We start from the raw sequence: 134,522 nt of genomic DNA, 5'->3' as shown, positions 1-134,522 counted from the left end.
AATACCTGGGGTTGTATCTACCTTATCTGTCTCTTAGACTCTGTTCAGTTGTACATAGGGGTATTCCTTCTGACAACCTCCAGACTCTTTTTTAGAGACTCACAGCCTTATAATCTCATTTCTCCTTTCCATTTCCCCCTTACATTAGGTCAAACCGCTTCCCGAAGTCATGTTATTATATGTAGACAGGTATATTCTGCTGTTCCGCATTGAATCTTTAATTCAAGGTCATTTTCTAGTTGCTTCTTCAGCTGGTATGTGGTAGTGATCCCTCGGTGCCAGGGAGGCTCATCCCCGGGTGTCATGTCCCACGCTGGGGGGAATGCATCACATCTACACGCTGAGTTTGGCTGTGAGAGTGGCCACATTTGAGTAACATGAAGGCTGTCAGGAGGAAACCCCCAGGCACAATGCTACTCTAGGCCTTGTTCTTATTGCAGGTGCATAGGCTCAAAAGTGTAGCCATTAGTATCAAGAGCCCACTGTTGGGCCCTCCTTCCTTCCTGGTTCTTGCCGTTGCACCTGGAGGATTGCCGCTGCTCTCCCAGGGCCCACAACAGTGACCCCCCGGCCAGGAGCCCAGTACCCCCCCAGCTGTTGTTTTTAATTGTTTCCACTATGAGTATATATAGACATTACCATATACCCTGGGCATATGCCCTGTATAACTCCCTGTCAACCATATATATCCTGTCAATAACATCCCATATCAGTATTCCTCCGCTGCCATTGTTGAACCACTCTGTGATCCAAAACTTCCCGTAAAGTGAATCCCAACATAATGTCAGCTTCAGAAGAGTCTTAGATCACCAAAATTCATATATACAATATACAGTATTTCCCCAGATCCACCATAAAACCTTTTCCCTTCCACAGCAATAATCTTTTAACTTATTCATATCATATTTCCTGAAACTGATGTACAGATTCCGAAACTATAGTTTTCAAACAAGGTAACATTTGTGCTTACTATGTGGTCCATACTTTAGGTTGTACAGTTTTCTAAATTTTTTAGTTATTCTATGTTTTGTCTTATGGTTTTCATTATTAGTCTGTCGTCCCCTATATGTTTTTGGTGTAATATTAGCTGTTTTATATTCATCCTCGTGTACTCTCACATAACTCCTCTTTTGCCCCCTTATTTACCTTTGTTCTATCCATTGCACTTCCATTTTCCCCTCCCCTTAGGGCCCACAACGCCTGCCAATCTAATGCCCTGGGAGCCGTCCTTTCTCACGAGAGATACAGTTCTCTCTATTCGACGGCATTAGTCTTCCCCAGGATATGGGTCCACCCCACCCAATGGCAGAACCCACCTTGGCAAAATGAGCCTTCAGCTATTCCCTCCGGAGTCCGTCCCGCATCAGACCATACCCCCTGAGCGTCCTAACCAGGTGACCCTCCTATTTATACTTTGATACGTTTTACTCAACATTTAGTTCTCAACGAACTTCTGGCACTCTCCCATATTTGTATGTTGCCCCTCCCTCCCACCTATTTCTTGGACCATATTACCCCTCTTCCCATCCCCAGCCCCCCTCAAACCCAGAAAACCCCACCCGAAGGTAACCCCTTGCCCCCATTTTGTCCCTTCTTTGTGCTCATACTTACCCCCAGCTCATCACAGATTCCACCCCTACAGACATTAACTCACATCCTTCCTCCACCCCCCGATTTCTAGTAAGCCACTTTTCCAGACTCTAGCTCTCTGAGGCAGTTAACTTATTTCATATCATTGAGGTCATATAGTATTTGTCCTTCAATGCCTGGGTTGCTTCACTTAACATAAGATTCTCAAGGTTCATCCATGTTATCACGTGCGATTGTAGTGTATTGGTTCTTACAGCTGAGTAGTATTCCATTGTGTGTATATACCACATTTTATTGATCCACTCATCTGCTGATGGACTTTTGGATTGATTCCAACTTTTGGCGATGGTGAACAATGCTGCTATGAACATTGGTGTACATATATCGGTTTGTGTCCTTGTTTTCAGATCTGATGGGTATATACCCAGCAGTGGTATTGCTGGGTCATATGGCAAATCTATGGATAATTTTTTGAGAAACTGCCAAACTGTCCTCCAGAATGGTTGGATCCTTCTGCATTCCCACCAGCAATGGATGAGTGTTCCCCTTTCTTCACATCCTCTCCAGCATTTGTATTCTACTGTTTTTTTCATGGCTGCCAATCTTATGGGAGTAAGATGGTATCTCATTGTAGTTTTGATTTGCATTTCCCTGATAGCTAGGGATTTGGAGCATTTTTTCATGTGCTTTTTAGCCATTTGTATTTCTTCTTTGGAGAAGTGTCTGTTTAAATCTTTTTCCCATTTTTTAAATGGGTTGTTTATCTTTTTGTTTTCGAGATATATGAGTTCTTTATATATGCAAGTTATAAGTCTCTTATCAGATATATGGTTGCCAAATATTTTCTCCCATTGTGTGGGTTCCCTTTTTACTTTCTTGACAAACTCCTTTGAGGTGCAGAAGGCTTTAAGTTTGAGGTAGTCCCATTTATCTATTTGTTCTTTTGCTGCTCGTGCTTTTGGTGTGATATTCATGAAGCCATTTCCTATTACAAGGTCCTGTAGATGTTTCCCTACACTGCTTTCTAAGGTCTTTATGGTCTTGGCTCTTATATTTAGGTCTTTGATCCATCTAGAGTTGATCTTTGTATAAGGTGTGAGATGGTAATCCTCTTTCATTCTTCTACATATGGCTATCCAGTTCTCCAGGCACCATTTGTTGAATAGGCCATTCTCTCCCAGTTGAGAGGGTTTGGTATAATATTTATCGAATATTATATGGCTATATACATGAGGTTCTATATCTGAACTTTCAATTCGATTCCATTGGTCTGTGTGTCTCTCCTTATGCCAGTACCATGCTGTTTTCACTACTGTAGCTTTGTAGTATGTTTTGAAGTCAGGAAGTGTGATTCCTCCTATTTCGTTTTTCTTTTTCAATATGTCTTTGGCTATTCGGGGCCTCTTTTTATTCCAAATAAATTTCATAGTTAGTTTTTCTAGTTCCTTAAAGAAGGCTGTGTTGATTTTTACTGGGATTGCATTGAATGTGTAGATCAGTTTTGGTAGGATAGACATCTTAATAATATTCAGTCTTCCTATCCATGAACAGGGAATATTCTTCCATTTATTTAGGTCTTCTTTGATTTCCTTGAACAATCTTGTATAGTTCTCGATGTATAAGTTTTTTACCTCTTTAGTTAAATTTATTCCTAAGTATTTGATTTTTTTATTTACTATTGTGAATGGTATTTGTTTCTTGATTTCCTCCTGATCTTGCTCATTATTGGTGTATAGAAATGCTACTGATTTTTGCGCATTGATCTTATAACCTGCGACTTTGCTAAACTCATTTATGAGTTCTAGGAGCTTTGTTGAAGATCTCTCAGGGTTTTCTATATATAGGATCATGTCATCTGCAAATAATGAAATTTTGACTTCTTCCCTTCCAATTTGAATGCCTTTTATATCTGGTTCTTGTCTCAGTGCTCGAGCCAGTACTTCCAAGACAATGTTAAATAGGAGCGGAGACAATGGGCATCCTTGTCTTGTTCCTGATTTTAGAGGGAAGGATTTCAGGATTTCGCCATTGTAAACAATGTTGGCTTTAGGTTTTTCATATATACTCTTTATCATGTTCAAAAAGTTTCCTTGTATTCCGATCTTTTGGAGTGTTTTTATCAGGAAGGGGTGCTGTATTTTGTCAAATGCCTTTTCTGCATCTATAGATATAATCATGTGGTTTTTTTCTCTCAATCTGTTTATATGGTGTATTACATTGATTGATTTTCTTATGTTGAACCATCCTTGCATACCTGGGATAAATCCCACTTGGTCATGGTGTATAATTCGTTTAATGTGTTGTTGAATACGATTAGCAAGTATTTTGTTAAGTATTTTTGCGTCTAGGTTCATTAGAGAAATTGGTCTGTAATTTTCCTTTCTTGTGGTGTCTTTGTTTGGCTTTGGTACTAGGGTAATGTTGGCATCATAGAAGGAATTAGGCAGTGTTCCTTCTGTTTCGATTTTTTGGAATAGTTTCAACAGGATTGGTGTTAGTTCTTTCCGGAATGTTTTGTAGAATTCACCTGTGAAGCCGTCTGGCCCTGGGCTCTTCTTAGTTGGGAGATTTTTAATGACTGATTCTATCTCTTTGCTTGTGATTGGTTTGTTAAGATCATCAATTTCTTCTTTCGTCAGTATGGGCTGCTTATGTATTTCTAGGAATTTGTCCATTTCCTCTAAATTGTCATTTTTGTTGGAATATAGTTTTTCAAAGTATCCTCTTATGATAGTCTTTATTTCTGTGGGGTCAGTGGTGATATCACCTTTCTCATTTCTTATTTTGTGTATTTGCATCTTTTCTCTTTTTTTCTTTGTTAGTCTCGCTAAAGGTTTGTCAATTTTGTTGATCTTCTCAAAAAACCAGCTCTTGGTCTTGTTTATTTTTTCAAGTGCTTTCTTATTTTCTATTTCATTTAGTTCTGCTCTTATCTTTGTTATTTCCTTCCTTCTTCTTCCTGTTGGGTTACTTTGTTGTTGTTTTTCTAATTCCTTCAAATGTGCAGTTAATTCTTCAATTTCTGCTCTTTCTTCTTTTTTGATATATGAATTTATGGCTATAAATTTCCCTCTCAGTACCGCTTTTGCTGCATCCCATAAATTTTGGTATGTTGTGTTATCATTATCATTTGTTTCAAGGTAGTCATTGATTTCTTTTGAGATTTCCTCTTTGACCCACTGTTTTTCTAAGAGTGTGCTGTTTAATTTCCAAATTGTCGTGTGAAGTCTGGGTCTCTGTCCCTTGCAAATTTCCAGCTTGACTCCACTGTGGTCAGAGATATTGTTTTGTATGATTTCGATCTTTCTGAATTCATTAAGCCTTTCTTTGTGGCCTAGCATATGGTCAATCTTGGAGAATGTTCCATGTGCGCTTGAGAAAAATGTATATCCTGCTGTGTTTGGGTGTAATGATCTATATATGTCTATTAGATCCAGCTCTTCTAATATACTGTTCAAATGTTTTGTTTCTTTAGTGATTCTCTTTTGAGATGTTCTGTCCAGAGTTGATAGTGGTGTATTAAAATCCCCCACTATAATTGTAGATGCATCTATTCTTTCACTTAGTTTTTCCAGCGTTTGCCTCACATATTTAGAGGCGCCTTTGTTAGGAGCATAAATATTTATGATTGTTCGATCTTCTTGACAAATTGTCCCTTTCACTAAAATATAGTATCCTTCTTTGTCTCTCACAATTGTTTCGCATTTAAAGTCTATTTTGTCTGATATTAATATAGCTACTCCTGCCTTTTTTTGGTTGTTGTTTGCTTGTATGATTGTTTTCCAGCCATTCACTTTCAACCTCCATGAGTCTCTGGGTCTAAGATGTGTCTCTTGTAGGCAGCATATAGATGGGTCATATTTCCTTATCCAGTGTCCCAGTCTGAATCTTTTGATAGGTGAGTTTAATCCGTTGACATTCAGTGTTATTACGTTTAGAGAGTTATTTATGGTAGCCATATTTTGGTTGGATTTGTGTTTGTTATATTTTGTTTGTATTATTTTATTTTCCCTTCTATTTTTGTCTTTCTTGTTGCTTTTACACTCTCCTCCATCTCTGACTGTCCTGTTTTTTCCTTTCTTCCTGCAGAATTCCCTTAAGAATTTCTTGAAGGGGAGGTTTCTTGTTGATATACTCTTTCAGTTTCTGTTTATCTGTGAATATTTTGAACTCTCCATCATTTTTGAATGCTAGTTTAGCTGGATAGAGTATTCTTGGTTGGAGATTTTTTTCCTTTAGTACCTTGACTATATCATACCACTGCCTTCTTGCCTCCATCGTTTCAGATGAGAAATCAGCACTTAATCTTATGGAGTTTCCCTTGTATGTGATGGTTTTCTTTTCTCTTGCTGCTTTTAGAATTTTTTCTTTGTCTTGAGCATTGGATAATTTGACAAGTATATGTCTTGGGGTGGGCTGTTGGGGTTTATGACCAGTGGAGTGCGCTGTGCTTCTTGGATATGTACATCTGTCTCTTTCAGTAGATTTGGGAAGTTTTCATTCATTATTTCCTGCAACAATCCTTCTGACCCCTTTCCCTTCTCTTCTCCTTCTGGAATGCGTATAATATGTATGTTTGAGCGTTTTGCGTTATCATTCAGGTCCCTAAGTCCTATCTGGATTTTTTCTACCTTTTTATTGACCACTTCTACTATCTGTTTGATTTCCAATGCACTGTCTTCCACATCACTAATTCTCTGCTCTGCCTCTTCTAGTCTGCTGATATTTGCTGCAAATGTATTTTTGATTTCTTGAATTGTGGTGTTCATTTCCATCATATCTGTTATTTTTTTACGCATGTCTGCAATTTCCCCTCCAAGTGTTGTCTTCACGCTGTTAACCTCTTTCATTACTTCATCAAATTTGTCGGTGATAAATGTTCTGAGATCTTTCATTGCTTGTGCGAAGTCCTGCTCCCCTTCCTGATTTTCAGTTTGTTGATTGGATTCAGCCATGTTTTCCTGATTACTGGTTTGGTTTGTAGATTTTTGTTGCTGTCTTGTCAACATTTTTTCTTGATGGGTTTAATCAGTTCCTTAGCTTCTTTGTCTAGTCTTGGAGATTAATTAGCTGTTGTTTTTGCGTAAGTGTTATATCTTCTCTTTGTCACTTTGTTCTTCTTATTCCAATTTCTTATTGCTAGTTAAGCTCACTTTAAAGGAAAGTATTAGTGCTGGGGAAAGTCAATTGTGTAAGGAAGGAAAAAGTGTGAAGTAGTATTGGTGATATATGTTTACAAAGCAACAATATGAGTTCTGGGAGGATGGAGGTTAGATCATGTAAATTGTGTAGAGTTATAGTAGTAGGAAAGTACCTATAATGAGGTAGACGACTGAATATGGGAGGAATGTGGTACGTACTAAGAGGCTATTGTTTTCGTGAGAGAGGGAAAGAGAAAAGAAAGGTAATAGTTTCAGGGACGAATACCAAATGGAAAACTAAACAAAGGTATTAGAAATTAAGAGTTAGACACTTTGTGGATCAAAGAAAGGGAGATGGAATATAGGAGAGATAGCAGATGGTGGAGGACATCAAGTTGTAGGGGAAAGGGGATAGTGTAGATAGGCTAAATCTATTCACAGAGAAATGAGGCAGTGGAGGGTGAGGAAACCCAGCAAATGTGAGGTATTTCCTGTAGGACCTATTGTATTGTTAAGGTAAAATAGTATAAGAAGAATATTGGGGACAAGAAAGAGAGGATTGAAAAAAAAAAAAAAAAGAACAACAAGAACAACAACAACAAAAAATAAAAATTAAAAAAAAAATAAAAAAAATTAAAAAAAAAGAACAGAAACCCCGCCGCCAGGCTCGGCTGGGCTCAGCTGGGCTCCGGTCCCCCGCCCGCCGCCCGCCGCGGTTCGGCTGGGCTCAGCTGAGCTCGGCTTTCCCGCCCGCCGCCCGGCGCGGCATGGCTGGGCTCGGCCCCCCCGCCCGCTGCTGCTCAGCCGGGCTCGGCCGGACTCGGCTCTCCCGCCCGCCGCCCGCCGCGGCACGGCTAGGCTCGGCTGGGCTTGTCTCCTTCGCCCGCCGCCCGCTGCGGCACAGCACGGCTCGGCTCTCCCGGCCGCCTCCCGCCGCGGTGCTAGCTGCCTCGGCTCCGCCTACCCAAGGAGGGAGTCCTCCACACGTAGCTGGGATCTCCGTGTATATTTCACAGATGGATCCTCTCTGTTACCTTCCCTCCAAATCGATGTCCAGACACCTCCGGACCAGGAAAAATCCCGAAACAGCCGGTCCCAAAGAGTCTCCGACGCCTCCCAGCCGATTCCCCCCAGGAGCTAGTAACCGGGAAGTTCACTCAGCCGCCATCTTGAAATCATCCCCCTCCTGAAAAGTCCCAAATTATATCTTATAGACCAGTCCTTTCCGTTACCTTCCCACCAAATCGATGTCCAGACACTTCCTGCCCTGAAAAAATCCTGAAAAAGCCTGGTCCCGGAGAACCTCCAGCGGTGCCCAGCTGCCTCTTCCCAGGAGCGACGGCAAGGCAAGCTCACTCAGCCACCATCTTGCCGGAAGTCTTCTTTATAATATTATGAGATACTCTAGTCATCTTAAGTGTGTACCAATAGGGAAATGAGGAAGTAGATTGTGTTAAATCTACTTTATAAAATGTTCATATACTTTAAAACAATGCTTGAAAATTTTTAATAGGAGAAAATGTATATCAGAATTTAAAAATTAAGATATGAAACAAACCATAAAAACACTAAAAATGCATTAAAAGAATAAAATTCAAAATTACTACATATAATTAGATGGTGAAAGTGCTTATGATAAACTGTGTGTATAAATTATATGGATGTGTATAATGCTATATGCCATATGATCATATCTGTGTTTAAAAATGCTAAATTATAATTGAAGTGGGCAGGAGTTAAATAAAATAAAAATTCAACTATTGGTGGTGGAGGTGTAAATGGGTACAAACTTTAAGAGTAATTAGCAATAATTATACATGATACAGAGCATGTTTTTTGATCTAGCAACTTCATTCTGAAAAATTATGCTTGGGGCAAAAAAAAACATGGTTGTATGCAGTGATTTAGTAAATGAAAGTTCATTACTACATAATAATAGTATAAAATTGGAATTAATTTATGGAGCATCAATATAATGAAATACTAGGTAGCCATTAAGAATGATATTGTAAAAAAATATTTAATGACATGGAAAATGTTCAATATTTTATTCTGTGAATGAACAGATTTGCAATTCCATGTGTAAGGAATGATCCCACTTTATAAATACATAAAATATTGCATCACTACATACCCAAATGTTGAAAATGGTTCTCTGTGGATTGTGGGATACAAGGGAATTTTTATCTTCTCTCTTTCGTTTACATTTTTTGAGTTTCTACCATGGTTATATTTACAATGCTTTATAATAAGAAGAAATGTTTTTAAAACTATCATACTGAAAGTTATACCATTAGAAAGTAGTTCCATAAGAGATTTATTCTTACTTTTCCATTTACCAATATTTATAGAGCATATATTGCCTTTAAAATTGGAAAAATTAAACTTTGTTTTTTTAAAAAAGTCAAACAAGAGAGAAGTTTCTGATATCTCAAATCCACTGTGGGGAAAAGGACTTGGCCCAGTGGTTAGGGCATCTGTCTACCACATGGGAGGTCCGCGGTTTAAACCCCGGGCCTCCTTGACCCATGTGGAGCTGGCCCATGCGCAGTGCTGATGCGTGCAAGGAGTGCCATGCCACGCAGGGGTGTCCCCCGCGCAGGGGAGCCCCACGCGCAAGGAGTGCACCCCGTAAGGAGAGCCGCCCAGCGTGAAAGAAAGTGCAGCCTGCCCAGGAATAGTGCTGCACACATGGAGAGCTGACACAACAAGATGACGGAACAAAAAGAAAGATCTCTGTGCCGCTGACAACAACAGAAGCGGACAAAACACGCAGCAAATGGACACAGAGAATAGACAACTGTGTGTGTGTGTGTGTGTGGGGAGATAAAAAAAAATCCACTATGACTCAAGTGGACCTACTGAGCTGAGTGGGTGTGTGACTGATTATCCTTTGAGAGCAGGAGCCCTTGTAGTGACCCCATGCTCACCAGCCAATTGAAGACAAAGAAGCTTTTTAGCTATGTGACAAGAATGATGGTGGAACCACCACATAAAGAAATTAGGAATTGTAATGAAGTCTCTTGGGTGGGGTCCCATGGAGACTGATGGCAATAGCAAAAGGTGACTTCCCAGAATATCTGACAATGAAGGCAAGAAAAATGAAAGACTTGGTGGCGGACTTGGCCCAGTGGTTAGGGCGCCCGTCTACCACATGGGAGGTCCGCGGTTCAAACCCCGGGCCTCCTTGACCCATGTGGAGCTGGCCCATGCACAGTGCTGATGTGCTCAAGGAGTGCCCTGCCACGCAGGGGTGTCCCCCATGTAGGGAAGCCCCACGCATAAGGAGTGTGCCCCGTAAGGGGAGCTGCCCAGCGCAAAAGAAAGTACAACCCGCCCAGGAATGGCGCCACACACACGGAGAGCTGACACAGCAAGATGACGCAGCAAAAGGAAACAGATTCCCAGTGCCTCTGACAACAACAGAAGCGGACAAAGAAGATGCAGCAGATAGACACAGAGAAAAGACAACCAGGGTGGGGGAAAGGGGGAAAGAAATAAATACATGAATAAATCTAAAAAAAAAAAAAAAATGAAAGACTTAGACAGTGGAGAAGAAATTGGAGAAATATTTCCTGTGTTTGGTAAAGACAGAAATGCCTTTATTAGGGTATTGGAACCTCATGATGAGAAATCTTGGGAGAAAAGTTAACAGATGAAGAGATTGATGAATAATCAAGGAAGTAATAGTGATGGTGATGGTCAAGTAAATTATATAGAGTTTGTATAAATAGGACAGTCAAAAGATGAATGTACTTTTTTGTACAAAATTTTTTGTCAGTTGGTGTTATCTGTAAAAGGTTTCCCTTATTGCTGTGTTTTCCTTCATTTATTTTACTGTCTTTCCTGAAACCTTATTGAGAAAATTGATCAGTTACAGGCTGCATGTAGCTTACTCTGGTTACATCTAAGCTTAGATGGAGTTTGGTCAAATGGGGAAACTCTGGAGTTATGCCACTATTTATTAAGCTGTCAACCTGTTGTTGAAGTAATGAAGTATGGGGTTGTAACTTTGAATAAAATATGGACAGTTAATATTATGCATTTAATATTGTAGTATTTGCATAACGGTATATTATCCAGACATTCATGGATTTTTCTTACATTTGCCAGAAAACAAGTATATTTCCATAAGCATTCAGAAAACAAGGATAAAGAAATATTATTACTCAATATTACATGCCAAATAAATAGATGACTAAAATGAACAGTAAATTTTCAGGCTTTCTACCAAAGAAAGACAACTAGCTTTTTGGTATATTCACTCAATCAATGCATGCATTCTGATTCCAGTTAGAATGAGCTTTGTGTTTTTTTTTAACAAATCAATTTTATTGATTGTAGCAGTTTGATATTATTGATGAATTCCAAAAAGAAATATTGGATTGTGTTTGTAAACTGGTCTTTTCCTCTGGGCATATGAAATTATATTGGATTCAGAGGTTTACTTGATTACTTTACTTAATCACGTAAACCTCTTGTGTCAGTAGGGCATTGAGTACCCGCCCCTTGGTGGGAGGGGACTTGCAGATAAAGGACAGAGTTGAGGGTTTTTGCTGTTGGAGTTTTAATGTTGGAGTTTGATGCTAAAGCCTTAAGCTGGAGCCCAGGAAGTAAGCACACAAAGGAAAAAGAAGCAAGCTCCAGGAAGGGAGGAACCCAGAAAGCCTAAACCCTGGCAGACATCAGCAGCCATCTTGCTCCAACACATGAAAATAGACTTTGGTAAGGGAAGTAACTTATGCTTATGGCCTGGTATCTGTAAGCTCCTACCCCAAATAAATACCCTTTATAAAAACCAACCTATTTCTGGTATTTTCCATCAGCACCCCTTTGGCTGACTAATACATGGATGCATATTAATAAAGCAGGGAAATGGATGTGGCTCAAGCAATTTGGCTGCCATCTACCAAATAGGAGGTCCAGGGTTCGATGTCCATGGCCTCCTGGTGAAGGCAAAAAGGCCCGTGTGGTGAGCTGGCCCACGTGGAGTGCTGGCCTGCACAGAGTACTGCCCCATGCAGGAGTACTGCCCTGTGCAGGAGTGCTGGTACAGCAAGGATGATATAACAAAAAGACACAGAAGAGATAATAAGAGATGCAGATCAGGGAGCTGAGGTGGCACAAGAGAATGATCACCTCTCTTTCACTCTGGAAGTTCCCAGGATCAGTTCCTGGAGCCGCCTAATGAGAATATAAGCAGACACAGAAGAACACACAGCAAATGGACACAGAACAGACAGTGGAGGGAGGGGGGTAATAAATCAATAAATCTTTAAAAAAAATAATAAAGCATACGATTCATCCAAAGTGTACAATGGTATTTGATATAATCACACAGTTGTGCATTCATCACTTCAATCATTATTACACCATTTTCATTGCTTCAATAATAATAATAAAATAAACAAGAAAATTCCTCACCTCTCAATCTCTCTGTTTTCCTAATGTACATAGCTGCTATCTCTGGCTATTCTTGCACAATTATTTATTTATTAAGCAGTTTTATTGAGATACATTCATATAGAGATCTATCCAAAGTATATAATCAATGGCTTTCAGTATAATCAAAATGTTGTGCATTCATGATCACAAAAATTTTAGAATTATTCCAAAAAGAAAAACGTCATACCTACTTAGCATCCTTTCTCCAGCCCTACATATTCACTAATCAAAGTTCATCTTTATATATTGATTTATATTTACAGTTTTATATAAATGGAATCATACAACACATTACACAATATATTTAGTTCATAGTAGCACAATCACACGGTATTTGTCCTTTTGTGCCTGGCTTGTTCACTCAACATAATGTCCTCCAGGTTCATCCATGTTGTCATATGCTTTAAGACTTCATTTCTTATTACCGCTGCGTAATATTCCATTGTGTGACTACACCAGTTTGTTCATCCATTCATTGGTTGATGGATACCTGGTTTGTTTCCAACGTTTGACAATTGTGAATAATGCTGCTATGAATATTGGTGTGCAGATGTCTATTTGTGTCACTGCTCTCAGGTCTTCTGGGTATATAGCCAGAAGTGCTTTTGCCGGGTCATGTGGGTGGCAAATCTATATTCAGTTTCTTTAGGAACTGCCAAACAGTCCTCCACAGTGGCAGTACCATTGTACATTCCCAGCAACAGAGAATAACTGTTCCTCTCTCTCCATATCCTCTCCAACACTTGTAGTTCTCTGTGTTTTTAACAGTGGCCATTCTGGTCAGTGTAAAGTGATATCTCATTATAGTTTTGATTCATATTTCCCTAATCATAAGTGAGCCACATCAGGCCCCCTGAGTTGGTTTTTTCATTTGTTTGCTTTTTGTTTCCTTTTTTTTTTTTTTAGGTGGCACCAGGGACCGAACCTGGGAACTCCCATATGGGAAGCAGGTGCTCAACTGTGGTAGTCACGTCAATTCCCCTTGTGCGTTTTGCCATTTGTATTTCTTCTTTGGACAAATGACTATTCAAGTCTTTTGCCCCTTTTTTAATTGGATTGTTTTTTATTATTGAGTTGTAACATCTCTTTATATATCATGGATACTAAACCCTTATTGGAATATTAAAAAAAAATTTAAAAACCTTTATTGGACATATGATTTCCAAATATTTTCTCCCATTGAACTGTGTGACTTTTCAACATTTTGACATAGTCCTGTGATGTGCAAAAGTGTTTAATTTTGAGGAGGTTCCATTTATGTATTTTTTCTTTTGTTGCACATGCTTTTAGTGTAAGGTGCAAGAAACCATAGCTACCACAAGGTTTTTAAGATATTTCCCTACATTCTCTTCTAGTAGTTTTATGGTACTGGCTTTTATATTCACGTCTTTCACCCACTGTATGTCGATTCTTGTATAGGGAATGAGATAGGGGTCCTCTTTTATTCTTTTGATTACAGATATCCAGGTCTTCCTGCACCATTTGTTGAAGAGACTGTTTTGTCCCATCAACATGGAGTTGGTAGGTTTGTCAAAAACCAGTTGGCCACAGAGGTGATGATTTATTTCTGGACTTTCAATTCTATTTCACTGATCAGTGTGTCTATCTTTATGCCAATACCATGCTGTTTTGACCACTGTAGCTTTGTAATATGTTTCAAGGTCCTTCCACGTCATTTTACTTTTTTAGAATGTTTTTTTAATCCCCTCCCCCTTGTGGGTTTGCTTGCTGTATGCTCTCTGTATCCATTCACTGTGTGTTTTTCGTTTTTCTGTATTTATTTTTATCTTCTCCCTCCTTGCAGCTTGCTAGTTGTTGGCTCTTTGTGTCCATTCATTATGCAGTCATCTGTTTTTTACTTGTCTTCCCTTTTTTTTGTTGTTGCATCACCCCACTGAGTCAGCTTTCCACAGTGCTTGTGGGCGAGCCTGCCTTCACAAGGAGGCCCCGGGACATGAACCCAGGACCTCCCATATAGTAGAAGGGAGCCCAACTGATTGAGCCACAGCTGCTTCCCTAGAATGCTTTTATTAAAATGTACTTCAAAAAAATTTTTTAAAGATACTCATTACATGTTATATAAAGAATGCTTTGGTCTTTCAGGTGCATTTGCCCTTCCAAATGAATTTGGCAATTACCTTTTCTATTTCTGTAAAGTAGGCTGTTGGAGTTTTAATTGGCATTGCATTGAATCTGTCAATCCATTTGAATAGGACTGACATCTTCATGATATTTAGTCTTCCAGTCCGTGAACATGGAATGTCTTTCCATTTGTTTAGGTCTTCACTGATTTCTATTAGCATTGTTTTGTAGTTTTCTGCACATAGGTCCTATACTTCTTTGGTTAAATTGATTCCTAGGTATCTGAGTTGTTGTTGTTTTTTTTTTAAGATTTTATTTCTTTTCCCTACACCCCACCCTGTTTTCTGCTCTCTGTGTCCATTTGCTGTGTGTTCTTCTGTGTCCACTTGCATTCTTGTCAGGTGGCACCAGGAATCTGTGTCTCTTTTTGTTGTGTCATCTTGCTGCATCAGCTCTCCATGTGTGTGGCACCACTCCTGGGCAGGCTGCGTTTTTTGCACTGGGTGGTTGTCCTTGCAGGGTGCACTCCTTGCACGGGGGGCACCCCTGCATGGCACGGCACTCCTTGCACGTGGCAGCAGTACATGTGGGCCAGCTCATCACATGGGTCAAGAGGCCCTGGGTACCGAACCCTGGACCTCCTACATGGTGGGTGGATGCTCTATCAGTTGAACCACATCTGCTTCCCTATCTGAGTTTTTTGCTGCTATTGTAAATGGAAAAATTTCCCAGATTTCCTCAAGATTGTTCAACACTAGTGTAAAAAACATTACAAATTTTTGCATGTTGTATCCTGCCACTTTGCTGAACTCCTTAGCTCAACTAGCTTTGCTGTAGACATTTCATAATTTTTCTAAATATAGGATCATGTCAATCACAGAGTTGTACTTCCTCTTTTCCTATTTGGATGCCTTCAATTGTGTGTGTGTGTCTAATTGCTCTAGCTAGAACTTCTAGAACAGTGTTGAATTACAATGTAGTCAGTGGGCATCCTTGACTTGTTCCCAATTTTAGAGGGAAAGCTCTTTAAAGGTGATTGGTTTAAGTATTTCTTGTAGCATCAGTGTATGTTGTTTGTCCATTTCTAGGAATTTGTCCATTTCATCTAGGTTGTCTAGTTTTTTGGCATACAGTTTCTCATAATAACCTTTTTTTTTTTTTTTTTAAGATTTATTTATTTCTCTCCCCTTTCCCCCCACCCCGGTTGTCTGTTCTCTGTGTCTATTTGTTGCATCTTTTTTTGTCTGTTTCTGTTGTTGTTAGTGGCACAGTTTTGCTGCGTCATCTTGTGTCATTTCTCCATGTGGGTGATGCCATTCTTAGGCAGGGTGCACTTTCTTTCGTGCTGGGCGGCTCTCCTTATGGGGCGCACTCCTTGCGCGTGGGGCTCCCCTACGCGGGGGACACCCCTGCGTGGCAGGGCACTCCTTGCGCACATCAGCACTGCGCATGGGCCAGCTCCACATGGGTCAAGGAGGCCCGGGGTTTGAACCGCGGACCTCCCATGTGGTAGACGGACGCCCTAACCACTGGGCCAAGTCTGCTGCCTCATAATAACCTCTTATGATCCTTTATATTTCTGTGCAGTCAGTCATAACTTCCCCCCTTTCATTTCTGATTGTATTTATTTGCATTTTCTCTCCTTTTTTGTTAGTCTAGCTAGCGGTTTGTCAATTTTATTGATTTTCTCAAAGAACCAGCCTTTTGTTTTGTTGACTTTCTCTATTGCATTTTGTTGTTGTTGTTCTCAATTTATTTCTGCTCTAATCTTTATTCTTTCTTCCTTCTGCCTGTTTTTGGAGTGGTTTGCTGTTCTTTTTCTACTTTCTCCAGTTATTCACTTAGACCTTTAATTTTAGCTCCTTCCTTTTTAAAAATATGGGTGGTTAGGGCTATAAATTTCACTCTCAAGCCTGTATGCCATAAGTTTTGGTAATTTGTGTTCTTGTTTCATTTGTCTCAATATATTTACTGATTTCACTTGCAATTTCTTCTTTAACCTACTGATTATTTAGGAGTGTGTTGTTTAGCCTCCACACATTTGCAAATATACCTCTTCCCAGTCTATTATTGATTTCCAGTTTAATTTTAACCATGATTTGAGAAGGTGCTTTGTATAACTTCAGTATTAATATGTGGTCTATCCTGGAGAAATATCCATGACACTTGAGAAGAATGTATAACCCAAAGAGTTTGAGAGCACTGTTCTGTATATGTCTATTAGGGCTAACTTGTTTACCATATTGTTCAAGTTCTCTGTTTCCTTGTTGATATTCTGCTGTCCAGTTGTTCTAGCTAATGATGTGAGTGATGTGTTGAAGTCTCCAATTATTATTATTTTTTTAAACATTTTGGTTCTTATCTCTTCAAGCTATATATATATATAGCTTTTTATTTTTAAAGATTTATTTTATTTCTCTCCCCTTCCACCCCTGTTGTCTGCTGTGTCCATTCACTGAGTGTTCCTCTGTGTCCACATTCTTGTCATGTGGCACCAGGAAACTGTGTTGCTTTTTTTGTTGTTGTTGTTGCATCATCTTGCTGCATCAGCTCTCACATGTGCAGCACCACTCCTGGGCGGGGCTGTGCTTTTTTCACATGGGGCGGCTCTCCTTGCGGGGCACATTCCTTGCATGTGGGGCTCCCCTACACAGGGGATACCCTGCACAGCACGGTACTCCTTGCGCGTGGCAGCACTGTGCATGGGCCAGCTCACCACATGGGTCAGGAGGTCCTGGGTATCGAACCCTGGACCTTCCATATGGTAGGTGGATGCTCTATCAGTTGAGCCACAACAGCTTCCCTTCAATGATTATTGCAGAGATGTCTCCCTTCAGTTTTACCAGTGGGTTTTTTTTTTTTTTTCATATATTTTGGGACACCCTGGTTAGGTACACAGATATTTATGACTGTTATTTCTTCCTAGTGGATTGTTACTTTTATTAGTATATAATGGCCTTCTGTATCTCTTGCAACTTTTTTACATTTAAAGTATTTTGTCTGATATTAGTATAGCTAACCCTGCTCTTTTTGGTTATTTTTTTGCATGGAGTATGTTTTTCTAACTCTTCACTTTCAGCCATTTTGTATGCCTGGGTCTAAGGTGAGTCTCTTGTAGGCAGCATATGGGAGGCTCATGATTTTAATCCATTCATTCAGCCTATATATTTTGATTGGGGAGTCTATTCCATTCACATTCAATGACAATGTATTATTCGCTTCCACCATTCTTCCATTTTCATTTTTTTCTCTTTTGATTATCCTTTCTGCTATTCTTTCTTCTATACTCTCCTCCAAGCCTCACTCTCCTGTCTTTTCTTCAAGGTTTTTAGACTTCTTTTAATATTCCCTGCAAAGGTGGATTCTTTTTTATGAACTGTCTTTGTTTGTGAATATTTTTAACTCGCCTTCATATCTAAAGGACAATTTTGCTGGATTAAACATCCTCAGCTGGCAGTTTTTCTCTTTCAGTATCCTAACTGTATCATACCACTGTCTTCTTGCCTCCATAGTTTCTCATGAGAAATCTGCACAAAGTTTTACTGCGTGTCCCTTCTATGTGGCAATTTGCTTCTGCCTTGCTGCTCTCCAAATTTTCTCGTTATCTTTGAAGTTTGACATTCTGAGTAGTATGTATCTTGGAGTAGGTACATTTGGATTTATTCTGATTGGGGAAGCTGTGTTTCTTGGACATGTAAGTTCATTTCTTTCATGAAAACCAGGAAATTTTCAGTTATTATTTCTTCAAATACTCTTTTTGCTCCTTTTCCCATCTCTTCTCCTGGAACTTCCATGACACATTTGTTGTTGCATTTCATGTTATAATTTAACTCCCTGAACACCTCAATTTTTTCCATTCTTTTCTCTCTTCGATTTACGCTATTCCGTCTTCTGTATATCACTTACTTTTTCTTCTATCATTTTGAGTCTGCTGTTCTATGCTGTTGTGTCTGTTTCCTTGCCCCCCCCCCTTTTTTTTGAGGTACCAGGGCCAGAGATTGAAACTGAAACCTCTGTATGTGGGAAGCTGGTGCTCTACCACTGACCACATCAGCTTGGTTCCCCTCTACTGTGTTTCTTATCTCACCTATTGTGTCTTTCATTCCTTTGAGCTGTTACTTTTCTATTCAGGTTTTCAAATTCTTCTTTGTGCTCAGTCAATGACTTTTTGATGTTGTTTATTATCTCTTTAGCCATGTTGCCTTTCAACTCATTAATTTGATTTTGGAAATTTGTGTGCATCTTGTTAGTTGTCTCAAATCCTGTGTCTCTTTTGGGGCTTTGATAAATTCACTTTCTTGGGCCATGTCTTCCATTTTCTTAGTGTGGTTCATAATTTTTTGCTAATGTCCAGGTATCTGATTTTACTCAGATGTTGAGTTTACTCAGATGCTCAATTTCTTTTTCCCTAGGGCTTTAGTAGTGGGAGACTGTGTGTTACTGCTGTTCTTTTGATTCTTGATTCAACCTGGATCTTTAGGAGTGTTCCTGTTAGTTTCTCAAAACTGGGCTCTGGACCCAGTAATGGGCTGCAGACTCACTTCCTAGGGCCTTGGGGGGCTCTAAAGCCTGGAAAAAGCCTCTCATTTATTTTTATTTTCCTCACACGCAGTTCCTTAGTCTGCCAGAAGATGGCACTCTTGGGCAGCCCTCTCAGTTCAATGCCTGGTCGGAGTGTGTTGGCTGTGACATGGACTGGATCAATGTGATATAGGTTCCTTTGTGGAGCTTTGTAATTCAAACTTTCTCCAACCTTCACTGGCAGTCTTCTCCCTTTTGCTGGGTAGGAAATAATTCCACTCCCCTCTGAGTCCTCAACAATCAGTTCCAGTTAGTAGAGAGGGAGATTGAGAGGGTCAAATCTCTTTAGTCCCACTGAGCTGCTTCCCAAGGCAAACAATGGCATGGTCCCACCTAACCTGGATGGGCTTTTGGGACATAGCAGAATATTTGTGTCAAAAGCTCAGGCAGCCTTATGCTGTGTCCCTCTCTCCCCCCTTTCCTGGGGAGGCGGATACCTGGGGCTCTCTTTGTCTGTAGCCACCAGCCCCAAGGTCTGGTAATTCAAAAGTGCCTTTCTTGTGGAGGAGGGAGCCTGCAGTAGCAGCTGAGGCTTTTGACTCAGTTTAGCCATTGCAAATCTTTTCCTTTGCCCCTCTCTCTTCTGGGCAGATTCCAGTCTTCTCCTGGTGTTTTAAACCCTAGATTTTTATCCAGGATATTTCTGCCTGTCCTCTAGCTATTTTTCTGAGAGAGAAGAGTCCCATGTCTTTCTAGCCCACTATCTTCTAGTTATGTCTTTTTTTTTTTTTTTTTTTTTTTTTTTTACTGCTAGTACAAAAACATTTTTTTTCTATGGTTACATGCTTATTAAACTTTTCTTGGCCATTTATTTGCCTAAAATGCAGTCTTAGCTGTATATTTATTTTCAAATAAAAATTATAATTCACTCAACGACTCAGTAATTAGAGAAATATCCAGTAGTGTATGGATACCAATTTGTGGAATGAAGTATAATTATAAAGAAAACTCATATGTGAAGATTCTTGAAAATTGATTTAACCAGCTCTGTCCTACTTACCTGTGACTATCAGTTATTGCAAACCCTCCTTGCAAAAAGTTTGAGAGACAAATTCTCTTCAAATATTAGGAAAAAAAAAAAGAGATTGGTATTTAAAGACTTTGATCATAAAAGCACTTTCAGCCAAGGTGAGGAAGATAACATCGCCTAACAGTATCTAAGAGGTGAGGACCTCTACAAGGTGCTTTACACACTCAACTCACTGAAGAGTCACTGCATCACGCATGGTGAATGTAATGGTCCAGGAAATGGAGACACCAGGATCTGAAGAAGCTGCGCGAGGTCACACATCTAGTTTAAGGGCCTGAGACAAGATGAATTAGTAGTTTTATGCTTTTACCCACCACCTTATTTTCTATAAATTGAGCTTTGGATGACAGATTAAAGTTCATTGAAATCACTGGAAAAATGGCACACTGTGGTTTTCTAATCTTGATGAATTTTACTAATACTTCCTTGTTATGAAATTTTGAGAATTAAAAAGAATACTTTTTTATAAATAAAACTGAAAGTTCTTATTCCATAGAATAACTAAAAGTTTTACTGGTAGTTTTAGGTTAGGCACATCATAATTTTATTTGCAGTGACTGGTTATCATTAGGCCATAAAGAAAATGAAGAATCATGTGAAAACAATCTAAATATTCATGTGGTAGGCAGAATTCTAAAAGATGGCATCATTGTCAAAGACTATTCTAGAAACTCCTGTGAAGGGATTTTTTAGATGTAAAGTCCCAAATGAGTTGACCTTAATGTACAGATAAGTCAAATGGGCCCTTTTTTAAAAGCAGAATTTTCTGTTGGTAGCAGATGAAGAAATCAGACAAGTTCAAAGCACAAGGGAGAGCTGAAGCACTACTGTTAGTTGGAAGCTGGAGTGCCCTGTGAGAAAGCAAGTGGGATGCATCAAGAAGGTGAGCAAGGTCCCTGCGTGACAGCCAGTAAGGAAAGGAGGAACTCAGTCTTAAAACTCCTGGGAAGCGGACTTGGCCCAGTGGTTAGGGCATCCGTCTACCAAATGGGAGGTCCGCGGTTCAAATCCTGGGCCTCCTTGACCCATGCAGAGCTGGCCCACGTGCAGTGCTGATGCACACAAGGAGTGCCCTGCCACGCGGGGGTGCCCACGCAGGGGAGCCCCACACAAAAAGAGTGCGCCCCATAAGGAGAGCCGCCCAGTGCAAAAGAAGTACAGCCTGCCCAGGAATGGTGCCGCACACAGGGAGAGCTGACACAACAAGATGATGCAACAAAAAGAAACAGATTCCCATGCTGATGACAACAACAGAAATAGACAAAGAACACACAAGCAAATAGACACAGAGAACAGACAATGGGGGTGGGGGGAAGGGGAGAGAAATAAATATAAATCTTAAAAAAAAAACAAAAAAAAAAACAACTCCAGGAAATGAACAACATGGTATACATTCTTCTCAAGTGCTCATGGATCTTTCTCCAAGATAAACCATATGTTGGATCACAAAGCACATCTCAGTAAATTTAAAAATAGTACAAAAGATAGGAATTGAAAGAAAGCTCTCAACCTGATAAAGGGCATACATTAAAAACCCACAGCTAACATTGTACTCAATGGTGAAAGACTGAAAGCTTTTGTTAATAACAGGAAGATAAGGATGCTTACTGTCACCACTGTTTTTCAATATAGTGCTAGAAGTTCTAGCTAGAGCAATTAGGCAAGAAAAAGAAAAGGCATCTAAATTGGGAAGGAAGAAGTAAACTTTAGGCTATTCACAGTTGATACGATCCTATACCTAAAAATTTTCAAAAAACCTACAATAAAACAGAGCTAATAAGCTAATTGAGCAGAGTGGCAGGATACAAGATTAATATGCAAAAATCAGTAGTCTTCCTATATTAATACACATGACTTGTGTTATTAGCTAAATGAATGCCTGCTGATGCAAAGTACCAGAAATCTGTTAGTTTTTATAAAGGGTATTTATTTGGGGTAAAAGCTTACAGTTACAAGGTCCCTTAAAAGTCCAATTCAAGGTACCCTAAGAGGTACTTTTTCACCAAAGTCAGCTGCCACATTTTGAAGCAAGATGGTAGATGATCTCTGTCTGGTCTTTCCTTTCTTCTTCCTTTCAAGGCTCCGTGGTCCCAGCTTCTTCCATCTCAGCTGTCGGCTGCATAAGGCTTGGTTCCTCCTGGGCCTTCTCAGCTGCAAACAATCAGGCAAATGGCTCATCTCTCTTCCCAGGGCTTTAGCTGTTTGAGCCTCCTTTCTGTCACATGGCAGGACCAAAATGACCAAGTTCTCTTCTCTTCCATGTGTCTTCTTGAGTAAGTGTCCATTTATATCAGCCCACTAAGGAGTTGGGGACTTAACCCTGAGTCACACCCTACTAACATGGTTGATTCAAAGCCCTAATCTGAACAGGTAATTTAATCAAGACATGTCAGCTGAATCTAATGTAGTCAAGGGGTATCACACCCAGAGGAATTGATTAGTTTACAAAAATAATCTCTTTTTTGGGATACATAAATAATCTCAAACTGCCATGGCTAGTAACAACCAATCTGAGGAGGAAGACAGGGCAAAAATTCCATTTACAATAGCGATGAAAATAATCAAATATTTAGGAATATGCGGTCACCCCTCGGGCTGAAGAGTGGTTTGCTGGTCTGGTGGGGGAGCGGCCGGTAGACCAAGCCACTGCCCCCATAATAGGGTGGCTGGTCGAACTCACCGCCACCCCTGAAGGGAGCTCGGCATGGGCGCAGAGTGCCCTCGGGTCTCCCCTTCTCGGCAGCCATGCTTCCGCGGCCGCCCCTCCTCCCGGATAGCGCCACACAATGCCTTATGAGGCAACACCCTTCTTCTTCTTTCTCCCTGCGCAGGCGCAGGGCGGAAAATTCCAGTCTGCCTTTTTCTCCCCCCCCTCCCACAACAGCAACAGCCAGGCGTGGGCAGGAAACTCAAGTCTGCCCTCTACCCCAGCAACAGCAGCCACCAATCACTAAACCCTGCCACTTCCCCCAGCAATAGCAACAGCCAATCCCTAACCACCACCCCTCCCCCTTCCAGTACCTCCCACTGACCTTTCTCCGGCAACCAATCAGAACAGGGCGTGGCTTCGACCAATCAGCCTTCCCCAGCCCCTATAAAACTGTTGCCTCTCCCTCAATAAAGTTGGACTTGCGTGTTTACCTTGTCTCCGCGGTAGTTCTTCTGCCGTGCGCCCTCCAGTCCTGAGAGCCCCCGACAAGGGCCTGGCCTCCCTTGTCCCCATTTCGTCGCCTGCTTCTCCGGGCGACCCCCTCGTCGCCTGCTTCGCCGGGCGACCCCGTCAGCCGAACCGCGCAACCCCTGTGAGACCGACCCCTCGTCTGCTGCCGGACCGACCCCTCGTCCCAAGTGGGACCGACCCCTTGTCCCAAGCGGGACCGACCCCTCGTCCAAAGCTGGATCGACCCCTCGTCCGCAGCCAGACCCCACCTCTACCGACCGAGCAAGCCGCCGCAGGAATAAACTTAAGGACATATAGCACAAGTATTCAAAAAACTACAATGCACTGCTAAAAGAAATCAAAGACCTAAATAAATGGAAGAACATTCTGTGCTCATGGAAGGGAAGATAATGTTAAGATGTGAGTTCTACCCAAATTGATATACAGATTCAATAAAATCCTGATAAAAATTCCAACAGCCTTTTTTAATGAAATTGAAGACCAAATTATCAAATTTATTTAGAAAGGTAAGGACTCCTGAATAGCCAGAAACATCTTAAAAAGGAAGAACAAAGTTGGAAGTCTTACTTCTGGACTTTAAATCATATTTCCTAGCTACAGTGGTAAAAACAGCATAGTTCTGGCATAAAGATAGACATATAGACCAACGGAACTGAACTGATGGTTCAGAAACAGAGCCTCACATCTATGTTCAAGTAATTTTTTACAAGGCTGTGAAACCAACCCAGCTGGGGCAGAAGAGTCCATTCAACAAACAGTGCAGGGAGAATTGGATATCCATATCCCAAAAGAAAGAGAGAGGACCCCTACCTCACACTATATATAAAAATTCACCCAAAATGGATCAAAGAGATAAATATAAAAGAACTGCAAAACTCTCATAAGAAAATATAAGGAAACATCTTCAAGACCTGGTGGTATATAGGGGTTTCTTAAACCTTACAGAGAGAGCACAAGCAACAAAAGATAAAATGGATAAATGTGACCTCCTCAAACTTAAAACACTTTTGTGCTTCAAAGGACTTTAGAAAGGTGAAAAGGTAACCCACTCAATGGGAGAAAATATTTGGAAACCACGTATCTGATAAGGGTTGATTTCCATGCTACATAAAGAGATCATACAACCCAATAATTAAAGAGCAAGCACTCCAATTGAAAAATGGGCCAAAGACTTAAAAAGACATTTTTCCAAAGAAGAAATACAAATGGTAAGAAAAGACATGAAAAAATGTTCACTATCACTAGGTATTAGGGAAATGCAAATCATCTCACACCTCACTGAAAGGCCATTACAAAAAATAATAATAATAACAACAAGTGCTAGAGAGGATGTGGAAAAATAGGAACACTTCTTCACTGCTGGTGGGAAGGCAGAAAGGTTCAGCCTCTGTGGAAGACAGTTTGGCTCTTCCTCAGGAAGCTAAATATAGAACTGCTATATGATCTGGCAATCCCTCTACTAGGAATATATCTAGGAGAACTGAAAACAGGGATACTAACAGACATTTGCTTGCAGATGTTCACAGTGGCATTATTCGTAATTGCCAAAAGATGGAAACAACCCAAGAGTCCATCAACTGATGAAAGGATAAACAACATGCAGTATTAATATATACTTACATGGCATACTATGCTTCTGTAAGAAGAAATGAAATGGGACAAATATAACATGGATGAACCTTGAGGATGCTAAGTGAAATAAGCCAGAAACAAAAGGACATATTTGGTCTCATTAATATAAGCTAAATATGAAGAATAAAAACATGGAGTTAAACCTAGACTCTAGGTTTCTTAGGAGATGAGGACTGAGAAGGGGTACTGATACTTAATGTATGTAGAATTTTAAATTAGCTTGACTGTGAAAGTGTAGAAATAGAGTTGATGATAACACATTGTATTAAGTATAACCAACAAGGCTGGTTTATAAATGGGATTGTTGCTGAAAGGGGTAGTCTAGGGATGTAAATATCAATTGAAAGAAAGCTAGAATATAATCTAGTGACTAATATAGTGAACCCAGAAGTCAATGAGGATTGTGGTTAATAATACAAATACAAGAATGTTCATCTATGAAAAGAACAAATGTACAGCATTGTTACAATGTGGTAACAATATAGTGGAGAATGGGAAAAAGACAATTAACATTATGGCCTATAGTTAACAACAACATTGTAAGATTCTTGCATCAATGTCAAAGAAGTACTATATCAATGCTAAGAGTCAATAATAGGCAGGTATTGAAATTTTTCTTTTGGACTAAGGAAAATGTGTAAAGGTTTACTAGGGTGACGACTGCAGAACTCTGTGATGAAAGTGAGAAATACTGAGTGTACACCTTGGATAGAATGTACAAGGCATGGAATGTATAACACAGTGAACGATGTGGTGGAGATGGACTGTTGTTAACAATACAAATATGAGAGTGTTCTCTCATGAACTATAACAAATGTACATTACTAATACATAGTGTAAATAATAACAAGTATATGGAAAAAATATACCAAGTGTACACTATGGACCACAGTTACTGTTAATAGTTTGATCATATTCTTTAATAATCTGTAACAACTGTTCCACAGCAATGTAAGGTGAGGAGTGATGCATGGGAATTTTGCACATTATGTATGGTTGTTTTGTAAGCTCACAACTTCTCTGGAAAAACAACAACAACAACAACAGCAAAAAAACCCGCAGGAAATCAATGATCTTAGAAGCAGATTTTCCCTAGAGCTTACAGAAAAGAGCCCTGCTGGAATGATACCCTGATTTTGGCCTTGTGATACCCTAAGCTAAAAAACACAGTAGAATCAAGTTAGATATATCTGATCTATAATACTATGTGATAATACATTTGTGTTACTTTAAGCTGCTAAATTAATGGTAATTTGTTAAACAGCAAAAGAAAAAGTCCATGAGTAGTGCGTGGGTCGTGTTGTATGCAATAACAAAATGGAATGCTATTACATGACAATGGAAACAAATGAACACTGAATGGAGTTAAAAACAGTTTTGAGAAAAGCTACAGTATACCAATCATATACAATTTTGAGACACAAAACAATGCTGCACAATATTATGCATAATGAAGAATGACTCTCACGAAGCTATTGTGCATGCCTTCTTGAAGAACATGGAAGGATGCACAATAACTTCATGAGAGTCATTCTCCTTTGAGAATAGTGAAAAAGGAGAAATGGGAATTGAATGAAGTATGAAGGGGATCTCAACTGTATTTAGACTGTTTTCTTTCTTATATTTCTTTTTTACTATATTAACATTTGTTAGTCTGGGTAGTATACATGGTATATTACTACTATTTTTCTATACTTTTAAATACAATCTCTGCTACTACAAAATTGTGATGCTGTATGAGGCAGCTCTTCAAAATAACTGAAGATTTTTATTATGGCTTTCCTTCAAATCTTTATTTCACTTTTACACTCTAATCAGAAAAAAAGAACAAAATTAAAATTTTAAATTTTAAAATAAATTTAATAAAAATAACCCATAGTTTTACATATTTTACACATGTAGAATATTTACAAATTCAGTTCTATGGCATTTACTTAATGTTTACTTTTTTTCCATTATTTGCCTTTGGACATTTTCTTCAGCAGTAAAATACTGTCCCGTATTTCTCTGTAACTAAAAAATTAGTTTCTTGGGTAATACTCCTAGGAAGTAAAAAAAAAAAAAAGTCGTTCACATTTAAGTTTATAGCAATTTTTACCAATCATTGCACTCTAACTGCATTTAGTTTACTTATTAGTTATTTAGAATTCCTGATAGCATTTATTAAGCATGAAGTATACAGTGTACCAATAGGAAGTTATGATGGGAACAAGGTATACATTGATAGTTCCCATTACCTGAGGTATATTCAAAAGTGCCTGTGTACTTTTAAAGAGCATGATATAAGTGTTGTCAATGGAAGCAAAAAGTTAAAGCAGCATGTTCCACCTACTTTGTATAATTTACATTTACAAAAAGTGAACAGCTCACAATCAAATTTTCTTAGCTGCTCTTCAGTCATTAGCTATGTGGAGTTTTCTGAGCTCATTCCATTTCTTATGAACATGGGACTGTTACCTTGTTCCAAGGCCTCTGTTCTTTTCCGTTTTGTTGCCACAGCTTGGTTTGGCTGTTCCTTTAAAGTTTCCACTGGAAAGTTTGGTCTTGGCAGCTGACACCCAGGTGTTGGTCCTGGCCGATTACTAAAATACTTAGCTTTCAAGGCCTTTTGAAAGAAAAGATGCCAAAGATGGTAAGGTTTTGAATGAGAACCTCAACTGTGTGTAGGAAAATCTGACCTCCAATACTGTTAGTAAATTTAAAATACTATGTGAATACCCCAACCCCCAAAACAAAATTAATTTTAAGTACTGGGTATGCAGATTAAGCTATATAATTCAAAACCCAAAGAGAGAAACTTCCTTTAAAATACTTGCAATTTTGTCACAATATCCATATATATTCACATTCTGAATCATATAAACATGAATTCTTAAAAAGGCTATAAACTGGAAGGGGAGAGAAATAAATTTTTTTTTTTTTTTTTAAAAAAAAGGCTATAAACTCAATCAATGGAGTACAGTCCAACAAACTACTGCCAACTGATAGAAATTTTGATTGGAAGGGTTTGCCTGAAACTATTTCTATTAATTACCAGTCCAATATTCTATAATATTTATGTTATTTTCTTCACTTGGGTCCAAAATTCCAATAAAAATATGTTTAGGCTAAATGACAAGTTTATCAGGTTCAGGATACATAATAAGGTCCAACAGCCAGAATAATTTTGGAAAATCCATTTAGGGAAGAAAGAGAAGTCCATATAAACTTTTCAAGCACATTCTCCACCCCCCAGCTAAAACATTATATTCTTTGCAGTAATGAGATTGAGATTCCTTTCTTCAGAAGAGTTGCATTTCTAAAACCTTACTTCCAAATCACAGCAGTTTCATAGTTAAATTAATCTAGTTCTGGGCTACACAGATATCAAAGAATTCAAAAGTGTCATTCTAGTTCTAAGATAGATATCCATGAGATAAAACCCATTTTAAAAAAATTCAGTCTATCAAAATACAACTCTAATGAATTACTGTTATAAAACAACTAGTACATTTCTATGTTTTGAGTTACACTGTTAATGAGAACAACTTTCTGGATAATCTGACAGGGTCTTAAGTTTCTTATAATAAATATAGTATACAGATATGGGTAAAAAGGCAACAGTAAGTTACTTCTTTGAAATTAGAAGAGTATTTCTAATGGTAAAATATCAAGCATTCATGTACTTATGCAGCAAGTCCTGCTTTTTTAAAAAGAGAAGGCCTGTAGAAGTAAATGCATTAAACAGTGATCTGGTAGTTTTTAACAAACCTAAGGGGAAAAATGCACTTTGAATCCTTGATATTATGTACACTGACATGTTTTGTTAGAGATGAAGACTGAGAGCATTTCATTTTAACCAGTATCTTCCTTCAGGAGACCAAATCATTGTACTACTTTTGTATTGACCTGCCTCAATTCTATGGGTTTGCAACTCTACTCTTTCATTCGTGTTTGTTTTTAAGGCAAAGAAATGTTTTCTTCTCATCTATAGGTCATATATTTTTATGTTGGATAACATTTCTTTCTTCTTTTATAAGAGCAGATATTCCTGACCTTCCAAATTTTTCTTGAGTTTGAGTCCACTTCCCTTTAACAACTGCCACCTTCAGTATTTTTTCTATTTAGAATATCTTTCAATTTCTTGCAAGCATACAGTTCTATATGAATATATCAGTCCTTCATCATTACTACTTTCTGATCCTGACCAGTGTGCATATCTGCATTGCATTTTAAAGTAACAAAACACAAAACTCTATCGGCATTAGTCTGCCACAAGATTTAAAATTAATACATGGGAGTTCACCTGAAATATACCAGGTTCTTAAAGAACACAAAAATCTGGGATTTTCCTCCTACATAGACTATTTAAAAGCCAAAAGATATGTATTTATATGTCCCTAAGCAAGTGTAAACTCTCCTATAGTGTAATTTAATGCCAGTGTGAAGAGTGATTTGTAGCTTGAAAAAAACAAAATTTGTTATTCCTTAAAATAAGCCTAAACAAAAATTCATCTTTCCAGTTTTTAAAGAATGTTAGAAAATTTTATGAAATTCTGCTTTGATTTTTATCAATACTCTAGTTAAGATTATTCTCATAATTCCTAATATAAGCTAGATATGCAAAAATACCTGTGTGGCTGTAATTCGAGTGCACGGATTAAATAAGAATAAGCCTTGTATGAGATCTAGCAAGTCGTCTCCTGCTGCAATGAAGATGTGTTGTAACGGGATTCCAGGAAAACTCTTAAACGTCACATAATCTGGAAGACTATTCATATCCTATAAAAATATTTTTATAATTAAAATTTAATTAAATGATGGAAAATGCTGTATCTGTAATTCATTAGACAGTGATAAAAACAAGGAAAAAGCTATGCATAAAAAACTTTTAAAGAAGACACATTTTATAAAGTAATTCTTTATTGGAGGATGCAGGTATTTATGTTTTTAATTTTATTATAATTTATTATTCTGAGTAGGTACTTTGAGTAGGTACTACTAACATTACACTTTGTTGATACAAAATTCAAATGGCTCAAATGAGCATATAGTCAAACTTTCTCCTTCCTTCTGTCCCCCAGGTGCCCAGTTTCCTTCTCTAGAGGTATTATTTCCAGTTTTTAAACGCTTCTTTACATATACATTTAAAACATTTTTCAAAATTCAAGTATGCCTGCAGAATAATATTTTTTGTTTCTGAAATTGCCTGGAGGCAACAACAGTAATTATATCACATGATGTTTTTATCTAATATCCTATCACTTTCAAGGTCAATCTTTTTTCTTATTTTTAATTACTTTTTAGTCACTGAGAAATGGAAAATTAGAATCACAGATCTGGGAACTAAATGGGGAATGCAACTAATTTTGTTGTTCCCTGACAATTTTACCTATTTCAGAATTATCATTATTCAAATTCTATTCCTTCAAAAATTAATGAGTACCTCATAACACAGTAAAATTAACATTAAAATTCCATTTTGCTTGTACATGAAGAAACTGAACCTAATAAGGCTAAGTAACATTGGGAGCAGATGTGGCTCAAGTAGTTGAGCTCCTGCTTCCCACATGGAAGGTCCTGGGTTCGGTCCCTGGTGCCTCCTAAAAACAAAAAAACAAACAAGTAAATAAACAAAAAAAGTCAACTCTCGGGAGCTGATGAGGCTTAGTGGTTGAACACTGGCTTCACAGATACAAGGTCCGGGATTCAACCCCCAGCCCTGGTACCTCAAAAAAAAAAAAAGGTTAAGTAACACGCATGATCTTTTCACTTTCTACAATAGCATATTCTTAGGGTATTTTTCTACTTTATTTTCTTTTGTGGGCATATATAACTTCCTTGCCAATAGAGCTTTCTTTCTTTTTTATTTTCTATTACCCTTGTAAGGTATATGTAAAGTATCAATTTAAATGTTCTGGGAAGCAGATTTGGCTCAACTGATAGAGCATTTGCCTACCATATAGGAGATCCAGGGTTCAAACCCAAGGCCTCCTGGCCCGTGTGGTGAGCTGGTCCATGCGCAGTGCTGACGCATGCAAGGAGTACTATGCCATGCAGAGGTGTCCCCTGAATGTACAAGGAGTACAAGGAGTGCGCCCCGCAAAGAGAGCCACCTGGCACAAAAAAAGCGCAGCCTGCTCAGGAGTGGCACCGTATGCACAAAGAGGTGACGCAGCAAGATGACGCAACAGAAAGAGACACAGATTCCTGGTGTTGCCAATAAGAATGCAAGCAGACACAGAACACACAGCGAATGGACAGAGAGGAGACAATGGGGTGGGGGGAGAAGGAAAGGGAGAGAAATAAATAAAAAATAAAATCTTAAGAAAAATAAAAAATAGGGAAGCGGTTGTGGCTCAATCAGTTGGGCTCCTGTCTTACCACATGGGAGGCCCTGAGTTTGTATCCTGGGGCCTCCTTGTGAAGGCAGGCTCACCCGTAAGCGCCGTGGAGTGCCGCCTGGCCCACAAGTACCATGGAGAGCTGACTTAGCAAGGTGACACAACATAAAGGGAGACAAAGCAAAACACAGAAGAGCGCACAGTGAATGGATGCAGATGGCAAGCAAAAAGTCGCCGGGGGCGGGGGGGTAATAAAAAATAAAATGTTCTAATACTATTCTCATAAGGAAAGAGTGTTTTTACAAATACCATGGCCTAAAAAAATAATAACAGCAAGAGTATTACCCAACACCTTAATTACCAACAAATGTATATAAACCCATTTTGTTTTCACTAATTATTTTTTGTTTTTCTCTTCCCCGCTATTCATTTTTTATATCGTATACCAGACAATGTACTTCCTTTGTAAGAGATAATGGATTTCCTAGCAAAAATAATGGAATTCTATTATCAAATATATTTTCTTTAACTGATCACTAATTATTAAAATCTAACATAGATGACCAGTACTGTTATAGGAAAGCTGGAGTAGACATACTTTTACCTATTCCTCCTGCTAAATACAATCTGAAACTCTGGACATTATACATAAAGCAAACAAGGAGATTCTGAAAGACGGAGAAAAACAGCAGATTGTCTAGGGAACGCAGGACCCAATGAATAACGTGTTGGTGATTTTAGCCTCATACATCCTAGATTTGGAGCTGAAGAAGTCAGCAACCAGGAAATGCCAGCAAGCACAGGGAAAAAAAAGTCCCAACAATAGTCTGTGCTCTTTATCCAAATGACCATAAAAAGAAAAGGCTACCAAGAGAGAACACTTTTAGACAATAACTGCTCTACACTTGCCAGGGTAAAAAGTGTGGCCCCACTCTCACCCATGCCAGCAAAGGCTGTGTGGGGAGCTGAGGTTTCCACTCTCACCAGGCTATAAAAAGGCTCTTTCCAACTCTTCTGTCATGGTGGTATCAGGGAAGACTGACAGGGTAATCATAATTTTCCAGAATGTTATATAAACGGAATTATGCAATATATTTATGATTCACATGGCTTTTGGGAGTATCTTTTCACTCAACACAATTCTTGGAGATTTATCCAGACTGTTGTTTAGTTCAATAGTTTGTTCGTTTTTATTATTGAAAATGGCATGGATGTTCTACACTTTAACCATTCAACCTTTGAAGGATGCCTAGATTGTTTCCAGTTTGGGGTATTACAGATAAAGCTTTTAAAAATATTCTTTAAATGACAAAATTATAGGAGAGAAGAGATTAATGGTTACCAGACTGGCTATAAAAGGCAACGTGAAGGATCCTTGTGGTGAGTGATGGCAATGTTCTTGACTGTTTCAATATCAATACCCTGGTTGCGATACTAGCTTTGCAAGATGTTACCATTGGTGGAAGCTGAGTAAAAGGTACACAGGATATCTTTGTATTATTTCTTACAACTGCATGTGGATGTATAGTTATCTCAAAATAAAAAGTTTAACTAAAAATATATATAAGGGAAGTATCAGTAAGAAACTATTTAGAAAATCCTATTGAAGAGAGAGTACAGAACAAATATTATAAACATGGGTTCTAAAGTCAGACCCAGACTGTAGTCCTAGCTCTGACACTTAGTGGACTGTGTGGCCTTAGGTAAATTACTTAACCTTGGTAAGCATCAGTAGGCTCATCTGTAAAATAATAACAGTACTTACTTCATAGGGTTGTTGAGAGGATTAAATGTATAAAGGCATGGAAAGCCCACCATGACTGGCATATAGTAAGTGACCAATAAATAAGGGCATGTTTTACAATTAAAACCCATAGCAAACTTTTTCAATTAAGAGTTGAGGAAGTCAGGACATGAAGAAGTTGTCCTAAGTAGAGTAGGGTAAAATGTTGGCATCCATGGAAGCCATTATGGCCCTGGAGAAGAACATAAACAAGAGCCTTTTGGATCTACATGGCCTGGGTTCTGCCAACACAGACCCTCACCTCTGTGACTTCTTAGAGAGCCATTTCGTAGATAAGGAGGTAAAACTTATCAAGAAGATGGTGGCCACCTGACCAGCCTCTGCAGTGTGGCCATCCCACAGACCAGGCTGGTCAAGTATCTCTCAAAAGGCTCAGCCTCAAGCATGAATAGGAGCTTCTGGAGCCCAGAAGCCTTTGGGGGACCCTCTGCATTCCTCTTACATCCAGGCTTTTGCCTGAGACTCTCCCTAAACCAGGAGACATCTTTTCAACCAACCACCATGCAGCCCTCTCAAAAGCAGTAAACCAAATGTAAACAATAAAGCTTTTTGCAATGAACAAAGAGGAAGAAGAGCAGGAGGAGGAGAAGAAAGGTGCACGTACACTGGGGCTTATATTTTCTTGCTACTTTGAGATCTCTACGATGTGAAAAAGCTTGACCTAGCCTACTAGATGGTAAGAGATCCACAGTAACTCATCCCCTTACCCTGGCTGATGTTGAGTTTACCATCAGAGATATGTATGAGGCCCTCCTAGACCACCCAACACCAGATGAATGGCTAGATGACATTAAAATCAGCTGCCTGAGACCAGATCAGAACAGTTCAAATGATGCAATAAATATTCACCTGATGGCCCTACATAAAGCATATGACAAGTAATTTTACAAAATCCTAATTAAAGCTCAAAGAAAATACATAAAGGCTTACAGGCCACTGTTCCTCTGTTGGTGTGCCCAATGTTTCAAATATTCTTGTTAGTTGATCAAGGTCTGAATCTCCTGGCAAAAAAGGAACCTGAAAGAAAGCAAGAGGCAGATATTTCAAAACAGTCTGTGATACCTTTTTTTTTTTTTTTGAGGTACCAGGGCTAGGGATTGAACCTGGGACCTTGTTATGTGGAAAGCCAGTGCTCAACCACTGAGCCTCACCTGCTTCCTTGAGTTAGGTTTTTTTGTCTGTTTGTTGTTTGGTTTCAGCAGGCACTGGGAACTGAACCTAGGACCTCCCAGGTGGGAAGCAGGCACTCAACTACTTGAGCCACATCCACTTCTTGTGATAGCTTTTAAACAAATAGTGCCATAAATTTAGTAAGAAAAACTTAAAAACTCAAATATTAAAAATTTAGTCTGAAATATGATTGATGTCGTGTAAGATCCTCCCATCATTAACTATGTAAAAAGCACCTGCACTACACATTTTATCCACTCCACAAATATTTAATAAATTACCATATATCAGCACTGTGCTAAGTCCTAGAAAATAGATCAAGGTGAATAAGACAGTCTCTGCTCTCCCCTGGGATGGAGGTGGTAGACAATATTACTAAAAATAAACAGCTATTTTCAGTATAATGTACAGTACAGTGTGTTAATGAGAGTACATAACCCTAGACCACTCAGGAAGAGCACATTTACACACTCTTGATGGGAACAGGGAAGGTGTCCTAGAGGAATTAAATGGCACTGAAAATTGAAGAAGTAAACAGGAGTTAGCCAGAGAAAAAGTCAAAGATGGAAAAAGAAAACTATTCTAGCAAAAGGGCAGGCACAGATGCAGATACGCAAAAGAAAACATCGGTATTACAATCTTAGCAACTTATTTCTTTGAAGAGTTATACTGGTAAATTTTAAAAGAGGATAAATAATTACAAGTTAAAAATTAGCGAGTTGTGATATCAGAAGAGAATTGTGGGAAGATGGTGGAGTAGGAAGCACTAGAAATCAGTTCCTCTACAAAAACTACTACTGAACTGGCATGAACTGCCTGAATCAACTATTTTGGAACTTTGGAGTCAAGTGGAACACTCACAGCATCCAGGGAAGAGCTAGATGAAGAGGCTAGTTAGTGTGATAAATACCAGTGAATTTTACCTTCCCTGTGGTAACCTGGGAGTGGTAACTTTTCATCTCCCAACTGCATGGCAGGGAGATATAGGGACTGTGGGCCACATTCCTGGTGTGGTCTGCCAGTGTGGGCATAGGACTTTGTCCTCCAAAATTAGGAGCATTTGGCCTGACTACTTTTCATTGCTTCTGAAAACTGGGAGGCAGGCAAAGGGGGGTGACCACTGTTTTAACTCCACATACCAAACAGCAGAGGAGTCTTAAAAGAAATAGCACTTTAAGTTTTTTCTTTCCTTTCCCTCTTTGGACAAAAAAAAATAGTTCAGAAAAATTAAAAAATTGATGAATCCAGCCTTCAATGGTAAAAATCCAGGAGTCCCAGAAGAGGAGAATAAGATTTCGAGTTATAACAACTTAATAATTCAGAATGTCCAGTTTGCAACAAAAAATTAAAAACCACTCTAAGAAACAACAAAATATGGTTCATTTTCAGCCAAAAAAGAATGAGAAAATCATCCCTGAGGAAGCTCATTTATTAGAACTCTTAAATCAATTGTATTAAATATGTTCAGTGATCTAAAGGAAACCATGGACAAAGAACAAAATGAAATTAGAAAACAGCTGACAAAATAAAGAGAGAAACTATAAAAAGGAACCAAACAAGAAATTCTGGAGCTGAAAAGTACAACTGAAATTAAAAATTCATTGTAGAGTTTCAACAACAAACTTGAGCAGGTAGAAGAAAGGATCAGCAAACTTGAAGACAATACAAATAAAATTAGTGTATAAAGCAGAAAGAAAATAAGTGAAGAAAAATGAACACAGCCTGAGGGATCTACAGGACACCATTAAGCATAGCAACATATGTCTCATAGCAGTCCCAGAAGGGCAAGCAATCAATATAATACTCTGCTTAATTAAATGAAGGGAAAACAAATGTCTTGACGCAAAAAAAGATGTTTGACAAAATCCAACATCTTTTCATGATAAAAACACTCAGAAAACTACAAAAAGAAGGAAACTTTCTCAACATTACAAAGGCCATTTATGAAAAATCCACAACAAACACCATTCTCAATGGTGAAAGACTGAAAGTACCAACTACCCCCACCCGCCGCCCAGGGTCAGGAAGAAGACAAGGATGCCTGCTGTCATCACTGTAATTCAGCATTAAACTGAAAGTCTAGCCAGAGTGATTAAGCAAGAAAAAATAAATAAAAGACCTAAATTAGAAAGGAAGAATTAAAACTATCTCTATTTGCAGATGACATGATCTAATATATAGAAAAACCTAAAGAACCTACAAAAAAAGCTACTAGAACCAGCTGCAGGGTACAAGATCAAAACACAAAACTCACTTATAAGATAAACATAAGTCAGTTGGGTTCCCACATATCAGTAATGAACAGTCTGAAAAGGAAATTAAGAAAACAGTCTATTTACACTAGCATCTAAAAGAAAAAAATACCTAGGAATAAATTTGACCAAAGAGATGAAAGACTTATATATGGAAAACTACAAAACATTACTAAAAGAAATTAAAGACCTAAATAAATGGTAAGACATTCCATGTTCATGAATTGAACTGAATTAGTATTGTTAAGATGTCAATACTACTTAATGTGATATGTAAATTCCAGCCGACTTTTTTTTTTTCCATAAATGGAAAAACTAATCCTCAAATTCATATGAAATTGCAAGGCGCCTAAAATGACCAAAACAATCTTGAAAAAGAACAACGTTGGGGGGCTCACACTTCCTGATGTCAAAACTTAATATAACTGGAAGCGGACTTGGCCCAATGGATAGGGCATCCGTCTACCACATGGGAGGTCTGAGGTTCAAACCCCGGGCCTCCTTGACCCGTGTGGAGCTGGCCCATGTGCAGTGCTGATGTGTGCAAGGAGTGCCGTGCCACGCAGGGATGTCCCCGGCGCAGGAGTGCCCCACGCACAAGGAATGCGCCCCATAAGGAGAGCAGCCCAGCATGAAAGAAAGTGCAGCCTGCCTAAGAATGGCGCCGCCTACACGGAGAGCTGACACAACAAGATGACGCAACAAAAGGAGACACAGATTCCCGTGCCGCTGACAACAACAGAAGCGGACAAAGAAACCAGACACAGCAAATAGACACACAGAACAGACAACCAGGGTCGGGGAGGGGGGAGAGAAATCAATAAAATAAATTTTTAAAAAAACTTACTGTAACAAAGCTACAATAATTAAAACAGTGTGGTACTGGCATAAGGACAAACACACAGAGCAATGGAATAGAACTGAGAGTCCAGAGATATATTCACACATCTATAACCAGATGATTTTTGACAGATACCAAATCCAATCAATGGGGAAATAATGTCTTCAACAAGTGTTCTTGAGATAACTGGAAATCCACACGCAAAAGAATGAATTTGGACCCCTAGATTTCGTCATATACAAATATTAATTCAAAATGGGTCAATGATCTAAATATAACAGCTAAAATTATAAAACTCTTAGAAGAAACCATGGGGGAATATCTTTGGTATCTTGTACTAGGCAAAAGATTCTTAGATTTTTATACCAAAAGCACAAGCAACAAAAGAAAAAAGAGATAAATTGGACTCCATCAAAATTGAAATCTTGTGGCATCACTTAACAAGAAAGTAAAACCTCAACTTACAGAATGGGAGAAAATACTTTGAAATCTGATAAAGGTTTAATATCCAGAATTTATAAAGAATACCTACTACTTAGCAACATAAAGACAAGCAACCTAATTTAAAAATGAAAGATTTGAATAGGTATTCTTACAAAGCAGCTACACAAATGGTCAAGTCACATGAAAAAGATACTCAACATTACTAGCTATAAGCGACATGTAAATTAAAGTTACAATGAGATATCACTTCAAACCCACTAGGCTAGCTATTACTAAAAACAAACAAAAGTGTAAAATAACAAGAGTTGAAGATGCAGGGATAAAGAAACCCTCATACATTGCTGGTGGCAGTGTAAAATGGCACAGCTGCTATGTAAAAACAGTTTGGCAGTTCCTCAGAAAGTTAAACATAGAAGTACTACATGGAAAATAAAAACACCCTTTATAAAAACAACAAACAAACAAAAAATATCCTGTACAAAAACAAAAACAAAAACAAAACTACAATATGATCTGGCAATTCCACTTTTGGTTATATATTCAAAATAATTGAAAATATGGATTTGAATGCTTTTTGTACACCAATGTTAACAGCAGCATTATTCACAACAGCCAAAAGATGGAAGCAAGCCAAGTGTCAACAGATGAATGGATAAACAAAATGTGGCTTCTACATACAATGGAAAATTATTCAGCCATAAAAGAAACCAAGTGCTGATACATGCTACAACTTGAACTTTGAAAAATCATGTTTAGGGAAACGGACTTGGCCCAGTGGTTAGGGCGTCCATCTACCACATGGGAGGTCCGCGGTTCAAACCCGTGTGGAGCTGGCCCATGTGCAGTGCTGATGCGCGCAAGGAGTGCCCTGCCACGCAGGCGTGTCCCCTGCGTAGGGGAGCCCCACGCGCAAAGAGTGCGCCCCGTAAGGAGAGCCGCCCAGCGCGAAAGAAAGTGCAGCCTGCCCAGGAATGGCGCCGCCCACACTTCCCGTGCCGCTGACGACAACAGAAGCGGACAAAGAAACAAGACGCAGCAAATAGACACAGAGAACAGACAACTGAGGGAGGGAGGGGAATTAAATAAATAAATAAATCTTTAAAAAAAAAAAAGAAAAATCATGTTTAGTGAAATAAGTCAGATACATAAGAGTAAATATTGTATAACTTCTCTTATATGGAATACTTAAGAGAAAGAAAGCACAACAGCAATTACCAGGGGATAGGGGAATGAGGGAATGAGGTGTTACTGCTTAATGGGTATGAGTTTCTATTTGGATTGATGAAAATATTCTGGAAATAGTGGTGAAAGTCATACAATAATATCAGTTTACTTTTTATCACAGGATTGTTAACCTAAAAATGGTTAAAATGATTTTTATGTTATATATATTTTACCACAAAAAAAGAAAAGAAAAATTAGTGAGTTGAGAAAATGCCTAAAAGGATATTACTGGTACACGGGAAACAACTGGAATATGGTCTTAAACTTTGTATCAATGCTAAAATCCTTGAACTTGATAACTATACTTAAAGTAGTTACAAAGGGAGTAATATGCTTGTTCTTTGGAAATGTACATTTAAGTATGAAGTGTTGAAGGAGCATAACGTATACAACCTACTCTCAAATGTCAAATGTTTATAAAACAGGCAGACTGATGGATGAATGGATAGATAAAATGATATCGCAAATAGGCACAATGTTAAACTTTGGTGGATCTGGGTATCTGGGTATGTTGGAGTTCTCTGTATGGGTTTCATATTATTTTTGCAACTTTCTTGTAAGTTTGAAATTATTTCAAAGTATAAAGTTTTAAAAAAATTAGTGAGTTGATAAATGATCAAAATCCCTTCTACACAAAGACATTATTTTCCAATTAATTTTCAGGCATCTATGTAATTATATGAAAGAGAACAAAGGGATTTTCTCTACTCAGTGACTAACAAAGACCTACAACACTGTTATGGGTTTTGAAAGTTTATGGACTCATAGGGAATATATATTATGAAACTAAGTACCAGGATACATGGTCTCCAATATCTTTATTTTTGTGGACCTGTACCAGCCAAAAGAAAAACATCAAATCCTGTGCCAGTTACCAATTTATTGCATCTCAGTTACAAAATCACTGCCTTCTCCGTGAAAATAGATCTGGGTCCTTTAAATATTTTTCCTTGCCAACTGGCACTGAACCTTTGTTAGTAGAGAGTGCTTGAGAAGCATTATTATGGGAAGAAAAGGTTCCAGGTTTCAGTTTGCTTGCTTAGGCTCCTGCAGCACAGGTAGTTTTTCTCCAGTGCCCTCTCCAGCAGTGCATGAAGGTCAGTATCTCCCTCACAACCCTCACTCTCTGGCTTTCTTTCAAGTGAAAGATCTGCCATTTTTTTACCTAAGGGTTATTACACTGGTTGCCATGGTTCTGAGAGCTATGCAGGGAGAGAAGTCGGAGGTTTATTGTTCAGTGTGCAGATTTTCATGTAAAATATGTTTTGAGCCTTGTACCTCACCCCCATCCTCCATGATGTCTAAGGACACCCAAGTCTGGTGATTCCTGCTTCTTCTGAGAATAAAATTCTTTCTGGTGGAGGGATAAACAAGGTAAAGAATAGATAATTGGGGAGAAGGGAAGGGATCTGGCTGTGCTGGGGACATTGGTTTTAACTGCTCTGTATGTATTTTTCAACCATCCAAGCCTTCTATTTTTATTCCCACACCTCACTACTGCCATTAATGATCACAAGGTGCTTCTGACTATTGCACATCTTTAGAGATCTGTGTACCAAATCAAATTTGCCTCCAGTTGGCATCCTTTCCTGGAGACAATTAGGTTTCAGACCTCTATTTCTGGTTTCCTATCTTCTGGTATAATGGTATAGACACCTAGTTTTATAAAAGATGGCATTTGTGTTTCCTTTTCTCATTTAGAGATGATTTCTGGGTGGGTGTGGGGATGAAGTTTTGGCCTTATCATCTTACAAATCCTTAAGATGTAATTATCTGTGTTATATGCAAATATGGATTCACTGTATTAAGCATCAATGCAATATTGACTAAGGAACCCACTGTTACATCTGAGCATGAACTGGGTTCAGTGTAACACAAAATAGACAACTGCTTTGTTTTTATAGCGTGTTTTTCAGTTTTTTATACACCAATATCAGTAATTTGAATGGCTAAGTTAAGACTATGTATAGTAAGTTCAAATGGCAGCTCTGGTTCAAACCATTCTTAATCAGCTAATGTTCTTACTGATTTCCATTTCAGTAAAATATGGAATACGGACTAGTGGGTCATCTGAATTTAATTAGCACAAGTATACACTATTCAAGTAACATCTACAAAATACTAAAAACATAGACCTTATAAGAGGAATAGCCTGTGCTTCTTACCATTTTTTTTTTCCTGTTCTCTTAGAAGATTAGAAGATGTCAGAATTTTACCAGTACACAATTATGACTAAGCATATCATTGAAAACTTTATTTTGATTAGTGCTACTTAATGACATAGCATTGGACCTAAGAACTCTAATGGTAGAAGTATTTCTAGATTCTTTTTAATTTAAAATGTTTAAAAAAATTTTCGTTTTAATTTTCTTTTTCATTTTAATAACAGAATGTTCAGAATACAGACACAACTGCTTCTAAAAATGATTTAAGTTATAATGACTATTTTGATTGGGTATGTGTTTAGTTATTTTTATTGTTTTCTAGTTTTTTATGGTAGTTTTTTTAAACCTACTTTCATACATTTTTTTTTTTTAAGATTTTATTTATTTATTCTCCCCCCTTGCCACTTGTTTGCTGTCTGCTCTGTCCATCCACTGCATGCTCCTCTGCATCTGCTTGTCTCTCTGTTACATCATCTTGCTGCGTCGGCTCTCCACAGGCACAGGCTGTTAGCTCTCCATGGGCACGGCCCAGGTTGCCCTCACAAGGAGGCTCTGGGATGTGAACCCAGGGCCTCCCACATGGTAGATGGGAGCCCAATCGATTGAACCACATCTGCTTCCCTTTCATACATTTTTATAAAAGAAAAACAACACTTTCAACAGGCTGAATGCTTATGACAGCATGTCTTTTTAACTATCTTGCTTTCAATTATCATTTGGATTGCAGGATCTCCATGGATTTAGAATTTGTGGGCATCATTTCCGTGGATTATCTTTTCAAACGGCCAAAGGGACAGTTTAAAATAGGAAGTCTTTTCTTCAATTTGCCAGACAAAAAAATGTTAGAACGATACAATTCTTCAGCAACATAAGGCTGCCTGTTTCTGCACAGCATAATGATGATCCCAGCAACAATGTCAATGACTAATAAAGACTCTAACTATGATTCCAACCAGTTTACAATTCTATTCTTTTTTTTTAAAGATTTATTTTTTATTTATTTCTCTTCCCTTCCCCCACAACCCCCCCCGTTGTCTGCTCTCTGTGTCCATTTGCTGTGTGTTCTTCTTTGTCCACTTCTGTTGTTGTCAGTGGCACAAGAATCTGTATTTCTTTTTGTTGCATCATCTTGTGTGTCAGCTCTATGTGTGTGCGGTGCCACTCCTGGGCAGGCTGAACTTTCTTTCGCACTGGGCAGCTCTCCTTACAGGTCTCACTCCTTGCACGTGGGGCTCCCCTACATGGGGACACTCCTGCATGGCAGGGCACTCCTTGGGTGCATCAGCACTGCACATGGGCCAGCTCCACACGGGTCAAGAAGGCCCGGGGTTTCAACTGCGGACCTCCCATGTGGCAGATGGATGCCCTATCCACTGGGCCAAGTCCACTTCCTGAATTCTAACTATTCTTAACCGCTCTCTGTCCAGTTACTTTCTCACTAGAGTGACTAGTCATAACACTATGGACTATGGAGTTCTGTTTTTTCTTGCCATGAATGGACTGTGCTTTGGGGCTTGATGGATTCTCAATGCTAACTGCTGGTATACCTTTGTTCTTGGGGGCAGTAGCGTTGTCTTGGCAGCTTAATCAGAAGAACCATCACTAGCATCAAGATTACCATGTCAGGAAGCAGTTGTGGCTCAATTGACAGAGTGTCAACCTACCATATGGAGGTTCCAGGATTCTATACCCAGGGCCTCCTGACCTGTGTGGCAAGCTGGCCCATGTGCAGTGTTACCACACAAAAGGAGTGCCATGCCACACAAGGGTGTACCCCGTGTAGGGGTGCCCCACGCACAAGGAGCACGCCCTGCAAGGAGAGCTGCCCCGCACAAAAAAAGCACAGCCTGCCCAGGAATGGCACTGCACACAGAGAGCTGACCGAGCAAGATGATACAACAAAAAAAGTGACACAGTTTCCCAGTGCCACATGACAAGAATGCAAGTAGACACAGAAGAACACACAGTTAATGGACACAGAAGGCAGACAACAGGGCGGGGGGAGAGGGGGAAGGGGAGAGAAATAAATAAAATAAATCTTAAAAAAAAAAAAAGATTATCATGTCATCTTCAGGTCTGACTATGAGTTTCTTCTGCAAGTTCCCAGAGGGGTACACTTGCCAAAATGATGCATATAACTTACATTTTAAAATATCTTTTTAGTTTATTCTAATTTTTCTCTTTGCCAAACAGAAGTTAATTTTTTTATGTTCAGGGAAATAACACCTAAGGAAAGGGAAAGTAGGGGCTAGAATCTGGAAAGAGGGAAGAAAAACTCTTAGCTTCAGAGAATTCCCCAATATTCCTTTACCTTCATCATTCAGAAAAGCTAATCTTCTGGAGATCTAAATTTTATAGCTAATGAGAAGTTTCCAATGTCTGTCTTTTGAGTTGAGGGCAGGGAAAGGATGTTTCATTTTAAGGATGGTCTTAGTTAGAAAAGTGCTAAAAGACCACCATATCTGCTATTTGAACAGAACTAAAATGATGCCGCATACAAGGCTGAAAGTCATACAGAGTGGCAGCTGCAATGGTTGGTATTAAATATTTCTTAAGGTATACTTTTATTTAAGGAATATACATAAAATATGAATTTTGCCACTAACCATTTCTAAGTATACAATTCAGTGGTGTTCATCACATTTACAGCGTTGTGCTACCATCACTACTGTCCATTATCAAAACTTCTAATCACCCCATACAAAAAGTCTGTAACCATAAGAAGTAATTCCCCATTCTCATTCCCTTCCACCCCAGGTAATTGCTAAACTACTTTCTATCTCTATAAATTTGCTTGTTCTAGGTATTACAGTTAAGTGGAATTACACAATATGTTTCCTTTTGTGTCTGGCTTATTTAAAGTATAGTTTTAAACATCACGAAATGAAAAAAACTTCAGAAGTACAAAAGTTCATCCTAACACATTTAATTACTGTGAAAATATTGTCATATTACAAGTTAATGTCTACTTTCTGAAATATAATTATCTCTAAAAAAACCTTTATTGTCCTAAAAGGGAGCCCTTCTCACCTACAACAGCACTAATAAAAAGGTGGAACTTGGGGCAGAGTTTTATTTGTTTTGTTTTTTTAATTAGTCTGTTGCAAGGGTGGTGGTGGTAGAAAGAGAATTCTTATGCAAAGATACACACAGCTCAACAATACTGAAGTGTGTTCATGTTCTAGACTTACCCTTAGAAGCAACTCTGCTAGTATACAGCCAACAGCCCACATGTCTACACCCACACCATACATCCTGGCTCCAAACAGTAACTCAGGGGCCCGATACCACCTGAAGAACCAAAAGAAATTTTATTACATTAGAATGGAATTATTAGACAATTTCTTAAGAGAAAACTCAACGAAATATCATCCCACTGATGAAAACTCATGTTTATAGATATATTAACTCAAGAAAAATTGGCCATAAAACAAGGTAGCCCTTTACTGCTGCCAGAAAAGCATAAACATCCTTAATCCATTCAGTCTCCCACTCTCCCTAGATTATTTAACACTTTATCTCCTGTGAAATCCTTAACACCACTTCACCCATTCTTCTTCTCATTCTTCCTACCTCAATTAGAAAATCAAGTAATCACAAAAGAATTTCTATAGATTCCTACCATGACATGTACTCACCTACTGTAATTTGCATTCAAATATACCTTCTTAATCTGTAACTATAGATGAACTATCCATATTTCTATGTAAAGCCAAATTCTCAACTTGTCCACTAGATACTATGCCCTTCTGCCTATTTTCAGATACTGCTCCTATAATTCTTTTTCTCCCACATCATTTTTTGTTGTCCACTAGACTTTTCCCATTGACATATAAACATATCATGTAGTTCTTCAGCCTCAAAAAATAAATTAAAAAACATTTCTCTGGACCCTACTTCTCCTAATAGCTATCTCATTCTTTATCTGGTCCCTTGTGAATTAAATTCTTCTGAGTTATTGTCTGTTCTTACTGTCTCCAATTCCTCTTCTCCCATCTCCTCTTAAATCCTTTTCAATCAGGTTTTCATCTCCACCACTCTACCAAAACTGGCTCCTGTCAAAGTTAAATGATGTCCACAATCATTAATTCTCAGTCCTCATCTTAACTTGACCTACTAGCAGTATTTGCTTTGCAGTAAGAGAAATATGAGAAGTTGGTAGATGAGGAATACAATGCTCTTTACATGGGTCTCTGTTTCCAAGGTTGCAGGATTGATGGATGTAATCTTTCTAGCAATTACCCAAACTTCCTCACCACTCCTATTTCTTGCACAGGGTTAAAGGAATTGATAATCAGAAAATTCTATCTAAAAGAAGGTAAGACAGTAATTTAAAAGAATAGATAAAAAATCTGAAAAGTCTTGGAAATTTACAAATATCATCCTGACAAGACTTATAAAACCTATTTTCCCTATTTAGTGTGACTTTCAGTTTTTATACAGCAAACATAGAAACAAAAAACTTAATATAAACAAAATACTTGGGAAGCAGACTTGGCCCAGTGGTTAGGGCATCCGTCTACCACATGGGAGTCCGCGGTTCAAACCCCAGGCCTCCTTGCTCCGGGTGGAGCTGGCCCATGTGCAGTGCTGATGCGTGCAAGGAGTGCCCTGCCATGCAGGGCTGTCCCCGCATAGGGGAGCCCCACGCGCAAGGAGTGCGCCCGTAAGGAGAGCCACCCAGAGCCAAAGAAAGTGCAGCCTGCCCAGGAATGGCGCTGCCCACACTTCCCGGGCCGCTGACGACAACAGAAGCGGACAAAGAAACAAGACGCAGCAAATAGACACAGAGAACAGACAACCGGGGGAGGGGGAGGAATTAAATAAAAATAAATAAATCTTTAAAAAAAACAAAAAAACAAACAAAAAAAACCCTTAATTACTGACAATAGAAATTAATGGTGTTAAATGCACAGCTTTCTTGAACTTATTATCAGAATTTATAGTTATAAAAAGTGGCAGCAAAATAAAAATATACAATGAATCTGGAGAACAAACAAATTGCTGTGATATCAAATAACCTTACCATACCACATCTTATCATAGCAAAGTTTAGAGAGTTTTCATTTACTTTGAAGGACATAAAATGAACACTACAATAAACACAAGCCCAACAAATCATGTGGTTATATAGAAAAACAGTCACTGAAGTTCTAACCTACCTAGCTAAAACTTAAAGTATAAATTATTCTTAGAAGTTACTAGGTAATGTCTGAGGATTGAGTTAACTCCATTTGAAAGGACTGCTATTTTTTAAAAAAGATTTATTATTTATTTATTTCTCTCCCCTCCCCCTCCCCGAGCTGTCTGTTCTTCATGTCCATTCGCTGTGTTCTTCTGTGACTGCTTCTATCCTTATCAGCGGCACAGGGAATCTGTTTCTTTTTGTTGTGTTATCTTGTTGTGTCAGCTCTCTGTGTGTGTGGCGCCATTCTTGGGCAGGCTGCACTTACTTTTGCACTGGGTGGCTCACCTTACAGGGTGCACTCCTTGTGCATGGGGCTCCCCTATGGAGGGTACACCCCTGCGTGGCAAGGCACTCCTTGCGCGCATCAGCGCTGTGCATGGGCCATCTGCACATGGGTCAAGGAGGCCCAGGGTTTGAACCCCAGACCTCCCATGTGGTAGGCGGACGCCCTATCCATTGGGCCAAGTCCGCTTCCTGTGACTGCTATTTTTAACAAGACAATGAATGATTCCTGAACTCTGCCAACATATTTGAGAGAAGTCAAGTGATGCTTACTTCTTATTAAAATCATGTACAATATAAGATTTCAATTATTTAAGGGATTCTTACCTGGTTACAACCTGATGCGTATAAACTCTATTGGGGCTCCCAAATGATTTGGCCAGGCCAAAATCTGCCAGTTTTAGAACTCCATTTTCATCTAGCAACAAGTTGTTTGGTTTCAGATCCTATATAATGGAGATTTTAAACAAACAAATAAGCAAGCAGGATAGGAGAAAATTCCAGAGTGATACATTTACCTGGCTTAAATTTAAATTTAGCAAAAACAAGGATGCACCCAAAATTTAAACATCAATATTTTTTCCATTGATATAAAATCCTATCAAAGTAAAATAAGATTGGTCATATTACATGGTGAGACCATGGGTCAAAGTAAATAAATAATCTCACTGAGGCTCAGTTTACCTACCTCATTGGATTGTTGTGAGGATTAAATTTTGATATTTTCTATAAAAAGCCCAGTGTACTGACTGGCTGATAGTAAGGGCTCAATGAATTGTAGCTACTATTAATTTATTAACAATAATAAATATGAAGCAAATAAAAATGTTATACATGTAGAAAGGAGGAACACATTCTTCAAAATCTCTGCTAACAATATATTAGCAATTACCTAAAAGGGAGTCCATGTTTGAGGTATAAGAATTACTAACTATAAAATATTCTTAGCTATTTATCTAAATAGAGTCCTCAGGAATATCAAAAAAGCTAAGTTATCAGTCTTTTTCTACTAGCTGAATGTTCCCCAAAATTTCTTAACCATTTCATAAATTAAAAAAAAAATGTTTAAGGACCTAGTACATAGGAAGTGCATGCTCAACCACTGAGCTCCACCTACGTTACCCATTTCATAAATTTTACTGCATAATTTCATATAACTGTAAAGCTACTAGAAATATTATTTTTCTAAAGGTATTTTAGCACTGTATACCTTAATCCAGACTCTCACTGTACTTTTTTTTCCTACAACTATATAAGACAAAAAACAATGACAAAGCCAAAGGACCTACTTTCTAATACATATCAGTTATCAGCTATTTAATCTTGGAAAATATATAACCTTGGTCAGGTCACTTAGCAACTTAGCTCTTCACCTATGAAAAAAATAAGGGATTGGATCTCTCCCAGTTCTAAATTTTATAGGTAGTTTAGAGCCCTCACAGCACCACCTGGTAAAACTATTGAAGGGAAAACAGAAAGGAAAAACATGTGATAACATGAAATAACTAAATATTGACATACAAAGGTAATTTTGTCAGAAATCTTTTGGACCCCAGAGAGCTCTAACATAGTGGTTAAGAATGTGAGCCTGCATTTAAAACCCTTCTGCCATATGAGACCTTGAGCAAGTTCCCTCTTATAACTCTAGTTTGTCTAAGAATTTACTTATTCAGACCATTTATATATAAACTGGTCACATAAAAAATCTGACTATGAAATAAAGAAGCAATCATTCTTAGTATATTTCAAATCTTACCCTATGTAGAATCCAATGTTGATGTAAATATTCTAATCCTTGAAGAGTCATCAACATGTAGGCTTTGATGTGTGATGGTGTCAGCACAAGACTATTATCCTTTATTATAACCTATAAAGCAATTACATAATATATGGCTATACTTTTTTTTTTTTAACTTTATTTCAACTTCAAAAACTAACATAACAGACATAAAGCAGCTTATACAAATTATGAAAGCATGACTTCAGAAAATCCTGTCCAGGCACATTTATCTTTTTAATCTTAAAAAACAAACTCAATTACAGGTATGTTCAATAATTCCAAATAAACACTATCATTTAAGACAATTTAAAGATGCAAAGTGAGTGTACCCATCAAGAGAACCTCAAGAGAGGTTACCTAACTCTCCTTTAGAAGCAATGTCAGAATTTCCAGAGTTTTGTGATTAGGGAGAAAACCTCTGGTTTAGAAAGAAAGCAGTGCTTTGTCTCCTACTACTTTGTTTTTAGGATGAATGTGGTGAACATGAATTGTTTTTGTTTGCCCTGGGATATATAGTCCCTTCTTCTGAGAATAACACTTAGTAATACTTTGGAAAACCTCCTCTTCCCAGTTCAGTCTGTATGGTAAAGACAGACTTATCCCAACCTGTGGCCTCCTGAGGAAGGTACACACCCAGGTGTGACAATCATCACACTGCAGCCTCCTAGCCATGGACAGTGTTTCAGAGATAGACATGTGATCCAAACCAAGCCAGTCAATCAAAGCAAGTACCTGTGCTGAAATCAAAGGAAACAAAGAATTTCCTTTCCTCAGGGATTATTAAACTGTAGCAATATAAGCCTAGAAAGTACCTGGGCTACTATATTGAGAAATAGAGAAGAAAATAATAGAGCTGACTAGAACACAAAATTGAGTTCTGATGACATTTGTGAGCTGTGCCTAACGACAGTTTATTCCTAGACTTCTCAGCTACAGGAGTTAAAATTCTCCATTTCTTTAAAAAAAAGATTTAAAGTAAAATGTATCCTTTTATGTGGACAGTTCCATGAGTTTTGACAGATACATCCAGTCACTAACCACCATCATAGTAAGATATAATTCCATAACCTCTCCAAAATACCTGAAGCCTCTTTGTATGGGATTCTCTCTGCCAACAATGCTTGGCAATCAGTGATGTTATTTCTGTTCCTTCAGTTTTGACTTTCTCAGAATGTCACAGAAATGGATATACATATGTAGCTTTGAATGTGTTTTTTTTATATTTAGCACTTGAGATTCATCCATTTTGCTGCATGTATCAGTACCTCTTTTTTAATCCTGAACAGTATTTCATTTTATGGATGTGCCACAATCTATCCATTCACTAGATGGGTTGTTTCCAGTTTTGGTGATTATAAACAAAGCTAAACATTTTTATTCTGATTGATTTCTGTGTAGACATATGTTGTTGTTGTTTAAGTTTTATTTATTTATCTCTTCCCACCCCCTCGTTGTTTGGACTTGCTGTGTTTGTCTCTTTGTTTCTTTAGGAGGCACCAGGAACCAAACCCAGGACCTCCAAAGTGGGAGCGAGGTGCCTAATGCCTTAAGCCACCTCCCTGCTTCATTGAGTCTCTCATTGTTTTCCCTCTTGTATCTCTTATTGCATCATCTTGTCATATCAGTTTGCCATGCCTGCCTGTTGCACCAGCTTGCTATCTTCTTTAGGAGGCACCAGGAACTGAACCATGGACCTCTCATGTGTTAGGCAGGAACCCAATTGCTTGAGCCATATCTGCTTCCCTGGACATATGTTTTTCTTCCTCTTTGTAAATACCTGGGAGTAGGACTGCTGGATCATACAGGTAAGTATATATTTAAATTTTTAAGAAACCGGGGAACTGTTTTCCAAAGTAGCTGCACTATATTGCATTCCTACAAGCAATGTATTAGAATTCCCATTGTTCCAAATCATTAGTATCATCAGTTTTTTGAAATTCAGTTATGAGTAATGGAAAGCATGACATTTTATGTTTCTCAGAAAGAAACTTGACTATTATCCTAACTCCTAAAATCAGAGTAGTTTATCCTGTTTTGTAATTTCAAGTAAAGGAAATAAAACAGTAAAAAAAAAAGAAACTTGACTTTCAAAAGTATGACATTACTCTGTGATAATATGAAAAAAAAAAAACCTCTAACCTCTCACAGGCCTAATGCTGGTTTTTCTATAAATAATGTTGATAAGCTATAGTGAACTTGGTAGGCATAAATGCTAATGAAACCCAAATCGCTGTATTTATTTGACCTTAATAGGACATACAGATTTCAACAAAATTAAGCATTCCCTTGACTACCAGTTTCTCTATGAGTAGAAAATAAACATTCAAATGTTCTTTTGATAAATGGGGAGAAAAAAACTCCTATAGGAATCTCAATCTTACCTCTAGATCAGTTTCCATAAAATCAAAGACAAGGCTAATGTTAGATTTATGTCCAAAAGCATCAAGGAGCTGTAAAGCAAATACATATATAAAAATGTGCTTTTCTATTACATATTTGCCAATATTGCACAGCCAGATAAATTTTAAAAATTTAAACATATATTTGGAATGCTGTTAGTTCCCCATAAAGTTATTTTATTAAATTTGATAGTTATCTTTTTTGGCTAGGAATTAGTTTTTTGAGACACGAAAACCTGAAACTTCACTACTTTAAAAAACCAGTAAGTACTTAACCTCTCCCCAACAATTGTGAGCGTTATAATTCAGAATAAACTGATCAAGTCTTCAATTCAGAAAAACTCCCAAGCTTGGTGCCCAATAAAATCCTTTAGCAGCAGCTATGAGTACATTCTCTATGCCACGCACTATTCCAGGTACTTTACACACATTAAATTATCTATTCTTACAACAACCCTACGAGGTACTGAGAGTTTTAAGAGGGAACTTGCTCAAGGTCTCATATGGCAGAAGAGTTTTAGATGCAGGCTCACATTCTTACGTTAGAGCTCTCTGGGGTCCAAAAGATTTCTGACAAAATTACCTTTGTATGTCAATATTTAATTATTTATTTCATCAGTTGTATCGTTTCAAAGACACTGCCTACAGGAATAACTAGGAGAGGAAATACATTTTAAGTCTGATACACACTTAAGTTTTTTCTGCAAAGCTACCTCAAACTCATCTTGCTAAGCCTCTTACCAACATCCACCACATTCAGAAAAAGGCTGAGTCCCAAATTCCAAAATCAAGATTATACTCACACCAATTATATTTGGATGACTTAGCTCCTGTAATAATTTTATCTCTCTTAAAGCTGTTCTATTTATACCTATACAAAAAAAGGCAAAGCAAAAAGTGAAAAAATAATTCTGAAACCTCAAACCTTTCTAGAAGTAAATCTTTTGAAATGGTAAGTAATCTCAGGATATAACAATGAAAGTTCTACAGAAAAATAAGGACTATTTTGACAATTTTTACAATAAATCTGTTTTTCTTTGATATGCTTTATTTTTAAAACAGCTTAACACAAAGACTACATAATAAAGGATGAAAAAGTTATTCACTTTGTATGTGGCATATCAGATCTGAATACTGTTAGAACAAGAACATGCATAAGCATGTAGAACATAGGTGATAAATGAAAAGTTTCCCTTCTCTTGCCCTACAAATATGAGTGGGCAGATTCCTGGTGCTAAAAGTAAACTACTGATAAGAAAGTAATTTTTCCAAACAAGTCACTAATAAACTTCTTCCATTCACATTGGTTACTTGAATGTTCCTCTAAACATCCAGATGGTGGAAATCACAAACATCCTTCCTCTATTCTGAGTCAAAACTTACTCTTCAGTAACTATGATAGTTACTGAATCCTTGATCATTCTAATCAACGCTTGCTCAATTCTCAGTGAGAATAAGAACCTTCTGTTCTGCCGGATTACATGAAATACTTACCATCTTTAGCTTCTGATCTATGTCCAAGTTTGATCTGATAGAGAAAAAAGAGCAAACACATTAAAAATGTTAAGTAATTTAGATTCAATTTATAAAATATAAACAAAACTTAGCCACAGCAAAACATGTAGCAATTCACAGATACTTAGTAATAGCAGGCAAGACTGGAGTGGGAATCATGAATCAGCAGGACAAAACTAATGTAAGGAATGATCAAGTACTTACCATTCCTTGTCTCCTAAGTCTCTCAATTAATATTCAAATAATGGAATTAAGACTGTGGGAAAAATACCTGATGGCATAATGGTTATTATATTTTTTAAGAATTCATTTTAAGTTAGGTTACTTGGGAGGAAAGATGGACATACAAACAAAAAATAACATGTTGTAACATGTTGTATAGTTAATTGGTAATAAACCCAATAATATGATCTTGTGTATCATATTTTCCAAAGAGCAAAAGTGCAAACTTTGATGGATAAATAAAAAGGTTAAACTGTTGACACTGTGTATAACCATGAAAAGTTGTGTTAATAGGTTTAGTCTCATGTAAAAAAAAGATTACCAGGTTAAAGAACATTCTCTTACTATTTTTTATATGATGACTCAGCAATTAAGAACGTAATTTTTTAAAAGATTACTTCTGGAATAAGGTAGTCTACCTTTTTTTTTTAAAGTTTCCCACCTATACACTACAAACAGAACTTTTGTTTGTAGTAGGCCATTTGCTATAGCTGCAAAATACATAAGGCACTAAGATTAAATATAATAAGAGATGTACAAACCTCTCCAAAAGAAAATTACAAAACTCTATTAAGACATGATAGGGAAGCAGATATTGCTCAAGCAGTTGGGCACCTGCTTCTCACATGGGAGGTCCTGGATTAGGTTCCTGGTGCCTCCTAAAGAAGATAAGCAGATGCTATGAGCAGACAAAATGAACAGATGCAATGAACAGACAGAGCAAGAAGGGAGCAGATATGGACCAAGCAGTTGGGCACCTGCATCCCACTTGGGAGAACCTGGGTTCATTTCCTGGTGCCTCCTAAAGACAAGTGGACACAATGAGCAGACAATGAGCAGACACAAAGAGCAGAGACAGCAAGCAGACATAGTAAGTAGATAAAAGAAGGAGTCATCTGGGGTGGGGGATTTTTTTTTTTTTATTTTAAATAAAAACTTTAAAAAATGCCTAGAAACAAGAGATCAAAATAAAGAAAGATGATATGTTCACAGATAGGAAGACTCAATATCATAAATGTGCTAAATATGTCACTTAGAGAAGTTATGTATTTGTTTTTAAGACCTGAATGCAACTAAATCTAAAGTTTGACGGCATTTTCCATGGACACTGACAAATTGACTCTAAAATTACCTGGAAAAGGGGCTAAGAATTTCCAAATTTTTGCAGTGATGATAATAGCACAACATTGTGAATGTAATTAACACCACTGAACTGTATACTTGAAAGTGGTTAAGATGGGAGATGGGAATGCTATGTTGTATATATGTTACCACAATAACAATTTTTAAAAAAGAGAAGAAAAAAGAGAGAGATGTAACCATCGAGGGAAACTGATTGAAGGGCACACAGAACTTTTCTATACTATCTTTGCCACTCTTATCAATCTGTAATGATTTGAAAATAAAAACTTACCAAATAAAAAAACTACCCCAAAACAAAGAATAGACAATTCTTTGAATTATTACATTTTCCAAACATAAAAAAATAGGTAAGTCTCATGAAGCCCCAAATTTTATCACCTAGATCCAACAATTACCAATATTTTGTCACACTTTATTGACCCATCTTCTACCCTTTTTTTGGCCAAAATATTTTGACGCAAATCCCAGACTTTAGGTTATTTCATCCCTATATATTATCTCTAAAAACATATGGATACTTCCTTACATAAACAAAATGCCAACATGAACAACAGAGTAGCCAAGAATATTTTAAAGAAGAAAAACATGGTATGGGCGGCAGACTTGACCCAGTGGTTAGGGTGTCCGTCTACCACATGGGAGGTTCATGGTTCAAACCCCGGGCCTCCTTGATCTGTGTGCAGCTGGCCCATGCACGGTGCTGATGCGCGCAAGGAGTGCGCCTCGTAGGGAGAGCAGCTCAGCGCAAAGGAGGGTGCAGCCTGCCCAGGAATGGTGCCGCACACACTGAGAGCTGACACAACAAGATGATGCAACAAAAAAAGAAACACAGATTCCCGTGCCGCTGACAACAACAGAAGAGGACAAAAAAAGATAATGCAGCAAATAGACACAGAGAACAGACAACCAGGGTGGGGGGGTGGGTGGGAAATAAATAAATAAATAATCTTAAATAAACAAACAAACAAAAAAAAACAAGGTATGTAGGACCTGCCAGATTTCATGGTAATTAAAGACAAAAGAGTATTTGAGCAGGGGTGGGGGGAAATCAACAAATGGAACAGAATTAGTGTACCTAAAAATGGATCCATGGATACTACTAGAACTAGGGTTACAAGAACATAGCATTATAACTCACCAGGAAGAACAGTTTTGAAAGAACTGGGGAAAAAAAATATTGACTCCCTATATCAACAACAAAGAAAAATTAATTTCAGATGGAATAAGATCTAAATGTGAAAAGCAATATTTTTAAATTTTTTGAAGAAAACAGAGAATTCTTTATAACCTGAAGGTAGAAAAGCACACAAAAATGAAACACATAATGGGAAAAAATTGATAAACTTCAACCTATTAGAATTTTAAATTTCTGCACCTCGAAAGATACATGTAGAGGAGATGATGTAGCACAGAGGTTAGCATGTGCTTCCCATGTATGAGGTCCTGGGTTCGATCCCTGATACTGCCTAACAACAACAACAACAACAACAACAACAACAACAACAACAACAACAAAACATATATTAAGATACTATAAATGAACTAAAAGCCCAGTCAAAGACTGGTAAAAGATATCTGAATATTTCTGACAAATGATCAATATCCAGAGTATATAAAGAATTCCAACAAACCAACAGGAAGAAAATAACATAAGTAATCTAACCAGAAAAACAGGCAGGAGGAAATCTAAAAAACCAATAAATCTAAGAAAAGATCATGAGGGAAATGTCAATTGAAAGAAAAACCATATAGAATTTTTGACTCACCTAAGTGACAAACGTTTTTACGTTTGGCAGTACAAACGATGGTGGGAATGTGGTAAGGTAAACTAGTGATTTGACACAATCTAGTAAAGTAGTTGTATATTTCCTATAAGGCAACAATTCATATGCATATATAAAGTTTAAAAGTATGCAATACCATATAGTTGAGATACATATATTTAAAACAAATACTGGAAAAAAAAAAAAACCCCAAATGATTCTAAAGCCATCAAAAGGGAATTTGTTATTTAGGAAATATAAATTCAATGTGCTCTTTTTAAAAAAGATGAGGTAGATCAAAAGGATATTTTAAAAGCCCAAGATACAAAGGTAGAAGAGTACAGAAGAGGTTATTTAATGATTACCTTTTTGTAAAACTAATGAAACATATATGCTAGCAATGAATGGTAAAAAAGGTCCGGAAGGCTATGCCCCAAATTGATGAAAGGTTACCTTAAGTTTTGGAGTTGGAAAAGAGGGACTTTGACTTCCAAATTATGCATTTCCATATTGTTAGTCCCAAAATTGTGATAAACTACCTTTGGAGATGGGTGAAGTATAAATATATAGCTGTTGGGAAGGGAAGGTACTAAATCTTCAATGTTCACAGAAAGAAGAATAATGTCTAAAATTGGAAAAAGAAATTTTAAATGATATATGTATATTATCTAAATAAATGGAGGTAAATACCAGAAGAAATAGTTAAAAGTTTAAAGTGTTTGCCCTGAGGACCAAAAAACAGGTAGAGAGGAGTCAGACAAGTTAAAAGCATTGGCCTATTACTTGTCTTTTAAAACTATAAAGATGTTACTTGAAATAAAGTAAACATTAAATGTAAAAGAAGATCCTGCTTTGAGTCACATTCAAGAGGGATAAGTCTATTACAGAGAAACAGGACGGTCTCTTAAGTCCTAATTTATGTTAAACAACAACAACAAACAAACAAAAATAAAAACACAGGGCTGGGAAGCAGATGTGGCTCAAGCGATTACACCCACATCTACCATACAGAAGGTCCAGTTCAATGCTCAGGGACTCCTGGTGAAGGCAAGCCAGCCAGTGCGGCGAGCTGGTCCACACAGACAGTATGCCTCAAAGGTGCTTGGGTTTTTTAAAAACAAGAAACAGAGTTAAAGTAGTAATAGGAAGAGAACAGGGAGGTTACCTACCCCCAAGAGGCCCTGAGACGTGTGAAAAAAACACCTTCTCCTTGAAAGGATTAACGATTTCAGTAGCATGGCACAGAGCAATGGACTTGGCATCAAGACACCTAGATTTAAATCCTAGCTTTAGCAATTATTAGTTGTGTAACCTTAACAAATCACCTAACCCCTCTCAGCTTCAAGCACCTCAAGTGTAAAAACAGGGACAGCTCCTTTACTTCACAAGGTTATTTTGAGGGTTAAATGAAAAAATGTACATGAAAGTGCCTGGCACATAAAAGGTTAGCAGTTTATGACAAAGTTTCTTGAATGAATTTAAGAAACAAAAAAAGCTACTTAAATAATTTAAATATAATGTGTATCAACGTTGTTAATGTTGGTGAAAGGCTTTCATGGTAAATCTGTACACAGAAAATACAGAGATATGACACTGAGTGGACGCTGGTGAAGGAGATGACACAGAACCTGGTAAGATCATGGTAACAAATGGTTCTGAGGACCTGCTCCCCTTAGCCAAAGTCCGAGTTTACGTAACAAACCTAACGTGGAGTCCTCTTCATTTGTTTCATTTAATGGAGCAAAAACTGGTTCAGCCACAGAGTTCATATTGGAACACAAGACACCAATTCTCTTTCTGAAAGTAACATAAATAATTCCTCACTAACAGGGCACAGTCAAGAGTACTAAAACGGTCACACATCGGTTCATAATAAACATCTTCACAGGAACTTGAGGGAAAACAACATAAACTGTAACTCACTTTTTTAATGGCGACAATTTGGTTGGTGTTTTTGTCTCTGGCCTTGTAAACCGTGGCAAACTAGACAGGGAAACAGGAATAACATGAGTTTGTGTAAGTTTTGTTTTGTTTTTCTCTTTTCCTTTTTTTTTACATTTTGGGAGGCAAAGAACCCAGACTTTGGGAGTGGGCTCGCGGCGGCTTGAAATGTGGTCGAACATTCCACGTTTCGTTTCGTCTATTCTTCATTTCCCAGAGGGCCGCTCAGGGGCTCACTCCAGGTGTCAAGACGGGTAGCAGAGGCGTGCGGGAGCCTCCCCAAGAACAACGAGTTGCCAGGCCAGTCCTCTGGCCTCCACGCGGAAACCTGAAAAGGTGTGAGGGGCGATGCTCTTCGCTGGGGGCCCTCCCAATCTCGGCCCGAGAGCCTCACCTGTCCCTCCCCGAGGAAGTCCAGTTTCTCATAACGTTTTGCTCGCGACTTCACGTCCAAAGCCATCGGGCGCGGGAAGTCCGACTGCAGCCGAAAGGGTCGAACACAGAAAGAATTTAAAGGTACCTCAGGTCTCCAACAGCCACTTCCGTTCCAGAACTGCCTTCCTTCATGGCTCCGCCCCACTTCCGTGATGGGCGGGGCCCCGCAGATCCCTCCTCCGGAGACTGACGAGACCGGGCTGGGCTAGTGGTCCGCGGGGCTCCCGGCTCTGTCTGCAGCTGTCTCTCTGGTCCCGGAAATGAGGTGTATTACGTGCCTGCTGTCTGCATGGTCTTGTTACCGTCTCAATTTGTATCTTTTCTTCACTACTGGTGACTGGTCAGCGTTCTGATTTGGTATTCTGAGTTCGGTATTTGGTAGGTGTGTTAGTGTGAAAGGCTTGGCTTTGTGTCTAATTTCACTTTCTGTTTCTTGGCCAAGCCGCGTCCTAACGCCACTGTTGCTATGGACGCCACGCCCCGATATCTCAGGGTTACTTAGTCCCAAATTCTTCAGGACTGGTGAAGAGGCATTCTTAGTTCAGAAGCCCTTTATAAAGAAGCACGCCTAGGGAAACAAAATTCAGCACAACTTAAACGTGTGCTGTGGAATAGGCTTTCTTTTAGGTCCTTGGATTTCTATGCAGTAAAATGGAAATAAGAGACTACATCATACGGTTGTGAGAATTAAGCAAGACACCTAGGTAGTTTAAATACAGTAAGTGGTCAGTAAGGATTAGTTGTGATCAATCCCCAACCTCTTTTTTTTTCCAAGATGTATTTTTATTTCTCTCCCCTTCCCCCCGTTGTCATCTCTCTGTCCATTCTCCTTGTGTTCTTCTGTGTCAGCTTGTATTATCAGGTAGCACTGGGAAACTGCATCTCTTCTTTTGTTGCGTCATACTGCTGCATCAGCACGTCAGCTCCATGTGTGTGGCAGCACTACTCCTGGGCAGGCTGTGCTTTTTTCACGCAGGGTGGCTCCCCTATGCGGGGGGCACTCCTGTGTGGAATGGCACTCCTTGTGTGCTACAGTACTGCGTGTAAGCCAGCTCACCACACGGGTCAGGAGGCCCAGGGTATTAAACTTTGGACCTTCCCATATGGTAGGTGGATGCTCTTATCAGTTGAGCCACATCTGCTTCCTAATACCCAACCTCTTGATTCTCATAGATTTTCATTCTAATCAAAATAAATACATATTACTCCATTCGCTCAATGACTATATATTGTTTTCTATGTGCCAAGCACTGACGTATTTTGAAAAACCAGGAGGAAATAAGACAGACAAAAATTCCTGCCTTCCAATGAGAATAGTAGATGACAAAATGTTATGACACATATAGTGATACGTGCTATGGAGATAATAAAAACAGGGAATGGGGATGGGGGAGGGGGTTGAAATTTTTAATAGGGTAGTCCAGAGAAAACATCCCTGAAAAGTCATTGGTGGCTTTTGAACAGACAGGTGATACAGTTTGACTTGTTTTTAAAAGGTTGACTGGCTTTGTCAGATTACATTATAGACTTAGGCAAGGAGAGAAGCAAGGAGGCCTGTTAAAGTATTATTAAATAATCCAGAAGGCTTTACTAGGATGGTACCAGGTTGACTTCTAGCCAGTAGGATTTGCTGACAATCTGAATATGGATTGTGGGGAAAAAAAGGATAACTTCAAAGTTTTGGGCTTGAACAGCTGAAAGATGGAAATTATGTTTCTTCCCTCTTTGCATTGGTGGTTTCTAAGAATTGGGAATCCAATTTTCAGACAGCAGAATTACCAAGGCTCATGATCCAACCCAATGCCTGAAGAGCACACTTTGGGGTGGCCTCGAGACCAAAAATGCACCTAGCACTTAAGCCTTATTTGGACTTACTAACAGGAGATGAGTCTCTAGTGGCAGTAGTTCCAGAGAATGAAGATAGCACTCTCACATGAATTGATGATCACTGTATTATACCATGCTGTTGACAAGTAAATTCCTATATTGGGACATTTTAGATAGGATGACAAGTATTTAGATAATATTCTGGAGCAAAGAGATCATTATATATATAAAATACTCAGCATTTGTAGCATTTTACATTTTACAAAAGCACTCACACATCTATAGGAGCCAGTTTCCAAGATGGGCCCAACAATGCTTACCTTCTGGTATTAATGCACTTGTATAGTTTTTCCCACAATGAAACAAGCTCTTTTTTTTTTTAAATTTTTTATTTCTCTCCCCTCCCTCCACCCCCCCCCCAGTTGTCTGCTCTGTGTCCATTTGCTGTGTGTTCTTGTGTGTCCACTTGTATTCTTGTCAGTGGCACCCAGAATCTGTGTCTCACTGTTGCGTCATCTTGCTGCGTCAGCTTTCCGTGTGTGCAGTGCCATTCCTGGGCAGGCCATACTTTTCTCGTACTGGGTGGCACTCCTTACAGGGTGCACTCCTTGCTCATTGGACTCCCCTGCGTGGGGGAAACCCCTGTGTGGCACATCAACACTGCGCGTGGGCCAGCTCATCACATGGCTCAGGAGGCCCTGGGTTTGAACCATGGACCTCCCATGTGGTAGGCGGACGCCCTATCCGTTGGGCCAAATCCGCTTCCCAGGCTCTTTTTTTTTTTACCAAGAGAATACCATGGAAGTGACTGTAATTTCTGTGGCTATATCATAAAAGGTATTGCCACTTCTGCTTTGTGCGTTGGATCATTTACTCTGGGGAAACCAGCCACTATGTCATGAATTCACTCAGCCCTATGGAGAGGAACTGGGGCTTTTGCTAACAGCCAGCACCAACTTTCCAGCCATGTGAAAGAACCATCTTGGAGGTGGATCATCCAGCCCCAAGTGGCATCTGATTACAACTTCAGGAGACACTGCCCAGCCAAGCTGCTCCTGAATTCCTTACCCAGAGAAGTCATGAAAGATATGAAGTGATTATTATTGTTTTCAGGCAGTAAGATTTGGGGTTTTTAATGAAGCAGTAGATAATGCATTAACTTGATCCTCTCTATCACACTGTAGGGCACTAGAGAGAAAAATTGAAACTTGGACAAATTAAGCAACTTGCTGATGGTTTCATTTACTTATTTAGGTGTTTAATCCCTAAATGTAAATACAGGTTATCTGACTCTTAAGCCTAGCCAGAATTCTTTCTCCTTGGGAGCTCATCTTCTGATGCCAGTTCTTACTGACATGGCTTTTTGCCATAACTGTACTAACAAATTCTGTAAAGTGACTTATTTTTCATTTTGACTTTCATGGCAGCACCTGAAGTAAAGGTATTCCTTAGATATACATCCATAGCTCCGGTTGGGCTTCTAACTACAGTGTTACTCTCAAACCACACTTCAGTACCTTAACCCACTCAGTTTCTATCAAAATACTACATGCTTGAAAAGCCAAAAATTGGCCCTGAGCTTGCTTTTACTGAACTGAGAATGATAAAAGAGAAAAGATGAGAGAATAATACTCATTTAAAGTTTTTCCAAATAAATTTTCTAGGAAGTATTGGGGATTGAACCTAGTACCTCATATGTGGGAAGCAGGCACTTAACCACTGAGCCACCTCGACTCCCCAGGGAGGGTATTATTTTTTTTTCATTTGTTTTTAGGAGGTACTGGGAATCAAACCTAGGACATCTGGGAAGCAGGCACTCATCCACTGTGTAGTAGAGCTACATCCACTCCTCTAAATAAAAATTTTAAGTGATGAAATAAAAAGGAATCATGAATTGTATTTTTCATGAGTCAACAGAACAGCTTAGATAACATACTACCAATGTCAAACCCTTCTCTCATATTAGAACTGAACAATATTAATACTAAGCCAAAACACAGAAATGTACTCAGAAGCAATTCTACCCTGCGAATAACAAGTCTCCCCTCATGAGCAATAACGCATAGCTATCCTTACTATTATGATATGAGTATTAGAGATGACTTCTTTAAAGCATAATCTGGAAAGCATCAAAGACGTGGAAGAGAATTTATTTAGCTTTGTGAGCCTTTATTACACAATTATAACAGACCCTTAGCACAGGATGACCTTATTAAAGTTTCATGAAATGCTTTAATAAGGTAAATCTTTTAGGTTGCTTTTACGAGGCTTTCAGACATTACGTTTGAGAAAGTTACTGGTTATCAAGATTTGTGTACATGATTACAAAACTGTAAAATAAACCAAACAAGACATTTTAACACCCACCAAAATATAATTGCAATTTCTAGTCAAACATTTATTCCTACACTATATTCAGTTTGAACTCTTATTTTCCATTTTATACTGGCATTTTCTTCTAAATATGTTATAAGTAATAATCTTTTGCTTTATGTCCCCAGTCTCAATATTTATCCTTTAGAGTAGTATATGCTTATTAAGCTGGTTATACTCCAGTAGCCTTGTCGATGTAAAAACATTAAAGAATAAAGAACACTGATCCAAATCAGCAGTAATTCTGCCTGATAAATTCTTTCCATCTCTAAGCAGCACCTGAAATAAAATGAAATTAGGGGAAACTTATATTTTACCAGACATTGTGTGCTTTTAATAGTTCAACAGTGATAAAACTTTATGAGAGTAAATCAGGTTAACATTTAAAAATGTATATTTTAATAATTATAAAGCTTATAAATACTCAGGTAAGCTTGAGGAGAAGCTGACCAAGATACATAAATTAGGTGATACAAGTGTCCATCTAAATTTTCTTTCATTTTTTACAGAATATTTTATTAAAATTGTTTAATGTACATAGCTCATTTGTCATTTGGAAGTCCCTTTATTGTAAAGATAATTCTTTTGTCTGATGATAAACAGCAGCCTTGTCAGTGATTATTCTGGACCTCCACGCTGAAAAATAAAAATAAAGGAATAAGATAAGGTGTTAAATTTATACAGGAAATGTTTCATGGCCAGTATACAAATCTACAGTTTTAAGCAAATGAGCTTTAATTTTTTTATGATAAAGCTCCTATCAATTGGTATAAACAATTTCAGATCTGCAAGGGACTCAAGATTGACCCAGATCAGTGATTCTCAAGCTTCTTGGTCTCAAAACCCCTTTACACTCTGAAAAATTATTGAGGACTCAAAGAGCTTTTTTCCATGTGGTTATATTGATATTTACGAAATTAGAAATTAAAACTAAGAAATTAAAATCATTTACAAATACCAATAATAAACCCATTATGCATTAACATAGATACCATGAATTTTCTAAGTTAAAAAAAATGATAGCATAACTCTTATATTTTTTTCTAATCTCTTTAATATTTTGCTTAACAGAAGCTGGATTCTCATATGCCACTATATGCAATCTGTTGATATGTGGTTTTTGGTTAAAGTACATGAAGAATATCTGGCCTTAGACATGTAGTTGGAAAAAAGAGGAATCTTTTAATAGCCTTTTCAGATAATTGTGGACACTCCCTTTTGATAACTACAACAAAATTTAGCAAGTGGTAGTTCCTTAAATATCAGTTACAGTGTGGAATCAGAAACCATTTCCATGAACTTTATGCTAATACCGTAATATACTTTGGTCTGTTGTGCACCAATGGATTTTTTTTTCCTGAGATACCAAAGATTGAACCCAGGACCTTGTACATGGGAGGTAGCCACTCACAATGAGAGCTGATTTTTCTGTTTGTTTTGTTTTTTAAGAAGTACCGGGGATCAAACCTGGGACCTTGTACATGGGAAGTAGGCACTCAACCACTTAAGCTACAGCCACTCCTGTACCAATGGATTTTAATGTACAAAAATTTTAATATTAGAAAGCTTAAGTTTTATCATCAGCACTTATCATTGTCATTTGTTTTCCCTGAGGAGACAGGCTGAATTTATTTTTGAGAAAACATCTATAATTATAGTATCCAAGTATGAATAGCTATAGTTTGTCTATATTTATTTCAAGTAAAGATCATGTTCCATTTAAAAAGCAGCTAATTTAGCTTACAACTCAGACAATCACACAAGTGCTTTTCCTTGAGACTACCATACTTTGGCATACAGCTGAAATACTTTATGCATACTTCCCATTTCATCACAGAGTATTAAAATGATGTGCTCAGTGATTGAGGTTTTTTTTTAAAGATTCATTTATTTCTCCCCTCTCCCTCCATTGTCTGCTCTCTATCCATTCGCTGTGTGTTCTTCTGTATCTGCTTATATTCTCATTAGGCGGCTCTGGGAACCAATCCTGGGACCTGCCAGAGTTGGGGGAGGCAATCATTCTCTTGCGCCACCTCAGCTCCCTGGTTTGCTGTGTCTCCTACAGTCTCTCCTGTGTCTCTTTTTGTTGTGTCAACTTGCTGCGTCAGCTTTCCACATGGGCCAGCTCTCCTGCATGGGGCAGCACTTCTGTATGGGGCAGCATTCCTTGCATGAGGCAGCACTCCACGTGGGCCAGCTCACCTTCACCAGGAAGCCCTGGGTATTGAACCCTGGACCTCCTATATGGTAGAAAGGAGCCCAATTATTTGAGCCACATCTGCTTCCCATAGTGACTGAGATTTAATAAAATAATTTGTACTGCTTCATCCAGGTTATTGTTAAGTGAAGCTGATTTGTTTGTTGTTTGTGTTTTTTTTGTTGTTATTGTTGGTTTTGGCAAAATTGTGTAGTGATGAAAATATAACAACTCCTAGTACCATTTGGTGGTTGCTGCCTTGATTCTTGCTAACTTCATCAGTAGTTTTACCACCATTCCTTTTGCATGATTAATGCAAATATCAACATAGTGAAAAGGCAAATAACATGTTAGTATAATTATGAAAATAGTTTTGACCTTGTGGATTTCCTGAGTCTTGGGGTCCCCCAGAGGTGTGCAGAACACCCTCTGAGAACTGGTGGTCTAGATCATCTCTTGGTACTGATACAACTGGGAGAAGCAGAAGCCTTTAACTTAGTCCAGTGTTCTTAAAATTGCCTTTCTTCCCACCCTGAGACAGCTCTCTCATCTGTCTGCTCCTTGTCTGCTCACTGTGTCTACTTGCTGTCTCTGCTCACTGCATCCACTCATTGTCTGCTTGTCTTCTTTAGGAGGCACTGGGAACCAAACCCAGGACCTCCTGTGTGAGAGGCAGGTGCCTAACCACTGAGCCACATCTGCTCCCTGCTTATTGTGCCTGCTTATTTGTCAGCTCACTATGTCTACTCATCTTCTGTAGGAGGCACCGGGAGCTGAACCTAGGATCTCCCATGTGGGAGATCGGCACCCAACTGCTTAAGCCACATCTGCCCCCGCTAAAAAATTGCCTTTTACAGATTATAGCTTGTCATTGATGTGTAGGTGTATTAGCAAAAGGAGTGGTGATGCAAAATACCAGAAGCCTGTTGCCTTTTATAAAGGGTATGTATTTGGGGTAGGAATTTACAGATACCAAGCCATAAAGCATACGTTTCCTCCCTCACCACAGTCTATTTCCACGTATTGGAGCGAGATCACTGCCGACGTCTGCCAGGGTTCAGGATTCCTGGGTTCCTCTCTTCCCAGGTCTCACTTTTTTCTGGGCTCAGGTTCCACTCTTTCCAGGGCTTGCTTCTCTTTCCTCTGTGTGCTTACTTTCCAGGGCTCCAGCTTAGGACTTCAGCATCAAACTCCAACATCAAAACCCCAACATTAAAAACCCTCCAGGGAAGCGGACTTGGCCCAGTGGTTAGGGAGTCCGTCTATCACATGGGAGGTCCACGGTTCAAACCCCGGGCCTCCTTGACCTGTGTGGAGCTGGCCCATGCACAGTGCTAATGCGCGCAAGGAGTGCCCTGCCACACAGGGGTGTCCCCTGCGTAGGGAGCCTAGCGCCAAAGAAAGTGCAGCCTGCCCAGGAATGGCGCCGCCCACATGGAGAAATGACACAACAAGATGACGCAGCAAAAAGAAACACAGATTCCCGTGCCGCTGACAACAACAGAAGCGGACAAAAGAAGACGACGCAGCAAATAGACACAGAGAACAGACAACCCGGGGTGGGGAGGGTGAAAGAAAGAAAGAAAGAAAAATCTTTAAAAAAACAAACAAAAAAAACCCCTCCAACTCTGTCCTTTGCCATGCCTTTTATCTGTGCATCCCCACTCACCAAAGGGTGGGGACTCAACACCCTACTTATGTGGACCAATCAAAGCCCTAATCATAATTTAATCACACCCAGGTACAGACCAGTTTACAAACGTAGTCCAGTAACTATTTTTGGAATTCATAACGCTATCAAACTGCTACAGTAGGTCTAATTAAGTAAAAACATGAATTTTAGAATGTTTTGAAAAAACAAATATTGCCATACAAAACTAAAATGCTAGCAAGTAGGGATCTTTAGTTTAATGTATTGGCTCTTTAATGATGGCTCTATAATTACTATGCCAATTATTTGCAAGTAATTGGCTGTATCTAAAAACAAATTTTAATTCTTTATCTTCTTTCCTTCTATAAATGGAGCAAAAGACAGTTTGTCTTGTTTTTCCATGTCCTTTTTCCAAATAATGGAATTTTTATATTTATTGAAATGTATATTTAGGAGTTTTCAGGGTTTTTTTGTTTTTAACTTTACTCCCTGTAGCAGTTTTTGAGAGAACTATATGAATAAAACCATTGTCAGCTTGGACTAAAGGGACACGGAAAGGAGAGACTGAGGAAGAAACAGCCTTAAGAGGAAAACCATGGGAGCTGAATGGACTTATGAGATCACCTTGGGCCAAAAGAGGAACCTCACCCATGTGTACAGGGAGGGTGAGTTTGCACCAGCAGTTGAAGAGGGTGGATGTTCCCACCTGATGTTCTGGGAGAGTTCTGCCACCCCATGGTACAGAGAGGGTGGAGTACATTCCCCAAGGATTAGGGTGGTTAAGGTCAGCACCCACAGGTCTGAGGGGGTGGACCTGTCCCCCATGGATTAGGGAAGGCCAGATGGTCAACTCATTACTCTGAGTGGGTTGAGCCAAAAGTCAGGGGGAATGCTGTCTTCATATCACTGTACTAGGGGGTTTACGTCTCTAACTCAAAGACTGGATAAGGTGTGGCAATCACCCCAACACTCTTGCAGGTGAGGTCTGGAGCCTGGTCAACACCCAGATGCTTAAGGAGGGTAGAACCAAGAAAATGGCCACTGGATAAGCCTGTGAAAAGGGTGGGTTCCCATAAGGCACCAGGGAGAAGACACCATCATCTTAAGAATGACTCTCAGACTGAAATCGAATGGAGGATGTCCTGCAGGTTTACTGAACTGTAGAGGACCTGTGACTTACGTTTCTCTCCCAAGTTCTCCTTATTGTAATGAAAATGTCTATCCTTTGTCCATTTATGTATTGGAAATAAATTATTTTGTAAGTTTCAGAGGTCTGTAGCAGACAGGACTTTGCCCCAAGACAAACTGTATTTCTTTAAATTGATTGTGATACGATTTAGTACTTGCATTGCTACTATTTAAGTTTTTTTAAAAATATCAATGTCTTTTTGGAATTCAGCGTGTAGCAGTTGGATATAGTTATGAATTCCAAAAACAGATATTGGATTATGTTTATAAACTGGTCTATACCTGGGCATGATTAGGTTGATTAGGGCTTTGATTGGACCATGTAGTTAGGGTGTCACACATAAAAGACATGGCAAAGGACAGAGTTGAGGGCTTTTAATGTTGGAGTGTTGATGTTGGAGTTTGATGCTAAAGTCTTAAGCTGGAGACAGAGCCATTTGCCTGAGAGTCTACAGCTCACCTTGTGGAGAAAACAGAGATGCTGAGCCCAGAGGAACTCAGGAAACCTGAACCTTCACAGATGTCAGCAGCCATCTTGCTCCAACACTTGAGAATAGACTTTGGTGAGGGAAGTAACTTATGCTTTATGGCCTGGTATCTGTAAGTTCCTGCCCCAAATAAATACCTTTTATAAAAAATAACCAATTCCTGGCATTTTGCATTAGCACCCCTTTGGCTGACTAATACACTCACCTGTTACAAAAGTGGTAGGTACTCTTTTTTTAAAAAAAAAAAAAAATCCAACTTCATGGAAATGGATAATACTAATTCTATACAAGTAGAATTTGAGGTCAAATCCGTCTTCTATTAACACTTATAGTTAGCCCCTTAAAACTCAGAGTAGACTTCCAGTAAAATGGCAGATTACAAAGACATGGGACATTCTTCTCTCCAGAAAAATATCTAGAGGACAGGCGAAAATGGCCTGGAAGAAAATGTTCTAGGGTTTAGGACACCAGAGGAAGGCTGGACAGCACCCAGAAGAGAGGGGGCAGGGGAAAAATTTTTCAACAGAAAGACCAAGAGGGGAAGCTGTAGCAATAGCCACCAATGCCCTTCCCCTACCCTATAAGCTACCTACTTTAAATTCTCAGGCTTCAGGCCAGTGGCTATTGACAGAGGGGGCCTCAGGAATCTACCTCCCCAGGAAACAGGAGAGAAGAGGGATGCAGTTTAAAGCTATTATTCAGGGAAGCAGACATGCTCAACTGACAGAGCGTCTGCCTACCATTTAGGAGGTCCAGGGTTCAAACCAAGGGCCTCCTGACCCGTGTGGTGAGCTGGCCCATGCTCAGTGCTGTCGCACACAAGGAGCACCATGCCATGCAGGGGTGTCCCCTGTGTAGGGGAGCCCCATGTGCAAAAGTGTGCCTCGCAAGAAAAGCCGCCCCACGTGAAAAAAAGGGCAGCCCGCTCAGGAGTGGCACCGCACACAAGGAGAGCTAATGCAGCAAGATGACACAACAAAGAGACACAGATTCCTGGTACCGCCGAGAATGCAAGCAGACACAGAAGAACTCACAGCAAATGGACACAGAGAGCAGACAACGGGGGGAAGGGGTAGGGAAAGGGGTGAGAAATAAAATAAATCTTAAAAATAAAAAGAAAGCTAATATTCAGCTTTTGGTCTACAGCTTTGGTCTGCTGTGTCCCAGGAGTCCTTCCAAGTTGGGAAGGGCCACACCACTGTATGCCCTGGGAGCGAGCATTGGACTAAAGACCCTTTCAATCACCCTCCCTACTGACAGGGACTAGTTGTTATGGATGCAGAGAGGAGTGGAATTATTTCCTACCCAGGAAAAGGGAGGGGGGCTGCAGGCAAAAGTTGGAGAACAGCCTCTAAGGAAGTTTCAATTAGCCTCAGGCAGGGACCTTTGTCACATTGATGTGGTCTGCAGTTGCAGCAAACAGCACTCCACCAGGCTTAAACTGAGAGAGCTGCCAAAGAGCACCATCTGCTGGTGGACCAAGGAACTGCATGTGAGGAAATTAAAAAAATAAATGAGAGGCTTTTTGTAATCTTAAACAGCCTCCTTCCCCAAGGCTCTTGGAAGCAGGTCTGCAAACCCTTACTGGATGCATGGCCCAGATTTGAGCAACTAACACGGCCAATTCTAAAACCTAGAATAGGTTGAAGCGAACCAAGAATCAAAGAACAGCAGTAACACAACAGCTTCCCACCACTAAAGCCCTATGAAAGAGATACTGAGCATCAGAATAACACACTATCATAATCACATACCTAGACACCTACTACAATGACCACTATTAACAAAGCAGAAAACTCCAATGTTTGAGAGACAGGAGTGCTTATTCATTGTTTGTGGGAATATAGAATGGTATAGCCACTTTGGAAGTCTGTTTGGTGGTTCCTGAGGAAGTTAGATATAGATCTACCATGTGACCTGGCAATACTCAGAAGAACTGAGAGCAGGGACACAAACAGACATCTGCACACCGATGTTTATAACAGCATTATTCACGATTGCCAAAAGATGAAAACAACACAGGTGTCCATGAACCTATGAGTGGATAAACAAACCATGGTGTATACACATGATGGAATATTATGCAGCTGTAAAAAGAAATGAAGTCGTGAAGCATACGACAACATGGATGAACCTGGAGGACACTATGTTGAGTGAACAAGACTGACACAAAAGGACTAATATGGTATGACTGCACTATTATGAACTAAATATACTGTGTAATCTCATGGAGTCAAAACTTGAACATGGGTGACCAGAAAATAGAATGAGATTAGAGAATGGAAAGCTGAGGGTTTAACTTGTGCAGAATTGGTAAAAAGGTTGTTCATCAATCTTTGGAAATGAATAGAAAAGGTGAAAGCACCACATAATGTTTGTAACTAGCAGTGCTATTTATTATATGGGTATGACAGTGGCTGAAAAGGAAAGCCTAAGATCCTGCATATAACTAAAAGGAAAGTTTAAAAATGTAACATTGGACTGTATAACATAGTGAAACTTCACATGAAATATGAATATGGGTAGCATTGCATATGTAAGACTTTCTTTTTGAATCTGAACAAATGTTATCAAATATTAACAAGATGTTAATATCAAGCAAAACAAAAAATTGTGCTAAATGACAGAAACCAGACACAATATTACATATTTTATGATTCCATTTATATAAAATGTAAGTATAACTCAATTTATAAAAATGGAATTAGATTAGTGGTTATGTAGGGCTAGGGAAGGGTAGAGGGATTGAGAGGTGACTGTAAGGGGTGTGGAGTTTTTCTTTTTTTGCAGTAATGAAATTGTTCTAAAATTTTTTATGGTGATGAATGCACAACACTGATTACACTAAAAGCCAATGATTGTAAAAAAAAAATAAAGAGAATAATTATCATAAAATAAAAGAACATATTTATAGTCATGGTTCCCTTACTCTTCAACACTCTTCTCACTTTTACACCTTCAGATTCACAAAGACATCTATTCACTAGTTTTGTTCTCAGTGAAAGTATAAAAGTTCTACTTGATTTTATACTGTTTGAGGGTAAGCATCTTGGATTGCTTTTCTTTTTATCTTCAGTGCCTAGCACATAGTACATATTCAACCAGTTAGTTGAATGAATGAGGTGGTATAGAACTGAATATGCCTAACTTAAGACACATCTTTAATGCTGTTGTCTATCCCTCTACTTAGATTTTTACAGTTTTGCCTACTGATTCTGTGGCCCTTATTTTGACTTTCTTTTTGAAGACAATGGATTTAAACCAAACTACTATTATTCTTTTATACATTTGGAAATGAATATGGTCCTGTAGCAGAGGTCAAATATTCAAATGCCTCAAGGGGCTAGGAAGGTGTGGTGACTTGGAGTTATATACTCCAGTAAATCACGTTCTTAATCTTAATACATTTCTGTGGCACCAAAACCTTGGTAAAGAGCACCTTCTGATGAGGTTTCATCAGTTAAAGTCTGGACCACCTGAATCGGTATGGGTCTTAATCCTATTACTGGAGGCCTTATAGATAGAAGGCCACAGAGAGAAAAGCAATGGGAAGAGGAAGAACCCAGGGCAGAAAGGAAAAAATACTGCCATGTGCATTACCATGTGACAGAAAAGCCAAGGACCAAAGATGGCAGGCAGCCAGCTTCAGAGTGCCAGGCTTTGCGGAGAAAGTATTGCCTTACTGACGCCTCAATTTTGGACTTCTGGCCTCAAAACCATGAGCCAATAAATTCCCATTGCTTAAGCCAACCCATTGTATGGTATTTTCTGTTAGCAGCCAAGAAACTAGCACAGAAGTTAACAAAGAGCAGAGGTGAGTGGGTGGGTAGGGGTAAACTGAAGAGTACAAGGCCCTTTAAAAGAGCAGCCATAACTCAATCCAGCTGATTATGTAATTGGCCTAGTATAGCCAGATCTTTTGATTTTTCTATAGAAGTCAGAAATTATTTTTATATCAATTTTCCCCATTTTAAAATATTTATTCAGTTTTTTTAAAACACAATGCTAGCCAAATAAAATATGCCTGTACGCTGAATATGGCCTGTAGGCTTGCAGTTTATAGCCTCTGCTTTACAGCTTTTGAATGTCAATCTAGCATAATCATTAGTATTTCTTGGCCTCCATTTTTGAAATTTATATTTACCTGTTTATACTCCTACACATACATGCCATCATGCACATTTACTGAGAACTTCAACTATGGTCTGTTCTCACAGTCCCAGCCTATCTGACCATCTCTGTCTTATGGCCATACCTTGACAAGGCAATGGAAAGAGCATGTTAACTGGCATATTAAATTCCAAAACCTAAAAATGTTATGGGGTTTGCACAGTTGTGATAAAGAGCAGCAACATACTTGGATAAATTCGATTTCTTCTTGAGACATAAGTTTCCTTCTGTATTTCTGAGGTAATGATTTTACTATTTCTGCAGTATCTGGAGGGCCCTGATGCATCAACAAATCTGGTGATTTACTTCCCACAGAATGCTGTGAAATTGCAGAAGAGTGAGATGGTATTCCTGCTGATCTCAAAGCTTCTGATACTGAAATTTAAAAACAAACAAACAAACAAAAAACCAAACCACATAATAAGAGAAATTGTTCAGGTGTCTTAAAATATTATTTTAAGTTATCTACTATTGAATAATTAAGTCACTCTTAAAATTATAATTCAGTATTAGAGGTATTTATAGAGTAAGTACCAGAGTTGGGTGCCTATACATAATTTCTTAAAGTTCCTTTTGAAACAAATGAGGTAATTTTAAGTAAGTGAATTACTAAATTGCAAACCAATTTTGTAAAATAATAAAACTTCTACTTAGCAGGGTTCAACCCTTTAAGGGAAACCTACGTTACTTAAGTTTTTGTCATATAAGCCCTCACAGGCCAATGCATGTTGTAGTTTACTGGTAATACCTTACAAGGGTGTAGCAGTTTGATATTGCTTACGAATTTCAAAAATAGATACTGGATTATGTTTGTAAACTGGTCTGTTCCTCTGGGCATAATAAAATGTATTAGATTCAGAGGTTTCACTTTTACTTGATTAAATTAGGATTGGGGCTTTGATTCGACCACGTCAGTAGGATGTTGAGTCCCTGCCCCCTTGGTGAAGTAGAGAGTTTGGGTTTTGATGCTGGAGTCCTGGGAAGTAAACACTCACTAGAAGAATACAGAGGAGGCCCTGGGAAGAGAATGAGCCTGATAGTCTATAGCTACAGCTGAGCCCACAGAGAAACAAGCCCTGGGAGAAAGAAGAGACTTATTGCAGCCTACAGCTCAGATCAGAACAAACTAGGACCACAAAGCCTTAAGAGGAAGAGGAAGGCTGAAAGCTCACAGACATCACCTGCCATCTTGCTCAACATGTGGCAAATAACTTTGGGTGAGAAAGTACCTCTTATGGTACCTTTTTTTCTCTCTAAGATTTATTTTATTTATTTCTCCCCCTCGTCCCCTCATTGTTTTGCACTCGCTGTCTGCTCTCTCTGTATTCTTCTGTGTCTGCTTGTCTTCTCTTTAGGCAGCACTGGGATCCTGGGACCTTCCAGAGTGGGAAAGAGATGCTCAAATATCTTGCACCACCTCACCTCCCTGCTCCTGGTCTGCTATGTCTCTTATTGTCTCTCCTCTGTGTCTCTTTTTGTTGCATCATCTTGCTGCACCAGCTCTCTGTGCCCGCCAGCTCTCCTGCACGGACCAGCATTCCATGTGGGCCAGCACTCAGGGCAGCTCACCAAGTGGACCAGCCTGCCATGCGGGTCAGCTTGCCTTTCACCAAGAGGCCCCAAGAATCAAACTCTGGACTTCCTATATGGTAGCTGGGAACCCAATTGCTTGAGCTGCATCTGTTTCCCTCTTAGGGTACCTTGAGCTGGACTCTTTAGGGCTTGGTAGCTGTAAGCTTCTACCCCAATAAATACCCTTTATAAAACTCAACTGATTTCTGGTATTTTGCATCAGCACCCCTTTAGCTGACTAATACAAAGGGGGAGTAAGAATGTTGGTAAATGTAGATGAGGGCAGTTTTCTCAATAGTTTAATACTTGCTTATCATCTATATCTTAATTCTTCAATAGTAGTTATAATACATGAAAAGTATCATTATATAATTTGTTAAAATTCTCCCAAATTAAAGATAAAGTATCTTATCATAAAGAGGGACAGAGGATCTGGTAAAAAGGGGTCAGATAAAAACAGAATCCTTCTAGTTCTTCTCCCATTAGTTTATAGTTCAATTACTTTAAAATCAATAATTGCTAAGGACTAAGACAATCAAAGAAATATTTATTGATTGACTGAATAGATGAATGAGTGAATGAAAGAAAAGTAGGTTAGGAGAGAAATACAGAAACAGTTATTATTCTTTATGATCTCTACAAATGTAAGCAGGAGAGAATCTTCTAAAGCAGGGGTTTTTAACTTTTGTTCCATGGACCCCTTTGCCAGTCAGGTGAAAACCATGGACCCCTTACTAAGTCCACACTTTAATAAATATATCACACCTGCACCAACACGTCTCCACAAGAATAAAGTGTTTTTGAATTTTGTTCAAGCTAACAGGCCCCTTTTTAAGAATCCTTGTTCTAAAGAACAGAAGAGAAGAAAGGAAGGACAAAAATTCCCCTATTCAATAAACTCAATATCACTAAATATTCAGAAACCTCTACAGCTGAGTCACTACCTTATTAAAATGGGGATTAAAAGGGAGTGGAGGGAAGCAGACTTGGCCCAATGGATAGGGCGTCCGCCTACCACATGGGAGGTCCGCGGTTCAAACCCCAGGTCTCCTTGACCCGTGTGGAGCTGGCCCATGTGCAGTGCTGATGCACACAAGGAGTGCTGTGCCACGCAGGGGTGTCCCCGCATAGGGGAGCCCCACACGCAAGGAGTGCGCCCCGTAAGGAGAGCCACGCAGCGCGAAAGAAAGTGCAACCTGCCCAGGAATGGTGCCAAACACACACGGAGAGCTGACACAACAAGATGACGCAACAAAAAGAAACATAGATACCTGGTGCCGCTGATAAGGATAGAAGCAGTCACAGAAGAACACACACAGCGAATGGACACAGAGAGCAGACAACTTGAGGGGGTGGGAAGGGGAGAGAAATAAATAAAAATAAATCTTAAAAAAAAAAAAGGGAGTGGATATAGCTCGGGTTGAGTGCCTTCTTCCCCTGTATGAGGTCTCCGGCTCAATTCCCCGGTACCTCCTAAAAAAAAAAAAAGGATTTAAAAAAGTTAATTTCCACCTGTATGCTACTTAAGGTACCATTTTGCTCTAAGTTACAAAAGCAGCTTAGACCAAAATTATTTAAAAAATGAGAAATATTATTAGCATATTTATAAATAAGCATGCATACATTTAGACAAATCTAAATAAAGTATAACTTACCATTGAGTTTAGGGTTGTCTCTTCTGTCGGGGAACCTTATTAATGGAGTATGTGGCTTGACTACCTAAAGGGAAAATAAAATGCACAGGGAAAAAAAGATGAAGTACTAAAACTATCTCATAATGTAACTGTAAAAGAAAATTTACTGAACCTCCTAAATAGTCATCGTAATGAAAACAAAACAATTAGCAACTTTAAATTCTCAAATCTGTAAAGCTGGTCTATGAATTAGTTGTTTTTCTGCTACTCACAATAACTTTTTCATACTATCCACTGACCTCAAATAACTCCATGAAAATGACAGATTTCATAACTGACTTATAGATCACCCTGCTGATTAATAAGACAAAAATGAGAAAGTTTCCTGACTTACATGGATTGTTTTTTTCCTACTGTGTTTCTTGACACTTAACAGTTTAGAACAGGATAAAAAGCAAACAATCATAATGAAATCAGGTAATCAAAAAACGTTTTTTCTGACTATAAAAAGAAGACACTTTTGGGTAAAAATTTCAGAAAAAGACACAGGAAAGCACAAAGAAAATAAACACTATAATCCTAATACCCACAACAAAACAGACTGTTAAAACATTTGATAGGCCTTTACTTTAGTCTTTTTCCTATACTCATAAAAACAGATTTTTAGAATGATGTTTTTGTAACATATTTGAAGAGTATTGACATTTTCGCTCCTAAAATTCCAAAAAATGCCATAGAAGACCTACATGGACCCATCAGTTTGAAATATGAATATACAATATTAAGAATCTAATGAACAAAGTACTATTTGCAACTGAAGCAATCTAAAATTCTGTGTAACTAGATTGGGGTATGTGTGTGTATATCTGCAATATATTCATTTATATGTACTGTATATTAAGCATTTTATATGGGTACCGAAGTAAATAGGTGTGTTGGAGCTGGACTGAAACTTTAGCACCTAACTCTGTTGCTGTGAGAAAATGGTAAAATCTGGTTGTTTGCCTCACCATAAAAGCATGCTCAAGTCTTCCATGTGAAAAAAACAAACAAAAAACAAAATAAAACTTTTTTCTCCCTTTACTATTTCTTCCTTCATAGCAAAGGTTCTTTAAAGAATGCTCTGTCCATCCTAGTTGTCTCTCCCCTACTTAAAAATTCAGAACATTTTCAACAGCTTTCAGGATAAAGTTCAAACTCCTGTTTGGTATTCACAAGGCCCATCATGATATGGCCTCTTCAGTCTCATTTCCCATCACTCTCATATGTACCTTTTACTCCAGATATTCTGAACTGCTTACTTCCCAAATTCATCATACAACTTCCATCCTTATTCCTTCTACAGCTTATATCCCCTGCCAGCAAATCTTCCCCCACCCTACCCTACTCCCACGCCCACCCACCTTCATCTGACTGCTCTTCCTTTACAGCACTGCTCAGATGTTACTTCTAAGCTCTCCCTGACTCCAAACTCTGCTTTAAAAACTTGTCCTTTATGCTCCCAAGACACCTTGAATAAATCTCTTAAGAATCTTGTGCATTTTATGTGATCCACTATATACCTTTTAAAAATAAATAAAAAATATATTTTTTTAAAAATCGGGAAGTGGATTCCTAGAAAAGAGATTGCTATTTCAAAAGGTAAAAACATATAATTTTGCTAGATATTGCCAGATTTCCCCCTTTTAGGGATTGCACAATTTTGTACTCCTACAGCAATAAATGAATGCCTGCTTCCTCCCAGCCTTATCCAACTTGTGCAGTTTTGGAAAGTCTGATGAACTGTTATCTTTGTGTAGTTTTAATTTTCATTTCTTTTATTACGAGTGAGGCTGACCATATTTTCATATGGTTAAGGGCATTTTTATTCATTTACCTGTGAACTCTATGTTCACAGCTCTAGTCCCTTTTTCTATGCTTAGAAGTTCTTTATATATTATGGTTATTAGTCCTTTATCTTATGACATAACTTACAATTTTTTAACCTAGTTTTTTTTTCTTTTTAATTTGATGGTTTTTTTACTTTTTTTAAATTGAAGTTTATCATTCATACATGAACATACATAAACAGTAAGTGTATAGTTAAAGTTGTGAACTTACAAAAGAAACGTGAATAACATCATATTTGGGCCCCCTACATCAACCCATCGATATCCTGCATTGCTGCAAAACATGTTGCAAATTATTAAAGAATATTGTCAAAATCTTACTACTAACAATAGTCTATATCTTACATTTGATGTATTTTTTCCCCCAACCCACTCTATTATTTTTTAAGTTATATTATTACAGAAGTTTTGAACTTACAAGACAATCATACACATGTGTAGAATTCCTATACAACACCCCTTCACCAACACACCACACAGTGGTGGAACATTTTTATAGATTATGAGATAATATCATCAGACTATTACCACCAACCATGGTCCACAGTGTCCATTTTGCACACTTTTTCCATATCCCCCCCAATATCAACACAATACCTCTTCGGCATAGATGCATGAGTATTACAGTATTGCTGTTAACCACAGTCCATACCAATTGTATTTTTCCCATGCTTCTCTACATTCCCACCGCCCTGCAATAGTGATGTACATCTGCTCTAGCTGACAGCTCTCGAATATGTACCATCATGATTATGGTACTTTTTGATGAGCAAGTTTCTTTTTAAAATCAGTCTAAATGATCAATTTTCCACTTATTACTTCTGAATTTTGAGTCATTTTTAGGAATTTTACCCACCTCCAGGTTATAAAGAAATTCATGTTTTCTTTTGGTATGTGTATGATTTCATTTTTTAAACACTTATTTTGAAATAATTGTAGATTCATATAGGAAGTTGAAAAAAATGTACTGGGAGGTCTCATGTACCCTTCCCCTAGTTTTTCCTAATGGTAATATCTTGCAAAATTATAGCATACTATCAAAACTGGGAAACTAACATTGATAACATCAACAGAGCTTATTCTCATTTTACCTACAACTTATTAAAATGTTTTTTTGAGTGAATACTCAGGTGGGTTGGGAGAAAAATACATCAAATGTAAGATATGGGCTATAGGTAGTAGTAATATTTTGACAAGGCTCTTTCATAGTTTGTAAAAAATGTTTCACAACAATGCAAGGTGTTGGTGGTGTGGAGATGTTTGGGAACCTTGTGTGATGACATGCATCTTTGTTTTGTAAATTCATAGCTTTTACTATACAATTATTGTTTATGTATGCTCACATATGAATTATAGATTTCAATAAAATTTTATTTAAAAACAAAAGTCCTTTTCCACACTGATTTGATATACTACCTTTTAGCATATGCTAAATTTCCATATATATCTGGATCTATTTCCAGATTTGATATTCTGTTCCATTGTTCCATCTAGTCATGCATTAATACCATGGTGTTTTAATAACAGAGACTATGCTTTAATATCTGATAGAGCAAATCTCCCTCCTCACAACCCTTCATAAACAGCGTTTTTAAAAATAAAAATAGGTAAGCGGATTTGGCTCACTGGGTAGGGCGTCCGCCTACCACATGGGAGGTCCAATGTTCAAACCCAGGGCCTCCTGAACCAGGTGATGAGCTGGCCCATGTGCAGTACTGATGCGTGCAAGGAGTGCCCTGCCAAGCAGTGGTGTCCCCTGTGTAGGGGAGCCCCATGCGCAAGGAGTGTGCCCCATAAGGAGAGCTGCCCAGCACGAAAAATGTGCAGCCTGCCCAGGAATGGCCCCATGCACACAGAGAGCTGAAGCAACAAGATAACGCAAAAAAAAAGAGACACAGATTCCCACAGAAGAACACACAGCGAATGGACAGAGAGAGCAGACAACTGGGGGGTGGGAGGTGGAGGGGAGGGTGAGGAAGGGGACAGAAAAAAAACATCTTTAAAAATATATATATCCTTGATTGCTTATTATTCCAAATGAACTTTATAATCAATTTGTCTAGCTCCACAAAAAAGCCTAATGGTATTTTTATTGGGGTTGAAATTACTAAATTAACTCAGGGAGAACTGACATCTTCATAATGTTGAATCTTACTTTCAAAAATATGGTATGTGTTGGGAAACGGACTTTGGCCCAGTGGTTAGGGCGTCCGTCTACCACATGGGAGGCCCGGGGTTTGAACTCCTTGACCCGTGTGGAGCTGGCCCATGCGCATCACTGCAAGGAGTGCTGTGCCACACAGGGGTGTCCCCCGTGAAGGGGAGCCCCACGCGCAAGGAGTGCGCCCCGTAAGGAGAGCCGGGCAGCGCGAAAGAAAGTCCAGCCTGCCCAGGGATGGCGCCGCCCACACTTCCCGTGCCGCTGACGACAACAGAAGCGGACAAAGAAACAAGACGCAGCAAAAAGACACAGAAAACAGACAACCGGGGGAGGGGAATTAAATAAATAAATAAATAAATCTTAAAAAAAAAAATAGGGAGACGGACTTTGGCCCAGTGGTTAGGGCGTCCGTCTACCACATGGGAGGCCCGCGGTTCAAACCCCGGGCCTCCTTGACCCGTGTGGAGCTGGCCATGCGCAGTGCTGATGCGCGCAAGGAGTGCCGTGCCACGCAAGGGTGTCCCCCGCGTGGGGGAGCCCCACGCGCAAGGAGTGCGCCCGTGAGGAAAGCCGCCCAGCGTGAAAGAAAGTGCAGCCTGCCCAGGAATGGCGCCGCCCACACTTCCCGTGCCGCTGACGACAACAGAAGCGGACAAAGAAACAAGACGCAGCAAACAGACACCAAGAACAGACAACCAGGGGAGGGGGGGAAATTAAATAAATAAATAAATCTTAAAAAAAAAAAATCTTTAAAAAAAAAAATATGGTATGTGTATTCATTTGCTCAAACCTTTAGTGATTTTCAGGAGACAGTTTTCCCTCATATAGGCTGAGTATATTTTTTTCTATTTAAGTTTTTTATTGGATTTATTACTATTTGCAAATGGGTTTTTATCTAGCATATCATCTGATTTAAATACATGAAATATATAATTTCTATTATTTAAATTGCTTCTAGTACTCCATAGTTCAGCCAAATTTCTCTTAATGTTCCAAGAATATGCTTTGTGATTTCCCATAATTTTATGCCAATCTGTTGAAATACTACTCTTTCTTCCAGGTATGGGTCAAAAGCCAGATTCTAACCTCTATGGAAGTACTATGTGGGCCTGGCACATAAGTATTCAATACCCTTTCCTACTGATATATATAATTATTATATAATATTAGCACATACTGCTTTGTATTATGAATATCTGAGTATAGTTCTTTGCTCCCTTGTTAGAAGGGCACAATTGTCTATCTCACAGTATGTTTTTTTTAAATATATCAGTAGTCCATTCTTTATTAGTGCTGTGTACTGTTCCATTTTATAAATCTATAATTTGTTTATCCTGCTAATGGACATTTAGATTGTTTCTGCTTTGGCAGCTATTATGAAAGTAGCTGCAGTGATCATTTTTAAACAAGCCATTTTGTCAGTATATGCATTCATTTCTCTTGGGTGCAAACCTAGGAGTATAATTGTTGGGTTATAAGGAAGGTGTATGGTTTAACTTTATTGCTGTACCATTCTATACTCCTACCAGCAATGTATGAGGGTTTCAGGTGCTTCACATTTTCAACATTTGATATTATCAGTCTTTTAAAATTTTAATCATTTTGGTGGGTGTGTAGTAGTACCTCCTGGTTTTAATTTGCATTTTCCTGGTGAGTACTGGTGGTAATCTTTTCACAGGCTTATTGCTCACTTGGATTATCTCCTTTTGTGCAATACCCAATCAAGTCATTTACCCATTTTAAATTGGATTATATTTTATGGACATGAGTCCTTTGTGAAAAGAACATATTATAAATATGTTCTGCCTGTCCTCACAGAATCTTTAGTAAATGTTCAATGACTATCCACCGAACTGAATAAATGAGGATCATTCATTGCAATGAGACCAAAGACAGGGATCTTGGATTACAATTCAGACTGAAACAACTCCAGGAAAAGATCATTTAAGACACGTACTCCTGCAAAGAGATATTCACGTCTCACATGAATGTTAATTATATGCTTTCAAGGTTTAAAAAGATCATGTAAACTAGCCAGAAAAGTGAAGGTTGTGGCCATTTACACACTAATTTTATCTCTCCTATTTCAGTTAGAGACTACACTTGGAGAAACATATACAAAAATTATCCGGTGTTAGTAGCTTATGTGAGGATCAACAAAATTCCTCTGACTACCTATCTAAATTCAGAAAACAAAGTCTTGGGAAATTAACATTAAAATACGTACTAGAGATAAACTTAAATACCCTTTTTTTCCCTACTCCCTCCACCCAGCCAGAAGTCAGACGCCTTGAAAGGTGGGGGATAAAAGGCCCCGAGCGAGAACGCATCCTGCGGGGCCAGTTCTAGGGTCATTACCAAGACCTTGAAGGGACACTGGGTCAAATTCAAGATTCGCCTCCTTTCTCGGCCCGCTTCCTCCTTCCTCCGGATTGGCCGAACAGACACATCACAGACAATACTAAACGGCGATTGGCCAGGGCAGCCTAGCCGGGTTTCCTGACTCCAATCCGGACTAACCAGGCCCTAGTGGAGACTAGGGACGCCGGAGCAGCTCTGTGCCTACCTTAGATGCCGCACTCCCGCGGCGGGACTCGAAACCTCAGCTCCGGACCCCGACTCACTGTCCGGGCCAACGGGTTCAAAGTCCAACTGCCACACACCCCCGGGCGCCGCCGCTGGCCATACTCAGGGCCGCGATCACCGCGCAGCCATCGCCATCGCCTGTCCTCCCCAGCACCGCTGCTATATTCAGCACCATCCCTACTGCCTAAGGTGCGGAAAGGCGACCGAATCTCTTTACCTGAACGACCCTGCTGGCAGACGCCATCTTGCTGCCCATCATGACCCCCGACTAAGCAGCAGCTTCCGGCGCGCGAGTGAGCGCAACGGTAACAGGACCGTGGACGGCGGGGGCGGAGCCGTGGACGGCGGGGGCGGAGCCGTGGACGGCGCGGGTGCGGGCTCGGCCTCCGACGTCGCGGAGGAGGGGCTCCGGGTCGCGCCCCGCCCCTCTTCCTCTCCAGGAACTGACTGATACTTCACGATTATTTCGTTTTGCAGAATAATGTGACTCTTTTGCCCCTTGCTACTTATCAGTCTGTGAGTGATATATAGGACAATTTCTCTTCTAGATAGCTAGTTTTTGTTTTTCCAAAATTTAATGGGACACCCACTAAGTAATTCAAGCTCTTGTGGCGTCCTAAAATAAACAATTTCATTAAAATTTGGGAGTTGGCAACAAGCTCAGAAAGATCAGTCAATTCTTAGGAAATGCAAGGCCACCTTGCTTATTGGCATGACTTGATTTTGAGTTCTGTTTCTGTTTCCTCTACCATTACTCCTGATAGTGAACTACTGCCGCTGCTTCAAGTTTCTCTTAAGAGAACTCAAAAGTTCAAGTTTTCTAGAAAGTGTATTTTGAAAAATAAGACACACATATCATCCTCCAAAAATACATTTTTTTTAACTAAAAATGTTTATTGGCGATTACCTTTAATAGATTTATAACATTAAAGGAAAGAAACATTTTTTTCAGAAGTGCTAATAAGAAAAAGACCCAGGAAACTAGTGTTGGGCAGAATTTCAGTGTTTTGGGCATAAATAAAACTTATGTTCTTTTTTTAAATAAATAAATTTTATTGATACATACTAATAAAGCATACAATTAGGTTTCTTTTTTAATTAGAGAAGTTGTGAGTTTACAAAATAGTCATGCATAAAATACAGGATTCGCATATGCCACCCTGCCACCAACACCTTGCACTGGTATGGAACATTTGTTACTATTTTATATGGATTCTGCAATATTTATTGATTCTCCTCCAAGTCAGTGGGTTTGGCATTGAACAGAAATATGAATATATAAACATGTTTAATTCAGTTATACTTTAAAACAATCACATCCTTGAGAAAAGAAACTCTCTTCTGTATGTAATACCCCTAGCCATTCCTGGAGAAGTTATAGAAATTTCCATGAATTCAATCTTACAAGTACCACTAATAAAAGAAAACCATATAGATGGGTTCTCAACACATGAAAACACAGTAACCACATAATAATTTAAAGAGTCCAGAAATACCCACTAAAATAATGAACTAACAGCTACATATAGCACAAGAACACGGAACAAATGTATTTCTTCCCTCTACAAAAAAAAAGTATGTTTTATTGTTTTTAGAAAAACTATGTGAGTATATACACGTATATGTATTCCTTATAGAAAACTTGAAAATATAGAAAATCACAAAGAAAATGAAAATCACCTGTCACATCATCAACACAAATGCCACTCATAGCAATAGCAAAAAAACTCATATAGACTCAGAGACAGCCTGGAAAGACCTTCCCAGCCTCAAGATCTGCTGATGCCAATTCACAAACGACTTCAAGATCCACAGGCCAAACCTCCTTTTAGTCTCAATATATTTGCTGTTACCTGCTCCTGGTACCATTGCATTTTTCATCAGGTCAACAGTGATCAATAAACAAGGAGGGCAAGTGAGGTTATGACTCTAATCTAAAACTTTCTGTTCCTTAAAATTTAGAGCTAGATGGAATCTCAGAAGTTCATTTAGCCTACCACTATCCCTATCTCCATTTATTCAGGAGGAACTGGGAATGGAGAGGTTATATGATTTGCCTGGGCTTCACAGGAATGAATAGGAATGATACCCAATCCTCTAATTGCCAGGCCAGAGCTCAGAGCAGTTAACACATTGAAAAAGAATCTTCACAAGTGTGGGGTTACAGTTATTACATAGTAAGACTCTTTTTTAAAAGATTTATTTTATTTATATTTATTCCCCACCCCTTCATTGTTTGCACTTGCTGTCTTCTCTCTGTGTCTGCTTGTCTTCTTTTTTAGGAGGCACCGGGAACTGAACCTGGGGCCTGCCACGTGGGTGGGAGGTACCTAATCACTTCAGCTAGCCACCTCCGCTCCCAGTTATATATATATTTTTTTAAGATTTATTTTATTTTTTCCCTCCCCTTCCCCCCACCCCCACCAGTTGTCTGCTCTCTGTGTCCATTCGCCGTATGCTCCTCTCTTTCTGCTCGCATTCTTGTCAGCAGCAATGGGAATCGAATCTGTGTCTCTTTTTGTTGCGTTGTCTTGCTGTGTCATCTCTCCATGGGTGCGGCGCCACTCCTGGGCAGGCTGCACTTTTTTCATGTGGGGTAGCTTTTCCTTACAGGGTACACTCCTTGCGCGTGGGGCTCCCCTATGCTGGGGACACCCCTGCATGGCACAGCATTCCTTGTGCGCATCAGCACTGCATGTGGGCCAGCTCACCACATGGGTCAGGAGGCCCTGGGTTCTGAACGTCCCATATGGTAGGTGGATGCTCTATCAGGTGAGCCAAATTCACTTCCCCCAGTTATACTCTTAATGAGGCTAAGGAACAGACCAGACTTTCAGCTCCTAACAGGCAACTGCACCAGCTCTAGGGAAACAAGTCACAAATACAAACATGTGGCTGAATGAAGGAGTGTGACCTGAGCCAATGAATCACAGGAACAATGTGTGGGTCCCATGTTCCAGAGAGACGTAACTTGTTAAGTCACAAGAGTCATTTCTATTTGATTGCCCTGCCAGAGCAGCTTGGAAAACAGAAGTGTCCAAAAGAGTCCCCTGAGAGAATAAGAATCAAAATAAAGAAAACTCTTGACTCAACCAGATTTCTCCGTTTCCACAGACATTGTGCTACTCATAACCAGTCCTTTCCCTTCAACTGCAATCCACCCAGTAGACCGTTGGATCTCGTCACCCCTACTTTGAGCCTGTGCTCTTGTGTCTAAAACTTTCTCTTTAATGACCTAGTGAATCCCTATTCACTGAAAAGATTAGCTACAAATATATATTTTTTTAAAGATTTATTTATTTATTTTAAATTCCCCCTCCCCCTCCCCTGGTTGTCTGTTCTTGGTGTCTATTAGCTGCGTCTTGTTTCTTTGTCCGCTTCTGTTGTCGTCAGTGGCACGGGAAGTGTGGGCGGCGCCATTCCTGGGCAGGCTGCACTTTCCCTTCACGCTGGGCGGCTTTCCTCACGGGCGCACTCCCTGCGCGTGGGGCTCCCCCACGCGGGGGACACCCTTGCGTGGCAGGGCACTCCTTGCGCGCATCAGCACTGCGCATGGGCCAGCTCCACACGGGTCAAGGAGGCCCGGGGTTTGAACTGCGGACCTCCCATATGGTAGATGGACGCCCTAACCACTGGGCCAAAGTCCGTTTCCCTAGCTACAAATATTAAAGATCATGGTTCAGTTCTCTCTCCAGAAGAAATCTCTTCAGCTTCACAAAGGCAGTGTTTGGTACAGGTGTTCTTTATTTGGGCAGACCTCATTCCCAAATATAAATGATTAAAGCTAATACCATTTCATCTCTTCTTTCCACACACAACAGTGTTACAGGTTCAGTGTTAGGAGCCAGACTTGCAGGAAACAGATATGGTTCAAGCGACTGGGCTCCCATCTACCATATGGGAGGCCCCAGGTCCGATTCCCAGGGCCTCCTGGGGAAGGCAAGCTGGCCCACACTGTGGATAGCTGATGCAGCAAGATGATGCAACAAAAAAAGGGAGATGCAGAGGAGAGACAGTGAGAGATGCAGCAGATCAGGGAGATGAAGTGGCTCAAGCCATTGAGTGCCTCACTCCCACACCACAGGTCCCGGGATCAGTTCCCAGTGTCTTCTAAAGAGAAAGACGAGAAGGAAAAAAATGAAAGTCAGCCTTGTATTTGCTAGGTCTCGAGATGCTTTCATGTGGGTGAGCTCTTTCACCTGTGCCGGTCTGTCACTTTTTTGTGCTTCCTGTATGGAGTGGAAAAATCCAAAGTAGTGTTCAAAGTTGTGCATCATAAGCAGGCTCCCAGCCAGCAGCTCATCGGTCACCAGTAGACGGTGGATGTACGGTGAGTGTGATTCCTACAGGAGTAACAGGAACACCCTCTCACCAGCGGGCCAAAGTCTTCCCAGTACTTTTTTCCTTTCAGATTAATTTTAGATGATGTCATTTCTTCAGTACAACCAGCGCAAACAAATTTCTTTGTTTGATCCAAGTATTTTATTTTTTCTTGTGTCCCATTTTGTTATAATAATGTCTCTTTAGGATTTTGCTGGTGATCAAAGCTGAAAGTGAGGGCACATCCCACTTTGTCACTTGATAAGGGGAAAAACTCTTAAATAAGTCCACTCCTTTTTCAATACACGCCAGCACCTCATCTGGCTGGTTGACACCACAGATGAACCTTAGCTTATCCTCTGGCAGCCCTGCAGTGACTGATGACAAGTGTAGTCTAGTCTCCAGAGTCATGGGATTCCTTTGAAAGCCATCCAGAAGGAAGCCATCTATAGACTGCTTTGATGTCTCTTGTGCTGACCACAGTCTGTCCTCCCTCACATCTCCACCTTCAATCACTCCAAAGATCACAGTTTTCTGAAGAATCTCTGACTCTTCCTGTTGTTGCAGACAATTATCCAGGAACAGAAGAGATCGGTCAACAGACTTTCTGGCTTTTTTAATAGAAGTTGCTTCCATGCAAGATGCCTCTCTATCTGAGAAGCACTGGAACCAATCTGGCTGAAGGGCCTGCTGAATTGCCATGAACTTGGAAGCAGCCATTTCTACTTGGCCTCCAACACCCCACAAAGACACAGACTTTTTTGTTACCAGCTGGGCAGGGGTTAACTGAAGCAAACTTTCCAACTCCTTCCTTATATTCTGCCAAGACTTCATGATGCTCTGCTAGTGATGATAGTGTGAACTGAGTCATGGCTGGAACTCTGTGGATATTGTGCAGTATGTGATGGGTCAGGTGTGGGGCAGAGCCAGTGTTGGTCTACAGAAGGCAACCTGGAATGTCCATGGTCTGGTCCCTTATTTTACCTGGTTTGCTATTTTTCCTAGGTGACAGCCATAGATTACCTTCATATGATTCAGCTTCATCCTAAGGGATTCCTCTAAGTCCTGCAAACCTCCCAACTTTTTTGGCCTGCCTACCCCTGCAAACTCCTTGCACTTTGCTACCATGTGTCTGGCTTGCAGAATTCTGTACATTAACTTTTATAGTAAATATTAAAGTTTTCATTGATTTTTAATATACAATATGTTGTAGTCACTTAACATAACGGTGGAGGTAACTCCTTTTAAGCTGTTGCAAATGGAGTAACCAATCATCCAATCTTTTTTGATGATATAGGTCAGTGGTTTCCAAACCCAGGTTGCTTTTTAGAAATACAAATTACTGAGTCCATATATGGGCCATTCTGATTGATATGTCTATGGAGAAGCCCAGAAATCTATTTTTAAAAAAGCTTTCAAAGCTTCTCTTAGCAGTATATATTCTAAACTTAGACTGATAAAGTGATTACAGGGGCAAAGGACATGAATAAGAAGTTCACTGAAAAAAGAATTATAAATGGCTCTTAAAATATTAAAAAACATTCAACCTCATGATAAGAAAATTTAAAACTACATTGAAACACTATTTTTATGCATTAAGTTGGCAGAAAAACACATACTTTCTTAGGGAGGCTTCATGGAAAGAGGCACTCACATACACTGTTGACAGGAGTAAAAGATAGGCATACAACATGTATGGAGGGCAATTTGGTAATTTTATTTTTTTTTTATTTTTTATTTTTTATTTTTTTTAGATTTATTTTTATTTATTTAACTCCCCTCCCCTCCCCCGGTTGTCTGTTTTCTGTGTCTTTTTGCTGCGTCTTGTTTCTTTGTCCGCTTCTGTTGTCGTCAGCGGCACGGGAAGTGTGGGCGGCGCCATTCCTGGGCAGGCTGCTCCCTCCTTCGCGCTGGGCGGCTCTCCTTATGGGTGCACTCCTTGCGCGTGGGGCTCCCCTACGCGGGGGACACCCTGTGTGGCGCGGCACTCCTTGCGCGCATCAGCACTGCGCATGGGCCAGCTCCACACGGGTCAAGGAGGCCCGGGGCTTGAACCGCGGGCCTCCCATGTGGTAGACGGACGCCCTAACCACTGGGCCAAAGTCCGTTTCCCAATTTGGTAATTTTAAATGCAAAATTATTATTGACTTAATCTTCTACCTGGCATTCATATTCTGGGAATTTTTGCTACTAACACACTGTACACATTTGAAATGATATAGGTACAAGATTATTTATTGCAGCATTGTCTTAGCAGAAGAATTGGAAATTGCAAGTTTTTTTAAGGAAAGGATTGGTGTTGGTGGGAGTTTGGGGAAGGGCAGGATGCCAGTTAATAGGGGAGGGTGAGTCAACTCTAAATTAAACTCAGAATTCAGAGGAGTCTGGGGAGCCAAAATCTCTGTAGGTATCCACCTAGATGTTTCCATCCCATGTATCAGGGTCTTACGTTTCCCACACAGGTAGAGTCAATGTATATGACTTTGACATAGCAGATCTGTCTCTGTCAAGCATTCAATTATCTTTGTATTTCAGCAACTCAAGTCCTGAATGTGGTCTCAACATTTTCTGCCCTCCTACAGCAGGCTTTTGGTAAGGGCCTCTTTGTAAACTGCCAAAGAGGCACTCTGGCCTTCATTCTTAGTTTGCTTCATTCGGTGACATCAGCATTTCATTTTCTCTCTGCAAGGACCAATGCAAATTAGCAACAACCAGCCAATTCCATTGTCCCTGTATGTATTGGTCACCCAACCCCTTCTTTTTCAAATGCCTGAACCACACTAGCTACGGCATTACTAACTTACTGGCGAAATTCAGCAGCTGGGATGCTACCTTGTGCCAGCGACTATCCTTGCCGCATATATTACCAGGTGCTCAATGCCAGCCACAGGTTATGAGATGTAGCTCCCAAACCATATCTTAGTGCCCGCTTCCTCTGATCATTCCTGATACCGGCATCAGGAAACAGAAGCTGAGACTGTTAGGAGTGCAAAAGGTTTATTGGGAGGTGATGCCTATGAAAGATAAAAGGGAGAGGAAACAGTATTGGACAGAGAGATTTAAACCATTAAACAGATCCGACAGTCCCAGCCAATTAAACAGGAAGCTCTGGAGCAAAGATTACCAATTAAAGGAGTCCTGTACTAGGCAGAAGTGGTGAGCCCTAAGACCCCTGCTGTGTTCAGTCACTGGCTTGGGACTGCCCAGGAAGACCATGGTCTAGACTTGAAAGCTGAAGCAGATCACGAAGGTACTGACAGGTGGAGATTCTCTGCTAGCTGCGTTGTCTGTGGCTGAACAGCACGTTATTTTTCTCCTGAGATCTGCGGTGTTCTTCCATGGCGGCCACATTTGCCAACGGTAGAATGGATAAATTTTGGTAAATCACAATGGAATATTACACCGGGAAAAGTAATGAAATACAGCTATGTACATGGATATTTCTGAGAAAAAAAAAGCAAATAGTATTAATAATGCCTTATTGCATGATTCCATTTATATAAAGTTCAAATTTTTCTTTTTTTTTAAAGATTTATTTATTTCTCTCCCCTTCTCCTCCCGCCCCCCGCCCCTGGTTGTCTGTTCTCTGTGTCTACTTGCTGCGCCCTCTTCTTTGTCTGCTTCTGTTGCTGTCAGCGGCATGGGAATCTGTGTTGTGTTATTTTGTTGTGTCAGCTCTCCGTGTGGGCGGCGCCACTCTTGGGCAGGCTGCACTATCTTTCGCACTGGGTGGTTCTCCTTACCGGGCGCACTCCTTGCACGTGGGGCTCCCCTACGAGGGGGCCACCCCTGCATGGCACAGCACTCCTTGCGTGCATCAGCACTGCGCATGGGCCAGCTCCACATGGGTCAAGGAGGCCCGGGGTTTGAACTGCGGACCTCCCCTGTGGTAGATGGACGCCCTAACCACTGGGCCAAGTCCGCCTCCCAAGTTCAAATTTTTCAATGTTATATTTTAATACTCTTCCCTTCAAGAGGCAAAGATGAATTTCCCTGTCCTGGAATGTGAGTTGGACCTGGTGAATCATTTCTAAGGAATAAAATGTGGCCAAGTTGATGCTCCTTGACTTCGCCTAGATCACTGGCTCTGGGACAAGTCAACTGACATGTCTTGGGATGATCCATATACGAGGATGGGGCATACTGCAAAAAATCAGCACCAACTTGCCAACTTAGTCACGCTTCCAAATGACTGCAGCCTCATGAGAAAGTCATGAGAAATAGAAATTGCTGCTCCACAGACAATACTTATTGTTGTGATGAAGACCTTTTCTTTCTCTTGACCAAGATGCCAGCCTTACTCACTGTAGGCCCCTTCCTATTCCCTCTCCCATCCTGACTACCTTGAAACTAATCTTGCAGCTGTGGGACTATAGAGAAAAATAACTTGGACTGTAGGAAAAAAAGATAACTTCAGACCGTATTTATTCTAAATATCTATATTGCCCCAAACTTCCCCTCTTCTCTCCCTCTCCCCCTCAGCCTTTATGCTACCCAGGTGCCTTAGAAGCTCCTAACTAGGCAGTTTCTCAACTCCCCCATTCTCTCTCCTGGCCCTTACAGGCGATCTAATTGCCACAAAGGAAAACCTTCTGAACCAAGGAGTCCTAACCTCAACCTCAGTACATCCCTCACCCATGTCAGTGGAACTGAACCATCCAAAGTATAACCTCAGTAAATCCCTTACTCGCTGCAGTGATCAACCCCCTTTATCTTCCAGTGCTTTTCCTCCAGCTACTCCCAGTCCTTTAAAAGGTGCTGTCCTTTATTCCAATGGAGTTGAGGTATACTGTCTCTCCTGCTATAGCAGCCCCTTGAATAAAGCCATCTTTGCCTACTTAACATAGTTTGGTGCAGTTTTTTCTTTGACAGTTGTTTTAACACTAAACCCATTAAGTGTTGAGGTACTTTGTAACAAAGCAAAAGATAACTAACACCTATATAGCTTCAAATATGTAGTGATGTTTTATTTCTTAAATTGGGAGGTGGTTTATGGCTATATATTAATAATAGTCTTTTGCAGTCTTTAAGTATTTATGTAATTTTTTAACAGATTTATTTATTTATTTGTTTATTATTTTATTTTATTTTATTTCTTCCCCCCTCCCCCAGTTGTCTGCTCTCTGTGTCCATTCGCTGTGTGTTCCTCTGTGACTGCTACTATCCTTATCAGCGGCACTGGGAATCTGTGTTTCTTTTTGTTGCATCATCTTGTTGTGTCAGCTCTCCGTGTGTGTGGCGCCATTCTTGGGCAGGCTGCACTTTCTTTCGCGCTGGGCGGCTCTCCTTACGGGGTGCACTCCTTGCACGTGGGGCTCCCCTACGCAGGGGACACCTCTGCGTGGCAGGGTGCTCCTTGCGCGCATCAGCACTGTGCATGGGCCAGCTCTACACGGGTCAAGGAGGTCCAGGGTTTGAACCGTGGACCTCCCATGTGGTAGGCGGTTGCCCTATCCATTGGGCCAAGTCCGCTTCCCAGTTTATGTAATTTTTAAAGTCACCATTGCTGAAACCAGATAGACCAGTTTGTTCTAAAAGCTAAAATGCAACAGTCTTAGATTCCCAGTACAGACTTAATTTTATACAGAGAAAAGGCAAGTTCTCTATGAACTTCTACAATGTTATGTTCTCATTCAGAAGTCATTTAAAAGAGAGAGATTGGATTTCTTGGCCGATTTTCTAAATAAAATAAACATTTTTTTACTTTATTTTATGATGATATTAGAGAAGAAAGCAAAGAAAGTGGAGCAAAGAAACCTGTGATTAAGGGTTTTATTAAGATAAACTTTCAAACTCTTCAGGGACCGGGAAGTCTCCTAGGAATACCTGAAGCTATAGTTAGAAGTGACAAACTCAGGTAAATTCCTGGCCACATTGCTATGTATTTTGTTTTTTGGGAGTCTGTTAAGAAAATGCTCTGAGTTTTTTATACTTGTGGATTTATTTCTATTTTGGTTCTTTCTAAGATGAAGATGGTAAAAAATAGGTTAAACTGAGCCAGCAAACTCCCTCAGTCTCCAAATCTTATTTATTTCTTATCTTCTCTACCTGCATCTCAGTTTCAATCAGCCTCTTGGTGCCATCAAATCATTTGAATTTGCATTCCTCTCAGGTTCTGTTATTTTTGTCTGTATTCTCATTTCTATTTTTGGCTATTTTTTATGGCTCTGGAGCATACCACCTGACTCTACCTCTTATATTTGGATCCTCTTACAGTTGACACTCTGAGTAGTATGTGTCTTGGAGTAGATCTATTTGGCTTTATTCTGATTAGGGTACTCTGAGCTTCTTAGATATGTAGGTTCATGTTTTTTTGTGAGAGTTGGGAAATTTTCAGTTATTATTTCCTCAAATACTCCTTCTGCCCCTTTTCCCTCCTCTTCTCCTTCTGGAACTCCCATGACATATGTTATTGCACTTCGTGTTGTCTTTCAACTCCCTGAGCCCCCTGCTCAATTTATTCCATTATTTTTCCCTCTGTTCCTTTCTCCCTTCAATTTCAGGTATTCTGTGTTCAGTATCATTATTCTTTTTTTTTTCTTTCCAGAATTAAATTTTATTTCACATTGATAGGAACTGTGAAAAAGATTTACATTTTCCCACTCTACAGCAAAACTTTTCAATGGAATAACATATCTTACCATAAATGTTACTGAGTTGTATAACTGAATATAACCATTTATATTCCTCAAAGTAAAGGACAGTGCATTTGAAAATCATTGTTTAAAAATTTTAAATCCAGACCAGCGAACAACACAGTCAGTAAAAGTGACCCCAAGGAACCACAGGGCAAGATATCTGCTTACGCCTTCTTTGTACAGACAAGCAGAGAGGAACATAAGAAAAACCCCAAGGTCCCTGTCAGTTTTGCAGAGTTTTCCAAGAAGTGCTCTGAGAGGTGGAAGACAATGTCTGGGAAGGAAAAATCGAAATTTGATGAGATGGCAAAGGTGGACAAAGTACTCTATGCTCAGGAAATGAAGGATTATGGACCAGTTAAGGGAGGCAAGAAGGAGGATCCTGATGCCCCCAAACAGCCACCGTCTGGATTCTTCTTGCTCTGTTCAGAATTCCTCCCCAAGATCAAATCCACAAACCCTGCATCTCTATTGGAGACATGGCCAAAAAGCTGGGTGAGATGTGGAACAACCTGAGTGACAGTGAAGAGCAGCCTTAAAACGACAAAGCGGCGGCGCCGAGGCCCAGTTGCGCCGCCGGGGGGCGGTGCGAGCTCCGGCTGGGGGACTCCTGAGTGGCGAGGCCCGCGGAGCGTGGGCCGGTCATGGGGTGGGGGTGGGGGTGGGGGTGGGGGCGCCCTCGGGGGTGGGGGCGCCCTCCAGGTTCGTGGGTGCAAAGGAGAGGGGGAGAGGAGCAGCGCCCGCGCCGAGAGGGAGGCAAGGGGAGAAGCGGAGCCAGCGGCAGGCAGGTGCAGCGGGCGTGCGCCCTCGGGCAGGGCCGGTCAGGTGTCCGACTTCTCTTCTTTCTCTTCGAGTGGCGAGGCCTAGCACCTGCAGACACCTTTGTTCCAGGAATCTAGCATTTGTTTTAGGAATTTGGCATTTCAGAGCCTGTTTCAAAGGTCTATTTCCAAGGACCTAAGAAAAGAAAGCCTACAAAGCTCAATAGACCACAGCCGTTGGGTTTGAGGGTGACCAGGTCCCCATGATGGTACATAAACCAAGTATACACACCTTTGTACCAGGAGGCTGGAAAAAAAGTTCACAACTCACTTCACATGAACAGACATAATGAAAACTTTAGGAAGAATCATGAAAACAGACAGAATGGGGGAGCCTTTCAAAATCATAACTGTAAAAAAACTAGTAGGTAGCCTAGAAGACAACTACTGCAGTCAATTAGAAGAGCCCAGGAGATGCCTCCTGAATGGTTGGCCCAAAAGGAGATTATTGCTGGATTTTAAACCACATCTTTTTAAAGAGCTTGAGAATCCTGCGGGAAAATTGTTCTCCTACATTATCTCTTTAGGTGAAGGTGGTTTCTGATGCAGCTGAGGAAAATGCAGACCATCAAAAAGGACACAGGCCTCTCTGGATACTGGTAGCAGTGTGGACAAGATGATGGTACTTAATTCTGCTCTAGCTGAAGTTTCTGAAGATTTGAGTATGAGTAAAGACTTGCTCCTAAATGAAGGAAGTGTGGGGAAAAACAATCTTCAGCCTGTCGGAGAAAGCGGGAATTCATTCCCAATGAAAAGAAAGATGCCATGTATTGGGAAAAAAGGAGGAAAAATAACGAAGCCGCCAAACGGTCTCGTGAGAAACAGTGACTGAATGACCTGGTTTTGGAGAACAAACTAATTGCACGGGGAGAAGAAAACGCCACTCTGAAAGCTGAACTGCTTTCGCTAAAATTAAAGTTTGGTTTAATTAGCTCCACAGTATATGCTCAAGAGATTCAGAAACTCAGTAATTCTACAGCTGTATACTTTCAAGACTATCAGACTTCCAAATCCAGCGTCACTTCATTTGTGGACGAGCATGAACCTTCTATGATTCCAAATGGTTGTATTTCTGTCATTAAACATTCTCCACAGAGTTCTCCATCGGACGTTTCAGAAGTATCTTCAGTAAACCATGCTCAGGAAAGTCCCCTCCAGAATAACTGCACAAGCCCTGAAAACAAGTTCCAGATCATAAAACAATAGCCCATGGAGCGAGAGACCTAGTGGAGAGAGCCTAGAGATGACACAGGCTCCTATACAGCCTTCACATATCAAAACTATATAGGAAATTCTTTTCCTGGCTACTCACATTCTCCCCATCTCTTGCAAGTCAGTCGATCCTCCAGTAATTCCCCAAGACCATCAGAGGCTGATGATGGCGTGGTTGGAAAGTCATCTGATGGAGAAGACAAGCGGCAGGTTCCCAGGGGCCCAATCCACTCTCTGGTTGAACTGAAACGCGTATATGCAACAGTGGTGAAGAATTCCAGAAGTGAATTCTTCTGCATTGCCACACAAGCTTCGGATCAAAGCCAAAGCCATGCAAATAAAAGTAGAGGCATTAGATAATGAATTTGATGCCATGCAAAAACTTTCCTCGCCCATGGACATGACACTTAAAAGACACCTTGAACTTGAAGACCATTGTGCCCCAACTATTGTTCATTCACCTCTCAAGCCCTTTTCAGTACAGGTGACTAGTATCCGAGACTGGTCTCTCAAATCAGAACACTGGCATCAAAAAGAGCTTAATGGCAAGACTCAGAATAGTTTCAAAACCGGAGTTGTTGAAATTAAGGACAATGTCTACAAAGTGGCTGACCCAGAGAATGTTTATTTGAAGCAGGAGATAGCAAACTTAAATGCAGAGGTTGTGTCATTTAAGAGACTTATAACTACACAACAAATATCTGCTTCAGACTGTGAGTAAATTACTACTGAATGAAAGCTGGGTATTTAGGAAGATGTCATTTGCAATAGGTGGGTATGTTTTGTATTATGCTGAATTTTCACTGGACCTGTGATGTCATTTCACTGTAATGTTCACATGTTGTCTCTTTGGTCTTTTTTGTACACAGATTCTTATGAAGATTAGATTGTGTTATCACTATGACTTGTGTGTAGCCAAATAGTCCATACAAAAGCTGTATATATTGAACATTATTTTTGTTGTTCTATTATAAAGTGTGCAAGTTACCAGTTTCAATAAAAGATTGGTTACAAACACACACACAAAACAAAGCGGCGAAGCTGAAAAAGTATGAGAAGGAAGTCGCTGACAGTAAGTCTAAAGGGAAGTTTGATGGCACAAAGTGTCCTGCTAAAGTTGCCCTGAAAAAGGTGGAAGAGGAAGATGAAGAGGAGGAGGAGGAAGAATAGGAGGAGGAGGAATAGAAGGAGGAGGAATAAAAACCTGTTGATCTGTCTCCTCGTGAATACTTTAGAGTAGGGAGCGCCGTCATGTCTGTTGCCGTCATTAGGTTTAACGACAAAATTGGATCCTCATCATATTGTAGTCTCTCAAAGTGCTCTAGAAATTGTCAGTGGTTTACATGAAGTGGCCATGGGTGTCGGGAGCACCCTGAAACTGTGTTAAAGTTGTACATATTTCCAAACATTTTAAAAATGAAAATGCACTCTCGTGTTCTCTTACCTCTGTGCAATTTGCTGTTGGTGTGACAAGACATTTAAAGGTGTTTCTGGCATTTTTTTGTTTTTTAATTTGTAAGATGGTGTTCACTATGGTTTTTGGCTAGAAATCCTGTTATCAACTGTACATATCTATCGTTTGTAAAAATGAATGCAACGAGGGAAATTCTTGGATGGTCCATGCTCTGTGCTGAGGCAGTGGTGGCAATGCCTTTGGTGGGGTGGCAGCTTGGGATGTGCACTGGGAAGCTGGACCTGTTGACACTGCAGTGGGCATCCATTTAGCTTCAGGTTGTCTTGTTTCTGTATATAGTGACAGCATTTTGCTGCCATCGTAGCTGTGGGAAAGGGGTGGGGGAATAAGCTGGCATGAGAAGTGTTTAGATTTTTTTAGTCAAATGCAGTAGTTTTGAAACTTTTTAAACAAACTGTAGAACTCTTCACTGTCAGCAAAGTGCCAGCCGCTGCATCAAAGTTTAAGAACCTTCTTCTGTACTTAAACACAATTTGCAACATTCTGTTGTTATTTTTTTGTATGTTTAGAGTGTTGAAATGTTTTCAAAGTTAAATAAAACAGTATTACGTTAAAAAAAATTAAATCCAGACATAAACACACGGTTTAATTATTAACATTCTATATTGTACACTGCCAAATTATTTCCATTATCAGTTAGCACCCATATATAAAGATGTAATCCCACCATTGTTTTGATCAGATGAATGCAGACAAAAATTAACAGTTCAAAAATACCAAGCACACATTTCCATTAAATATTAAACCACGTGGTAATTATACCATTTATATCAAGTTCTGACTAAACTTTATTACCCAGAAGTTTGTTTTTGAATAATTTTTCACAGGTAATCTGAAAATTTTGACTATATAAAATAAAGAGATTGCTATTTTTATATTTGCACTAAAATTAAGTAAAAATTCATTTGGGGAAGTGGCTGTGGCTCAATCAAATGAGCTCCCGTCTACCATATGGGAGGCCCTCGGTTAGCGTCCCAGGGTCTCCCTGTGAAGGCAGGCTCGCCCGCACGCAGTGGAGTGCCACCCGGCCGGCAGACACCGAGGAGTGCCCCTTGGCCTGCAGACCCGTGGAGAGCCGACTCAGCAAAGTGATGCAACAACAACAAAAAGAGACAAGTGAGAACACAGAAGAGCCTGCAGTGAATGGACACAGAGAGCAGACAGCGAGCAAGCCTCAAGGGGGAGGGGAAATAAAATAAATCAATACAGACACAGAAGAACGTACAGTGAATGGACACAGAGCAGACAGCATGCAAAAAGCTGCAAGGCGGGGAAACCATTTGAAGGGGAGCACGTGTAGCTCAGTAGTTGAGCGCCTGCTTTGCATGCACAGGCCCTGGTTCAATCCCAGTACCTCCTAAAAAATCATTTTAATAAATTCAAAATTTCAAAGAAATTCAATGGCAGATAAATATAAAGCAAAATTTTGATCTAATTTTCCACAGTAGTTGGTTGCAAACATGTACAAAATAAGTAAACAAACTATGCTACAAGGATAATCATCTTAGAAATTACAATTTTTAAGATCAAGTCAAATATCCTAGAACGTACTAAAATATGATCTAATTACTCTTTCAGTTGATGACAGAAAACTAAAATCACACAATTATTCCTGTTACTGAACTAAAGATTCTAATAACTAAGTCTAAATTTGGACTAAGATATGGTTGAAGAAATAAGTATAATAGTATATAAGTTTTAAGTCATGTCTGATTTCATTACACATATAAATACATCATAATTACCAAATGTCTGTGATTCAGAATTTCAAATTAAAGCATTTAACACCAGATATCTATGCAAGGAAGCAATATTTTGTCTCCTATGAAGGATAATAAAGGAAGAACATGTCTTTTCTAGAGAGGAGAAAAGAATAAGAATATTAAATGTAAATGTTAAAAAAGAAGACAGGTCCCCAAAATAAAAGGGCCATTAATTGAGGGGAACAATATCACCCTTCCACTAAAAGTATTATTCCTATTATTAGGAATAATATAATACCATCTCATTCTTATTTTATATTACAATTATGTATATATGAATACATATATTAAAATGTGGCCACTGTATGTTGACTAGGCAATTTTGGAATAAATCCATAGTCTAAGTCACAGCACACTTTAATCCTCTATATCTTAACTGTTAATTTATACCTGAACAAATTTTCAGTAAGCATACAAATAATTTTCAAATGGTGTAATAAAAATTCTGATTGCAGTTATTTCTCTGAATTACATTTGAGATAAGGTTTCTACTCTATTACACTGATAGCTGATGTACTTCTACACAAGGCCTCTTAGTGATGTCAATCAGCTGATGGTAGGACTTTATGAATGAATTGCTTGATATCCATCATGCCTTCATAGGTTTTGAAGGTTACGCTGGCTGGATTTACCAATATTTTTAGCCTTTCAGCAATAAGAGATACAAACATTAGGGGAACTAAAAGGTTACAATCTCCAAGGCACTGGAGAATCAGAATATCTTTATTAGTGCCACTTTTAGGACCCTGTGCAAACTTTTTAAATATAGGAGTTAAGGGCTATAAATTTCCCTCTCAAGACTGCCTTAGCTGTATCCCATAAGTTTTGATAAGTTCTGGTCTTGTTTTCATTTGTCTCATCACATTTATTGATTTCGCCTTCATTTTTTTTTTACCCACTGATTTTTAAAGTGTTTAGCCCCCATACACTTGTAAGTTTAACTTTTTCCTATTATTGATTTCCAGTTTCATTCCATTATGATCTGAGGTGCTTTGTATAATTTCAATCTTTTTAAATTTATTGAGAGCTGCAGTGTATCCAATACGTGGTCTATCCCAGAAAATGGTCATGAGCACTTGATAAGAATGTTTAACCTGATTTTGGTTGCAGCATTCTGTATATGTTAGGTCTAAATTATTTATCACACTGTTCAAGTTCTGTTTCCTTGTTGATCTTCTGTCTAGTTCTAATTGCTGAAGGGTCTAACCATTATTGTAGAGATATTTATTTTTCCCTTCAGTTTTGCCAGCACTTGTCTCATGTATTTTGGGGCACCCTGCTTAGGTGCATAGATATTTGTGACTTATCTTCCTGGTGGATTGTCCCTTCTATTAGTATATAATAGCTTTCTGTACCCCTTATAACTTTTTTGCACTTAAAATATTTTGTCCAATATTAGCATAGCTACACCTGCTCTTTTTTGGTTAGTATTGGCGTGAAGTATCTTTTTCCAGTCTCTCACTTTCAGCCTGTTTGTATCCCTGGGTCTAAGGTGAGTCTCTTGTAAGCAGTCCATTTTTAAAAAATCCATTCTGTCAGCCTATAGTTTTTGACTGGGCAGTTGAATCCATTCACATTCAATGATATTTCTGTAAATGCATTATCTGCTTTCATCATTCTTTGGTTTTCATGTTATATCATATTTTTGTGTTTTTTTACTCATTTGTTTATCCTTTTTGCTGTTTTCTTCTATACACTCTCCCAGGCCTCTCTTCTACCTTTCAGGTTCTAGGGTATCCCTTAATATTTCCTGCAAAGGTGGATTCTTTTATATCAACACTCTTAGTTTCTGTTTGTGAATATTTATACTCACCTTCATATTTGAAGGACAATTTTGCTCGATGAATTCTCAGTTGGCAGTTTTCTTCTTTCAGAACCCTAATTGTATCATACTGCTGTCTTCTTGCATCCATGGTTTCTGATAAGAAATCCATACTAAACCTTCTGGTCATACCTTGTGTGATGGCTTTCTTCTCCCTTGCTCCTTTCATAATTTCTCTTTAACATTTGACATTCTGAGTAGTTATGTGCCTTGGAGTAGGTCTATTCAAATTTATTCTGATTGGGGTATGACGTTCTTCTTGGACACATAAGTTTCTTTCATGACAGTTGGGAAATATTCTATTAGTTCCTCAAATACTGTTTCTGACCCTCTTCCCTTTTCTGCTCCTTCTGGAACTCCCATGACACCTATGTTGCTGCATTTCATGTTGTAATTCAACTCCCTGACCCCTGCTCATTTTTTCCCATTCTTTTCTCTCTTCAAACTCAGCTGTTCTGTTTCAGTATCACTTATTCTATCATTTTGAGTCTGCTGCTGTATGCCTCAAATTCTTTTTTTAGTTTTTCAAAAAAGATAATTAGATCACATAAAACATTACATTAAAAAACATGAGGCTCCCATATACCCCACTCCCCACCCCATCCCCGCTCCTCCCACATCAACACTCCCTTTCATTGGTAAGGCAAATTCATTGCATTTGGCGAATGCACCCTGGAGCACTGCCACACTGCATGGACCATAGTTTACACTGTAGTTCACTCTCTCCCCCAGTCCATCCAGTGGGTTATGGCAGGATATACAATGTCCTGGCATGTGTTCCTGCAATATCATTTAGGAAAACTACAAGTCCTGAAAATGCCTATTATCATACCTCTTCCTCCCTTTCCCTTCCCTCAGCAACTCCCATGGCCACTGTCTCCATATCGATGATACAATTTCTTCCATTACTAGAGTCACAACAGTGTATAGCAGAATAACATCAAGTCCACTCCAATTCACATTATATTCCCCAATCCTGTGGACCCTGGGATTCAAATTTTTTTTTTTAAGATTTATTTATTTATCTCCCCTTCCCCTCACCCACAGTTGTCTGTTCTCTGTGTCCATTTGCTGCGTATTCTTCTTTGCCCGCTTCTGTTATTGTCAGTGGCACGGTAATCTGTGTTTCTTTTTGTTGCATCATCTTGCTGCGTCAGCTCTCCATGTGTGTGGCACCATTCTTGGGCAGGCTGCACTTTCTTTCGTGCTGGGCGGCTCTCCTTATGGGGCACATTCCTTGCGCGTGGGGCTCCGCTACGCGGGGGACACCCCAGTGTGGCACGGCACTCCTTGAGAGCATCGGCACTGCGCATGGGCCAGCTCCACATGGGTCAAGGAGGCCTGGGGTTTGAACCGTGGACCTCCCATGTGGTAGACGGAAGCCCTATCCATTGGGCCAAGTCTGCTTGACCAAATGTGTTTTTGCAATTTTTTGGTCTTTATTTTTTTAATGTTACATTTTAAAAAATGAGGTCACCATATACTCCCCACCCCCCTCACCCTTCTCCTCGCCCCATAACTTCCTCCATCATCATGAGACATTCATTGCATTTGGTGAATACATCTCTGAGCACCGCTGCACCTCATGGTCAATGGTCCACATCATAGCCCACACTCTCCCACAGTCCACCCACTGGGCCATGGGAAGACATACAATGTCTGGTAACTGTCCCTGCAGCACCACCCAGGACAACTGCAAGTCCTGAAAATGATCCCACATCACATCTCTTCCTTCCACTACTTATCCCCAGTAGCCACCATGGCCACTTTCTCCACACCAATGCCACATTTTCTTTGATTACTAATCACAATAGTTCATGAGTAGAATATCAGTAAGTCCACTCTAATCCATACTCTATTCCTCCATCCTGTGGACCTTAGAATGGTTGTGTCCACTCCACATCTATATCAAGAGGGGGCTTAGATTCCACATGGATGCTGGATGCAATTCTTCTGCTTTCAGTTGTAGGCACTCTTGGCTCCCTGGTATGGTGGTTGACCTTCTTCACCTCCATGTTAGCTGAGTGGGATGAGTCCAATAAACCAGAGTGTAGGGGCTGCAAGTCTGTTGAGGCTCAGGGCCTGGCTATCACAGGTCCTCTGGGTATACATTAAACCCCAGCACCAACTACAGTTCTGGTAAAAGTAACAGGAGAGAATTGTGGACAAAGGTTACATCTGAGTCCAGCTTCATCGCACAGAAACACAAACTTCAAAGTAGGGCCAACTAACATGGCACTGAACTCCATCTACCATGACCATAGAACCTGTGGGTCTCTGCAGCCCTCAGAAGATCCAATACCTGGGGTTGTATCTACTTTATCTGTCTCTGGGACTCTGCTCAGGTGTGCATAAAGGCAACCCCTCTGTTATCATCCCGGTTCTTTTTGAAGACTCATAGCCATATAAACTCATTTGTTCAAATGGATTTTTTTTTTAATTCATTTTTTAAAAATATTACATTCAAAAAATATGAGGTCCCATTCAACCCCACTGCCCTCACCCCCCCACTCCCCCCACAGCAACACTCTCTCTCATCATCATGACACATCCATTGCACCTGGTAAGTACATCTCTGGGCATCACTGCACCTCATGGTCAATGGTCCACATCATAGCCCATACTCTCCCACGTTCCATCCAGTGGACCCTGGGGGGATCTACAATGTCCCGTAATTGTCCATGAAGCACCACCCAGGACAACTCCAAGTCCCGAAAACGCCTCCGCATCTCATCTCTTCCTCCCATTCCCCGCACCCAGCAGCCACCATGGCCACTTTTCCCACACCAATGCCACATTTTCTCTGTGGACCTTGGATTGGTTGTGTCTGTTGCACATCTATGTCAAGAGGGGGCTTAGATTCCACATGGATACTGGATGCAATCCTCCTGCTTTCAGTTGTAGGCACTCTAGGCTCCATGGTGTGGTGGTTGACATTCTTCAACTCCATGTTAGCTGAGTGGGGTAAGTCCAATAAATCAGAGTGTAGGAGTTGAAGTCTGTTGAGGCTCAGGGCCTGGCTATCATATTGTCAGTCCAGAGATTCAAATCCCCTAGATATATCTTAAACACCAGCACCAACTACAATTCCAGTAAAGTAGCCTGAAAGTCTTGTGAAAATAGATCCCATCTGAGTCCAGTTCCATCACGCAGAAACACCAGCTCCAAAGAAGGGCCAACTGACATGGCAGTGAACCCCATCTGCCATGACCATATAACCCGTGGGTCTCTTTAGCCCTCAAAAGAACCAATACCTGGGGTTGTATCTACTTTATCTGTCTCTGAGACTCTGCTCAGGTGTGCATAGGGGCAATCCTTCTGACAACCTCCAGACTCTTTTTTAGAGACTCAAGAGCCATATAAACTCATTTCTCCTTTCCATTTCCCCCTTACATTAGGTCAAACAGCATTTTAAACTCCTGTTATTATATGTAGACAGGGATATTCTGCTGGTCCGCGTTGAACCTTTAATTCAAGGTCACTTTCTAGTTGCATCATCAGTTGGTATTTGGTAGTGATCCCTCAGTGCCAGGGAGGCTCATCCCCGGGTGTCAGGTCCCACACTGGGGGGAATGCATTGCATTTACATGCTGAGTTTGGCTTTGAGACTGGCCACATTTGAGTAACATGAAGGCTGTCAGGAGGAAACTCCCAGGCACAGTGCTGCTCTAGGCCTTGTTCTTATTTCAGGCGTATAGTCTCACAAGCATAGTCATTAGTATCAGGGGCTCACTGTTGGACCCTCATTCCTTGCTGGTCCTTACCGTTGCACCTGGGGGACTGTCGCTGCTCCCTTAGGGACCACGACAGAGCACCCAAATGTGTTTTTGACCTCACCTACTTTGTCTTTCATTCTCATGAGCTATGTTACTTTTCTATTCAGGATTTTAAATTCTTCTTTGTGTTCACCCAATCAATGTCCTTTCCCCCTGCCCCCAGTTGTCTGCTCTCTGTGTCCATTTGCTGTGTGTTCTTCTGTGACCGCTTGTATTCTTGTCAGTAGCACCGGGAATCTGTGTCTCCTTTTTTTACATCATCTTGCTGCATCAGCTCTGTGTGTGGCGCCACTCCTGGGCAAGCTGCACATTTTTCACACAGGGCGGCTCTCCTTACAGGGAGCATTCCTTGAGTGTGGGGCTCCCCTATGCAGGGCACACCCCTGTGTGACATGGCACTGTTTGTATGCATCAGAACTGCGTGTGGGCAAGCTCACCACATGGGTCAGGAGGTCCTGGGTTTGAACCCTGGACCTCCCATGTGGTAGGCGGTTGCTTTATCAGTTGAGCCAAATCTGCTTCCCACCCAATGTCATTTTGATGTTGTTTATCTCTTTAGCCATATTGTCTTTCAAGTCATTAATTTGATTTTGGAAATTTGTGTGCATCCCATTAATTAATTTTCTCAAATCTTGCATCTCTTCTGGGGCTTTGATATATTCCTTTTCTTGGGTCATGGCTTCCATTTTCTTAGTATATCTCAGAATTTTTTTGCAGATGTCTAGGCATCTGATTAGACTGTAGTTCACTCAGGTGCTCAATTTCTTTCTCTTTTGTAGGGATTTAGTGGTGGGAGGCTGTGTACTACTGCTACTCTTTGATTCTTGGTTCAACCTGGATTGTTAGGATTGTCCCATTTAGTTACTGAAAACTGGGCTCTGCTCCCAGTAACTGGTTGCATTCCCACTTCCTAGGACCTTGGAGGATTTCTGCTGTTGTGATTCCCCTCCGTTGTTCCTCTCTCCTCTGGGCAGTGTCCAGCCTTCGTCTGGTATCCTAAGCCCTAGAAGATCTTTTTTCAGGCCATTTCAGCCTGTCCTCTTTTTCTGGAGAAAAGAGTCCTTTGTCTTTCTAGTGTGCTATCTTCCCAGAAGAACTATTCTTTCTTTCTTTTTTTTTAAAGAGTCAGCTGCAGTTTTTATCTTATGCATGCATTTATTATTTTTTTAAAGATTTCTTTCTCATTCCTCCCTCCCCCCACCCCCGCCCCAGTTGTCTGTTCTCTGTGTCTATTTGCTGCGTCGTCTTCTTTGTCCACTTCTGTTGTTGTCAGTGGCAATGGGAATCTGTGTCTCTTTTTGTTGCATCATCTTGTGTCAGCTCTCCATGTGGGCAGTGCCATTCTTAGGCAGGCAGCACTTTCTTTTGCGCTGGGCAGCTCTCCTTACAGTGCACACTCCTTGCGCATGGGGCTGCCCTACGCAGGGGACACCCCTGCATGGCACGGCACTCCTTGCGTGCATCAGCACTGTGCGTGGGCCAGCTCCACACGGGTCAAGGAGGCCCGGGATTTGAACCAGGGGCCTCCCATGTGGTGGATGGATGCCCTAACCACTGGGCCAAGTCCGCTTCCCTATTCTTTCTTTGATACTCTCCTCCATGTTCTCTCTTTTTTCTTTCAGGCTTGAAAAGAAGGATTTCTTGCAAAGAAGGATTTTTTATGAACTTTCTTAGTTTCTGCTTGTTTGTGAATATTTTAAACTCACCTTCATATTTGAAAGACAATTTTTCTGGATAAAGAATTCTTGGCAGGCGGCGGACTTGGCCCAGTGGTTGGGGCATCCGTCTACCACATGGAAGGGCTGCAGTTCAAACCCCGGGCCTCCTTGACCCGTGTGGAGCCGGCCCATGCGCAGTGCTGATGCACACAAGGAGTGCTGTAAAAAAGAAAAAAAAAAAATCTTGGCTAGCAGTTTTTCTCTTCCAGTATTCCAATTTTATGATACCACTGTCTTCTTCCCTCCATAGCTTCTGATATGAAATCTGCACTAAGTCTTCCTGGTCTTCCCTTGTCTGTGATAGTTTGCTTCTCCCTTGCTGCTCTCCGAGTTTTCTCTTTATTTTTAATGCTTGACATTCTTAGTATGTCTTTGAGTAAGTCTACTTGGCTTTATTGTGACTGGGGCATGCAAGTTCATTTCTTTCGTGAGAGGTGGGAAATTTTCAGCTATTATTTTCACTCAAATACTCTTTCTGCTTCTTTGCCCTTTTCTTCTCCTTCTGGAACTCCCATATGTATGTTGTTGCATTTTATGTTATCATTCAACTTCTTCAGCTCCTGCTCAATTTTTAAATTATTTTTTCTGTTCTTCTCTTTCTTCAATTTCACCTCTTCTGTGTTCAGTATCGTTTATTCTTTCTTCTCTCATTTCAAGTTTGCTCTTATATGCCTCTAATTTTTTTTCCCCCTGTATAAAATGAAGTTTATTTAGATTTCATAGTCACTAGAATTTGAACAAGATGAGACATTAAAGTTCCTTGGCTGCCAGCCTGGGTGCTGCTTGGCCTGCCCCAAGCAACACCTGTGTCCCTGGGGATATGATGGCGACCTTAGACAGGTGCCTGTGGCAGGGACCTCTGTTTTTGATCTCACCTATTGTGTATTTCATTCCCATGAATTGTTACTTTACTATTCCTGTTTTAAAATTTGTTGTGCTTGCTCAATATCTTCTTGATGTCATCTCTTTAGCCATATTGTCTTTCCAGTCACTAATTCAATTTTGGAAATTTCTGTGTATGTCCTTGATTAGTTGTCTCAAATCCTGTGTCTCTTCTAGGGCATTGATATATTCTTTTTTTGGGCCATGTCTTTCATTTTTTTTAGTATGGCTCATAATTTTTTGCTAATGTCTAGGCATCTGATTAGGAAGGTAAGTTTACTCAAATGCTCTATTTATCTCTCTTTTGTAGGGATTGAGTGGTAGGAGGTTGTGTATTACTGCTGTTTTTTTGATTCTTGATTCAACCTGTTCAACACCTTTAGGATCTTTCCTGAAAGATGCTCAAAACTGGGTTCTAGGTTAGAGTAATAAGTTGCAGGCCCATTCCTAGGGCTTTTGTGGATGGAAGATGGAAAGGCTGGAAAAAGCCTTTCTTATTTACTTTTAATTTTCTCATATGCACTTCCTTATTCTGCTAGCAGATGGCACCATTTGGAAGGCCTCTCAGTTCAATTCTTGGTCTGAGTGTGTTTGCTGCAACATGGAATAGATCAATATGATAGAGGTTCCTTCTTGGAGGCTGGGAGCCTCATATTTCCAACCTTTCTCAGAGGCAGTTCTCCAACCTTTGCTGGAACCCCCTTCCTTTTCCGAGACAGGAAATAATTTCACACCCCTCTGCATTTTCTACCATCAGTCCTGGTCAGAAGAGGGAGATTGGAAGAGTTCTATCTCTTTAGTTCTGAGCTGGCTCTCAAAGCAAACAATGGCATGACCCCATCCGACCTGGAAGGGCTTATGGGATATAGTAGACCAAATTTCTGGGTCAAAAGTTGAATCAGCCTTAGGCTGTGTCTATCTCACACCCTTTTCTTGGGCAGGTGGCTCCTTAAGGCCCCCTTTGTCTGTATCCGCTGACCCCGAGGCCTGAGGATTAAGAATTATCTGTCGTGCGGGAGAAGTTGCTGACAGTAGCAGTTGCTGTTTTTAACTCAGTTTTGCTGTGGCGATTCTCTTCCTTTGTCCCTCTCTCTTCCTCATGGTATCCAGCCTTACCCTGGTGTCCTAAACTCCAGAAAATTTTTTTCCAGGCTGTTTCTGTCTGTCCTTTAGCTATTTTTCTGGAGGAGAAAAGTCCCATGTCTTTCTAATCTGCCATCTTCTGTTCTTAATCTAAACACATTTCATATGCTTTTAGTGCATGTCTCCAAGTTTGCAGCCCTGAAAAAAACAATGTTGAAAATACTACATTATCTATAAAAATGATCAACAGCTTCAAATTAATAGAGTTCAAGTTAGTTTTCCAAAAATGGAATGGGATATTGACTGTGACAAGTTGCAAGTACTCTTTTTTAATTAATAAGACAGAGTAACATTTATTCTTTTTATTGTAACTTATAAAAGTAATACATGACAACAAAAATTAACTAAAAAAAGTCACTAATAATCCGCCACAAATAATCACAACTGTTAACACTTTGGGTATGCATTTGTAATATTTTTACTAGACAAACAAAGCCACAGAAGCATTCCAAATAAGAGGTGAGACTGTAAGGCATGGTATGAAGATTTTTCCACAAATCAATGGAAAGATGGAACAGATGCCTTTCAGAATCCTTCCAAGCCTAAGAATTTTGGATTCGTTCAGAATATACCAGTCATTTTAAGTATTATATTTAAACAATAGATTTCATGTTACAGTATTAAATCAAGCTTAAAAAAAAAGAAAAAAAATGCAGTATTAAAACAGTTCCCAAAACCTGAAACTACATTTCACTTTGTTATTTAAATGACATAACGAAGTCAAAAACCAAAAATGCCAAAATAGAATTCTCATTACATCATGGATAGATTCTTCTCAAGTTGCAGAACAGTTTCCTTAAAGGCAGAGTCTTCTGCCCAATTGGTTTTACTCCCCAAAATGAGGTTCTGTAATTTTAAAAAAAAGAAAAAATAATCAGGTTATAAGTACTTTAAACAACAGTTTTTGACTATTTACCAGACATGTGGAACTGTGATGAGAAAAAATAATGATAAATTCTTGTGTGATCATTTCTACTTCCAGTGAGTGAGGCTTCAGCCTTCATCTACATAATGCTAGGGAATATTTCCACTGTTACAATGCTTTTTTATAATTCATCAGTTTCTTTTTTTAAGAAAAAGATTTATTTATTTTCCCCTTCCTTTACCCCCCATCAGTTTCCATAGATAGATTTTACTTGTCACGAATAATTGCAGCACCATTCTAGATTACAGGAGACTACAGTCATAATTCAGAGTTCATTTTACATTTCTATTATGAAAAAAACACAATTATTTAAGTTTAACTAAAAGGAATGCTTAGTCCTTAGCCCTTGCAAAGATTCATGACCCTTAAAAAGTTAAGAGTGTTTTTGTGGTAGGCAATGTAAAAATGATTATGGTTATAATTACTGAAAATTCTGGTCATTATTTTTTTTGAAAAACTATGGCTCAATGACATTGCGTTGCTAACTGAGATACTGCTAAATCAGATTTTAGAATATACATGTTACTTGGTTATGTAACAAACTACTAAAAGTTTTGGCCTACAATAGACACATTTTTGCTATAAATGAATGAAAGAGTTAATGTATATAAATTCAGTCAAATTTACAAAGGCACATGGAAATAAACATTCAAATAAATATGACTAAACCCTTATAAAGGCTGATCTTCAGAACAAAGAGATCCCCTAAAGTTAGGCAAAACTATATTCTATTTAACAAAGGAATGGGTTTGTTAAATCAAAATTAACACTAATTTATAGGATATGAATGAGAATAACAGAAACCTAAAGTAGCATGAAAGAATATGTGCCAAAGGAAAGTAAAATGATTTTGTACCTATAGTGCAATCCTCTGAGGTTATCCTAAGGATTTGGTCACTCTTAATCTAATCACACACTGCTGCTAAAAAATAGCTATAAAATCTGGGGAAGAATGTCTTATGTTAAGATACAAAATCTCATATTTTACAAGTCAGTATTTGCTTTAAACATAATAGGCAGTCTTTAACTGTGTATTTTACATAACTGAAAACTGGTAATTTAAGTATTTAATCTCAATAGTTACAGAGACATGTTACAATTTAAAAAGTAATAAAAGAAATCTCAGAATAAAAAAACACATAAAATCTTTCATGATAATAACTGCCAATTTTTACTGAGAACTTACCTGGATCGGACACTACAATAAACAATCTAATATGGATAATCTTGTTTTCACAACCACTCTTTCCAAACAAAGAAACTGATGCTTAGAAAAGTTAAGTAATTTGCTCAAAGTAGCAGTCAGGTTCTTAAGCCTAGATTCCTACCATTCCCATTTCTCCTTCCCCCACCTATCACAACTTGGAGTCAAAGTGCACCTCCATTATACTATACAGCCTCTACAGAGCAGCTAAAATTATTCCATTTATAAATACTTATGTCTAACCATAATGAAAGATCAAGACCTTAAATCATCACATGTACATGAATTCCAAATATGTGTAAACAGACCAATATTAGCACTGAATTTTTTATGAAGATGAAAGTCTAAGAATATCCATAAGTGAAAGTAAGACAACACTGTAATAGCATCAATCTTTTTTTTTTTTTTAAAAAGTCCTAATATATTAAAATGTTACCTGGAACACATTTTGAATAACTGTAGTAATATGTATCTCCATCTGTAGGTTTTGTCGCATGGTCTTTATCTTGTCCGAATTTTCCATATTGTCCAAGTCATCTTTCTGTTTGTTCTTCTCAGTCTGTATTTCTAAAAGCTTATTTTCTGAAGCTTGCTTTAATTCTATTAGGTTAAAAATAAAACAAAATACTATGTATGAAAACTCTACAAAGAATCTTGAAAGATTACAAAGTAGATTTCTAGGTTATTTTAATTAAGAGAAAAATTTTAATAAACTGCAATTTAGGTTGCAGTACTACTTTGATCTGGAAGTGACTTCTCTGATGCAAAATACCAATATTTTAATTTTATACTTTGCAACGCCCTAAAATGAAATGTTCAAAGTATTTATGAATGATAATGATAGCTGTCTCCAAATGTCTTAAATGGCATTATGTGAAACAGGGCTTACTCTGAGTTGCCAAAGAATAGGCAAGAAAACACAAATATAAGGAAATGATTTTTCATCACATTTAATTAAAAACAAAAACAAAAACCCAGCACAAACACAAGGTACATTTTTAATTAAAAGTAAGATGCCCTTCTCCAGGGGTAAACACCATCAACCATTTTTTCTAAAATGGAATATTATAAAAAGTAAACTACTTAAAAATATAAATGGTTGTGTCTCAGAAGTGTTCCTTAAAACTAACATATTAAATGTAGGTGGGGTAGCAGATGTAGCTCAAGCTGTTGAGTGCCTGCTTCCCACATGCAAGGTCCAAGGTGTGATCCCCAGTACCTCCTTTAAACAAAACAAACAACAAAGAAACAAACGAAAAACCAACTCGGAGGAGCCAATGTAGCTAGTGGTTGAGCATCAGCTTCCCACATATGAGGTACAGCATTTAATCCCTGGCCTTGGTACTTTAAAAAAAAAAAAAAAGTAGGTGGGACATTGGCCTAATGAAATAACATCAAGGAATATTATAAAGTTTCTGACCAAATGGAAAAAAAAAAGGAAAAGAATGAAATTATGGTATTCCTTAAAGTAACTCTTCCTAGGCCTAGAGATTCTGATTCAGTGGACCTGGCCCACCCCCAACCCCCAAGACAGCCCCCTCATCTGTTTGCTCAATTGTTTTTTGCTGGTTGTCTGCTTTTCCTTTAGGAGGCACCAGGAACTGAACTTGGGACCTCCCATGTGGGAGGTGGGTACTCAACTGCTTGAGTCACATCTATTCCCTGCTTGCTTGTTTTTGTTTTTTGACTGCTCATTTTGTGTATTCTTTAGGAGGCACTGGGAACTGAACCTGGGACCTCCCATCTGGAGGTGGGAGCTCAACTGCTTGAGCCACATCTGCTCCCTAAATCTGTTTTTAACAAGCTCCCCAGGTGGTTGTTATGATCAGATAAGTTTAGAGACTACCAACATACTCACACTATTAGATGAAAAAAGCAATTTACAGTGCAGTAAAAAATGATGCCAGCCAAATGTATTTTATAAGAAATATGCAGTGAAGAATGGTTACCTTTCAATGGTAAAACCAAAATTGGCCTTTTTCCATGTATACTTTCCTGTTTCCAAATTTTCTATACTGAACATGTTATTACTTTTGAAATAAACATTTCAATAATTTCATCTCATGCTCAATAAAGTCATTTCTTGTTCATGATAAATCAAGTGAAAAACTGTAGAATTATACACATCTATTCACCCTTTAAATATTATATATCTCTAAATGTGTTAAAAAGAAAACGTGTTTACATGGGCATGGTAAAAGACCTGGAAAGATATATACCAAACCATACTCATGAAGGAAAAAGGCATTACTTTTCTGTATATTTGATTTGTTTTCCCCCATTGAGACTATATTAATTGTGTGATTTTAAGTTCTAAAACAATAATAAAGTAAACTGCATTTTATCTCTAATTACTTAAATTTCTATGTCCAAAATTTCAAGACATTTTGAAAATTAAGCAATTTCTCATTAGCCAAGAGATCTGGGCTTACAAATCTTTACAGTAAGTGAAAATGTGTTTAAAAAAGAAAAAAAAGTGTTCTACATACGCATTCTCTTCTTTCTAACATCAAGCAGTTTTTCTTCTAAATCCCAAGATTTCTGTTATTAAAAATAAAAAAGATTAAAGCACATTACCTAATAATAAACTCATAATATTTAAATCACTGAACTTTTATCTATTAGTTCATGCTTTCTAATGCTCTAATTTTCAATTCCTCAATTTCCACATAACAAAAGGGAGAGGACATTGCTTAGACTACAAGCAGATAATTAGCAGCATTAATCAGAAACAAAGGAGTTATGAAAAAGAAGGAAACATTAGCACAGTCAAATCCAACCATATCAGTCTTTTTAGGCAGTCCAATTTTTAATCAAATATAATAGAGTTACCAGCAATAAGTTACTACTGAAATCATGATAATGCATAAGTAGCCCCATGTGCAAGTTTACCTGCTGTGATTTCATTATTAATTTATTTAACTTTAATATGTGTTTCATGTTATCCATGAGTAAACTGAAAAGGAAACAAAAACATGATTCATTAATCTTAGTTAAGAATAAAAAATGAACTCTCATTAATGAAACAAAGGATATATATATTTTTTCATACACACTACATACTTGCATAGAAAGTCATCAATTAACAAAATAAATCTGGAAAAGTTTGATGTAAACCAAATTTCTGTTCTAAAATTAGAAATGCATCCCTCTAGAAAAATTTTTGATATCAAAATTAAGAATATCAAAATTAAGAATGTAGTAAAATGTCATTATTCAGTGGGGGGGGGGAACCCTAATAATTTGCTAATAAGCTGCTTTTTATACCCTTCAATAAATATTTCTAAAGCCAATAATTGTGCCAGGTTTCAGGAATATAAAATAGAATAAAATATGGTACTTGTCTTTAAAGAGGAAAGAATCTGGTGGAAAGAAAAATAAATCCACTACCATAGAATGGTACAATAATGAATATGAACCATAATGAAAATTATGCCCAGGGTGGAATGAGGGAAACCCTTGATCCAAGTCTTAAAGGATGTTAAGTAATTACCTAGATCAACTAGTTTGATATGATTGGAAACAAGAGGGCATGAAATAAGATTGGGAAATAACAGTAGTGGTTCTCATACTTCGGTGTGCCAACATCACTTGGGTGGCTTGTTAAAATGTGGATTCCAAGCCCCTCACCTTTAGGGATTCTGATTCAGTAGGTCCGTGATGGGACCAGCAATGTGATCGTTGTGATTACGCTAATTACTGTGATAATCAGGTTTGAGAAATACTGTAGAAGGAGCTTTATTTTTTTTTAAAGATTTATTTATTTTATTTCTCTCCCCTTCCCCCCTCCCGCCCCAGTTGTCTGTTCTCTGTGTCTATATGCTGCCTGTTCTTTGTCCGCTTCTGTTGTTGTCAGCGGCATGGGAATCTGTGTTTCTTTTTGTTGCATCATCTTGCTGTCAGCTCTCCGTGTGTGCGGCGCCATTCCTGGGCAGGCTGCAATTTCTTTCGCACTGGGCAGCTCTCTGTAGAAGAAGCTTTTTGAGGAGGCTTAACGGGAGTATCTGTGCAGACCTGGGAGAGGTGAACTCATTTTCCTACTAGTTATATACATACTTCGTTGTAAACTTTTAAACATGATGAGGGCACTACCTTAGCCTTGTAAGAACTTGGGCATCAATGTGATGATTCTGTCCTGTACCCCTTTAACTCAATCTTTTAAGCTTTTCTTTTATGGTGGGGCGATAGCAAAGAGTTCAAATTCAGATTTTCGTAATTATGTAATCCTGGTGTTAGCTGGACTATGGGGAGAATGCATATTAATCTGTACAATCGTTAAGATGCCCAGGTGCAAGTGCCCAGACCCTATCCTGTTACTTTTCTGGTACAAACTGCAAGGGATATTATGTTACAAAATATTTTAAGCTTTGGGGGACAAGATCATAGATATATGAAGGACTTAAAGTGCCAGAGACTTTATTTATATTCCTTGGCAAACTGTTTAATCTGTACAAGCTCATTTCCACCAATGACAAATGAGGAGTATACTACCTACCTCAATGGGTTTTTGTTGGATAAACTGAGATGGCATTGTTCCTGGCTTATAACAAATACTGAATAAAACTTCTGTTGCTTCTTACCGTTGTAATTCACATGAAACGAGATGTCAATGGGACAATAAAAGTTATTTTAATATTGGGGCGAGCTCTCAAAAATTCCTTCACTTTTCTTATTCCTCACATAAAGCGGACCGGAAATGACAGTTAATTAATAAAAAAATAATTTGAGTTGGGAGACTTCTGGGAAGATGGTGGACAAGAAAGATATGGGGGAAACGGACTTTGGCCCAGTGGTTAGGGCGTCCGTCTACCACATGGGAGGTCCGTGGTTCAAACCCCGGGCCTCCGTGACCCGTGTGGAGCTGGCCCATGTGCAGTGCTGATGCGCGCAAGGAGTGCCGTGCCACGCAGGGGTGTCCCCCGCGTAGGGGAGCCCCACGCGCAAGGAGTGCGCCCCGTAAGGAGAGCCGTCCAGCGCGAAGGAAAGTGCAGCCTGCCGAGGAATGGCGCCGCCCACACTTCCCCTGCCGCTGACGACAGCAGAAGCGGACAAAGAAACAAGATGCAGCAAAAAGACACAGAAAACAGACAACCGGGGAAGGGGAGGGGAATTAAAATAAATAAAAATAAATCTTTAAAAAAAAAAAAAGAAAGATATGGGATTCTCTTCTCCAGAAAAATAGTTAAGAGGACAGGCTGAAACAGCCTGGGAAAAGATCTTCTGGGGTTTAGGACACCAGAGGAAGGCTGGACACTGCCAAGAGGACAGAGGGATAAGGGAGGAGAATCATGACAACAGAACTGTGTCATGACAGCAGCTGCTGCTGTTGGCACACTCCCCCCCACACACTAAAGACACTTTAGAATTTGCAGGCCTTTGGGCCTGTGACTACAGACAAAGAGGGTTCCAGCGATCCAAGACCCCAGGAGAGGGGAGAGAGGGGGACACAGCCTACTGCTGACTCAGCTTTTGACTCACAAATTTGGTCTGCTGTGAACCGGAGCCCTTTCAGGCCAGGTGGGGCTGTGCCACTGTTTGCCTTGGGAGCCAGAAAGGGGCTAAAGATATACAGCCCTCCCAATCTCTTTCTCTACTAACTCAAACTGATTGGTGAGGACTTGGGGGTGAGTGGAAATGTTTCCTACCTGGGAAAAGGGAGAAGGCTGCCAGAGAAGGCTGGAGAACCGTCTTTGAGAAAGTTGGAATTACAAGGCTCTTAGTCAACAGGCTGGAAGTTCTATCACATTAATCCAGTCTGTGTTGCCACAAATACCCTCTGATCAGGCATCAAACTGAGAGCTGCCAAAGAGCACCATCTGCTGGCACACCAAGGAAGTGTATGCGAGAAAATTAAAAACATGTGACAGGCTTTTTCCTGCCTCTACAGCCTCCCTCCCCAAGACGCAAGGAGCGGGTCTACAACCAATTAATGGGTCCAGAGACCAGTTTTGAGCAACTAGCAGGGACAATCCTAATAAGCCAGGTCAAGCCAAGAATCAAAAAGCAATGGTAACACATAGCCACCTACCATTAAATCCCTACAAGAGAAAAAATTGAGCATCTGAGTATGCTACATCCTAATCAGATGCCTAGGCATCAGCAAAAAATTATGAGCCATACTAAGAAAATACAAGACATGGCTCAGGAAAAGGAATATATCAAGGTCCCAGAAGAGACGTGGGATTTGAGAGAATTAGTGAGATGCACACAAATTTCCAAAATCAAATTAATGAGTTGAAAAACAATGTGGCTAAAGATATAAATGATAAAATGACATCAAGAAGATACTGAGTGAGCACAAAGAATCTGAAATTGTGAAAAGAGAAGTAACAGAGCTCATAAGAATGAAAGACACAATAGGTGAGATCAAAAACACATTAAGGGCATACAACAGCAGACTTGAAATGATAGAAGAATGACAAAGAAGACAGACAACAGAAACTGAAAAGAGAAAAGAACAGAAAGAAAAAGGAATGGAAAAAATCAAGCAGGGGCTCAGACTTTAATAACAACATGAAACACAACAACGTAAGTGTTATGGGAGTTCCAGAAGGAGAAGAGAAGGGAAAAGGGGCAGAAAGAGTATTTGAGGAAATAATAGCTGAAAATTTCCCAACTCTCACAAAAGAAATGAATCTACATGTCCAAGAAGCACACCATACTACAATCAGAATAAATCCAAATAGACTACTCCAAGGCAGATACTACTCAGAATGTCAAATGTCAAAGATAAAGAGAAAATTCTCAGAACAGCCAGGGAGAAGGAAACTGCCACATACAAGGGATACCTAGTAAGACTTAGCACAGATTTCTTTTCAGAATCCATGAAGGTGAGAAGACAGTGGTATGATACAATTAGGATACTAAAAGAGAAAAACTGCCAGCTGAGAATTCTTTATTCAGCAAAATGGTTCTTCAAATATCAAGGTGAGTATAACCATTCACAAACAAACAGAAACTAAGAGAGTCTGCAAAAAAGAATCCATCCTTGCAGGAAATGTTAAAGAAAGACTTAGAATCTGAAATAAAAAGACAGGAGAGAGAGGCCTGGAGGACAGTATAGAAGAAAGAATAGCAGAAAGGATTACCAAAACAGTAAAAAGACAAAAATATGATATGACATATAAAAACCAAAAAATAAAATGGTGGAAGTAAATAATGCATTTACAGTAATATCATTGAGTGTGAATGGATTCAAATCCCCAATTAAAAGATACAGGTTGACAGAATGGATAAAACAACATGAGCCATCCAAAAGCTGCTTACAAGAAACTCACCTTAGACCCAGGGATACAAACAAACTGAAAGTGAAAGGTTAGAAAATAATACTCCACGCAAATAGTAACCAAAAAGAGTCAGGGTAGCTACCCTAATATCAGAGAAAACATACTTCAAATGCAAAAAAGTTATAAGAGATACAGAAGGCCATTACGTATTAATAAAAGGGACAATCTGTGAGGAAGGAATAACAGCCATAAATATCTATGCACTTAACCAGGGTATCCCAAATTACATGAGACAAACTCTGGCAAAACTGAAGGAAGACATAGATATCTTTACAATAATCATTGGGGATTTCAAATCGCCACACACATCTTAAATAGAACAACTAGACAGAAGATCAACAAGGAAACAGAGAACTTGAACAATATGATAAACAAGTTAGACCTAACATACACAGAATGCCGTATCCAAACTCAGTGGGTTATACATTCTTCTCAAGTGCCCACGGATCTTTCTCAAGTATAGCACATGTGCTAGGGCACAATGCAGCTCTTAGTAAATATAAAAAGACTGAAATTATACAAAGCACCTTCAGATCATAATGGAATGAACTGGAAATCAATAACAGGAAAAAAGCAAATTCACAAATGTATGGAGGCTGAACAATACACTTCTAAATAAGAAGAAATTGCAAGTAAAATCAGTAAATATACTGAGACAAATGAAAATGAGACCACAGCAAATCAAAATGTATGGGATGTAGTGAAGGCAGTCCTCAGAAATTTATAGCCCCAAATGCCTATATTAAAAAAGAAGAAAAATAATAATAATAAAAAAAATAAAAAAGAAGAAAGAGCTAACCTCAGAGAGTTAACTGAAAAACTAGAGAAACTATAAAAAGAACAGCAAACCAATCTCAAAGAAAGCAGAGGGAAAGAAATAATAAAGATTAGAATAGAAATAAATAAAATTGAGAATAAACAATAGAGAAAATCAACAAAACCAAAAGCTGGTTCTTAGAGGTCAATAAAATTAACAAACCCCTAGTTAGACAAACCAAGATAAAAAGAGAGAAGATGCAAATAAATTCAGTCAGAAATGTAAGGGGGGAAATTACCACTGACCACACAGAAATGAAAGAATCATAGGAAGATATTATAAGAAACTATATGAAAACAAACTTGACAATGTAGATGTAATGGAGAAATTCTTAGAAACAAACAACCTACATTGACACTACAAGAAATACAAGAACTTAACAAACCAATCACATTTAAAGAGATTGAATCCATCATCAAAAATCTCCCAGCAAAGAAAAATTTAGGACCAGAAGGCATCACAGGTGAATTCTACCAAGCATTTCTAAAAGAATTAACACCAGTACTGTTTAAACTCTTTCAAAAAATTGAAGAGGGAAAATTACCACACACATTTTATGAAGTCAACATCACCCTAATACCAAAGAAAGATAAAGATACTACAAGAAAATTACAGACCAATCTCTCCAATGAACACAGATGCAAAAATTCTCAACAAAATACTTGCAAATCGAATCCAACAGCATATCAAACGACTTATAAATCATGACCAAGTGGGATTTATTCCTGGTATGCAAGGCAGATTCAACATAAAATCAATCAATGTAATATACCACATTAACTAATTAGAGGAAAAAACACACATGATCATCTCAATCAAAGCAGAAAAGACATTTGACAAATCCAATATCTGTTTTTGATAAAAACACTTCAAAAGATAGGAATAGAAGGAAAATTTCTCAATATGATAAAAGGCATATAAGAAAAACCCACAAAAAACATCATATTCAATGGGGAAACGGAACAAAAGGAGACACAGATTCCTGGAGCCGCTGACAAGAACCCAAACAAACAAGGAAGAACACACACAGTGAATGGATAGAGTACAGACAACCGGGGGTGGGGGAGAGGAACGAAATAAATTTTAAAAATCTTAAAAAAAAATTTTTTTTACATGTATCCAGTACATTTAAATGAGAAACGTACATTTTATTCAACTGTATTTTTTTATGTTTATATTTTCAATAACAAAATGTACAAAATAAAGTTAAAAAAATTTCATGAAACTCAATGTTATTATACAGATCTCTTTTTTATCCCCATCCTTACTGTGGCAATTTGAAGCTTTTGTGGGGCCCCAAAAATCCTGTTCTTAAAGCTAATCCATTCCTGTGTGTGTAAACCTATTAAAGGTGGGACTTTTGATTAAATTACTTCAGTTAAGGAACTTTGATTAGATTGCATGACCCAGGGTGTGTCTTTTTTTTTTTTAAGATTTATGTTATTTTTTATTTATTTCTCTCCCCTCCCCTCCCCCACTCCCACCCCAGTTGTCTGTTCTTTGTGTCCATTTTGCTGCGTGTTGTTTTTTTGGTCCACTTCTGTTGTTGTCAGCAGCACGGGAATCTGTGTTTCTTTTAGTTGTGTCATCTTGCTGCGTCAGCTCTCTGTGTATGCGGCGCCATTCCTGGGCAGGCTGCACTTTCTTTTGCACTGGGCGGCTCTACTTACGGGGTGCACTCCTTGCGCGTGGGGCTCCCCTACACGGAGGACACACCTGCGTGGCATGGCACTCCCTGCACACATCAGCACTACGCATGGGCCAGATCCACACGGGTCAAGGAGGCCTGGGGTTTGAACCACGGGCCTCCCGTGTGGTAGACGGACGCCCTAACCACTGGGCCAAGTCCACTTCCCCCAGGGTATGTCTTAATGGTCTTACTGTACTCCTTTAAAAAACAGAGGAATATAAACCTGTAGACACAGAAAAAAGTTGTAGACACAGAGAGGAACCCAGAAGCTGAGAGAGAAGGCCTATAGGAGAGGGGAGAGATGAGCAGATACCCCCATATGCCTGATTGTGCACAGATGCAGCTCAGGGACAGCACTTTGTCTGATGCCTTGATTTGGACATTTTTATCAGCCTCAGAACTGTAAGCTTATAAGTTAATAAATCCCACGTTAAAGCCAACCCATTTCTGCTATATTGCACTGGCAGGCTTTCGCAAACGAACATACTAAATCCAGAAAAAAAAACTTACCTAGTTTTGATGTCAGTTTTCTCCAGGTTTTTTTTAAGTGCAGATGAAAGCTGCATCCTTTGAGAAGGAAAAAGCTTGCATTATAAGTCAAGGATAACTTTTATGGTACATTTAAATAGAATAAAGAACATAAGGTTTGTAAACAGTATTGTATGGGAAATACTTTGATAAATCACATTATCAATACCCTAGAAATATGAAGTAATGTCAAAATGGATGGGCTCTTGCCAGTCTGAGGAGCCAAGTGGAGCCTGAAATCCAGCCTGAGATTTGCCCTCCAAGCCACCCAACCCTGGTGAGGGCTGGAAAGAAGCATTTTGGCACTACAGAAATCAGCACAGGCCTGAAAACAGAAAGCGTTAGGGAATACAAAGCCATACTGACTGAAAACTTTAAAGTATGCCTATATATAAATAGACCCCATAAATAAATTCTAAATTCAAACAGCTAATGAACAAGTAAGAAAAGCCAATCAATTTAGCAATAGCAGTTATTCATTCCCTTCTGCCTCACAAAAAGTTTCTATTAATTAAAAAGAGATATTTTAATAGCTCTAATCACTTTAACTTAAAAATATGATTGATTTGGTCAGCAGGCAATATGAAATAAGGGAGGAAAGTTCACTGCTATACGTAATAACTTCTTTAACTACTTTTCAACTGAATGTACGAAGAAATTCATTGGGAAGGCCAGAATACAAGAGAATAACTGTAAGTCATTTGTTTGAAATTATTAATTTAAATCAGAAGTGTGTAAGAGACCACGTTTATCTGGTAATGGCAGTACATCAGCACCTAGAACAAAGTTTAAGATACAGTAGGCACTGAACTATTAAATGAATTTCAAATACAGATGTAAAACCTACAATTAAAATTACTTAAGTTCTTGATGACAGTTCTCTTACTAGATTAATAGTTACTGGAACAAATGAATCCATGTAATCCTTTGTAACAAAGAACGGGACTTAACCTCAATATTTCTCATTTTTATTGAAATTTCCTTATAATCACATGTAATATTTTCAAATGAAGGTATCAATGAATGCCCTAACTTTTTTCTTAGGGTTCAGAACTTGTGTGACTATTATCTAATCATCATTTCACCTGACTAGGATTAGTTTGAATTAGTTAATATATTCCCTTCACTTTACCCCCAAACCGATTTTACAATCAGTTCACAATGTTTATATTTAACATGTAATAATTACCTGTCTAATGCAAGACGTTTCATTTCAAAAGCAATTTTTGACTCTTCAATTTCATTTTCTAGGTCTTCAATTTTACTAAAAAAGAAATGTGAACAAAAACATCTCAGCAAGATCACAAAATAAACCTTTGAAAACTGTAAAATGCCTCTACTGAAATAAATGTATTCTACAGGCTCACCATACTGTTGCACGTTTATCAGTACAACACTTTGGTAAACTGACATCTCCTGAGATACCCTGATAAGTGATAATATGATCACTCATGTATATGGAAGTCTCCATCCTAAATCAACAACTTTCCAATACATGCATGACAAATTATTTGGATAAAGAAAAGATAATTTTCACAGATAGATATGATTAAACCCTAGTAAAAATCACAAATAAATAGAAAAATAGGACATACGCTTCAATATGCTTTTCTTGCATAATTTGTTCTGGAGTTTTTTCTTCATCTACAAATAAAGAGTTTTTTAAAGTTAATAACATTTTAGAATAGCACTGTCCAACAGAAATATAATGTAAGTTATAAATGCAAACCGCAAATGTAGCTTTAAAGCTCTAGTTTCCACACTACAAAAGTAAAGAGGAACTAGTGAAATTAATTTCAACATTTTTTTAATAATTGATGACATTGTTTATTTTTTAATTTATTCCCCACCCCCGACCCCAGTTGTCTGCCCTCTGTGTCCATTTGCTGTGTGTTCTTCTGTGTCTGCTTGTATTCTTGGCAGTGGCACTGGGAATCTGTGTCTCTTTTTGTTGTGTCACCTTGCTGCGTCAGCTCTCCGTGTGTGTGGTGCCACTCTTGGGCAGGCTGCACTTTTTTTGCGCAGGGCGGCTCTCCCAATATATGTTCTTTAACCTGATAGATCTATAATATTATCATTTCAACATGTCATCAATATAAAATTAATGAGACAGTTCACATACTGTATGAATTTTACATTTACAGCACATGTTAGGACTAACCATATTTCAAGTATTCAGTAGCCACCTGGAGGTAGTGGCTACAATATTGGACACAACAGTTTTAGAATGATAGGAAATAATGAACAAGATCAGTGTTAAAAAAACCAATTGTGTGCCTATATGTTAGCAAGGAACAATTGAAAATTTTATAAAAACATGTACAATGGCATCCAAAAACATGAAATACTTGAGGATAAATTTAACAAAATACAACTGTTACACTGAACAATATCAAACACTGTAGAGAGAAATTTTAGACCCAAATAAATGGAAGGCTATACCATGTAGATTATTGGAAGACTCGATATTATTAATACAATTTTTCCCACATTGGTCTATATAGATTCATGTAATCACAATCAAAATTCCATTAGTCATGAATTATAACAGATAGCTAATACAAGATGTTAATAATAGTACGGCATATGAGAAAAAAATTCACTTAACGTAAACTATGGACTATAGTTAACAGTACAATTTTAATATTCTTTCATCTATTGTAACAAAGGTAACACACTGATGTGAAGTGTCAACAATAGTGGGCTCTAGGGAAATGCTGTATTTTTCACATAATTTTTCTGTAAATCTACAACTTCTCTAACTAAAAACAAAAATCTCTCTAGGTCTTGGAGCTGGCTAGAGCCCTAGGGAAAATGGGTAAAAAATGAAAATAATGGAATACATGTTCAAAAAAACAAAAGGAAATTCTGATGCATGCATGAACCTGCACCTGAAGACATTATGTTGAGTGAAGTAAGTCAGATACAAAAAGACAAATATTACACAATCTCATTTATAAGAAACACCTAGAAGCAAACTTCATAAAGACAGATGGTGTTCTATAGGTTATCAGAGCAGGAAGAAGGAGTTATAAGTTAATGAATGAGTAGTTTCTGTATGAAGGTGATGAAGAAGTAGGGGTAATGGATATTGGTGATGGTAGTATAATTATTGTGAATATAATACCACTGAATTGTAGATAAGAACGTGTTTAAAATGAGAAGTTTTGTGCGTAAATTTGTTACAATAAAAACTTAAAAAAAAAAAAAGTGCTGATACATGCTATGACATAAATAAACTATGAAAACATTATCCTAAGTCAGGGGTTCTTAACAAGGGGTCTGTGAGCTTGAACTGATACTCAAAAAAATATTATTCTCGTGAGGATGTGTTGGTATACATATATTTATTAAATAACACATAGTATAGTGTGGACTTAATAAGAGGTGTGTGGTTTTCACTAGACTGACAAAGGGGTCCATGGAACAAAAAAGGTTAATGTATTAGTCAGTCAAAGGGGTCCTGGTGCAAAATACCAGAAATTGGTTGGTTTTTATAAAAGGTATTTATTTGGGGTAGGAGCTTACAGATACCAGGCCATAAAGCATAAGTTACTTCCCTCACTAAAGTCTATTTTCATGTGTTAGAGAAAGATGGCTGCCGACATCTGCAAGGGTTCAGGCTTCCTAGGTTCCTTTCTTCCAGGGTCTTGCTTCTCTCTAGGTTCAGGGTTCCTCTCTTTCAAGGGCTTGCTTCTTCCTGCGCTCAGGGTTCCTCTCTTCCTGGGGCTTGCTTTGTTTCCTCTGTGAGCTTATTTCCTGAGGTTCAGCTTAAGGCTTCAGCATCAAACTCCAACATCAAAAACCCTCCACTCTGTCCTTTGCCATGCCTTTTATCTGTGAGTCTCCAAGGGTGGGGACTCAAAGCCCTAATCATAACTTAATCATGCCCCCTTATAGACCAGATTATAAACATAATCCAGTATTTTTGGAATTCATAATCATATCAAACTGCTACAATTAAGAATCCCTGCCATAGAGAAATAAAGTAGATTAGCGGTTTCCTAGGACTGGGGGAAAAGAGATGAAGAGGAGTGATGGCTTTCTTTTTGGAGTGATGAAAATGTTCTGGAACTAGATAGTAATGAAAGCTGCATAATTTTGTGAATATACTAAAAACCGATGAATATATATACTTAAAACGGGTAAAGTGTATGGTATATGAATTATCTCTCAATAAAGTTGCTATTTAAAAAATGAAAACGTAAAAAATAAATTCCATTGGGCTCTTTTCCCATAGAAATTGATGAAGTGATTTAAAAATTTATATAGAAACACAAGGACCTAGAATAGCTAAGACAATTTTGACAAAAGAGAACAAAGCTGAAGGGTTCACAGGAGCTGACATCCAGACTTACTGTAAGGATAGACAAATACCTCAATGGAACAGAACACCCAGATATAGAACTGTACATACATATTCACTTGACTTTCAACAAGTTGCCAAGGTAATTCAATGGAGAAAAAATAATCTTTCCAAGAAATGGTGCTGTAACATTTGTATTTCCATATATGAAAAAAATGAACCCTGACTCTTACGTCACACCACATATAAAAATTAACTCAAAAAGGATCAGAGACCTAAATGTTAAACCTAAAACTATAAACCTTCTACAAACACAGGAAAAAATCTTTGAGACCTTAAAGTAGTCACAGGTTTCTTAGGACTCAAACATCGACAAGCTATAAAAGAAAAAAATTGATAAATTTCACCACTTTAAAACTGTCAAAAGACAGTTTTAAGAAAATAAAAAGGCAAGTAGCAAACTATGATAAAATATTCACTAAAGACTGATCTGAAAAAGGACGTGTATTCATTTATGAAGAACTCCTAAACTCAATGAGACCAAAGATGCAATTTAAAAATGGGCAAAGAGGGAAACGGACTTTGGCCCAGTGGTTAGGGCGTCCGTCTACCACATGGGAGGCCCGCGGTTCAAACCCCGGGCCTCCTTGACCCTTGTGGAGCTGGCCCATGCGCAGTGCTGATGCACGCAAGGAGTGCCCTGCCACGCAGGGTGTCCCCCGCGTAGGGGAGCCCCACGCGCAAGGAGTGCGCCCATAAGGAGAGCCGCCCAGTGCGAAGGAGGGAGCAGCCTGCCCAGGAATGGCGCCGCCCACACTTCCAGTGCCGCTGACGACAACAGAAGCGGACAAAGAAACAAGACACAAGACGCAGCAAAAAGACACAGAAAAAAAAAAAACAGACAACCGGGGGAGGGGAGGGGAATTAAATAAATAAATAAATAAATCTTTAAAAAAAAATAAAAAAAATAAAAATGGGCAAAGATTTGAGGAGATACTTCATAAAATATATACAAATGGCCAATAAGCACATGAAAATGCTCAATATCATGAGTTACCAGGGAAATGTAAATTCAAACCACATGAGATAACTACATACTTGTTAGAATGGCTAAAATTAAAGACTGACAATACCAAGTTTTAGAGAGGATGTAGAATAATCAGAAATCTCCTAATAGTACAATTATTGTATTAATAGTTGTTTGGCAGTTTCTTAAAATGTTAAACATAGGGAGTGGATGTGACTTGAGCGAATCATTGCCTGCTTCCCACATGGAAGGTCCTGGGTTCAGTTCCTGGTGCCTTTAAAAAAAAAACACCAAAAAACCTCAAAAACAAGCAAACAAGTGAAAAAATCAACTTGGGAGCTGATGTGGCTCAGTGGTTATGCACTGACTTACCACATACAATGTCTGGGGTTTAATCCCTGAACCTGATAACTAAAAAAAACCACAAATGTTAAATATATACTTCTATATGACCTGCAATTTCACTTCTTGGTATCTACTCAAAGAGAAATGGAAACATTGTTAGAATGTAATATCTTACCTCCTGAGTTTGTATGTGCTCGAACACCAGATGTTCAGTTGTGGCCTCTGCTCTTTTCACACTCCCGCCAAACTACAGAACATTCTCTCCAACAATAAGGCAGTCTTCAGAAAGTCAATTCCTACCCTGAGTACAGCAAGCATGGTACTTTTCCACCCCATATCTTTGTGTACCTCTCCAACCCTGCCCAACTCCACCAATTCAAAGGTACTCTCCAGCTCAGTCAGATGGGCTGAAGTCTCTCTTCTTAGAGAGTCTCTGAAGAGAGACTTAAGCTTGCCATGCTGGCATCCTAATAAACTCCTGCCTGAATCTTGGTCTGTCTATGAGCCTTTTTTTTTTTTTTTTAAAGATTTATTTATTTATTTAATTTCGCCCCCTCCCCTGGTTGTCTGTTCTTGGTGTTTATTTGCTGCGTCTTGTTTCTTTGTCCGCTTCTGTTGTCGTCAGCGGCGCGGGAAGTGTGGGCGGCGCCATTCCTGGGCAGGCTGCTCTTTCTTTCCACGCTGGGCGGCTTTCCTCACAGGCGCACTCCTTGCGCGTGGGGCTCCCCCACGCGGGGGACACCCTTGCGTGGCACGGCACTCCTTGCGCGCATCAGCGCTGCGCGTGGCCAGCTCCACACGGGTCAAGGAGGCCCGGGGTTTGAACCGCGGACCTCCCATATGGTAGACGGACGCCCTAACCACTGGGCCAAAGTCCGTTTCCCTGTCTATGAGCCTTTTTGACCTGGGGTCTAACACATATGTCCACAAATATTTTCAATAGCAGCTTTATTCATAATGGGCATAAACTGGATACAACTCAAATAACCATTAATAGGTGAATAGATAAACAAATAGTGGTAGTTATAATGAAACATTACTTCACAACAGTAAAGAATGAGCAACTGATACACACAACTGATTCACATGGATAAATCTCAAAAATATGCTGAGTACAAGTAGCCCAACACATTGAGAGACTAGTAACAGATGCTTGGTTTCTTTTTGGAGTGACTGAGATGTTCTGGAATTAGATAACAGTGATGACTGTACAACATGGTGAATATATTAAAAATCACTCAACCGTACAAATTAAACTTGAGTTTTATATGTTATGTGAATTACATCTCAACTAAAAGAGTAACCAGACATGAAAAAGTGTATACCATATATAACTCCATTTACAGCTGTTGTCCAACAGAACTTTCTGAATAACAGAAATGTTTCATATTTGTGCTAGCCAATATGAGAACTGAAATTTTATTTAACTTTGAAAAGCCACATGGCTAGTTGCTGCTATATTGGACAGCATGACTCTAGAAGATGACTCTAAGTTATTGTAACAGAAATGAATTGGTGGTTGCTGGGTAAGGGTTGGGACTGACTTAAAGGGGCACAAGGGAACCTTATAGAATAACAAATATTTGATATGTTGACTGTGGTGGCAGTTACACTGATGTATACATTTATCAAAATTCATCAAATTATACCCTTAAAATTTATGCATTATTGTAAAAAACAAAAAACTCCTTTAGGCAATAAAGTTTAAGAAATATATACACACATATATAAAGGTTCATATTCCAGTTCCATAATTTACTAGTCATAATAAGCAGAAAAGATTTTAGAGGGATTATTGATGCTATAACCCAGGCACTAGCACCTTATTCTTTTGCATAAAATATGACTTCAGAAGTCCTGGAAAATCAAATGGAAAATATGCCAGAATTGTCTTTAGACCTACGGTGTTAGAAAACAGCTAGCACTGAGGCCATAAAGTACCTAAATTCCATCATGGATTCAGATGAAGTGATTAAGGTGTCCAGGGATTCACAGGATTTTTCTACAATTCTTGATTCACCTTAACATATTATTTAGTTTTATTAGTTTAAGATTTAATGGAGAAAAAAGTTTGCCAAAACCTATCTTAGTGACCGAAGGGATTACAGAGGTGACACTCATGTCTATTGCTTTAGGATGGGTAAATTCATCATTTTATTACCCTTTTGTCAAACTTGGTCCCTGAAACTTTTAGATTAATAATTTAAAAGATAACATTAAATCTTTTCTATGTTTAGAATTGAAAATTGTCACCCACATTTTTTTTATCCCCCAAATGCAAAGGCAAAGACCAATGTCACCCACATTTAAAGTTGATCTCCTTCCAGCCTTCTGTTCCTATAAACCCGTGTTTCTCAAGGTATAGATCTGAGATCACATGCTTTAAAATAATCTGTTGTACTAATTTACCTTCAAGTTTTGATAGTAGGTTTTACGATTCTTCAGCCTGCAAGGATTTTTCAGCTCTCTGACTTACAAAACTTAATTGTCTTACATTGTTATTTTTTAATTTATATTTCTTGAATCCCTAACTAGATCCTGAGGACCAGGACAAACCTTATATATTACCCTTTTGCTTCCTGACATGGCATAGTACTGCAGTATGCTGTCCCTCCCATTCCTTAAATAAACAATTTTCTTTAATGCTGATTTACTTTTTCTCAAGAGTACAGCTTATCATCAAACTCACAAAATCTTATTTGAAAACAAACACTCAAAAATGAAAGTACTTACTTGCATCAACCATTGATTTATATTCCAAGAGTTGCTGCTTTATTTGTGCTCTCAGCCTGAAAACAGAGGAGAAAGTTAAATATACTGATTGAGGTTTTATTCATTACCATATGATAAACCAACTCATCTTTTCTGGAAGCTGAATATTAAAGTCTTCCAGTTTGACCTCATTTTATTTAAAATGGGCAAAAAGAAATTTAAGGCTTCAGAAAAAGACAAAATGGAATACACTGGGAAAACAGGATCTGTGAGGAAAAGTTAAAATTTTGATTTTTAAATTTTTCCTTAATAGGCCAAGATTGACATGACGCTCAATGAAAACTGCTACATAGTAGGGAAAAAGACAAATGGTGAAATCCATGAACACTGTAATGGGCTACAAACACAGACTGTAACCCTCCCAGGAGGTACAGAAAAATAAGGAAGATGCTAATCCTTGGATAGATAAATAATCATATAATTTCTTAGTTATCCTATAATTGTACTTAATTCAAAATTGTACCTAAAATAAGTTAAAAAGTTATGGGTGAAGTAGTAATTAGATATTAAGTTGTATTTACAAAATGATAGTTTTATAATTTAAAAATCATTGGCCTGGTAATATAAGATCTACTGAGTACTAAGAAACATTGGAAAAATTTCTAAAGCTCCAGAGCAGAAAACTTAGGTTTCAATTTTCCAAGTGAAAACACACTATCTTAAGAAGTTAAGCAGGATAGCTTAGTTCCTTTTAAACTGAGATGGAAAAGTAGATCTTATATCTTTAATATTTCAGTATTTTAAATTGTAGGTAAGAGGGGATTTGTAAAGTGAGGTTGTGAGAGGGTTATACTAACTAAGCCTTTCAATTCAGTGGTAAAGTTAAAATATGGTCACAATGCTCATCCAACAACTAAACACTCATGTTGTGCTTTTAGAACAGAGGTGACAAACTTTTTCTGTAAATAAATAAGATTTTAGGCATTTTGAATCATATTGACATATTGCACTTATCAAGTGCAATTACACTAGGGAACGACGCCCACTAGGCTACCGCCGAGGTAATAACCTGAGCAGCAGGGTCTGGCGGCCGTCGGGGCCCGCTGCCTGGGCGCCGGCGACCTGCGGCGGCCCGCCTTCCGCTCCAGAGTCGGCTGGTTCTGCTGGTTGGGAGGCACCTTTCTTCTCCGGCTGCTTCTCCATTGCCAGCTGGTGCGAACAGTTATCACACAAGGGAGGGAGAAGAACACGCAGAAAGGCCGCGACGCAAAGGAAGCCTCAAAACAGATCGCTTTCCCGCCACTAAACCGAAAACCAGAAATGCCCAAGAGCGTACTCGCCCCTAGCTCCGCCCCTTCCGCCTCTGGTTCCGGTTGCCACGGTTATTCCTTTCCCTTCCTTTATTCTACGTCTAATTGGTGGAAATCATTACAAGTCCTCTAATAAAAAGTTCGGAGATCTTTAATTAAGCACCAGCTATATCGAATCCTGAGCTAGGGGCTGGGCGACAGCCATGTGGACACTCCCCGGCTTCCGGAACGGCAGCTGGAGTTGGAACCCACCCCGCCTAAACAGTCTTTTCAGCCTTGAGCTGGGTCAGGGGAGCTCGGGGAGAGCCTTTTCTTCATCCACTTTGGTATTCCCTTCCCGTCCGCGGCCTTTGAACACGGGGTGCACGGCGGGCTGGGAAAGAGAACCAAGGGAGTGTTGTTAGACATTTCATCTCTTTTAGCTGAGGAATGAGTGGTCCCACTTCAGAATATCTAAGATTCCCGATTGCGAGACAGTACAGATGCTTGCAGCTGGTCCAGACTTCCAGATTGTCCACATCCACGCACGTTTTATTCCCATCACTGATACTTCATTACGAGATGAGTAAGACTCCCACCACTCACAACTGAGATTGGGTGCCCCCAGGTGTCCGCTTTTGACTGAACAGGTTACAGTTGAGCTTTCTCTGCTGTGGAACAGGGAACGGAGAAAATGCAGGACATATAAATGCCTGATTGGTATGTTTTTCGTTACGATCTGTCCTGTAGGGGGCACTCTGCCCTTGCAGCACAAGCACAGCAGCTTGGAACTGTGAGCAAGAGAAGCGAGCATTCCCTTCCTCTGTTGCCTCGGAGTTATACTTGATCACAGGGCTCTTCTCTTTTATTAAATGTGGCTCTTTGTTAGATTAAAAAGCACAGTAGTAAATAAAATAAGATGTAAGATTCTTCATTCCCACCCCTGAACTCATGGAAGAACTTTTTTGTTTGTTTCCTTATATTGATTTTATGTTTTACAGAGAAGTGATCCCATTTTTTCTCTACCAGTTATCTTGGAAGTGTTCCAATATCTCACATCAATCTCATCCTTTTAAGTAGTTGTATATCAAGTGCCACTGGCCACTTGCTACATTTGAAATAAAACAATGCAATGGTTTTCCAACCATAGGGTGCATCAGAATCACTGGAAGGGCTCATTAAAACAGATTGGTAGGTCTCTCTGGCAGTTATTTCCATTTCTAACAAGTTCTCAGGTGATTTTTTAAAAAGATTTACTTTATTTATTTCTACTCCCCACCCCCGTTGTCTGCTCTCTGTGTCCATTCACTGTATGTTCTTCTGTGTCTGCTTGTATTCTTATTAGGCAGCTCTGGGAATGGATCTTGGGACCTTCTGGAGTGGGAGAGAGATTACTCTCTTGCACCATCTCAGCTCCCTGTTTTGCTATGTCTTATTTTCCCTTCTCTGTCTGTCATCTTGTTGCGCCAGCTCTGAGCATCAGCCTGCACTCCTGTGCGGGGTGGCTTTCCCCCTTGCGGGGTGACATTCCCACACAGGGCAACACTCCACTTCCACCAACTCACTGCTTGGGCCAGCTTGCCCTCACCAGGAGGCCCTGGGCATCGAACACTGTACCTCCTATATGGTAGATGGGAGCCCAATTGGTTGAGTCACATCCACTTCCCTCAGGTGATGTTGATGTTGCAATTTTGGGACCACACTTTGAGAATCACTGCAGTAATGAATTACAAGGCAGTGAATTTGAAAAAGAAAAAAAAAAAAAAGTATGTCTGCAGTAAAACAAAACAGAAAAGAGTTGGGGGATGCCCAATAATACAGAAGGCATGATAGAATTAGAAAAGTACCATCAATGCCACCCCCAGTGAAAATGATTCAGGTAAAGATCATTCATGGATGCTAAAACTAATGAGAAAAGCATCTTTACAAAGATATCTGGTGGTCACCACCTTATTCTGGAGATCAAATTTGGCAATACCAGTAGTGAAAATATGATATGTGCCTCCTATAAGATGCATAAGTTGTATACAACATCACCAATATATATTATTGCCAAATTAATAACCTGAACTTAATCATAACAATCAATCAGCAAAGAAATCCAGAACGAGGGACATTATACAAGATAACTGGGCTGAACTCGAAATAGCCTGTTTTGAAAAATGAAAAAGGCATGACAATCATTTCATGTGGAAAAACAAAAATGAAACTTGATTGGATCCTGGATTGGGAAAAAAAAAACTCTTTTGAAGGACAGGAAATTTGAATCAGTACTGCAAAGTGGATGTCAAATTGTTAATTTTCTTAGTGTGATAAGAAGACAGTGGTTTTTTAGGGACTAATACTGCTCTTAGGAGACGCATGTTGAAGTATCTTTAAGGTGAAACTATCTTTTTTGGTTTTCTCTGGGTGGAACTATCTTGATACCTTGAAAGCCTCTGGGGAAAAAAGGGATATGTGTATACACGTGTGCACAAATATCTGAGCCCCCATATACTTTTTCTCCATCTATGATTTAATATATCAATATACCTATAAAATCCATATATATATTTGTTTAAATCATAATAAAACCTTGCCCCCTTATCAGTAAACAACAAAATTGCCAATTTTACATGAGATGCAAAAACTTCTACTAAACAAAACATTAACAGATTAAATGTATATACCATGAGCCAGAATTTATTTCAGGAAAATATAAGTATGGTTCATTTCACTTTAGGAACTCTAATGTGCAATATTGTATCAAATTAAGAGAAAAACCAAATGATATCATATGCTGAAAAGTTAACGAAACCAAAACCTTGTCTATTAAAAACTCTAAACAGGAAAAGAAAATTAAAATATAAAGACCACTTATACTCTGACAGCAAAAATATTAAATGGTAAAAATATTAAAGCAATGTCTGATCAGTCAGAAACTGCCATTTGCATCATTTTGTAGGTTCTAATAGATTAAGGAGCAAGAATGTTGAAAAAAATTTTTTTGAAGACCTAGCAAACTCTCTACATTAAAAATTACCCAAGTATTGAAATACAAGGGGGAAATATATCCCACTCCTGATAGTGATAAAAACAATAAACTCTGCAATAAATTTGACAAGGAAAGTACAGGAATTATGTGATTACATTCTAAAATTGCATTGAAGGGCATGCAACAAGACTTGGAGTAAAATGTTTCTGGACAGAAAGACAATGACAGTTCATCCCATGATAGCATGTCAACATGTCTATTCAAAATCTCAAAGGAGCTTTCTGGCAAATGGACATAATGATTTTAAAGTTCATATGGGAGGAGCTGATGTGGTTCAGTGGTTGAACACGGGCTTCCCATATATGAGGTCCCAGGCTCAATCCCCATCCTGGGTACCTCAAAAAAAAGTTCGTATGGAAATCGCTCCCAAATTATGGAAAAATTGTGGTGAGGCTCATCCTACCAAATCAAATTTAATGTGAAATGATGTTGATCACAAAACACAAATAGATTAGGGGAACAATACATAGGCATTTATGATGCTTCCATTCAGGTTGATGGATAGTTTTAATCATGTGGTATTGACATAAATAGTTATCAATCTGGAAAGAAGAATTCTACTCCTGTCACATACAAAACAGTTTCCTGCGGAACTATAGATTGGAGAAAAATTAAGAGAAGTTTAGAAAATGTTTATGGTTTTGGGATGGAGTTGTCCTTAAAATTGAAAATCCAAGAGCAATTACACAAAAAAATAGATCTGATACCATGGAAACTTAAAATTTCTGCAGGGCAAAAGAAACTGTGAAAGCCTTACATATTAACAAGAAAGACTAAAAACTCAATAGAAAAATCACTAAAGGGCTTGAAAAGGCAATTCACAGAACTAGACATGAAAATTGTCAATCAACAATTTATTCAACTAGCCCACAGAAGTTATAAATAAAATAGCACACGAGATTGAATACCGACTGGCAAAAAGTACCCTTAGAAATGAAGAAATTATCTCCAGTAAGGGTACAGGGAAAAGGCACTTTTGTATATTGCTGATGTTAAGAAAAAGTCATGTGGCAGTACCTGTCAAAATTTAAAATGCACATACTCTTCAGGGAATCCAGTGTACAAAAGTATGATGTGTAACATTTAAACATCAAGTCCTATATTGAAATGAAATGTATATATAACAAGCCCATTTTTAAAAATCCCCCAAACAATTTATACATGTCTATATTTATATAAGGCATGGAAGGACATATATCCCAAATCAATGTCCTTCAAGTATATAGTATTGATAAACAGGATAAAAGGAGGGGTAAATTAACTTTTCCTTTGGATATCTTTTGTATTTTTTTGAGGATTCTCTTTTCTTAACCAAAAAAGCAAAATTAAAACTGGGTTTCAAATATAAAGATCTTATTTTACAAAGTGAAAAGACTGACAATAGCTAAAAATGATAACTCAGAAATAGTGGTAAATGTAGAGGTAGAATTATGGCAGCAATAACCAGAGAAATAGAAAACAGGGGAACTGTGGGTGAGATGAGACTTTTACTTTGGAGAACTAGGCAGCAGATTCTCTAAGATTAGGTGGCTTACATGCAGTATGCCCTATGGAAGCAAACATTTTAAGTGCCTTAATCCACATTAATAAAAGTAAAAGCCAGGTACATAAAACAAAAACCATGTATAACACATAGGTAACAATTACATACATTAGTCGAGTCCCCAGGTAATCAGAAAGCACCTTATATTATTTTATATTCCCTACCATATCTTTAAGACAACTTTTAGGTCACCCTAGAGTAGGAAGCAATCCCACTGAAGTGAGTTAAAAGGTATAAAAAGTAAAAAGGGCCACAAACTTTATTAGAAGTAAATGTAACAAATAATATGTACAGACAGCACATAGTGCCAATTTTATTTGCAAATATTAAAGTATACCAACTCAAGTTCACAGGTTACACCTTTGTGACAGCCTTGGCTAGATCTTGAACTACTGCAGAATTCAGCTGTGCTAGAGTGCTGATCTTAGCATGCTTAGAGGTGGCATACTTGTTCTTGATAGTCTAAAAAGAGAAAAGCATGGTAATTAATGAAAGAAAACAAAAACATCACAAGATCCAATGGTACAGATACTCACTTAAAACATCAACTCCTAAAATATTTATTCTCTGCCCCACCCCAATGTTTTGTGCACTATGTCCACTTGCTGGAAACCAAACCCAGGATCTCCCATGTGGAAGAGAGGCACTCAATCGATTGAGCCACCTCCGCTCCCTGCTTTGTTGTGCTTCTCATTGTTTCCTGTGTCTCCTTGTTCTGTCAGCTTTTTGCACCAGCCTGTCTTGTCAGATCACTGCTGTCTTGCTAATCTTCTCCAGGAGGGACACTGGGAACCACACCTGGGATCTCCCATGTGGTAGGCAGGAGCTCAATTGCTCAAGCCACATCCGCTTTCCTCAATTAATCATATCCACTTTCCTCAATTAATCATATCCACTTCTTAAAAACATCTTAGTGTCACTGACTTACCATGTGCTTC

The 134,522-nt window shown here is 39.1% G+C and overlaps 4 protein-coding genes and 3 pseudogenes across 7 annotated transcripts in view; 2 read left to right on the top strand and 5 right to left on the bottom strand.

Annotated features, from left to right (window-relative positions):
• Positions 1 to 26,521: 26,521 nt before the first annotated feature.
• Positions 26,522 to 57,714, bottom strand: CDK7 (cyclin dependent kinase 7). 3 transcript variants are annotated; one of them, XM_023590886.2, is made up of 12 exons: positions 57,533 to 57,714; positions 57,121 to 57,180; positions 52,049 to 52,082; positions 51,358 to 51,425; positions 50,537 to 50,605; positions 48,132 to 48,242; positions 46,703 to 46,821; positions 44,097 to 44,196; positions 33,740 to 33,826; positions 29,294 to 29,443; positions 27,140 to 27,287; positions 26,522 to 26,724 (listed from the first exon to the last, which is right to left on the bottom strand). In XM_023590886.2, the coding sequence occupies exons 1-12, from the start codon at positions 57,596 to 57,598 to the stop codon at positions 26,696 to 26,698; spliced, it is 1,041 nt and encodes a 346-aa protein (XP_023446654.2). In that variant the 5' UTR covers positions 57,599 to 57,714; the 3' UTR covers positions 26,522 to 26,695. The 3 variants fall into 3 exon arrangements, with proteins under 3 accessions (XP_023446654.2, XP_071064506.1, XP_058165623.1); XM_071208405.1 differs by lacking the exon at positions 51,358 to 51,425 and having other exon boundaries at positions 57,533 to 57,701; XM_058309640.2 differs by lacking the exons at positions 48,132 to 48,242; positions 50,537 to 50,605 and having other exon boundaries at positions 57,533 to 57,702.
• Positions 57,715 to 61,534: 3,820 nt separating this feature from the next.
• Positions 61,535 to 81,652, bottom strand: KGD4 (alpha-ketoglutarate dehydrogenase subunit 4). The gene is made up of 4 exons (XM_004465596.3): positions 81,527 to 81,652; positions 74,695 to 74,758; positions 71,655 to 71,842; positions 61,535 to 62,409 (listed from the first exon to the last, which is right to left on the bottom strand). The coding sequence occupies exons 1-4, from the start codon at positions 81,566 to 81,568 to the stop codon at positions 62,392 to 62,394; spliced, it is 312 nt and encodes a 103-aa protein (XP_004465653.1). The 5' UTR covers positions 81,569 to 81,652; the 3' UTR covers positions 61,535 to 62,391.
• A 3,724-nt stretch (positions 81,653 to 85,376) lies between these two features.
• LOC101419251 (queuine tRNA-ribosyltransferase accessory subunit 2 pseudogene) lies at positions 85,377 to 86,691 on the bottom strand (annotated as a pseudogene).
• Positions 86,692 to 90,266: 3,575 nt separating this feature from the next.
• Positions 90,267 to 95,500, top strand: LOC139439966 (high mobility group protein B3-like; annotated as a pseudogene).
• Positions 93,632 to 95,290, top strand: LOC101418800 (nuclear factor interleukin-3-regulated protein-like; annotated as a pseudogene).
• An 11,665-nt stretch (positions 95,501 to 107,165) lies between the features above and the next one.
• CENPH (centromere protein H) lies at positions 107,166 to 129,070 on the bottom strand. Its single transcript, XM_004465595.5, has 9 exons — positions 128,788 to 129,070; positions 127,740 to 127,795; positions 120,924 to 120,972; positions 120,518 to 120,592; positions 119,311 to 119,367; positions 111,900 to 111,963; positions 111,497 to 111,548; positions 109,444 to 109,607; positions 107,166 to 107,724 (listed from the first exon to the last, which is right to left on the bottom strand). Exons 1-9 carry the CDS (start codon positions 128,919 to 128,921, stop codon positions 107,632 to 107,634), a joined length of 744 nt encoding a protein of 247 aa, XP_004465652.2. The 5' UTR covers positions 128,922 to 129,070; the 3' UTR covers positions 107,166 to 107,631.
• Positions 129,071 to 133,816: 4,746 nt separating this feature from the next.
• The window catches only part of CCNB1 (cyclin B1), an 8,677-nt gene continuing 7,971 nt past the window's right edge, over positions 133,817 to 134,522 (bottom strand). For both annotated transcript variants that reach the window (XM_004465594.5, XM_058309616.2), the window contains exons 8-9: positions 134,513 to 134,522; positions 133,817 to 134,046 (exon numbers count right to left, since the gene is read on the bottom strand). The exon at positions 134,513 to 134,522 is cut by the window's right edge and continues 101 nt beyond it. In XM_004465594.5, coding sequence (XP_004465651.1) covers positions 133,939 to 134,046; positions 134,513 to 134,522 — 118 coding nt within the window. In that variant the 3' untranslated portion in view covers positions 133,817 to 133,938. The remainder of the gene's footprint in view (positions 134,047 to 134,512) is intronic.

Source organism: Dasypus novemcinctus, chromosome 2, assembly GCF_030445035.2.
Source record: "Dasypus novemcinctus isolate mDasNov1 chromosome 2, mDasNov1.1.hap2, whole genome shotgun sequence".
Classification (NCBI taxonomy): Eukaryota; Metazoa; Chordata; class Mammalia; order Cingulata; family Dasypodidae; genus Dasypus; species Dasypus novemcinctus.
This window is presented reverse-complemented; position numbering and strand designations above follow the sequence as displayed.

Excerpts from the sequence above, each read along its gene's own strand:
- CDK7 (XM_023590886.2), bottom strand. The coding sequence starts at position 57,598 with ATGGCTTTGGACGTGAAGTCGCGAGCAAAACGTTATGAGAAACTGGAC. Across the intron at positions 52,083-57,120 it reads AAATTGTCGCCATTAAAAAA|ATCAAACTTGGACATAGATC; the intron begins GTGAGTTACAGT and ends TTTCTCTATCAG. Across the intron at positions 48,243-50,536 it reads TTATGGAAACTGATCTAGAG|GTTATAATAAAGGATAATAG; the intron begins GTAAGATTGAGA and ends ATTGCTTTATAG.
- KGD4 (XM_004465596.3), bottom strand. The coding sequence starts at position 81,568 with ATGATGGGCAGCAAGATGGCGTCTGCCAGCAGGGTCGTTCAG. Across the intron at positions 74,759-81,526 it reads CTGCCAGCAGGGTCGTTCAG|GTAGTCAAGCCACATACTCC; the intron begins GTAAAGAGATTC and ends TTTTCCCTTTAG. Across the intron at positions 71,843-74,694 it reads AGACAACCCTAAACTCAATG|TATCAGAAGCTTTGAGATCA; the intron begins GTAAGTTATACT and ends TTTAAATTTCAG.
- CENPH (XM_004465595.5), bottom strand. The coding sequence starts at position 128,921 with ATGGAGAAGCAGCCGGAGAAGAAAGGTGCCTCCCAACCAGCAGAACCA. Across the intron at positions 120,593-120,923 it reads CAAGAAAAGCATATTGAAGC|TAAAATTGAAGACCTAGAAA; the intron begins GTATGTCCTATT and ends TTTCTTTTTTAG. Across the intron at positions 111,964-119,310 it reads AAAACTGACATCAAAACTAG|TTTACTCATGGATAACATGA; the intron begins GTAAGTTTTTTT and ends TTTCCTTTTCAG.